At 32.5% G+C, this 124,813-nt stretch overlaps 6 protein-coding genes across 8 annotated transcripts; 3 read left to right on the top strand and 3 right to left on the bottom strand.

The window, feature by feature from the left end:
- Nucleotides 1–3,260: 3,260 nt before the first annotated feature.
- Nucleotides 3,261–14,803, bottom strand: LOC132745807 (STING ER exit protein-like). The gene is made up of 7 exons (XM_060734791.1): nt 14,624–14,803; nt 10,095–10,209; nt 9,644–9,685; nt 8,765–8,888; nt 8,130–8,219; nt 5,485–5,577; nt 3,261–4,789 (listed from the first exon to the last, which is right to left on the bottom strand). Exons 1-7 carry the CDS (start codon nt 14,742–14,744, stop codon nt 4,736–4,738), a joined length of 639 nt encoding a protein of 212 aa, XP_060590774.1. The 5' UTR covers nt 14,745–14,803; the 3' UTR covers nt 3,261–4,735.
- Nucleotides 14,804–15,879: 1,076 nt separating this feature from the next.
- Nucleotides 15,880–26,115, top strand: LOC132745806 (transcription elongation factor A N-terminal and central domain-containing protein 2-like). The gene is made up of 4 exons (XM_060734789.1): nt 15,880–16,064; nt 23,016–23,157; nt 24,590–24,783; nt 25,920–26,115. Exons 1-4 carry the CDS (start codon nt 15,960–15,962, stop codon nt 26,109–26,111), a joined length of 633 nt encoding a protein of 210 aa, XP_060590772.1. The 5' UTR covers nt 15,880–15,959; the 3' UTR covers nt 26,112–26,115.
- A 4,521-nt stretch (nt 26,116–30,636) lies between these two features.
- On the bottom strand, nt 30,637–38,114 carry LOC132745805 (BTB/POZ domain-containing protein 6-A-like). Its single transcript, XM_060734788.1, has 7 exons — nt 38,011–38,114; nt 37,031–37,300; nt 35,856–36,012; nt 35,307–35,436; nt 33,639–33,724; nt 32,761–32,984; nt 30,637–31,983 (listed from the first exon to the last, which is right to left on the bottom strand). The coding sequence occupies exons 1-7, from the start codon at nt 38,088–38,090 to the stop codon at nt 31,521–31,523; spliced, it is 1,410 nt and encodes a 469-aa protein (XP_060590771.1). The 5' UTR covers nt 38,091–38,114; the 3' UTR covers nt 30,637–31,520.
- Nucleotides 38,115–40,195: 2,081 nt separating this feature from the next.
- LOC132745803 (zinc finger protein 782-like) lies at nt 40,196–56,152 on the top strand. Of its 3 annotated transcripts, XM_060734785.1 has the most exons (6): nt 40,196–40,253; nt 44,816–44,895; nt 52,396–52,554; nt 52,770–54,658; nt 54,875–55,043; nt 55,608–56,152. In XM_060734785.1, the coding sequence occupies exons 4-6, from the start codon at nt 52,809–52,811 to the stop codon at nt 55,908–55,910; spliced, it is 2,322 nt and encodes a 773-aa protein (XP_060590768.1). In that variant the 5' UTR covers nt 40,196–40,253; nt 44,816–44,895; nt 52,396–52,554; nt 52,770–52,808; the 3' UTR covers nt 55,911–56,152. The 3 variants fall into 3 exon arrangements, with proteins under 3 accessions (XP_060590768.1, XP_060590769.1, XP_060590770.1); XM_060734786.1 differs by lacking the exons at nt 40,196–40,253; nt 44,816–44,895 and adding an exon at nt 46,836–47,137; XM_060734787.1 differs by lacking the exons at nt 40,196–40,253; nt 44,816–44,895 and adding an exon at nt 47,208–47,323.
- Nucleotides 56,153–63,522: 7,370 nt separating this feature from the next.
- On the bottom strand, nt 63,523–76,809 carry LOC132745802 (coiled-coil domain-containing protein 103-like). The gene is made up of 4 exons (XM_060734784.1): nt 76,685–76,809; nt 71,177–71,364; nt 70,583–70,724; nt 63,523–64,018 (listed from the first exon to the last, which is right to left on the bottom strand). Exons 2-4 carry the CDS (start codon nt 71,362–71,364, stop codon nt 63,614–63,616), a joined length of 735 nt encoding a protein of 244 aa, XP_060590767.1. The 5' UTR covers nt 76,685–76,809; the 3' UTR covers nt 63,523–63,613.
- A 4,561-nt stretch (nt 76,810–81,370) lies between these two features.
- LOC132745808 (ecdysone-inducible protein E75-like) lies at nt 81,371–106,216 on the top strand. The gene is made up of 14 exons (XM_060734792.1): nt 81,371–81,527; nt 81,740–81,928; nt 86,801–86,889; nt 87,447–87,591; nt 90,594–90,829; nt 91,774–91,938; nt 93,545–93,652; nt 94,138–94,258; nt 95,030–95,206; nt 95,681–95,741; nt 101,343–101,487; nt 101,525–102,274; nt 103,385–104,424; nt 105,302–106,216. The coding sequence occupies exons 2-14, from the start codon at nt 81,886–81,888 to the stop codon at nt 105,435–105,437; spliced, it is 3,216 nt and encodes a 1,071-aa protein (XP_060590775.1). The 5' UTR covers nt 81,371–81,527; nt 81,740–81,885; the 3' UTR covers nt 105,438–106,216.
- Nucleotides 106,217–124,813: the final 18,597 nt, after the last annotated feature.

Raw genomic sequence — 124,813 nt, 5'->3', positions numbered from 1 at the left:
AATATTTGAATATTTGTTTCCGTTTTGTTTTTTCACTCAATGAACCATCCGTTCGGATTGTTTTTGTTTTTATGTTGCTATCTAAACCTTTTTGTTTTCACGCCGCTAATCCTTATTGAGGGCGGATTTTACTTACGTAAACACAAACAAATGATAAACTTATATAGGATCATATGTCAGAAAATATGCTTATATGTTTAGTTTGTGAAAAACGTGCACTATTAAAGTGCGTGTAACCTGAAAATGTGCCCTTTCAAATGATTACGCGTGTCATATATGTTTTATCTCATATAAATAAACTTATGCAATAGTTTGTTTTTATATTGGACTGTTGGTAAGTTTTATCTACATGAAATATGTTATGGCGCGACCCAGTTTTTGAAGTTGTATCACGTCACTTTGTTTTGATGCGTAGAGTATATTTTGTTTGTAAAAGTTGATTACATGGAGACTTGGTTACACCGTATTGATAAATCGTTTTTGTGGTAAACAAATTGTTTAAAAAATATTTCGAATTTATATCCTATAATTTTGAATCACAATAAATTAAAAACAGATATCAATGTACATTATATGTTATGAAAAGGATAGGCAATACTTCGTCCGATTTTCATGTGTTTGTCTATTGAAGCTATTAAATGCAGGTACATACATAGTTTGCATCCTAGACCTGGCGTGTAAACGGCACCAACTAATATAGACAAAAACCAGTCATATACATATGTGGGTTACAGTTTAAGCAACATTTGCTGAGACTAGCCTTGATCTTCGGATATTTAACATCTAAGTTTTCGGTCTTGTGATTTCAATGAATATTTTCTTTATTTTGTTCTTATATAACCCTACGAATACAGCGCGAGGCACTGTCTGAAAATTATTCTTTTGAAGGTTTTGCGAAAAAAGTACATTTGTAGTTGCACACAGACAAATATTTCTTTCCAAGACAATCGGAAGTTTCGACCTACCAACTGTGACAGATATCTGTCAATAAATGAAGTTGCTAGGAAAAACTGTAGGACACTGAAGGAAGGCGCAACAGAAAACCGAACCATGTGACCAATGAAGGACAACACTGCGACTTTATGATGACTGATAATTTTTTCGGGGAGCATAAATATATATTTTTACAAATACAGTAGGACTACTTGAAAGTTATGTTGAATTCTGCTAAAGTCATTACTAGAGGGAGTGGACAGTAGCTTGCACTTTCCAGTTCTGTCCATGATCAGGCTGAATCAAATCGAGTCGCAATATTTTCAGCTGTGCCGTTATGGTCTTTTTTTCAGGGATTCTATTCCTCTCTATACAGTATTGCCTCAGTGTACGAAAGGCGGTGAGGAATTCAAGAAACAGATTTTGACACTTTATTATTAAAGGTCATCCTTACCCATTGACCTGCTTGAACCGGAAGTGATTAACCTTTGCCATCAGTTTGACCAAGCTCTATATTGTATACCGACTGGTCTTAAATTTTTATCCTGGTACCCCTAAAATTGAAAATGGACAGTTCCAAAAATGGAAGTATGGCGAGTCCATTACAAAAAAAATCAGCAGATTCCGGAATGTATATTTACGCAAGCAACACTAATGTATGTGACGGTTCTGCCATCGGCTTACAAATGCTGATTAACGATTGTCTATTATATAAGTAACCTAGCAATCTTAAGCAAACTACATAAAGGGCAATGAAAAGACAATATATACTAGGTTTTGCGATCATTAACCCATTGCTTTCTAAGAACTGGTTTTAATGTTGATTCTGTTCTATTTCAGCTCTGAAGGCACAAAAGTGGCAACTGGAATAATATAAGCTAAATACAGGTCAACTTACAGCAAAAGGATGCCAAACAGCAATTCTCAGACCTTTCTGAGATAAAAAAAAAAACATTGATAACACCACACTATCTAATGGAATATCCATTGTTTACTGATTGCTATTTCAAATGGCAAGAAATAACCATTTTAAAAGAAAAATAACTTTCATTATTTTATTCCTTTAGAGTCAATGCAATGATAACAAAATAAGATATATTACACATAGTAGCAAATATATCAAGATATAACAACTCAACATGTATTTCAAATGATAATGATCTTATAATTTGTAACTATTATTTACATGACAAAAAATTTCTATAGATCATAATAAATAAAACAAGAACTGTCGGAGGACAGTCACGTTCGACTATTCGAAAAGTTGTCACAACAAGTGTGTTTCATTGAGTATAATAATGCTTACTAATACAAATACATAAAATTGTCTGAAAAGGTACAAAGGCTTGTTATTAAGATGAATATGTTAGGGAGAAATTTATAAATACGCCTAAAATTTAAAAAGACTGCCCCACTCTTTTTATAAACTAAGCGTTCAATAGAAAAATACTAATGGATCTTTACAGAAATTTCATTTGGATCTGTGTGTTATTTATTGTTTATGCAAACTTTATTATCAAATTGAAAGGAATTATGGCATAATGAAAACTTATTTTGATCTTCACCTGTTCACTTACTGTATACCCTTGATGGGCATAATATCACTTTAACCAAAGTTTCTATAGAGTGAGACTAAAAGCACCACACTAAATACGGTATATACCGGACAAGACGCTTGAATGATAAAATGCTTAAGTCTTGTCTTTGAACCCAACGAAATGAACTTTAAAATGTCTTATTCATCTTTTCACACTGATTTATGTATGATAATAAATGAAAAATGTAGGAATCCGCAAAAAAACGATATTTGTTTATTTACTGATCATGATTTCTGCAAGCGTCTAGAGGTACTGCTCCAGTCCTGTATTGAGTTAAATCCGCAATTATATGTTTTGAATAAAAACTATGTCTATGTACCAAACAAAATTAAATTAGGATATAAATTACAAGAGAGCCAAATATCATGTTCATATTGATACCTTTCATAGTTAATGGGTTAAATAAGGAGATAACTTCTAAAAATATCTATTAAAATGTTTGAAAAATGGGCTACATTACTTATGTTTTAAATGACAATAATGACTACAACCAAACTACCATAATATTTGAGCTGCGTCATGACAAAACCAACATAATGCGTTTGCGACCAGCATGGATCCAGACCAGCCTGCACATCCGCGCAGTCTGATCAGGATCCATGCTGTTCGCTTACAAACCCTATTACAAGTAGAGAATCTGATAGCGAACAGCATGGATCCTGATCAGACTGCGCAGATGCGCAGACTGGTCTGGATCCATGCTGGTCGCAAACCCACTTTGTTGGTTTTGTCATGACATGGCTCATTTTTGTTTTCCTCTTGAATCATGTTTCAAGTCATTCATTCCAATTGCCTATGTCATAAAAGTATTTCAAATCAATTATCACAAAAATGAAAGTAAAAATAATAATACAATATGGACATTAATTCTAAAGGTATCATCAAAATATCTTAAACAGTAAGAATTAAGGATATAAATTTATCACATAAACTAAAGCGCAAGAGTGTAATAAAGCCATTTACTAAAATTGATATTACACTAATGTAATAACACTTTTAACGTAACATTATTAATGCTATATAAAAATATGGTGTAAAATTGCACTTATTTTAACTTTACACTATAGGCATCTCGATGAAAATTGGCTCTCTAACATTTCTTATTTTGAATATGTGATAATTTGAATATTATATTCATGCAGATTCAATACTAAATTTATCAAACTTGTTGAATAAAACAATATTATCCTTGCTAAAGGCTTGTATAATATGATTTTATTCAACTCGTTCAATAAACATAGTATTAACCTACACTCATTCAATATCCTCTTTGATCTATACAATACATTTGAATATAAATGAGAATCTATTCACATAATTACATGAAAAAAAATCAATTTTATCAATTTTAATATCAAATATTGATAGGTTTTCAGTCCATACTATTACACCCATAAACACTACGTAAATAACCGAGGTATATTGAGTCAAAAATTACGAGTTGTTTCCCTTATCTTTGAGTAAAATTAATATCTCTTACGCTAAAACAATACAAATTAAGCCGTTTTTAAACTGCTAGTTTGTTGTGATTTAATGTCTGATTTTAAAAATTCATTACATCAATGGAAAGCTTTGGTTCTTAGTTTTGTCACAGTATGTACTTTAACACTAAAGTATTAAAACCTACCATATGACAGACCATTTTACATATGATTTATACAGTGAGATACGCAACCGGTTATCTTTACTTGAAAAACTACTTAGAAGAATAGCGTGTGGTCTGCTAGTTAGGAAACTGTCCATCAGTGTATTGACATTGATTAGATTGTGAATCAAGTACTCTACAGTCACTTAACTTTGATCCATGCACTACTTTTACTTAATTTTGAGCCATGTTAATATTTATCTTGTCATTTTGCCATGCTAAACTTTAACTAGTCATAAATACACCCTCATATTTCACTTAACTTGGATCTATCCTCAACTTGAATGTCACTATAATCCATTCTTAACATTTAACATGGATTCATACTCAATTGTCACTTGAAACCATCATCAATTGTCGATTATCAGTTCACTTGGGCACAGAGATCCCTGCCATTCACTCAATTTTTTATCACAGATGAACTTGATAGCATAGCATGTGGCAGGCAATTGTTCCTTTAACATGGTTCTTTTGAACCGTGGTCTCTTCTTCTCCACATTTAGAACTTCAAGTGTTTAGCTAAGTGTTACATATACAATTGTTGTCAGATACCAGCATGTTATTTATCTATCAAGGTTCCTTTAGGTCTCATCTTCTTGGCCTCCTCCTCAGCCTGTGATAAAAATAGAACAAAAAAATTAGATTCTTTTATTGTCAGCTAATAAATTTTAGGAAAGGTTATGGTAAAATTCAATTAAATTTTAATTCGTACCTACATGCACAAGGTAAAAGTCTATTTTAGTTTTAGTTTAGTTTAAAAATTATTGATTTAAAGATACATTATGCTCCAGAAACAATTGAATCATTCCTTTCTTAGAAAGGGCAAATATGAGTCTTACGAAGTTTAAATAATGGTTTTAGATATGAAAGATGCTTATTACCTGTTGAAAAAAGTGCTCATTACAATAGGGCACCAAAATGAAAAAAAAAAAACATTTTGAGAAATGAATATAAAAGCAAAAATTAAAGCATATCTGGGACATAATGGGCCTTTTAGCTCAATTGTGAAGAAAATTTATAGGGTATTTAAACCAATTTTGTGTCCCATTTCCTGGAACTAGCTATTGCTGGTGTCATATGATGAGACATGGTCATGAAGCAAGTCATTCACGAGGTAGACACCTTAAAATGCTAAGAAACCCCTCCCTCCACATTTACACATTTTTGTTACTCCACAAACCCAAACTTTTTGTTTCCACATACAAATTCTCATTTTTTTCCCCTCTTTCTATACTGAATATGGGGAAATTATAGATTTTTGAAAAAAAATATCATAAATAAATCTGTGCAAGTGTTAAGATTATGTACCTGTTCCATCAACTTTCGTTTACTCATTCCCTTTCTCAACATCTGTTTCTCAATGACTTTGGCATTGGCAGCGTATGAATCTGCAATCTCTTTCTGCAAAATTATTCAATACAAAATATATGATACATATGAATAAAACAGAAAATTTATTTGGGGTTTAGAGTCATATCAAGACTGTTCAGCAGATATGGCAACTTTTTCAGCTTTATTGCCCAGGTAGAGGAAGACATAAGATGCCCGTTCATGGTGCATTATTTCAGAAGCAAACCAGCACCTTGGGTCCGACTACCAACCTTCCAAAAGCAGGCTTCCAAAAAATTTCAGGAAATGGCAAAGTATATAGAGGATATTTGTTTAGTTTAGTGTAAGATCGGAATATATTTCACCGAGTGAGTACCAAAAGGTATATTTCACGAGTGGCGCAGCCACGAGTGAAATATGAACTTTTGGTGTTCACAAGGTGAAATATATTTCAATCTTACACTAAACTAAACAAATTTTCTTTTTATTACATGCAAAGAAACATTTTAAAAAGACATTAAACCTAATACTGAATGAAAAGCGCGCCAAATAATAATACAACGTGACGTCATTTGCAACGTCACGTCATTAAGTTGGTACCCAGTACTGTGCACGCTGGTATTTTACTGAAACAACGTAAGGGGCTTAAATTCAAAACAGTGAAATTATCAAAGTGGTAATTTCACTGTTTTAAACAGTGAAATTACTAGTTTTATAACACTGATATATTTCTATAAACCACCGAAAAGCATGTAATAAAATATTTTCTTTGGGTTTAAAGTCACATCAGCATTGCTATTGTCATATGGTGACTTTTTTCAGCTTTATTGCCCAGGTAAAGAAAGACATTAAATTCCTCTTCATATTTTTTAGACACAACCAGCACCTTGGGCCGGAACACCAACCTTCTTAAAACTGGCTGCCAAAACAGACATACCAAGTATACAGTTAAATGTCAGGTTGGCATTTATATGTGCAATAAATTGTTATACATGTATTATAGGTTGCTTACTCCACCAACTAAGTCATGCAATTACCAATAAAACGTTATCAGTTATTGTACAATACTCAATAATCAACATACTCCACTTAGGGATCAGAAATACCACATCAATTCTAAGTGGTACTGGGATATTCTAATGTGCTACTTTTAATTATCTGATATCAATTTTTGATCGCACATAATTTCATATGTATGATTTTAGAATTTGTATCACACTGTAAATGTGCAAAGATATGTCCAATATCAGCTCAAACTCAAACAAAGCAAAATGTATGCCATATAAGACTTATTTTACTCAGTTATGTATTTTTTGTATGTAAATTCTTCTGGTTACAATATGACAAAACTTCTTACAACTGAAGAATATATGTACTAAAATTCAGTCCCCTTTCTTGGAAATTTATACTGAAACAAGAGCCCAGTTTGAGCCGGGTGATGCTCCCCGAATAGGTTTTGGACACAGGAAAGTCCACCTCTTGTAGATTCAGAGTTATGTCCGTGGAAAAAGTTCAAAGTGCAATAATTCCAAAATTAGGCAAGGAAGAGTTACTGTTCTTTGCACTGCACTTCTAATCAATGTGATCTATCAACCTACAAAGTTTCTTGTTCATATCTCTTATGATTTCCGAGTTATGTCCTGGACAACTTCAAAATGTAAAAATAAACAAAGGGCAATAACTCCAGAATTAGGCAATGCAAAGTTATGATTCTTGTGCATGCACATCTACCCATTGAGATATATCTACCTACAAAGTTTCATGTTGGTTTATACAAATTTATTTTAGTTCTATTGTGTTGGAAGCTATAAGCTTATTGAAACACTCTCGAATCTGTTCCTGGAACCAACCAGTACTAAGCAATGAATGTAAAGTTTCTTGCTCAAGGAAACAACGGCTTGCCTCTGACAGGGTTTGAACCCACGCGGTAAGCAATCCTTAGATTACTAGTCCGACGCGTTAACCACTCGGCCACTCAGCCACTGTTTCATGTTGATATCTCTTATAGTTTTACAGCTATGTCCTGGACAAGATTTTTCTAAAAGGGGAAATAATTCAAAAATGAGGCTTAACAGAGTTATAGTTCTTTTGCACTGCACTTCTACTCAATGAGATCTATCTACCTACAATGTTTCATTTTGATATCTCTTATAGTTTTAGAGTTATGTTCCGGACAAAGTTCAAAGTGTTAAAATTAACAAAGGGCAATAACTCCAAAATTAGGACAAAAAGAGTTATTGATCTTATGCACTGCACATCTACCCATTGAGATCTATTCACCTACAAAGTTTCATGTTGATATCTCTTATAGTTTTAGAGTTATATCCCTGACAAGAGTTTTCTATCAGGGGAGATAATTCAAAAACCGGGCAAAATAGAGTTATGGTTCTTTGACACTGCACTCCCCCTCAATGCCCTCTAACACTGCATGAAGTTTAAACAAATTATCTCCAAGGGTTTTCAAGTTATGCTCCGGACAAGACAACGGACGGACAGACAGACAAGGCGCCGATTATATGCTCCCACCAAATTTTTCGGGGAGCATAAAAATAGCATAAATGTTACCATATTTAGAGAAAGTTTTGGCTCAAGTTTTCGCTCAAATATAAACAGAGACTACTTACCGCCTCAAGTTCCTCTTCTTCATCTTCCATAGTTGACACGGTAACAGAACTAAACTTGCCCATATTCTTTGTATGTTTTGTCAAGGTGACCTGTAAAAATACATAGAATATTTAATAATTTTACATACACTGTAGCAAGAATTTGTAAAACCAACCTACCCTGCCAATGAATTGAAGCTGTGAACATATAGAGTTACTTTAACTCTTAAAACTGAAGTTGATTAGCATTTGCTTTCAGTATAGAGCTGAGCAAACCTGCATATCTGTTTGGTTTAGTTTTAAGGCTCACTAACACAATTTTGGTAATTTGATGCCTACACAGGAAAGATGATTGTGGCTAACCTCGGATATCACAAACTTAAAGGAGCACTAGGGGTCAAAACCACCTTACCTGCTGGAGCTAAGAAATGCATAGACTCAAGTAATTCTAACCCATTTAGTCACCTTTTATGATCATGCAGGGATAAACGGTGATGTATATCTGTGCAGTCTGACTTTCATGCTTAATTTCTATGTTTTAATATAGAGATCCCTTAAAATTTGAATGGACTATTACAAATTCAAAGCAGGGCAAATCCATTATATGTTTATACAGATCAAAGGTAAATCAGGTATTATATGTACACCATGTTTACCTTCTTGGGTTTGGCAATCTGGCTGTATACATCTTTTTTCACCCCTTCTAACTTCATAGCACCATCTATTATAAACATGACAGTACTTCTACCCTGGTGGTGATATGCTATCCACAGCCCACATCTGTTAAGAACATGTGTACATTGTAAATATTGTATCAATTCTGGGGGTCACTTGTTCAATCCTAAAGAGAGGTGTCATATCTCCATGACAACTGATCTCGAACATTGAGTCTAATGGTCATTTGTCTCTCGCAGCTGACTCATAAATCGTGTGGAATTAGTAGTCAATTATTTGTGAAGGAATTGGTAATTACTAGTTACTTATCCACTAAAGCTGATATGATTGATCGACCCGCAAGTTATGACCAGAAACATAATTATGTCAATATAGGCATAACAAACAGAAACATAAACTTTGTATCAAGGCCTAGAAAAAAATTCATTTGAAAAATGGTATAGCCAATGCAATAAAGTAAGTAAACAAATAGCTTTCAGTTTGTGTGCGTGTTTTTTGTTTGTTGTTTGTATTTCATTTGCTGTTGTTTTCTTTTTGATTGGATTTGGAGTCACAACAACACATTTATGATGAACTTACAAATTTACAGCGGCACCAGTGCCAACAGAAGAATTTTCCCATGACATTACTATACACTCTAATGATACAATTATAGCTCTCGGGACAATCAGATTAAAATAATATATTAGCAAATGATTTGAAATAGCCTGTGATTTTTTTTTCTTTATTCATTCATTATATCATATATGCATAGAACCTTCTTTTTACAATACATGTAACTTGTGTGCAATGCTATAATGCAGAAACATTTTAAAATTGATACAAATTCCTTGCAAATCATAAACAAATTCAAAACTAACCGTTTGCACTTCTGTCTATACTGTTTTTCAATTCCAGCTGGTCTGAAAAATAGTGTCAAATTAATTTAAAGCAATTTCTCCTCTGATATTAGCTAAAAAAGCAATAACAACAAAACAACATCAATAACAAGTCATTAGCAATTGGTTGTTCATAAGCAAAATGTAAGTAACTACTACTAATGACTTGTCATATACAGAGCCTAAGTGATTCTTGTTGGGAATATTAAATAACAAAATAAACTGTAACCATCATCAGGGCAGTCTCACTAAATTTTGAAATTCTTTTGGCTATTTCATCTTTAAATTGGATGTCAGCATCCCCAAATTTACAATGATGTCAAGAATTCCAACTGAAATACAAAGCAGGACCACTCTATTTTTACAATGTTATAATTATAAAGATTATACAAAGTAAGCAAGTTAATGTTAAATGTGACAACTTAATATATACCTTTGGAGATACACAATTTCATCAGGATCACAGGTCATTTTGTAAGCATGTTTGGCACCATCTATCACACGTGCACCATCTCGTGGACGTAATGGTAACTTTTCGATCGGACAATCTGAAGTATTGAGATGACAAGAATGTAATATATAGTATTGCAAGGAATGGCAGGAATCTAGCACTGCTAAATTATCTAGTTACTATGCATGAAACTGACTTGTGAATTAGGAACAGGGAAAAAATAGTCTGTTATTACTCTGTCAAAAAGCTAGGGAAAATGCACTCAAATGCTTGCAAGCAATAATTGTTTCAGTTAACTGCTTATTGTGTGAAGGTTGTTTATCAAGATATATACCATTTTCAAAAGCTTTGCTGTTGGGTGAACCCTTTAAAATGTGTATATCCAGTAACACGGGAATGTGTAAATAACTCATAAGTAAGTTTTTAGGGATTTGAGCAATGAAACAAGTAAAATGTGTTCAATAAACAAATCAAATTTATTTACGGTAAACCAAATTCAAAAAAATGAATGGGCGCATAAACAGATGTGATATTTCAATCAGCATTACAAATTTTTCCAGGAATATGTTTACTTTTTGTGAAAATGTCTACCTGGGCAACTTTTGTGTTTTGTCAATATCAGTAAGTAAGTAAAATACACATTTAAAATTTATTTTTTTCATAGGAAGTGACTAGCCATATGTGAGTCGCTTTACACACTTTGTACATCATTTTTTAATGGTAAGAAATTTGCAATAATTAACAAAATATGAATGTATCATTTTTAAAAAAATATTTTTTCAGATGCCATAAATTCCAGGGAATTACAGTCAACCCGGCCCTTAAGTTAACACACTCATTAGTAGCAAATATAATTAATCATATCATTATTGTTGATAATTAAATGTTTAATTACGAACTATTTAACATTGCGAATTGTATATGTACTTCGGCTATTGATTTAAGATTACAGGGGCGTGCATGTAAGATTATTATTTATGCTCCTTCATAAAGGTTTTATTTTGACCAGTATGAATTTAAATTCTCTCTATAATTAATCTTACTTAAAAACTGTCAATGCAGTTGAAAATCTTCAGTGCCTGGGATAGGTAATACTCATTTTTTGAGTATACAACAATTTCATAAATATGGTAATTTGAAGGTTCGAAAAGTAATTGAAGAAATTAACTTGTACCATAATTTTGCTAATATTGGAAAGGATCTGTATTCAAACATTAATAATTTATCGTCTAGTACCTATTTAAACTAGTTACACTGATAACTATCTATAATGTTTTGTTTTGTTTTATTTCACTGCTATCGATCGAAAGAACTGTCAGCAACTGCCCTATTGAAGATTGTGTCTTCCATGTATAGACCCACACTAGAAGAAGACGACTAGTGAATTGGTGTCTGTATGTATGAACATTGTAGGGGTGCAGTGTTTTTTTTCTTTATATAACTACTACCCTAAAACGGTACTGTTCCCAATAGAAAATAGACATTAAAATTCCCAATTTCCAATGTTTAAATTCCCAAAATGGCTGTTCAAAATTTCCACAAGGCCAAGAAATTTATCTGAAATCATTTAAATCCAACATATTCATATAAATCACCACTTCATAGTTCTACCTTGAAGTGGAAGCTGTTAGCTATCTTTATTCATGATGATTAATCATATTTGTAGCTGAAAAATGCATTAAAAAATATTCCCAATAGAAGTCAAAATAACGCATTTTTTCCCAATCAGTCTGGTACCAGCACTATACCCAAAGTAGAGAAAAAAAAACGCTGGGGTGTGTGACATTGTAGAACTATGCATTGACCATTGTATAACTATGCATTGAACATTGTAAATAAGTAAACCATGCATGTTTTGCTTGCTTGTTATTATTGATAGTTTTTATATAAAATAAATAATAAAAGATATCATCGTTAAACTTTTGTTGTTGTTTTTGTTGTTAAGTGTTTTTATTATATACTTACAAATGAAATATTGAGAAATATTGATGAAATAAAATGCGTATTTTCATTTTCCGTATTTTCACTGTAAAAATTTATTTTTCACTGCAGTGAAACATATTTTCCGTATTTTCACTGGTGTCTTGCCGGACTACTTTTTTTAAAATTCTGCCAGTACACAAAATTTAAGGGAAAGTCTTTCAAATTTTAATGTCAAAAAAGAGAAAAATGTATATAATAAACAGAAAATTCAAGTTTTGTCTATAAATACATGATTTATTTTCATCTTGTGGCATGAAAATTACCATATTTCACTCGTGGCTACCGCCACTCATGAAATATTTATTTTCATTCCACTCGATGAAAATAAATCATGTATTTATAGACAAAACTTGAATATCCTCTATATATTTTAAAGCAAAATAAATAATAAAAAAATTGGACCGGGTTGACCAGACATAACATTGGTTTGGGGCCGGGTTGACCAATTTAGGGCCGGGTTGACTTGGGGCCGGGTTGACTTGTACCGGTAGTCAGACTATTCTCTCTCTTACCAGTTCCTCCCCTGACGTTTCCTCCCTGACGGTTCTCACCCTATTTTGGGGGAGAACTGGCTGCATATTTGCAAATTAGAAGACAGTTCCTCCCCATTGTTATTCTTATAATTACATTATTATTAAAGTATTTAGATGATAAATAAATGGGTAAGTTTATTATGAATTGATATAAATTAGAAAAAATATTTTATTGAAGTGTTTAGATGTTAGATAAATGGGTAAGTTTATTATAAATAGTAATAAATTAGAGAGAAAAATACTTAATGAAGTATTCTGATGTTTAATTCAAGTTTCAATTTTGTTAGCATCATCAGCAACAATAAATCGGTAAGTTTATTATCAAATAATAATATAAATTACAGAAAAAAATATTTTATTGAAGTATTTAGATGTTTAATAAATTTGTAACTTTATTATCAATTGATATAAATTGAATTAGACAAACTTTTTTTAACATAGAATAATAATTGATCAATGATGATATTAGTTAATTATTCTGATTTTTTAGTTAGATGTAATGTATACTTTTTAATGTGTTTAGTCATTGAAAATAATTAATGAATAATTTACTTGATTAGGATAATCATAAGATATATATATTTTTTTAATAAATAAAAATAAAATTTTTAAAAAGCAAAAAGCAAAAAATGATTAATAAAAATTCTAATTGCTAAACTTTTGTATATAATGAAAAAAGTTCAATACACACATTTATTATATACTTATGAATGAAATATTGAGAAATATTGATGAAATAAAATGCGTATTTTCATTTTCCATATTTTCACTGTAAAAATTTATTTTTCACTGCAGTGAAACATATTTTCCGTATTTTCACTGGTGTCTTGCGGGACTACTTTCTTTTAAATTCTACCAGTACACAAAATTTAAGGGGAAGTTTTTCAAATTTTATTGCAAAAAAGAGAAAAATGTACATAATAAACAGAAAATTCAAGTTTTTTCTATAAATACATGATTTATTTTCATCTTGTGGCATGAAAATTACCATATTTCACTCGTGGCTACGCCACTCATGAAATATTTATTTTCATACCACTCGATGAAAATAAATCATGTATTTATAGAAAAAACTTAAATATCCTCTATGTATGCATTAAGTTTGCTGCCAGTGATAATTGAGGTGTTTATTAATTCCTTGGTGTTGATTAGATTAAAATAGCTGTGAAAAGGTGTTGATGAATAAGTATTATATTAGTTATTTTGTATTATATATTGTTTCAAGTTAATGACCACATGTTTTTAAATCAATTTCGTAAAAAAGTAAATGTGGAATGTGTTTGCATACCAGGTGTTGTTTGTATTTATTTTCTAGAACATATTTGTTTCCACCTTATTCACTATTTAACAAATAAATGAACATCACAAGCTAGACCTTAACATAATTACAGGTGTATATCAATCACTGTCCAATGATCTATATCTCTCACAATAAATGTGTTAATAGGATTAAAATACTGAAAAATGGTGTTAAATTTACAGGTGTTGATAGGATTAAAATACTGAAAAACACTTTTCAGCTGATAAACATAAAACATAAAATGCAGTTAATATCAAACACATTCTTTTAATAATCTTCATTAAGAAATATTATTAGATTAAGTCAAAACTAAAATGATAATATGTAACTTACAAAAATAAAATTGGGGGAGAACTGTCTGCATATTTCAAATTTGGGAGAGAACCGTCAGGGGAGGAAACGGTTAGGGAGATAACCGTCAGGGAGAGGAACTGGTAAGGGAGAGAATAGTCTGTCATTCACTTGTACCGATTCCAGGATATAGCCTACTTTACCTTACACATTTGTCAAACTTGAAGTGTAATAAAAATACAAGAAGGAAGCAGATAAAATGTGATCTTTTTAAGAGTTAATTTGTTAAACATTTGTAGCATTGCTTTGGTGCATCATTCACAAATGCGGAGTAACCTTGTAAAAATTGTAAAAGTGGGGCGAATCGTCAGTGGGACGAATGGTTTATAACTATTCATTTTTACCTATAATTAAGCACATTTGGCCACACAGACAATAATAAACATTGAGAGGCTTTTCTCCTTGGTATTCCTCTTCATCTTTGGTGTCCGTACATACAAGAGACTTTGAAACAACCTTTGGCATTTCGTTTATTTCATTTAGACGTCGTAAGTGTTGTTGTTGTTGTTGTTGTTGTTTACAAAATGCACATTTCCGGTATGAGATAAATCCCGTATCAACAAGGTACGGGTTGTTTTGAATCAGGAAAAATTCTAAAAAATCCTGTTGGGGTTTGATTTAAACATGACTTACAATGAAATTAAAGCTGTGATTTAAATGTAAGAATAAAAGCCTAGAATTACAGTCAAATCGGAAACGAGACACCTCAGCCCCACTCCAATTTTGAAGACAATCACCCATTGTAATTTTTAGTCTATTTAGAGTAAATATTTCAACAACAAATAAATCTTTTATTTGCTAATTTTCTTTATCATTAGTAATTTTGATAAAATATTTAACTCCGGGCTATATGTATCTAAGACAAAAGTTCACAAACTTTAAATGACTGATATGAAATACATGTAATTTATTTTAATCAATCAAACTTTCATTGCAATTTTACAACATGAGAATATTCCCGCATTAAATAATAGAGTAGGTGTGAAACTGGCAGGCATCTCTATAGATTCAAGTCTCAAGTCCAAACCCTAAAAAAACAAAAACATGTAGCTTGACCAACCGTTTTACTCAAAGGGACCCGGCACAGTGTTGGGATAGTGTAAAAAATAATTCTAGAAAAAAATTATACTTTATATATAATATATATATACAATATATTTTTTTCTAAATTACTTTCTTACACTATCCCAACACTGTGCTGGGTCCCTGTGGTTTTACTTCAGCTTCAAAGTGGAGAAATTGCCTCAATGGTCATTTGAGTAAGATTGGGGCTAAAAGCACATGTCTTTGTAATTGTGGAACAGTAGAAACATTTAAACCTTTTAGAGGACTGTACTATGTATGAAGCATCAAATAAAAAACCTTAAAAAGAAAATACTTTAGTGTTCTTGAGAAAGAATTGTTGCTTGCAGCTGGGACAAAAAAAAATACCAATTCAAAGACTATATATAGCCAAGAGAGTTGTCAAACATTGCAAATGAATTTGTCGAATCAAACTCTCTTTTTAAATCTCTGATTTTTCTTTTCATTTATTGTAACGCTACTAAATGTATGAGAGTCTAATACCGAAATGGAAAAACCAGAGTTTTTATCTGTACTGTACATTATATATACCGGAACGACAACACGGCCTTTATCAATGCTTTGAACTTGTTAAAAAAATTGGTTATTTGTTAAAAAATGGATCGATTTCTCATTAAAAATCCTACTGCAAATGATTCTAGGCTTCAAAAAGAAAAAGCTAGCGGATCAAGAATGAAACAAGCAACGATAACTTCTTTAAAGGTAAAATAAATAATTTTCGCGAAAGTTTGAATTTCGGATAACTGAATTCGGATATCTAATTTAAAATTAATGCATGTTTTTTAGCAGGGGTTTTATAATCCAAATACTTCCTGATTTATTTATTTATTGTTGTTGTTGCAATATCATAAATCTAAGTTACATAAACATAAGTATACATAATATAATATAAAATAAAGGTTTAAGTTAACAAATAAAATATCATTTCATAAAATTAATATTTAAGGATTCATTTGGGTAAAGGGTCAACTCGGCCCTATATCAACTCGGCACGGAGCAACTCGGCACAGGTCAACTCGGCCCTCTATTAAAAACATATATTAGGATATAGATTGTTTATTAATAAAAAATTTTAGGAGAAAATTACTATAAAGTTTAGAAATATGATCACTTGAACAAACAGAAATTGAAAAAGTTGGCAGTGTACCTGTACGTATTGTTTGAAATTATCTTTGTTAAGAAGAGATATCAAGACAATATATGTTAAATATTGATCAATAAATAGAGTTTTTAGATTGAATTTGTTCTTTAATATGACCAATGCTTTTTTAAGGGTATAGATGGATACCGAAAATAAGCTATTTTCGCGAAAATAAGATCGCGGCTACGAAAATAAGATTTATTTTTTAAATAGTGCATTTATCTGTTGAAATAATTATGTAAAATATATATTTATGCATTCATTGAATGATTTTACAGCAAATTAAAATTTCAGAACAAAAAAATATTTAAAAATGTGAAGTTTGAGCCGAAAATACTATGGTACGAAAATAGCTCAAATTGCCGTGTAAAGCGAAAATAAGATCGGGTCTACGAAAATAAGATTTATTTTTTGATATAATGTATTAAAAACGTATTTTTTGTTTCTTAATAATTGATTTGTATGAATGAAATAATAAATTTCAGAACTAAAACTATATTTTAAAAAAGTGAAGTTTGAGCCGAAAATACTATCGTATGAAAATAGCTTGAATTGCCGTGTAAATCGAAAATACGATCGGGTCTACGAAAATAAGATTTATTTTTGATAAAATGTATTGAAAACGTATTTTTGCTGATATTAAATGATTTGTTTGAATGAAATAATAAAGAATAAAATGTTTTGTAATGAAATATTACACGTTTGTGCGGCAAATATGGCAAATATTCCAAATTTAGTATAGTAAGAACGCATGAACATATAACCAAGATGGCATCTACGAAAATATATATAAGATTTACATGGTTCATAACTTATACTAAAATAGTATTAACTTTACTTTTAGTGATTTTGCAAATAAGTTTTAAGAATGAAATATTCTCTTATAAGACTTATGTTGTCTCTTTAAATAAAGTCTTTATTATAAGAAATGTTTGTGGTGAAAAAGTATCAAAATAGAAAAAAAAAGAACTATTGCAAAAACAACATGAAACAACGACTACGAAAATAAGATCTAGATCTATATAAGAATATGTACCGTACGAAAATAAAATCATAACAGTACTCTACGAAAACAAAATCTGTAAAGAAATAAAAGCTGTATGAAAATAATGTTCATACGAAAAAAGGTATATACCAAAATAAGATCTCGCTGTAAATAGTTAATACCTGTATGAAAATGTTAATTATTTATGAAAGTACTACATGTACGAAAATAAGATCTGTAAACAGTTCAAAGTCAAAACCTGTATGAATTGATATTCGTACAAAAAGTATTGAGAATATGATCTGTATGGAAATACTATATGTACGAAAATAAGATCCTATTGAAAATAAAACTATACGAAAATAAGATCTGTATGAAAATATTGTCTGTATTCGACTAAGATTTTTACAAATGTAAGATATGTGAAAATGAAAGTTGCATGAAAATAATATCCTTACGAGAATAAGATACATATGAAAATAATATACATGTATGTAAAAAAATATACCTGTATGAAAATACTATATATACGAAAATAAGATCCTATAGAAAATGTAAGAAAATTATACGCACGAATATAAGATCTATATGAAAATAAGATCTGTATGAAATAATGTCTGTTTTTTACTAAGATTTTTACGAAAATAAGATCTGTGAAAATAAAAGCTGTATGAAAATAATATCCTTGTGAAAATAAGATTGATACGAAAATAAGATCTGTGAAAATAAAAGCTGTATGAAAATAATATTCGTGTGAAAATAAGATTTATACGAAAATAATTAAGATCTGTACGAGAATAATGTCTGTATAGCGGTAAGATTTAAACGAAAATAATATTTGTATGATAATGATATATTTATCAGAATGATATGAAAAACGACTCTATGAAAATAATGTCTTTATAAAATAAGATCTTTAACGAAAATAAGATCTGTGTAAAAATATATCTTTTTATAACAAAATATGTACAGAACAGAACAGAACATAATCTTTATTTGAGAGGCACAGATTACAAGATGACATTTTGTAATTACATGTGTACAAATATATATATCAATATTAAATGGGTATCATAATTTAAGTTTCATGTGGGGAAAGTGGATATTATCAACATACAAATTTCATAGGTAAATATTATAAGCTTTTAACACAAGTGCTAAAATATATATATATGTCTTTGCAAATTTTTACAATTTAATCTCAAGTTATCTAGAAATCAGGGAAAAATTAACACACTCGCACGCACAAACAGAAATAATATATTTGTTACGCACATACATAAACACACACGCGCGCGCACGCACACACGCACGCACGCACACACACCTATACATACAGAAGTACTATTTGAAATTTACAGCAATAGGAAAACAGTTAGAACAAAAAATACAGCATAAAAAGAGTTTGCTATCATGGTGCGAAGTGAAATAATTTTGCCGTGGGAAAATTACTACTACAACTTTTACTATCCATTTCGTTCGAGCACGAGAATCGTGATTTTCATTCATAGCTAGTTTTTAAGGCGTGGTTTAAAAATTACAATTACATTTACGACATGCGCTTATGAAAAGCGAAAAATAATATATATTTGGATGAAAGATATTTAGTATTAGGTTACCAATTATATAAATAATTTAAAGGAATGACCTAAATGGATTTCCCGATGTAATCGAATTTGATTGGTCATTTATTCACGCGTTCATTAAATCAATGTTTATTTCACTTGACCTGGATGATTACACAAAATAGAGCCGGAAGTGTGCTTAATTTCGTTCGGATGGGATTTTATCAGTGGAATTTAATGTACTTGTTGAATCGTAAGAAGTGCGCGTAAAAAATAAGATATCTATATGGAACGCCAAGACTGTCTTATGCTATCAATGTTTTTGCTATCTTGTGAAATGATGATATTATTTTGTCATTTAAGCATATAAACATGGGCAATTTACATCATAACTTGTCTAAAGACAATGCTGACTTGTTCAAACAGCATGTTAACTTGTCAAATAATCATTATGACATGTGCAGACAACATGTTAACTTGTCAAAGTATAATGATGACTTGTGCAAACGACATGTTAACTTGTCAAAATATCATGATGACTTGTGCAAACGACATGTAAACTTGTCAAGATTTCATGATGACATGTGCAAACCGCATGTTAACTTGTCGAATTATCGTGATGGTATGCTCATAATACCTTAACAAGTTAACATGTGTTTTGTACAAGTCATTACGATACTTTGACAAATTAACATATTGTCTGCACAAGTCATCATGATACATTGACAAGTTAACATGGCATTTGCACAAGTCACCATGATACATTGACAAGTTAGAATGTAGTTTGCACAAGTCATCACGATACCTTGACAAGTTAACATGCTGTTCGCACATGTCATCATGAAATTTTGACAAGTTAACATGTTGCTTTCACAAATCATCATGATACTTGGACAAGTTAGCATGTTGCTTGCACATGTTATCACGATGATTTGACAAGTTAACATACTGCTTGCACATGTCATCATGAAAATTTGACAAGTTAGCATGGCATTTGGACAAGTCATCATTATACTTGGACAAGTTAACATGTCGTTTGCACAAGTCATCATGATACTTGGACAAGTTAACATGCTGTTTACACATGTCATCATTGAATTTTGACATGTTAGCATGGTATTTGCACAAGTCAGCATGATACTTTGACAAGTTAACAGTGCGTTTTGACATGTCAGCATGATACAAGATAACATGTCATTTGCACAAATCATCACAATTCTTTGACAAGTTCACATGTTGTCTTCACAAGTCATCATGGTTATTTGACATGTTAACATGCTGTTTGCACAAGTCATCATTATACTTTGACAAGTTAACATGCTGTTTGCACATGTCATCACGATAGTTCGACAAGTTAACATGTCCTATTCACAAGTCATCATTATACTTTGACAAGTTAACATGGCGTTTGCACAAGTCATCATGACATTTTGACAAGTTAACGTGCTGTTTGCACATGTCATCACAATAATTTGACAAGTTCACATGACGTTTGCACAAGTCATCATTACATTTTGACAAGTTACCATGTCATTTGCACAAGTCATTATTATACTTTGACAAGTTCACATGTTGTTTGCACAAGTCATCACGATACTTTGACAAGATAGCATGTTGTCTGCACATGTCATCATAATAGTTTGACAAGTTAACATGCTGTTTGTACAAATCAGCATGTTCATTTGACAAGACATGATGTAAATTGCACATGTTAACATGCTCAAACGACAAAATAATATCATCGTTTCACAAGATAACAAAAACATTGATTACATAAGACAGTCACGGCGTTCCATATATCTATATGAAAATTTGATATGATTGGTGACTATGATAAATCGCCAATAAACACCTTTAATGATGGGCTTTAATAAGTGTGTGTCAATTACGATAAGTGCGAAAATCCAATAATCCAATCATCGTATAAACGCATTGATTGCTGCCGACAGTCATGTGCACGTGTCATACGTTGTATTATTTTTTTCCTTCTCTCAAATTTAAATATCTTGTTTATGCATTATCTAATTAAAGCACTTAATTAAAGCAATAAAAGTATATACTTTTTTTACTGAATATAGATATTATTTTCATATTAGAATCTACACGTACTTTCAATTATCTTTTATATTGGTAAAGAGCATTTCCATATTGATATTTTATTTTCATATAGATATCTTATTGTTTACAGATTTTGATCTCTTTTTCGTATCATTCTGAAACAGATATTATTTATGTTCATACTAATACATTTGTATTATTTTCGTATAGATCTTATTTTCGTAAGGATATTATGTTCATACTAATACATTTGTATTATTTTCGTATAGATCTTATTTTCGTAAGGATATTATTTTCATGCAAATTTCATATTCACAGATCTTATAAAAAGATTTGTAAAAATCTTAGTCGAAAACATAATTTTCATACAGATTTTATTTTTGCAGAGATCTTATGTTCGTATACGAGTAGATCTTATTTTCGTGCAGATATATTAATTAATGCAGTAATTGTTTTTACAGATCTTATTTTCGTACATATATAGTATTTTTTATACAGGTGTTATTTTTTAACAAAGCTCATTTTCGTATATATATCTTATTTTGGCATAGATCATATTTTCAATTAGATCTTATTTTCGTACAAATATCAATTCATATATACGGATTTTAATCGTTTACAGATTTATTTTCGTATAGATCATCAATTGGGTCTTATTTTCGTACATGTAGTATTTTCATACATATATTATTTTCATTCAGGTATTATTTACTAACAGGTCTTATTTTCGTATGTACATAATTTTCATACTTACGGATCTTATTTTCGTAGAGTACTGTACAGTATAGATTTTATTTTCGTACATATTCTATATGCAGTAGATCTTATTCTTGTAGTCGTTGTTTCTGGTTATTTTCGCACTAGCTAATTCTTGCTTTTATTTTGATACTTTTTCACCACTACCTTTTTATTGTCTTATAAGAGAAGATTTAATTCAATTCTTACAATCTTATTTGCAAGTAATACAATTTTATAAGAGTTATGATCGCCATCTTGGGTTATTTTTTCGCATGCCTTCTTTCTATACTATTTGGGAAATTACCATATATGCCTCACAAACGTCTAATATTTCATTACAAAATACTTCATTCTTTATTATTTCATTCATACAAATCATTTAATAACAACAAAAATACGTTTTCAATACATTTTATCAAAATAAATCTTATTTTCGTAGACCCGATCTTATTTTCGCTTTAAGCTATTTTGGTACGATAGTATTTTCGGCTCAAATTTCACTTTTTTAAATATTTTTTTGGTTCTAAAATTTTAATTTGCTGTAAAATCATTCAATGAATGGATAAATATATATTTTACATAATTATTTCAACAGATAAATGCACTATTTAAAAAATAAATCTTATTTTCGTAGCCACGATCTTATTTTCGCGAAAATAGCTTATTTTCGGTATCCATCTATACCGCTTTTTTAACAAAATTTTTTACAAAAAAATCTGGAGTAGCAAAACATGCGTATAAATTGTAAATTCTTTCTTTCTCTACAAATTCACATACAAATTGGTACTTTCATCAATAAAACTTTTCAATATCCTTGAGTAGAGGTCTGTTAGTGTGAAAATGTTAAACCATGAAAGTTATGATGAAAACATATCAAAATATGTGATAAAAGTAGATTCTAATCATTATCAGTAATATATAATTATGGGCCGAGTTGACCCGTGCCAAGTTGGAATAGGGCCGAGCTGACTCAAGGGCCTAGTACGTTTTAGGGCCGAGCTGACCCTGATTCTTAATTTGATTGATAAAAACCCATTAGTAATTGTAAAATTTTACACTTAAAAGGATGATAATTTTTTGCTGAATGCTTTAAATGGAAAAGATTTTGGCTTTTCCTGAATTTTGATTTACTAGTATTTCAAGTACTTTGATACTGGGTATTGCAGGGAGTAGTTGTGGTTGATGACATTTTACACCATAAATCACGGCTCCAGCTTGCTACTTCTTCCAAAGAAGAGAAACTCCATAGCCTTTCCGAGCTTCTCAAGAAGATTCCACCACGTCATATAATGATGAGTACAAAAATAGGTGAGTTAACTAAAAGCCAGTTCTGGCTTCCATAACATTAAATGTCCCTTTTATTTTGACATTGTGCAACAGCAATACTATAAAACTTGTTTGGTGAAGACTCTTTAGATAATTAAAAGCATAAGATGTGGTTGGCAAATTTTTATATATTGCTCTCATGTAAAGAACATGTTACAGCCAATGCAGCTTTATGGTGTATGCCTCTAAATCCAGGGACTGCAAGGGGATTGTGGGTTCGAGACTCACTTCGGTCATGACCATGTTCATAAACAATTTTGAGACCAGTTGTGGCAGTACTGGTTAAATTCAGAAAAGTTTTGTTAACAAAATATACTGTAGGAAAATGTGGTCAACACATCAACTCTTGTGAATGTCTTTCTCAAAATGGACAAGTAAATCAGACAGTGCATGGTATGATTCACATATAAATAAAACTTCATTTCGAGACATGTTTGGGCCCATATTCTTGTCAGTAACAAAGTTTTCCAAAAATGTTTACCCAGTCACACAGTTATGAAAGGAAAAATTGCTAAAGAAATCGTGAACACAGCTATATAACTTGACAGAGGCATGACCTTTTGTTACCGTGAAAAATGTTAGTTGGCATACATGTCATGATTAAACAAAATCTAAAGGTAGCATTGACAGATTTGATAGAACTGTATTATCGTTTTAATTTCTTCACATAATAATGACTATATATGAACAAGTATTATTTAGCAATATACAGTGTCACTGTGTTACATTTGGTCCGAACTCAAATTACGAAAGGAAATGTTAGACTCAAGGACACTGTTAATATTTTACTTAAACAATAAATGCATACATAATATTGATAATGCAAAGATTATGTCATATATTTTATAGCAGAGTAAAAAATTACTTAAAATGTATAATGCTAATGCCACATGAAATTTCAATTTTCTCTTGCATAAGCATGTTGTTTATATTATTATATTATATGTTGGTATGGGTTGATGGCATCTATCAAGATTCAAATTAAACATTTGAGTTTGGTTTGAGTTTATCTTGTAGAAATGGGGGAGATAATATTAATTTTTATGCAAGAAATATTAAAGAGAAATTTGTTTCTTTGTAGGAAAGAAAACAAATTGATACAATATTCAACTTTGTAGGAAATGTTTAAACAGAATACATTTTATTTACAGAAATATGCTTCTTTGTAGGAATTGTTAAAGGGAAATTGATACAATGTTGAAAAAGAATATGTCAGTGATTTTTCTCACTTAATTGGGATTTTGGGGAAACTATTGCTAAAATTGTTAAATTGGGAAGTAAAAAAGCAGTTTTAAGTTCAGAATTTTGGGAAGATGGCATGATTTTAAAGAAAACTTCATTTGGGAAGAGGCCTTTTTATTGAAGTCTGTTATATATGCAGGAAAATCATGTGTACATGAGTCCTTTGTTGTAGGTAATGTTATTAAGAAGTTACAAAATAATGAAGATGAAGATATTAGGAAAGCTGCTAAAAAGGTGTATGTGAAATGGAGGACACATTTTGTAGAGCATATGGAGAGACCCATGATTGAAGTAAAATGTGATCTAAAGACAGAAAAGTTGAGGGCATCAGGCACGAAATTACTGACAGAAGCTTTATGTGTTCAAGTAAGTTTGAGTGAAATGAAAAATCATATTGATATTAACCTTCAGCATGCTAATTGTGTCTATTCCTGGCATACTCATTTTAGATCGAAAGATCAAGGGTCAAGGTCATAATGTCCTTTGTTTACTTGGTCGATTAAGTTTTTGCTTATGGTCAATATATTCAGTTTTGACTTTTAAACTTGATATGTGGATGTATTTTGATGAGTTCTGCCTGCCACACCCCTTTTTTATAAAAAAGTCAAGGTCTATGTAACCTTAAATTCAAATAATTTCTTTATTTCAAAACTGGAATTGCTGGAATATCAGGAATACACATGTACAAATGTACATTGATATACATGTTTTAAATGAGGTAGCTTGTACAGTGGAAACTATCATTTGAATATGTTTTATTTACTGTTTTCATGGTACATGCATGCTTGTTTCAGCCCTCAAAAATACAACATACTAAAAGAAAATATATATATGTAGTTGCTTTATAATTTCTCACTGACATCTGAAAAATTGAATTCAGGATTCTCTCTTCTGACAAAATAGTGAAATAATATCGCAAGACATGAACTGATGAAGAAATTGGTTTGATTTTCTAAATATTAAAACCATATGAAATCAAATGTTGAATATATATCAATAATATATCAATATCTCGATATTCAATAGCAGTCCTAATATTAAAAATATACTATGCTCATCTTTGAGCAGAAATATATTGAAATCTATGAAATTCTTACTAAATATTTCTAATTTGAATAAAAGGAATGTATAAACTATGTATGAGAAGCTGCATTCTCTATTACAGGTCAAATAAAGCTGATCATTTCTTTAAAAAACTGCCAGTTTTTTAATGACACTATATTTTCATATTGTGTGTGGAGTTTAAAACTTAACATATGAAGTCAAAACATGTTTATTTTATATTTATACAGAGACTGTGTAGCAAAATTATCAATATTTTCAAATATCAAATTTGAACATAATATATCTTTAACCAATCTCATTAAAATCAGACCATTGTTTTCACTCATATACTTTTTGCTACCTAGCTAAGGGTAGTGGAGGGACAGTTAAGATATGATTTTAATAAGATTCATCTCTTTAATCAGAGTAAAATAAATGTTTGTGTTTTAATTTTTCAGGCCTCAGATAAACTTCCCGAGGCCATAGAGAGGGAGACTTTTCAACTTCATAAAAGACTGATAAATAACAGTTACAGAAGAACTATAAGACATCTAGTGTTCATGTTAAAGAACCAGGAAGATTTAAGAACAAAAGTTAAATCAGGGGAGATCACTGTGACAGACTTTGTAAAAGATAATAAGAAAAGCTGATGAAGACAGATTTGGAGTGGTGTTTTGATTTTGAGAAATTTGTAATTTATTACTTTTTCGTTTAATTCATTTATGGTTAAACTTGGTTATAATCATAGGTAGCTTTCAAAATTTTAGCAGGAGTTTTGATAGTTTTTAACGAATTTAATCAAGATAATTAAGTTTCATGTATCAGTGATTTCAGATCAAGTTTATTTTTAGATATTATAAAGTCTTTAACTTGCGAGAGAAATGAGAGTTAGAAAACAGTATTATATTTGTGAATGTTGGACAATGAACGTGACTGGAATGTTTTAGAACTTGTCATCTTTTATATATGAAAAATATTGAAGTATTACGCCAACAGCAGAACAAGGTTTTAACATAATATTATGTACATGTAAATCTATAAAAAAAAATTGACAAAAACACCATCAAATTCAACTGAAGAAAATACATATCTCAATTATCCATAGGGGTGTCACGGTTAGAAGAAATGCTAACCGTTGAAATGGCGACCTCAAATAACGGTTTTAAATGTTAAACGGACGGTACTAATAAAATCCTTAGATTTTCATTTTGAACTTTGTTCTATATGACGAGATATTTTTATCGTATTTTATAGTACTCGTAATAATTACTATACATATCCAAATATTGAGTAACAATTTTCAGTTAGGGTCGTACCGTACTCCAGCAGGTCAGAAAAAATATATTGTTGAGTACAATTAAAATACAAACAAATTGTCATATCTTGCTATCTAAAAAAAACACAGGTAATATTTAGAATCAATTTAAAACTATTTTGCCTCTTTGTCAAAAACATGTACTAAATTTGGTTACTGGTTTATTAATTTTTTAACTGTTTTTAGCTAAAAACTGACCATATCCGTTTTAATGTTACACCCCTATTATTTTGTCAAGATTGGCGGTAGACAAGACCATTTATGATATTTAGTGAAGAGTTTAAAATACATGTACAAATACAGATGAGGAAATGTGCAATTAATGTGAACAATTCTATTCCAGTTTTGATTTTGAGGTATGCTTATACACATACCTGAAAGATCCAGTACATAACAAGAGAAATGATGGTTAAATTTACTGTATATATTTCTGTACATAAATAATCTACAGTTAATTTTGATGTCACAGTTCATAAAATATTTAAATATTTTTAGTAATTGACATGCATGTTAATAAGCCATTTCGTGACAAAATAAATTTTCTTTCTTTCCATACAACTGATCGGCATTCATCAGTGTTTTTAGACTTTATTGTAAATTGTATTTTGAAAATTTGTGATTGAATTATATTTTATACAACCATTTTATTTTTAAATAAATTGTTTTATCAATTACTATTTTTATTATATTTTACTATTCATTCTATTTCATAATTTCATAAAAAATAGGATGTATTCTGTGCAACCATGGTACTAGTCCTTCACAGTATTCAAATCTACAGACATGCATACGAGATATTATTTAATTTATATAAGCCACCAAAGAAAACCCATATTGACGACTCACTCCAAAAGGTTGTTACCACTTTCATTTTTTGGAGTACAGTGTAATTGAATTTACTCCATTTCATGTGAAACAACCGATTCTTTAACTTGCAAGGTGCAAAGTTTTATTACATGGGACCTCGGTTTTTAGAATATCATTCAAAAGACTTGTGGCCATGTACATAAGCTGACAAAACTAAAATCACTTGCCGTTAAAACACTTTGTGTTCAAATTTCGTCGGAAACATTTGATTCAGTCATGTAAGGAAGCTAAACAGCTAGCTTAGGGAAATGTTGATGGTTTTACTCGGGTGACTGACTTAAGCCTGAAATAATGAACGGAGCAGCACCCAAGATCTTCCTCCCAACAGTAACACTGGAAAGTCGCCATATGACCTTTAATACAGTGTTGGTGTTCTTTAAATCCAACCAAAATTGGGACTTCTTAGTAATTCAATTACAACAGCAAAGGAATTAAACTTACATTAACTCCTGTTATTCTTAATCATAGTAAAACTAGAACTATCACTAAATGTGATTAATACCCCCACAAGACTGCTTTGGAAATGAGGATGTTACTAGTAACAGAATACCTTGTAAAATAATTGAAATATAGAGCTATGGTTGTGGGCAATTAAAGATAGTTGTGGTTCTTGTATGTTGCATTTCCTTTTAATGTGGTTGGCCATTGATGAAGTTTAATTGAATTACTCTGTAATAAGTTCAGAAAGACAAAGAAAAGGAACAAAGGGAAAAAACTCTATAAATACTGAAGATAGAGTTATAGTTCTTGTGCACTGCACTTCCTCTTATTGTGCTTGGCCATTGTATGAAGTTGTTTTGAATTCCAACCAGTACGTTTTAAGTTATGCTCCGGACAAGGAAAAGTATCAAAGGGCAGTAACTCTGTATTTTGTCAAAATGGAGTTATGGCTCTTGTGCACTGCACTTCCTTTTAATGTCCTTGACAAGTGCATGAAGTTATATTGAATTCCAACCATTAGTCTTCAAGTTATGTTCTGGACAAAAAAGCAATGGAAAAGTAACAAAGGGCAATAACTCTGTAATAAGTCAAGATGGAGTTATGGTTCTTGTGCACTGCACTTCCCCTTATTGTGCTTGACCATTGTAAGAAGTCGTTTTGAATTCCAACCAGTAGTTTTCAAGTCATGCTCTGGACAAGGAAAATTAACAAAGGGCAGTAACTCTGTAATTAGTCAAGATGGAGTTATGGTTCTTGTGCACTGCACTTCCTCTCAATGTGCTTGACCATTGTATGAAGTTATAATGAATTTCAACAATTAGTCTTCAAGTTATGGTCCAGACAAAAGAAAGCAATGGAAAAGTAACAAAGGGCAATAACTCTGTAATTAGTCAAGATGGAGTTATGGTTCTTGTGCACTGCACTTTCCCTTATTGTGATTGACAATTGTATGAAGTTGTTTTGAATTCCAACCAGTAGTTTTCAAGTCATGCTCTGGACAAGGAAAATTAACAAAGGGCAGTAACTCTGTAATAAGTCAAGTTATGTAACTTGTGCACTGCACTTCCTCTCAATGTGCTTGACCATTGTATGAAGTTAAAATGAATTCCAACAATTAGTCTTCAAGTTATGGTCCGGACAAAAGAAAGCAATGGAAAAGTAACAAAGGGCAATAACTCTGTAATTACTTTAGATAGAGTTATGATTCTTGTGCACTGCACTTCCCCTTATTGTGTTTGACAATTGTATGAAGTTGTTTTGAATTCCAACCAGTAGTTTTCAAGTTATGCTCTGACAAGGAAAAGTAACAAAGGGCAATAACTCTGTAATAAATCAAGATGGAGTTATGGTTCTTGTGCACTGCACTTCCTCTCAATGTGCTTGACCATTGTATGTAGTTATATTGAATTCCAACTATTAGTCTTTAAGTTATGGTCCGGACAAAAAAAAAGTAATGGAAAAGTAACAAAGGGCAATAACTCTGTAATTACTTTAGATAGAGTTATGGTTCTTGTGCACTGCACTTCCCCTTATTGTGTTTGACAATTGTATGAAGTTGTTTTGAATTCCAACCAGTAGTTTTCAAGTTATGCCCCGAACAAGGAAAAGTAACAAAAGGCAATAACTCTGTAATAAGTCAAGATAGAGTTATGTTTTTTGTGCACTGCACTTCCTCTCTATGTGCTTGACCATTGTATGTAGTTATATTGAATTCCAACCATTAGTCTTCAAGTTATGCTCCGGACAAGGTAAATGCAACGGACAAAAAAAAAAGCAATGTAAAAGCAACAAAGGGCAATCACTCTGTAATTACTTTAGATAGAGTCATGGTTCTTGTGCACTGCACTTCCCCTTATTGTATTTGACAATTGTATGAAGTTGTTTTGAATTCCAACCAGTAGTTTTCAAGTTATGCCCCGGACAAGGAAAAGTAACAAAGGGCAATAACTCTGTAATTAGTCAAGATAGAGTTATGGTTCTTGTGCACTGCACTTCCTCTCAATGTGCTTGACCATTGTGTGTAGTTATATTGAATTCCAACCATTAGTCTTCAAGTTATGCTCCGGACAAGGAAAATGCAACGGACATCTGGACCGACCGACCACCGGGTGACTCCTATATACCCCCCCAAACTTCGTTTTTGGGGGTATAATGATATTACCACATGACCACTTACCAACTTTCTTTTTATTTCCTCCACATTATTTTAACAGCTTAAATTTCGATCTAATCGGCAGCCATCAATGTTCTATATTTAGCATTCTTACCAATAATAATAATTTTAACACTTTAGATCTCATTAAAAACCAGCTATGTTTCTTTATTACCAATAATAATAATCTTAACACTTTCGATCCAATTAAAAACTAGCTTTGTTTCTATATTAAGCAAACTTGCTTACATTTAAGACAACAATTTTAAGACAGCAGTATGCAGGATGTGTAACTTAATAAGTGACACGAATTCCAGTTTTCTTAAATTTGGCGGGTCAAAAATTACAATGAATTTATTATTATAACGCATTTTTATTTCAACATCATATCAGGAAAATAATACATTATATAACGCATTTTTATTTCAACATCATATCAGGAAAATGGTAAATTTTTCAATAAAAGATTAATGTATTTATGAACCGGATAACATCTACATGAGACAAAAGCACTATATATTATGCTTACAAATTCTGGTTATTAAAAATTCTGGTTATTAAAAAGTTAAAAATACTCAGAGAGAGAAAGTGAACTCAAAAACAAGTCTTAAAAACCCGTGACAAAAAATACTTTTTGTCCCAGGTAAAACTATGCCTATCCAAGCAAATCCGACCTTAACATCCTTGTAACATGACTGGTGTGTTATATAAATAATAACAGATTTCAAGTACTGATAATTATATTTCGGGAATCCAAAATACCGCAAAATTGTACTTATTTACTCCCCCGTAGCAATCCTGCTTAAAAACATCTTCTATCCTCGCTTTTTAAAGCAGAATGCTTCCAGAAGAGTTAGCTAATTCGTCAAAATATCACAAGAATATTAGGAAATAAATGAATTTTCACAAATAAGGCAAACTTGGAATGTATTATGCAAATCGTGACAAATATTATTATTTTTTTATTACCAAAATTCTACCCCAAAAGTAACAGAGTTAGATAAAAAAGAAAAAGAATGTGCATATCTTTACAATTTCTAAGTAATTTCATTACATAGCAATTAGCTTAGGCTAGGTTAAATCATTTAATTTGTACATATCTCATCATTTGTGTTTTATTCATTACAACAATTTTAAAATTTTCACAAAAATTATCGCAAATCTTGTGCCATTATGCTTTGATAATTTTTATGTATTTTTTTTTCAGAAGATAAAAAGACAGATTCCTCCCATCCCCCCCCCCAAATTATTTCAAATAATTTTAAAAACTACTAAGAACACACACTATTTCTTGTCTTTGTTTTCGACCTGTGTGAATAACAATCCTGGAATTTGTCCTTTTCCTATAGTTGTTTTACAACCTTTTACGGTCATGAAATGAAAATTGACGCCATCTGCTGTAACATCACTTTTCCCGCCATAACCCATCTTGGTTGGTGGTCCCTTCATTTCTACTAACACTTTGTATTGTTTTCCAGGCTTCAACGGCACTGGTGATGATAACATGACGTCATACATATGCTGTGTCCGTGTTGTGCTTAATGTCAGAAAATTTGACGCCAGTTGAACAAAGTCCTTCTCTGACCATAACCAGAGTTCTATTCTGACATCATATTCTGCTGACTCTTCAAGCGTGCCATACATTGATGCACCATGTAGCAGAATATGTTCTGAACAGCAAAATTTTATCGAGTCACTCTCATCAGACTTTAAACTTTGAAATCCCTCCATAGAAATCAAGTTGTACCTGTAAAATAATAAATCTCATCTAATTACCAATTTGTTATCAATCATGATAAATAAAATCATTACCCTGCTAAATATCTAAAATAGACTTGTCCATCATTGAATTTGGACACATCCATTGGTTTTTTTGTAGGAAATTTCAAATTATATACTGACTGAACAGTGAACAGTATAGAACATGGTCATATAACTAATAGCTAGACAGTAAATAAACCCCTAAAAGCTGTGTTAAGATTAAGATAAAGAGTTAAGTACCAAACACATGTAAATCATAAAGGGTATTTCAAACACATTCTGTCTTCTTTAGTTTCAAATTTATAATTGTGTCAAATACTCTGAAGTTTCTTTTACCCTTATCCTGCAGAAACTGGAAGTGATTAGCCTTTGTCTAGAGTATAGAACAGTCTGACCAAGCTCAATACAGCTGGCTGGTTAACTTTAGTAATTTATCTCCATATCCTCAAAACGTCCTAAAAGCAATTCCAACAGAGCTTTCCAAAAGGACCATAAGTCTGTCCCAGAATCCTTTTGAAAGAGTTATTAACCTTGTACATTGATCTATTATGCTCTCAAATAAGTGTGTGAAGTTTCAACCCATTCACTTCAGTGATTTTGGAGATACGAACTTGCATGCAAAAAATTAACCAAAATGTGACTGCAACACAACACCTGGGTGAGTACAAAAGCTCTCCCTAATTCTTCAAATTAAGTCTATATAAAAATGGGAGCTAGAAAAGTACATTTAAGAAATTGAGATGGTTAACGGACACAAAAGTACCTCACTACACTGCTTAGTGAAAATCCACGTCGTCTGTTTGTACAGAATTTCCAGTTTGACGGCTGCGCTCGACCATTGAAGTATTGGTATATAGCTATAACTTCTTGCATGGTCAGTAATTCTCGTGTAGAAACAGCGTTGGTAAAATAAACTGGGTCCATTAGTGGATATCTCACATAGAATAATGTTTGTCCGAGCACAGTTCGTAAATTTTCGTCCGACGTCTGAAAAATATCAAAATAATTCTAAATGACACCACCGTTCACAAAAATCTCATCTCATAGGTAAATTTTAATAATATAGGTTGAAATGGACAAATGCGAGCACTGAACATTGAAAGTCATTTCTCAACTTTGTTAAATGATATAGTGGGAGAAAAAGAAGACAGTAATATACAATAACTAAATTTTTTCTTGATGACTGTTAAATTTCATGTCATTTCAACATAGAAAGGTCATGTCTCAACTTTCTAGCTTGTACTGGTGATGGTCGATATCAAGAATTCCTCTTCATAGATAGTCGGCAGGTTACTTTTGTATGTTTCTCACATGAATATTTTTTTTTTCGGGGAGGTGTGGTGGGGGGGATGGGGTTAAGTCACACCAACACACTATAGGTCATATGGCAACTTTCCAGCTTTACTCATGGAGGAAAACCTTAGGTGCCCTTCCATGCATTATTTCAGGCACAATTGGGCACCTGAAAAGAACCACTGTCGTTCTGTAAGCTAGCTGGATAACTGAAAGAATCCTAAGTCCCTGTCAAGAGGATTTGAATTTAAACCTTATAGTGGTGATGGGTGAATGACCTAAAGCAAGCGGCCTGAAACACACAGCCATGGGTGTCTCCATATTTGCCTCAAGATCAATTATCTTTACCTGTAAATTTCTTCGCTTGCATTCTTTATCAGCCCAGCTCAGTGCAGCTTCATAAACTAGACGTTCCTTTACAACAAGTTCATCAACTGAAATTAAAATCAATTCCTTCCTACCTTTAGAATCCTGCAATATAGGCTTGATCTGTTCTAAAAACACAATTCTTTAACTGGTTAAGAATGGGATGTGATTTTAAGATATGACCACAATGACCTTTCACAATAAGTAATTGGTATTGACAAAGGCCATTTCGTAAGCTAACAAGCCCCTTTGAAGCAAAGGTGCTAGTGGCATTGATTTAACCTTGTCATTTATGTAATAAAATATCAATATACTAAAAAAAATAAAAAGATTTTTTTTTTTTTTTCTTTTTAGAATATTGATATTTTATTGCATAAATAACAAGGTTAAACACATTTTAGGTCAAATCAATGCCACTAGCACCTTTACTTTGAAGTGGTGATGTTAATGGATTATCAGATATAGATTATTCATAATAAGAAAAATTTGAGCTCTTTTTTTATTCTGATAATAATATTATATAATAATATTATATTGACAAGACAAAAATAGCAAAAACTCAAAATTTAATTTAACAAATATCTACAACATGATGGAAATTAACTGTATTCCACTGTAACCTTATATAACCCTTGTATCCCTGTATCCCTTGTCATAAGGGTGTGAAAAAGAATTGTGGTTTTGTGTCATTTACTTACTTACTTTATTTTATAGGCAGGGGATTTCCATAAAGAGAATCACACAGTTACTTCCCTTCTACAACTCTTGCCTAAAGGCGGATTATGTAAGTATAACTAAAAACCAGATGAACTAAGTTACATAATTCAATACTCTTATTTTGTTTATTTTGTTAAGTTATAAGATCAAGCTAGGCTATGTAAATATTTAACAATCTGTCACAGTCCATTGATTTTCTATAGTCTTATGACATGGTTAGGTAAAGCATCGAAAAATAAAAGTCACTAATTTTGTAAAGCCATATGATATGGCCTAGATACATGTAGGTTGAGTACATGTACATCAATAACCTATCACAGTTCAGTGATTTCATAAGGTCACCTGACATGCCTTAAAAAGGCTATCAGTGACAATATCTTATGTTGCCCTAGGTCGTATTGAGAAATATTTAATCTTTAGAAGTCATAGTAACAAGCAAAATGGGGAAAACTCTGAGGTAACATGGTAATGTGCTGATCTAGAGGTTGCAGGTTTGATTCCCAGCACCACCACTAATATTACTAATTGTCACCTTAGTGCAATAACTGATTAATTCCTATTGAATTTAGAAAAACTTATTACTTTACTGTACTAAGGTGACATAATGAGATCTTAAAAAAAAAGAGGTTCCATATATGGGACCTCTACATTGTGCATGTAAAAAAACCAGGGTCACACCAGAAACGAGGCAACTGCTGTATCTGTGCATTATCCAGAAAACAACAACTAACTCTTAAAGGCATCACAGATGTATGCAACCAAAACCATGTTTGGGGGTATTGCTTTCCTTTGGAGCAAATAACTATCAAATTACAAACCACAAACAAATTGTGAGTTTGACCTAATATTATTAACATCAAATCAAACAAAAATGTTCACATTTAGATTTTCTCTGAAAAGAATTATTTGATAAACTAAACATAAATGGTTTACCTTTAACAATATTTTCCACACAGCTAGGACATAGACTTCTGAATGCATCAGATTTTAGAACGTCCTCCGCATGCTCGTGTATATAGTTCACACATTTTGTTTCCAGGTTCTTCCCATCATATAAGTGCACCTGAAAAACATCTTTAGTATATGCTGGCTGTCTTGGCTCTATACTTGTGGCAAAGGCTTATCACATTTGTTTCTGATTAAACTTTAATACATGTAAACTAAAACGTTGTAAGATCATATTGCAGTAAGTTATTATTATGATCCATAAGATAATGCTCTCAACTATTCTCAGTGTTTGACAGTAAGAAAAGGGGCGTAACTCTGTAAAAATGTGCCCATCACCTTAGATAATCACAGGCAACACAAAATATGTGTGAAGTTTCAACCCATTCCCTTCAGTAGTTTTGGAAATACAGACTTGCACAGAAAAACTTAACCAAAGTGTCACGGCAATGGAGACATTGGTTCAGGATGGGTATAACAGCTTTCACTTTTTTTCGAATCATTGAGCTTAAAATATAATACGCTTTTAATACAAACCTGTTCTAGAATGTTACAGACATTTTGAACATTTATAGAAGATTCTAGAAATGCCAGACATTTATCTACAAGTCCTTTTACAGCATATTTCTTCGCAGCATACAACAATTGTTTCACATTATTCCCATCAATGGTAGCTTGCTCACAATACAGGAACCTGAAAGCAAATTATACAAGATTTATAACCAACAAAACTGTGACATTTGGGCATGGCCATTACAGTCTCATTACTCTAGATAATAATTATTCAATTCTGTATCCAACATCAAATAATTTGTTACAGCGGTCAGCCTCATAAGCTCAACAGGGTGGCGTTGGATTAGTACTCTAGTGGGCGCAGGTTTGATACTTGGGCAAGGCTAAATTTTTCCATGACAATTGATCATGGACATAATTGATTCTTATTCTAGTCAATTCTCTCTTTACTGCTGTTTCTGAAATCACTTGAATTAAGTATTTGGTCACTTGTGATGAAATCTGAAATTACTGGTTAATTATCAAGGAAAGCTGATAAGATGGACTAATCACCAAGGTTTGACCAAAAAAAGCGATAAAATCTTAAAACAATATATACATTTACAAAGTCCTTAATTACACTGTTTTATCAAACACTATAAATACTATTTTTATGGCGTGCAATTTACATTCTCACTGTCATGACTTTCTAGTATTACTGCTACAAAAAGACCTCTGATGCCAATTCTGTGCCAGGATGCCAATTCTGTGCCAGGGCCTGTTGAAGCTAATTTAGGAAAAGGCCCCCGGTTTAAATTGGGAAAAATTCTAAGTGACTATTTAATTTGAGACATTTTGAAAAGTTGACAGTCTAACTTATATACGACTTTTATAATGCGAGAACATACCAAAGTTTCCAGACCACAAAATGTTGAAATAAAATGTATACAGTTTTTCCTTTAATTAAAATCAAGAATTTATAAATCTTAACCTACACTACTTACCCAATTCAAACAGCATAGGTTGGAAGTGATAAACAATGCATCTTTAATGGTAGCAAGACCAAAATTAAAAAGAAAAAAACTCAACTTGCATTTATAAAGTTTGAAATGTCTCAGGATCTATGTAAAACATAGGTATAGAGGACAATAATGATGATGACAATGCAGAAATGACTTTTTCTTTGAAACTGACAAGCTAATAAAAGAAAATCCACTTACATTAACAAAGTTTTAAACGTCTCAGGATCTATATCAGACACAGGGATAGTATCACTGTTGCTGTCACCGGATATTGAACCACCAAATATTGACTGGAAAACCGAACTTCTGCTCACCAGCATGTACTTATGAGCTTTAATCGGCTCTTTTTTCTGCCCGAGTAAAAATGTGACATCGCAGTTAATTTCATTTTGCAGCATAAACTTGTTACAATCCATGACACTACGTCCAGCCTGCCAGTCTTCGATGCTCTCTAGGATTTCTGCCATTCTGTAAAATCCAATTTGCAATTGCTTAAACTGATTACTATTGTACACTGTACAGTCAGATATTTTCTCAAGGCCAAAATTTCATGAAATCAACATTTTGTACTTATTGCTGAGCTTTACTGTAAAAAAAAAATAAAATTGCAATGTATATTATAATTCTTTATTACTGTAAAGACTTAAGTCAGATATTTTCACTAGGCCAAAGTTTCATGAAATCAACACTTCAGATGAATTGATGGTGTTAAATATTCTTAAACTTCTATTTTTAGTTATGTCACATTTGAATGATACTGAGCAGACATTTAGTTTCATGCATATCTTTCAATTTGCAAACTAAGCAAAATTTGATCGCTCTCCAAAATTTCTGATTTTAAATTATCACACCTCTTCCTGAAGATCATTTATCCAGAATGGGATTTTTTTTTTTTACCCTCAAATTCTTATAACACATGAAGTACATTTTGTTATTTGCAAAATATTTTTTGTAGCCGCAATTCTTTCAACCAGTCATTTTGCTATCTTAAAGCATTTTTTTAGGCCTGGGCGGACACCCTGAGATAGAACCAATCATAAGCATAATCACCTGTTTAACTTGTATTTTTCATTTGATAGAAAGTCAGGGCAAACGAAACACCATTAAGTTAAACTAAACAAAAGTTGATCTGAGTTTGATTTTAAAAAAATTGTTTTTATCTGAGACTGGTTTCTTACCTTATACTGTCATAGTGGTAGACAGCATCAAGACATATATAAATTATTTGATACTTATAGATACTGTAAAACTTCAACATCCATCTAAAACAAATTAAAAATCCTGTATGTTGTAATTCAGGATGTAACAACACTTAAGTGAAATTTTATATAATGTATATAATTATTCTTCTAAAACAATTTCTAAACATTCAAGAATATGTTAAATATGTACTGCAAATGTTTATTTACACTATAAGTAAGTAATCATTAAAATGTATGCATTCATTTCTTATTGAAAAATTTTTCTTAGACTTTATGGAAAATAGATTTCTAATTACCTCCCTTTATTTACATAAAATGTTAATTTAGTAATATCTTTACAAATGCTTTTTTTTCAAATCTTTATATGAGCATCAGATTTATGGTATAAAATCATAAAAAAATCAGTTACAGTTTAAAAGGATAAAAACAGGGCAGGTGTGTCTACTGGTCGGGGACCATCAACCGGACACTTTATGAACATTTTTCCGTACATATTTTATAATTTTAAACCTAGAGATAAAAAAAATTGACACAGTTCAGCTAGGTTCTTCTCCTAACTAACAAACTAGTTTGTTTATTTCTGATTGTATTAACACTTATATCTGAGGCTCGACAAGTAGGGTATCAAAATTACCTAAATTGTCTACACTACAGTACCATGTGTCCGGACAGATATGTACATGACGTGATTTAATTCAACCGGACACTTTTTGAACATTTTTCCGTACAGATTTCATGATTTTAAACCTAGAGATAAAAAAATTTGACACAGTTCAGCTAGGTTCTTCTCCTAACTAACAAACTAGTTTGTTTATTTCTGATTGTATTAACACTTATATCTGAGGCTTGACAAGTAGGGTATCAAAATTACCTAAATTGTCCACACTACAGTACCATGTGTCCGGACAGATATGTACATGACGTGATTTAATTCAGATAAAAGCCTGGGTGTTTTGGTTTTTGACTTTTAACATGATACACAATATTTCAGCAACAAATGCTGAAGTTTTGGATATTCTATTGTTTACTCAGCAAATGATTATAGCTGGTAAATGAGGTCAGGCATTGTTTTCTTGACCCCCATATTTCAACGTCAACATTCTTGAAATAGACATTAAAATGTTACCATTTACGGAGGTTGAAATAAATTTAATTACTTAATTTTAGAAGAAACATGCATTTATTGTTGATAAAAAAGTGACTGACAACCACTGAACTAAGAAAATACTATATTAAGCATTTTTGGGGCCGTCCGGGTTTGGTAGTTGTCCGGTTTTGGTGGTCCCCTACCAGTAGGGTGAGACAAATTCAATCTAGCTAACAGTCTTACTGAACATTGGAGCAGGCATGTCGCATGGTGCACAGGAGCTTGCAATTCTATCAATAATCACTCTAAAGTCTGATTTAAAAAAAAATCCATACCTATTAAAAATAATATATATATTTTTTATAAATAGTTTTTAAATCGGACTTTAGAGCGATTTTTGATAGAATTTCAAGCTCCTGTGCATGGTGACAAGGTCTGGGAGTAAAGCATTCCAGAGTAAATTGTCCCATGGAAATAAAAATATTTGTAACAGTCAATACACGTTTGATTTTGTCTGAAAGCATGAATTCGACAAAATAAAGTGGGGAGAAGTGTAGAGATTACAGGTATAGGCCAGCGATACTTCACAATTCCCAAAAATGCCGTGCCGGTGGACCAATTTCATTTTAACTGTTTAACAGCTTTAATTCTGGTGTAGGTGAATAAGCAGCTAGTGATCTAAATTAATGGCATCTTTTAACCGACAGATTAATGAAAATCAAAAATTTCTTAAATTCAAATGCATATCACACAGTCTTATATATCTAATAAATTTCTAATGTTACCATTAAAGTATAGCAAATCGTGATTTATTACCGATAACAAACCAGGATGTTTGACTACAAATGGCGACCTTTTATAAAGGGGAGGTAATTAAATGTGTAATTTTTTGTTGTTGTTACTCTATTCGTGCTGTATACACGTGCTTTGTTTTTCAAGTCTTAGAACAATTATTTTGTACAGAAAATAAGTCTTTATCAAATTTCGTTTAAAATTAATCAATCTATCACACTTTTATATGAATAGAAAGATATTTTCGGTGTTGTTGTTGTTGTTTTTTGCACTGTCACAGTGATTTCCCTTGATTGCGGACGATCCATTTGTAAATGAAAACAACACAGGTGTTTCGCAGGTGAATATATTTTTTTATCATAACATGTTATTTTATAAAAAACATATATAGTTAAACAATGCCGTAATATTTTTCTCTCTGTGTAAAAAACAATATTTTTAAGCTCGCTTTATGTTAATTAACAAAAATACGTACGTGTGGTGCGCTTAATTAAGGAAAAGAGTCAACTCGGCCCTGTACCAACTCGGCACGGGTCAACTCGGCACGGGTCAACTCGGCCCACTTTACAAAAATATATATTACGTATTAACTTTGCTTTGCATGTTGTTAAGGTAAATGAATGATAAGAAATATCTTATTATTATATAATTATACATTGTACTTCTGCTGAAATAAAGTATATTTAGAAAAAAAATGTTATTTATTTGTCTTGCAGATTCGATAAAATTAATATAGATCTAATAAAAATGTGTTTCCTTAGATGCATTTTGTTTGTAAAGTAATATTATTATCGCTAGTTTGGGGCGATTAAATGTCCGATTTTAAAATTTATCACATCAATTAAAAGCTGGTGATCTTAGCTTCCTCTTGGTATATATTTCAACACATTCTTTGACACTGAAGGTATCTAAATTTACGGTCAAACCTACCACAAGTCAGAAATACAGTGAGATACGCAATCAGTTATCTTTACTCGCAATTCTACTGATAAGAAAAGCCTGTCTGCTGCTAGTTCGGAAACTGTCAATCTGTGTATTATAAATAATTACCATAATTACGATAAATAGTGATAACACAAACCTAGATATTAATTATTGAAAAGTGGGCCGAGTTGACCCGGGCCGAGTTGGAATAGGGCCGAGTTGACTCGGGGGCCGAGTCCGTTTTAGGGCCGAGCTGACCCGGATTCCTTAATTAATATCTGTTATAAGTAACTGGGCAGTGCATTTCGCATGTGTGTGCATATGCTGCATTACTTATTGAAATGCAATAGATCATTTCAATTAAAACATTTTGCATTGTTTGTTTTTAAAATAACTGAGGAGGTTTTGCAGAGGAAAGATAAATAAAGGTCTTAGAATATTTTATCAATCATAGGAATTTACTGACGATAGTTGGGGTCTTTTTTAATCTAAACTGTTCCATATGTAAGCTGGGTAGTCAGACTATTCTCTCCCTTACCATTTCCTCCCCCTGAGGAACTGGAAAGGGAGAGAATAGTCTGTCATTCTGTAAGCTGTGTACACCAGTTGTAATTCCTAGCTTCCCTAGACAATAGCACAGACATATTTTTGGATTATCAAACTTTTTGTAAAGGCTCCACCCTGAGAGACAAATGGATGGTAAAGTTGATCACTAAATTATACATGTGAACTCTCCCACTTTTAGCGGGAGACTCCCACTTTCTGCAGCCATATTTTCAAAGATTAGAGATTATAGAAATCTCCCAAATTTTGTTGTCAGAACTTCCGTCTTTGTTTATTGCAAATTCTAAAATATCCTTCTTTTTTAAGAAAAATCTCCTACTTTATCATCAAATAAAGGTCATATGTATGCTAAATGTCCTGCCATTGTGAGTTTGACATGTTTTTTGCAGAGTTGGTGCCAAAGCTATGATTGCAAGGACCCGGCAAAAAGTTAATATTTGGGTAAAATCTATTATTCTCAACTTCAAGCAGCATGCCTCCAGATTGTTGCTATTAAATTTTCATGAAAATTTTGAAAATGTATTTTAAAGTTAAATTTTATTAAATGGACATAGAAAGTAATTTACATATTGCAAACAGCACTTACAGTCCATGTAAATTACCAAAAAGAGGTCAAAACATGTAAATAGCCCTTGCTGCAAAGTCAGTCAATAATCGCACACAACATGTCAACTATTTCTTAAATCTTTAATTTTACTTTAGTACATTAATTTTGGATTCTCTTGTTTGGCTCATGATAAGGCATGCACAGGAGTGGCAAAATCAATTGTCCGTATTGCCGGAGTTGTCCCACAGCCTGTACGGACAAGTGGAGTTTTCAAGAATTTACTATATAAATATCATATGGACAAGCCAATTGCTTTAGATAAAAATAGACAAGTAAGTCAAAATAGATTTTGCTGGCCCTGAGCATGAAGCTTTAAATATTCTACATTTGCTTTTAGTTTGGAATTTCACAAGTGATCAGGAATAAAAATTCTTGCATTATATTTTCAATTTAGATAAAGCAGTCAACAGTTGCTACAATCAAACTAACTTTTATCTCAGGTAACCGATCTGTCATTGATAAATAAATAGCATGAATAACTGTTTACCTGCTGTTTTAAGGAGAATATAATACATATACAATGTACATAAACTTGGTATTACTGAAACAGTTATGAGGTGAACAGTTATTATACTTGAGAATTTTATTTAATCTTTATACTTTGCTGAATTTATTTAATTAAATTGTTTTATTCAAATACATTTTAGATATTTTAGGAATATCATTTATAAGAGTATTAAATAGGAATAGTACTGGATACGAAAACGTCATGTACAGAATGGCCGTGAGCTATACTGGTGGTGTAGACAGGTCATCGTAGCTTGATTTCCAACTAATGTTTAAAGTTATAGAAATATTAAATGATTTCTGTTTTAATGAGGAATGATTTTAAAGCTGCATGCCTCCTGCAGTCTGATGAGCCAAACTCATTTCAGGAGATTTGAAGTTTCAATTTTTATTTATTACTCAGGGCCTCAGTTGTAAAGTCTTGAAACGGTGTTGTGTGTGTTTATTTATGCTTGCCACCTGAATGAACCATATATGGGCGATCATTTATTTTATGTGAATATCATTTTCATTGACAGAAATTCAAAGAGTTGTTTAAATGTGTCAAAAATACAATAAAAGCCATTACTAAACAATACAGATAGGTGCAAAAAATAGTTTGTATTATTCAGTGTTTTTTTCATGTAACAAACTGTTGTGACTTCACTGACTTGACATTTGAAGAGAAATGCTTAAGATGTTCCATTCATAAGTAGTTTATTATAGAAGAGAACCAGTTATATGAGGTTATGAAAAAATGTAAACTTTTTAACCCCCACCCCCGTCCTCACCTTCTTTTTCTGAGCCTTTCTTTCAAACTGCAAGTCCCTGTAATGCCAGCTGGTATAGAGGTACATGTGGGTCATCCATTGCACAAAACCTCCGACTCACTAGTATTGAGGCGTTAAACCCACCTTTATCAAGTTGTGCTTTTCTTGTGTCAATTTGAGTGACAAGCTTTTCAATTTTAGGTCATTTTTCACAATCAGAATGATTATTCTGGAAAAAATGGAGTGAGCAAATTATCTGAAATTTGAGCACTAGTTATTGGTCTTGACCTTCATAATAATGGAACATTAATCTTGATAAAAAATATTTCCAGCCCGTTCATGTAAAAAAAAAACTCATTCCATATAAATAAAGTGTTCATATTAAAAGGATTATAAAGGCCGAAAATACATTGTGAAGTTAGACTTAAAAAAAACTTAATTTATTAGAGTGCAGTAGAGTTTGCAAACTTAAATAATGTTAAGATACCGGTATATAAGTAGTTTAATACTTTTAAATGTTATAAATTTAACAAATATTTAATGAAATGAATGAGAAATAAAAATAATGAATATTAATTAAATAAATACCTATTTATTAAACCCAGACAAATGAATTAAATTAAGTAATAATATGTTTAATTAGATAAAAAAAATACCTTTTATCTAAAATTAAAGGTCTTCATTCCGTTCATGCTTGAAAACATAAACACTATTATTTAATTTTGAATTAAAAAAATATATAATGACAATAATTTTATCCTTCCAATATTTTACTGAATAGCACAAAAATGTATCATAAATAAAAAATCAAAATGGTAATAACAAATTTAATGTGGGTATTTTTATGAACTTTCCTTTTAAATTTCAGAAATTTATGGGTTTTTTTGGTGTGTTTTTTATGCAAAAGTTTTATTTATTAAGGAAAACTAAACAATATAAACAAAAGTCATATTAAAGTTAGTATCATATATCTGCGTGCAATTTTTCATATTTCGAAACTTTTATTTGAAAAAACAAATAAGGGATAGCATTTTTTTTTATTTCTATAAAATTACTTTTAAGTACTGCATTTCTTTTTATGGATAATTTAGACCATGAAAAAAAATGCAGTATCATACAAATATTCTATAATTATTTCTATAAAGATGAAAGAGGTGTGAAAAATTACTCAGCTTTGACTAAGACATGTTCACCCTTGCAATTCAAAACAAAATAATCAATACAAAATTGACGATCAATTGTTCTATATAATTTACATATTTGACACCTCTACTCAGACCAATTGAAAAATATTATACATGCCAGGGCAATTTAAACACTATTCACCTAGGCAACTATTCAAACAAAATTGGCCTGACAACAAAGGGTTTATCACTAAAGAAAGAGCGTTTTTACTGTGTTTTTCACAGGTTTTATTGTTGGGTAATTCTCAAGTTAGTCAACTATGTATTTGAACAATGAGTTGGAATGAGTATGAAAAGAGAATGTGCCTTCAGGCCGCTTTGCTTTAGATTTTGTACTAATATCCATTGTTTGCTGATCTTTCACCAGATTGTGGCCAGAGATTTAGAGTGGACAGTGGTCAAGTTTATACACAGCTATACAAACACGATGACTTGGACAATATACAGGTGAGTTTTTATGTTATTTTTCAATTAATTTTATGAGTTAGTAAAGTGATTTTCAAGATTTTATGTTTCTCTATTTATAATAAGGTTATGTGAATTTTATAAACATTTTGAACTGTGACATTCGCAGAGTTGTGACATTTCTCAAGAAGGAAAGGTTTTAAAAAAATAATACTTTCAACAACAAGGTTTTAACAGGTGAGTTGGTTTAATAAATAAGTTTTTAATAGAGGTTTTTTTATAGAAATGAATATTTATATTTACTATACTGAATGTTAAGGTCATTGATATTACTTTTATGGGTTGTATTTGGATTCAATAAGGAATTAATACATAAATAATAAGATATTACATAATGATAATAAATTCATTTTAATTATTTATTTTTTTTTTGGGGGGGGGGGTTTTTTCATTATCTAATTATAGTTTAAATTTCATGGTATAACTTATAACATATAATAATACAAAACTATTAAAACATAGTGATGTATTATTTTAAATTTTAATCAATAATATTTAGTTTTGACAACTCAGAAAATAAATTTAGTTAAAAAAATCACAAATAGTTTTAATTAAAGCAAATAGAAATCAGTTAAGTATCATTTAATGAGTAGATATTTTTTCAAGACAACAACAACAACAATTATAAGTGAAAAGTTAAAATAATTAATATGAATTAATTAAATAATTGTGATTTCGGTGCACAGCATTACGTCGAAAGACATTTGATTTGTGATTTATAAGTAGCATATAAAAAGAAATCTTTAACTTTAGGAATGATGTGACAAAGTTATTTTGATTTATCTATATAATTATGGCAAGGATATATCATTTATTCCTGTTAGTAACCTTTTTTTAGCTTTTTAAATAGGGTTGATATGCCGACTGTGTAAATGTGAACTGGTGAATGGTAATTCTGACAAAAACATAAAAAAAAATTAAACCATGTTTAAGCCTGCAGTCTGATTAGTTCACATTGTACCCTGGTGGCCACTAAATTTAAGGGGGTTTATATAAAAAGGTCAGTTTTGTATCATATTTAATAGGATACAAGTCAATTTTTACATATAAAGCATGCTACTAAAGAGTAACCCTTTGTCTGAAAAATTGACAGAACATTTTAATAATCAACCTTGGCATGCTGTCTGATCATGGTCTGCACTGCTTGCTAATAATTCCGTCAGCACTGATTAGAAATTTTCCCCAAAATATTAACGAATGGTTTAGCCCATATTGGAAGATGGACATTAGTCTGTTTTCTTATGGTTAAATAAAAATCAAAATATTTAAACACACATAAAGGGTAGGGATTTACACAGATTAATTTTAAAACCATTTAAATATTTTGCATGTCCTTATTTAAGGGGTTAGGGGTCACATGCTATTTGTTAATCCTCTTAGACAAGGGGATTTCCTTTTCATCTTACCTTATTGTGGCCACATCTTGACACAATTGTGTGGAAGTTGTTCACTTACGATTCAAAATAAACAAGCTTACTGGTGGAAATATACTTTAATTTAATTTCACCTTTTTGTCAATTAACCTCTTTTCCCAGTCATTTGTAACCTAACAATTAAAAAAAATCACAATTCATTTATATGTTATAAAATACAAGTATGAAAAATAGAGTTAAATCGAGCACCAATTAAATAATTTCATGTCTCGATCTGAAAATATTTTTATACCTCATTCGAACAATAATCACTCGTTATAATAATACTTCAAGGGCAGAAAATAATGGTATAACTTTGTATTGAACCATGCTCATTGACATAACTGGAGAGATTATTTTTTCACCCTCTACCTAATTACTGCGATAGTAATACCACCGAAAGGCTTAAAATTATATTCAAGGCTTTTTCAAATTGAATAGTACTTTATAATGATACTACATTCAATGACAAAGGCTCACGGCCTAGAGGCATTATAATACAATAGCTATGCAGGTAAATGAGTATAATAGAATTCATGGATGGCTGCACACTAAGCCCCCTCACAGGTGAGTTGTTTTTGACTATTAAGGAATTGAAATTGCCCATACACAGGTATCGGAAAAATGTTTAAAGTTTAAACTTTTTGAGTCTATACACCACTATGAGTATAGTATAACAATGAAATTCAAGACAGACATGGTATTAGTGTCTATTTATAGAATTAAGAACATTTTCAATAGTCTGTCGGGTCGTATATACAGCAATTTTTCTTTGTTGGTATAAAGTTATTGACTGCGTTACCATAGCACGGGTGAGTATTGTTTAGTTTATGGTAGGCTTTTATAGATTTATTAGGTTTTTCTTGTATACTTAATATGGTTATGTTTGTACTTAGTAGAGGGTTTTGGGGTTAACACTTTTAAAGTGCTTTTATAATATGTATAAGGAAAATATAGGATTATTGGTATACTAAATATATACTTCTTTAGCGGATCAGGTGAGTATATAATTATTATGACATTGTGCATGTATATATTGTATATATAACTATTTGTACTCTTTAAGAGGAGATAATTCTTGTCTGCCTCATGCCTAATTATGGTTTTAATTAATGATGGGTATTTTGTCACAACTCACGAGCAATGGATTATATTTTTCTATATATGACACACGTCAGGGATAATTGAAATGATACAGGTATTATGACTTGGTATTTATTTGAAATAGAGTATTATTTAAGGTATGTCATTATTATGTAAAGAGATAGAGAAAATGTTCTGGATATTGATTTAACTGAGGTAGGTATATGAGAATATTATATAGGTAGTAGGGTTTTTATGAATATTTAAATTTTTGAGAAGGAAGTTGACACAGAATTAAGACTTTAAGTACTTCACTTATGGCAAAAAGAAAGTGCATTCCTAAATTTATTTATTTTTGCTCAGTGATCAATTTAATAGGTAAAACCTCAGTGATTTAATTACATTATTTTGATTTAAGATCAATGAAAAATTTCCTAGAGATGTGTCTGTATATTTAATAAATTTAGTTATAGTAATATCGAATTACATTATTTCGGTCAAGCAATGAAAATGACTTTAAAACATGTACATGAAATGTCCTAGCACAGAACAGAACATGTTTTGTTTTAGGTTTTTTTGTGTTAAAGGTACATTTGTATTTGTGTAATATTACATCTTGTCTGTCTTTCCATCTGTCTGCAATGCAAAGGTGAATTTTAAAGAGACCTTGCAGAACAAGTGTTATTTGGAAATTCTCTTTCTTGGAAAAAATACATGTTTTCTTCAAAGTTAATCAAACTAAAAAATTCATTTGAGAAATCAATGTCCAAATAAGAAACACTCTGTTAGTGTTTTGGAATTAAAAGAAAAATACAGAAGTAAAAAAGTCAAAGAAAAATCTTTTTTAAAATTATTTAATCCATGAATTTGATTTTTTTTTTATCCAATTAAGGTGTTGCGAATCAAAAGAAAATAGTTTAATGAAAAATATTCCTATATGTGGAACTTAAGGAAATTACATAAGTTTGGTAACCTTAACTTTATTAGGTCTAGGAGACGAAATATTTTGATTGCTGCTTAGGTTCATCATGTTGCTCAACAGAAGTTAAATTTATTGCGACGTCTTACTTTGAAATAAAAATTTAAATTGTTTGTTGTTACAAGAGGTTAATTGGCCTACACATTTATGAAGATTTATATATTGGTATATGAAATTGAAACATATCAAAGTGAAACAGACCAGGGATAGAGATTTTCATGGAAGAACAGTACCCTTTTATGATTCGGTGCCATTTATGATTAATTAATGCCATTTTTGGAAGATATGATGTCATTTTTTGACGATTTGATGCCATTTTTGGGTGATTCCATCTTGGTGATTAATGATGCAAAAAGTATAGAATACAGCACAAGAAAATTATAATGAAAAGTATGTTTGTTTTGAATAAATATTAAACATATCAGTACTTCAAATCAAGATATCACCTGCACTTTGATGTGTCTCAGTATGGAAATATTTTTTTAATTCACAAGTGAGATGTAATACATTTATTATTATATCATGATTGTTCACTAAGAAGAAATAATTTAGTATCAATAACTTATGATTATTGTTGAATTGTTTTCTTTGAAACATAGACACAGTCTATTTTAACCAATGTAAAATATTTTTACCCAGTCTACCTGTATTTTAACTATTTTAGAATTTCTCTGAATTAGAAGACCCAGTCTATTTTTAAAAATGGAGAATTTCATTGAAAAACAGTTCCAGTCTGTTTTACCAGTCTACTTTGACCAATAAGTATATAGTTCAAAATGTAGACTTGTATTCTTTTCTGAATATAAAACTCATTTTATATCAGGGAAAAATATTAAGTCGATAACATAGCATGTACCTGCATGTAATTTGTATAATTGTAGTCATCATACAGATAACAACTCATCTATTGCAAAGCCATTTAAAATGCCTTGTGTAATTGTTCATGAACCCATTAAAGAAGAAAAGAGCATTGAATATATTTTCAGTATGTGCAATCTTCCATATTTGCATGATTATTATTCTCCCGATGCGAGGGTATAAAATACCCGATGTTACCGAAATCTTATACTCACTGTAAAAATGCAGTGTACACACATTTATATAGACGTGCAATCTAGATATGACAATGTTAGATATTTTGGTAATCGGATATCGCCAATGGTTTTTCTGTGTACTTGGTATTAATTGAGTATTTTCTTACATTTGATATATGTCTATTCACGGTGCAAGCTATTATTTCCTGTGTAAATTGAAATGATAGTTAAAGACCCATCATGAATTACCTTAGTTTTTCCTTTAATTATAGTTATTATTATTAAAAAAGAGTTAAAGACCCATTATGAATTACCTCTAGTTTTTCCTTTTATTAGTTATTATTAAAAAAGATTTAAAGACCCATTATGAATTATCTCTAGTTATTTCTTTTATTATAATGATTATTATTAAAGAAGAGTAAAAGACCCATCAAGAAATACATTTATTTCTATGAACTTTAAACCATATTGAAATAATATTTATTTATAGGCCTATCACAAATTTTCTGTGTTAGGGTAAATTTAAGTGATGAGAGGTGGAAACTTGTAGCTTCTTCTGTGTGTAAAATCTACTTTTAGAAACATACCAAAATACTAGAACGTCCAGAGCACTTACTTGATAAAAAAAAATGTATTTTGTGTATAACCATTTCTATTTTTTACATTTTAATCATTATTTTTTTGTGATTTATTAGCTCACCTGTCACAAAGTGACAGGGTGAGCTTTTGTGATCGCTTTTCGTCCGGCGTCCGTCCGTCCGGCGTCCGTCCGTCCGTCGTCCGTCCGTAAACTTTTGCTTTAAATGACATCTCCTCATAAACCACTGAGCTAATTTCATCCAAACTTCACAGGAATGTTCCTTTGGTGGTCACCTTTAAAAATTGTTCAAAGAATTTAATTCCATGTAGAACTCTGGTTGCCATGGCAACCGAAAGAAAAATCTTTAAATATCTTCTTTTAAACAACCCCAAGAGCTAGAGCTTAGATATTTGGCATGAAACATCTTCTAGTAAGCGTCTACCAAGTTTGTTCAAATAAAAGCCCTGGGGTCAAAATTGGCCCCGCCCAAGGGGGTCATTGATTTTCCCTATATGCATATAGTAAAAACTTAAAAAATCTTCTTTTAAAGAACCATAAGAGCTAGAGCTTAGATATTTGGCATGAAACATCTTCTAGTGAGTGTCTACCAAGTTTGTTCAAATAAAAGCCCTGGGGTCAAAATTGGCCCCGCCCCGGGGGGTCATTGATTTTCCCTATATGCATATAGTAAAAACTTAAAAAATCTTCTTTTAAAGAACCGTAAGAGCTAGAGCTTAGATATTAAGCATGAAACATCTTCTAGTAAATGTCTACCAAGTTTGTTCAAATAAAAGCCCTACGGTCAAAATTGGCCCCGCCCCAGGGGGTCATTGATTTTCCCAATATGCATATAGTAAAAACTTAAAAAATCTTCTTTTAAATAACCCAAAGAGCTAGAGCTAAGATATTAAGCATGAAACATCTTCTAGTGAGTGTCTACCAAGTTTGTTCAAATTAAAGCCCTGTGGTCAAAATTGGCCCCACCCCGGGGGGTCATTGATTTTCCCTATATGCATATAGTAAAAACTTAAAAAATCTTCTTTTAAAGAACCCAAAGAGCTAGAGCTTAGATATTTGGCATGAAACATCTTCTAGTGAATGTCTACCAAGTTTGTTCAAATAAAAGCCCTTGGGTCAAAATTGACCCCGCCCCAGGGGGTCATAGATTTTCCCTATATGTATATAGTAAAAACTTAAAAAATCTTCTTTTAAAGAACCCAAAGAGCTAGAGCTAAGATATTTAGCATGAAACATCTTCTAATAAGTGTTTACCAAGTTTGTTCAAATAAAAGCCCTGGGGTCAAAATTGGCCCCGCCCCAGGGGGTCATTGATTTTCCCTATATGCATATAGTAAAAACTTAAAAAATCTTCTTTTAAAGAACCCAAAGAGCTAGAGCTAAGATATAAAGCATGAAACATCTTCTAGTGAGTGTCTACCAAGTTTGTTCAAATTAAAGCTCTGTGGTCAAAATTGGCCCCACCCCGGGGGGTCATTGATTTTCCCTAAAAGCCCCGAGGTCAAAATTGGCCCCGCCCCAGGGGGTCATAGATTTTCCCTATATGCATATAGTAAAAACTTAAAAAATCTAAACTCAAAGAGCTAGAGCTAAGATATTTAGCATGAAACATGTTCTAATTGGTGTCTACCAAGTATGTTCAAATAAAAGCCCTGGGGTCAAAACTGGCCCCGCCCGGGTGGGGGGGGTCATTGATTTTCCTTATATGTGTATAGCAAAAACTTAAAAAATCTTCTTTGAAAAAACCCAAATAGCTAGAGTTTAGATATTAAGCATGAAACATCTTTAAGTAAATATCTACAAAGTTTGTTCAAATAAAAGCCCTGGGGTCAAAACTGGCCCTGCCCCAGGGGTGTCATTGTTTTTAACTATATGTGTATAGTAAAAACTTTAAAAATCTTCTTTTAAAAAACCCAATGAGCTAGAAATTAGAGTTTAGCATGAAACTTCTTCTTATGGGTGTCTACTAAGTCTGTTCAAATAAACAAATAAAAGCCCTTGGGTAAAAATTGGCCCGGGGGTTTGGGGGGGGCCTATATACAGGTGAGCGACCTCAGGGCCATCATGGCCCTCTTGTTTTTAAAATAGGTACTGACTCATGTCAACAGTGCAGATCATGATCAGACAGCGTGGATCAGCTCATTGATCATTTAATGGCTGTATTTTTCCTTTTTATAGATTTATTACCATGGTATATTTGATTAATTAAAACAGCAGCTTTTATTTGTTCCTGCAAATGATTGGTGTACCAGTACATTAAAAAAAGCAAATATTTTATATTTTCATTATACTTTTTGGGCTGCACTTTGGCCCAGATGAACTTTAACATACTTGTAGTTTATTTCATAAAATATGTTTAATTTTTGTCTTTTTCAGGATGTAGATGGCCCATTATTGTGTCTTTTGTCAGAGAAGTTACATAACATTTAGAAAATTAAGAGAACATCCTTGCAAATTCAGTGGCACTGGTTCCCCAAACACAATTGTTCATCTGACACGGATAAAGAAAATTGGGTCAAAATTCCTTTCAAATTGGTGAGTTTTAAACACTTGTCCCTCAATTATTTAATAATTATAATTTTGAAATTGAAATTTCATTTAAAACTAATGCTTAATGTATGAATAAAATAAATTTAATCAAGTTTAACAAGTTTAATCAATACATATTATTAATACACAAGGTATGAAGATATCATTATAGCTGATAATCTCCTGAAAATTATAATATAATATCTTAAATAAATTTACAGGGAAACAGTGCAACAAGTCTTAACACTACCCTAACAAGCATGGAAGAGGAAAACTATGCCGGAATCCAGTCTGAGTTTGAATACACTGTGGAGCTTGATAACACAAGTTCTGATATCGAAAATTCTGACAGTCCCTTGTACACAAAGATGGTTCATGGGAAAGAAAATAGTGATAGTAAGGATGGAGTAGAAATTGAAGAAGATTGCCCAAGTGGTAGAACTGATGTCGTAGATAAATCTGATTATGTCTATGTCTTGGAACCAGACAGTATTAAGCCTGATAATCTAAAAGAATCAACCACTGATGAAAGTGAGAAAGAAAGTGACAAAGAACCTGAAACTTGTTCCATTCAGATCAAAAATGAATTTCTTGGTGCAATAGATCTGACTGGATCAAACAAGAGAAAACGAAAGTCGAATATAGATAGTGCCTTATCACATATTCTAAAAACAAAAACCGTTAATGGTCAAAATGAAACAGCATTAGAAGAATCTCATTCAGAAGAAACACATGCAAATAAAGTACAAATTCTTGAAAAGAATGTTAGAGATATCAACCAGAATGGATTACCAATGAATGCTGTGTACAAAACACCAAATAACATTGGAATTAAATCTGAACTTTGTATAACACCGAAAGCAGCTGCACCAACTTTGAGTACACCAAATACCAGCTCTGGAAGGAAAAACAGGAGAAAAAGATCTGTTCCAGTCAGATGTGAAAGGAGTGAGGAGGTTATTGATGACATTAAGGAAATAATGGAAGAGTATGGAGCTCAGCCTGATGTTGAAATGAAAACTGAAAAACCAACACTGGCAGAAAGAGCAAGTGACATTGCTCCTCTAGATCTTACTCCAAAATCATTTGGAAATTCTGAAATCTCTGCAGTTCCTAAGGATGCTATATCACCTATGGATCTTACTGCATCTTCAAAAAATAAAGCTGTCAAAAAGGGTATTAACACTGAACCAAAGCCTGAAAATGCTCAGCCAGTGGATCTCTCAAAACCGTCTCCAAGTTCCACACCAAATAATGAATTGAAAAATGGATTTACAAATGGTGGTCTGCTTCCACAAATGATGCCAAACACTCAGATCGATCCTCTCCAAATGCGTCAGTTATTTGAAACAGTATATAAGATGCAAGCACAATTTCCTAATCAAAATCTTGTTCAAGCTCAACTAATGCAGTTTCATGCACTTATGCAAAATGCTATGTTACATGGTGGGTTAATGCAAGGGAATGGAGTGAAAAAGGAACATATAAAAAATGACAAAAATGACAATATCATTAAGACAGAACCTGGATTAACCAATAATATGATGACCAATGAACTTCAGTTTAATTTAGAACTGATGCACAAGAATGGCCTTATACAAAACAATTTTGCTCCCACCTTCAATGGTGCTGTTCCTGGTTCACCATTTACAATGAATCAAACAAATCATTTCAAGAGCAGATCAGCTAAGAAAAAGAGCAAAGATTTGTCTCCCTTGATTAATGAATCAAGTCTTGATTCAGTTCAACTTGAATCAAGCACACCCCTTGTGGGATTGGATGTAAAGCAAGGTCCAGAACAAGTTCTTGATACTTTATCCAAATTTTTTCCAGTTGTTCCTGCAGAGAGCTTACCAAAAACCCAGCTTGGGGATGACAGTAACAGTGTTCGATTTTTTGTGAAAGATAATGAACAAATACGAGTGATAGTTGACAGTCTGCTGCAAGTAGGTGTGCTTGATTTTGATGAGCAACAAATTCATGGAACTGAACCAGTCTACAAATATATATGCAGGGTTTGCTGTCAAACTTTTTTTCACGTTGAACATCTCACCAAACATATCAAAAAAAGCCACATCGTTAAAAAATACCAGTGCAGTGAGTGTGACAGGTATGAAAATAAACTTTGTATTTCATTAAAAGAAACACACCTTTAGATTCCATCTAGTTTGGATGAAAATTTTGAAAACTGTATTTGTAATTTTGAACTGGTTAGTAATTTATTAAAGCATTAGGCTTCTCGAGTTATTCATTCATAGTATTATTATAAGAATTTTTTTAATGGAATGATAGTTAGAATCTTAGATTTATGTCCTGTTTTTTTCAGATCGTTCCATGATGCGGGGAATTACAGACAGCATATGCGGGTTCACGACGAGACAGATATACCGTACGAGTGCCCAGAATGTAAACGAAGATTCCGTCACAAATGTACACTTAAAGTACACATGAGAATTCACACTGGAGAGAAACCATTCAAGTGTGAAATTTGTGATGTAAGTATAATGTGGTACTCTTTGCAAAAGATTTTTTTGGGTCTCAATGACAGAATGGTCGAATTCAAATCTGTTTGTTGTTTAGGAACATTTGAATCATTCAGATGAGAACGCTATCCAGCTAGTTTGCAAAAGGTTGGAGTTTCTACTCTAGGGTCTGCTTTTGTCCGAAATAATGCAGAAAAGGGCACCTGAGGTCTTCATCATAAAAGGTTGAAAGGTGCCATTATGATCATTACAGTGCCAGTATGACTTAAAATCCAACAAAAACAGTTTTTACACTAAATTACATGTGCCACAAGGTCCATGGCTAATGCAATAAAAGAAATGAATGTTTTGTTTGAAGTTTCATTGATTTTAATCTTTTATATAAAATCTCACAACACTTTTCTCTTTTAAGCAGCAATTTGTCTTTTAATTAATCAGCAATTTGTCTCAAGATTCCTGCTGTTTTCCATGAAAATTTTAAGATGTATTAAAATATTGTCAGGTGAACAATGAAAGTTATTTATACATAGCAAACATTGTGCAGCATTTATGATATTTTTCATTGTTTCTTTCCAGGCAACATTCAAAATTTCATCAGGCCTTCAAACACACATGAGAAAACATACTGGTGAGACACCATACGCATGTGAATTCTGTGACCTGCGGTTTAAATGTCAGAGCAACCTTAAGCAGCATCTATTCCAACACACCCAGGTACGACCCTTTCCGTGCGATATTTGCGGGAAGACATACAGTCGTAAATCTATCAGAGATGCGCACTTGCTAACACATACCAAAGATAGCATAAAGAATGAGCATGTGAAAAAGTGGATAGACAGTATGCCGGCTCAAGCTCTTTCTGTTGGCGGGAATGAGTAAATTAATATTTCGAGAAAAAAGTACATTTAGTATTACTTGAAAAGCAAAAGCTGTGAGAATTATTGTAGAAATTTTGTTTTTATAATTATTATCATGATTTTGTAGTCATGGTAAAACATTGGAATATACTTTCATGTTGGTTGTGTACATTCTGACATTCCTGACAAAAAAATATTTAAGAACATTTTGTACCAGCTGAAACCCTTTTGCATTTTTGTCTTCTTCTTGTTTTTTTTTTGTTTTTTTTTTAAAGTAGATTATTTATTAAATATTTAGCAAGCTTTGTGGAAAAATACTCAATTTTGAAATGTTTGTCACTATGTCTTATTTTACATAAGGAGAATAACTGTAATTTATGATGATTCTTTTTTTTATATATTTTTATTTTTTATACGCTTAGAGTAATGATGATATTTTCTTTTTAAATTGACCCTAAAATTATTTATTTAAAAAAATGTAAAGGCTGACTTTGAGGCATATCAATAACGTATTTGATTTTTAGTCAAATATTATATTTACATATCAAAATTCTTAATATTCAAGACATTCCATAAATAATAGCTTTTTTATATTCATTGAAGTTACACCACTCTATTAATAGTAACTAATCATTCTATAAATAGTAACATTTAAGCTCACTCTTCAGTTTCTAAAAATAGATGTTTCACAACTCTGTAAATAGTAATACAAGCATATCCGAAGATAATTGGTACAAAATTTCGGACACAATTTTCATTATTTCATTCCATTGACTGTGATAGTAAAGTAAAAGTATTCATAATTATTATAAGTAATTCCATTTCATTGTTTTTTTATTTAATACTAGTATTTTATTTACTCTTCACCTGCTGGAACTAAAAGTTATTGGTCTAAATTGCCAACAATAATAGAGCCAGGCCAGTCTGCACTACCGCACGGTCTGACCAGGGCAGCTTGATTTTTTGTATTTCGATCCTGAAATCCCTTACATATTGAATGGAATGTTCCTGTTTCACAGCTGGGCAAGTCCATTTAACAAATTCAGCAGGTTGTGGGTTGAAATTTAATTTTGGAAATCCTGTCTTGTGTGACAATCATGTTAATACTCAATATCATTTGTTGTTGATGTTGTTTTTTGACAATCCCAATGTTACAAATGTTGTGTTTATTTTTTTTGCAATACATTTCGAAGATATCATTTTAATTATGTACATGTATAATCAAAAACCATTTGTTAATAATATTAATTTTCTATTATTTGTTAAACATGTTTGTAGTTTTTTATCATTTTAAAAGATTTTTTGAACGAACATGTTACTTAGAACTGTTAAGGGGCCTAGTTTTATAGGTCCTACTGTAGTGTATCTATATTTCTCTAGTGTTAAATTTTAAAGGGACTCTGCTGGGGTTTTTTTTGACATATTTGTTTTGAAATTATTTTTTCAAGATTAATGTACCTTTTGATGTAGATCTAGATTAATAACTTGTGTGCAAAATTTCAGATCATTTGCTCACTCTGTTTTTCCAGAATAATTATTGTAATTGTGAAAAATGACCAAAGAATTTAGAGTGTATTTTTTGCACTAATTGAACTAAGACTAGGACAAAAAATAAGATTTTCAATTTATTTCTGAGTATATTTCTTAACTATTTTTTTGTGTATCTTCCTGTTTTAAGTGTCCCAGCAGTTTTGTTAGAAATTCAAATTTTATTTATTAGGCTTTAAGACCTCAGTGGAGTTCCTTATATAACTTAAATTCATGGAAATGTAAAGTAACAATAAACGAAAGGTAACTTAGTGCAGGTTTATATACAGTTAAAGAAAGGAATTTATGAACATTTTGTGAGGGAATTAATCAAAATCTATTATTTAAATCAAATGTATTTTTTGAAACTTTTTTTTTTAATTTATACATGGCATGAACAAAATACTCAAGAAGTCAGACTAAAATTACAGTCATTTACAATGTCACATATTTAATAGCAATTTTAACTGTATAATTATGATATTAATATTATCTTTTTACACAGCTGCCGGCAATTTATGAACTGATTTACATTTTTCCTTGAACAAAAAGTTTTTTGCTGTATATTTGTTGTTAACAAGATTTTTGATGGATTTATGACCATGTTTAAATGGTTGTTTACAATATAACCCTCACCTATCAGTTTGTGTTATATAAACTTAATACCATTTAAAATGGGCCATATAACCTGTCAAAAATTTTTATAACATAATATTCAGTGAGTAAGCCATTTAAATACTTTGTAGGTTGTGAAAATTTAAACTAAGTATTAAGAAAAAAAACACAACATAATGTTATTCAAATGAGATTTAATAAATGTTGTTATTTATGTATATTTCATCATCAATTTGTTCAATACACAATCATTGTATTCCTTCATTGATTATTTCACTGATTAATCATTTGAATTTTTCAATGATTAATCAGTGTACAATCACTTTGAATATTTCAATGATTCTTTCAATGATAAATCAGTTGATTCTTTCACTGATTAATCATTTGAATTTTTCAATGATTAATCAGTGTACAATCATTTTGATTTTTTCAATTATTCTTTCAATGATTAATCAGTTGAAGTTTTCAGTGTACTATCATTTTTATTCTTTCAATGATTAATCATTTGATTCTTTCACTGATTTATCATTTGATTCTTTCATTAATTTCTTTTAATGATTGATCAGTTGCAATTTTCAGTGTATAATCATTTTGATTCTTTCAATTTATTAATGGAAATGAGACTTTATAACAAAAGAAAAGAACCAAAGGAGATTTGAAAGTGGTAAATTTTTTTAACCTGACAAATCACATTTTGTATATCCTATTCCATACCAGTATTCATAACATTTCAATCATTATTAAGCATTTATATTTACTTTACATTAATGTGTAATATAATTATGTGAAAATATTGTATATATTATATATTAAAGTTGATATTTTTTACTAAAATTTTACATAGATATTAATCAAAACACGGTTGTACAATATAATGAACTTGTTGACATTTTGTTAATGGCTTTGTTACTTAATGTTTGTAGATGTGAATATAGAATGTAGGGTAGAACTAACATGAAAAATGTAGCTTACATTTTCTGATCTCTGACATATATTATTATTGGCCAGGTTGACATTGGCCTGTTTTGGAATTAAAATGGAATGCATATTGGCCCTGTTGATATTGGCCTCTTTAGGAATTTATATTGTCCCTGTTATTTAGCCTTTTAGGAATTTAAATGGAATTCATATATTGGCCTTGTGGACATTGTGGGCTCGCCCAATTCAGGAATTTACATCGTCCATTTTCATAAATTTACATGGATTTCATATAACCCTGTTGATATTGGCCTCCTTGAACCAAAATTGAATACATATGTATTAATTATACTGGTCCCATTGATATTGGCCTCAAGGAATTTGAATGGAATATAATATATGTACCAGTTTATATTGGACTTATTGATAATTGTCTTTTCTGGGAATATGCATTGGCATAATTAATACTCTATATATGTAATTAATGCAGATTTTTCTTTTATATTTCTCTTTGAAAACAAGTTATTTCTTTCTTATAACTAAGACATGAAAATTGCATCATAAATTTTAATGTTTTTTTTATTTATATAATCAAGAAGGATTGTTAATTGTACAAAATAAATTTAAATATACCAATTATTACCTCCCCTGGTCAATATATTGAGGGTCATTTCTAATATATTGTATGCCTAAGATAAGATAGAAAAAATCTCTCATAATTCTATCATCTTCATGAAAACTGACTTTTTTCTTTAATATATTGGTGCTGTAATAGTATATTCATTCATATGTATAAAAGAATTTGACAATTTATCTGGACCTGCTTTTTTTCCATATTTTGTTAATTATATTATATAGAATATTGACCCCCAAAATGGCTGCCACTGTTGGCAAGGGAGGTAAATATTGTAGATATTGGGAACTAACTTTATAACCTATACTTACAGAGCAAACCCAAATTATATTTTATTATATTTTAATTTATTCAGATTACATGGAATCTATTTTTAGAATTTTCCAATGACAATTTAGGTAAAAATAGTTTGTTGTTACTCAACCATGACTTTATACCAGATGTTTTCCTACTTATTTGTATATTTCTATATATTTTCTAAGATCTGACAATCTGTAACCAATCAAAATTATTGTTACTTATACATTTTTTTGTGTGTTTACAAATTTTAAACTGACCAATCAAAACATTCCTTACATATTTTATGTATATTTTGTTTTGCAATTATCCAATGAAATTGCATTTATTTTTATTGTACATATCATGTTATTACATGCTCACTTACATTGTAAATAGTTTCTTTTTTTCTATAATAAACTTAACAGGTTTACAATTTCTTTCGAAATCCATACTCAAAAGACTGTTATTATAGTTATTTTTTAGAAAATGCATAATATATATATAAATCTTTATCACTTGTTGTTTTTATTGTGTCCAGAGAGTTGTAGATTACTTGTATAAGGATCTTACATTGACTGCAGGTACAGACCGCAATATCTAGCTTGAGGTAACTGTTTACGGCGGTAACGAGGCTCTGCAGAGTTTCCGCTCAACAGTTTACCCTGAGTGCAATATTCATGACTGTATTGAGCCAATACTACTGACAGCCGGTGCTTGGTTCTTTTTCTTGCATATGACATATTAATCATAATTCAGAAAGAAATCAAGAAAATTGATATTTTCATTTTGCACTTTTTGTGTCGCCTTGAAAAGGTGACATATAGGGGTTACTTTTGTCAGCAGCGTCTGTGTTGGCGTCGTTGTCCGCGTCCCTTAAGCTTGTCCGGAGCATAACTCAGTCACTATAAGTCTGATTGACTTCAAACTTGGTATGCATGCTTCTTTCAATAACCCGAAGTGCAGTGCACAAGGACCAGTACTCTGCAGTTCTTAATTTTTGAGTTATTGCCCTTTGTTAATTTTCATACTTTTTGTCCAGGCCATTTCTCCTTAACTATGAAAGCGATGGACTTGAAACTTCAATAGGATAATAAGTCTCATTAAGAAGTGCATTGCACAAAAACCAGTACTCTGCACATCTTATTTTTTGAGTTATTGCCCTTTGTTAATTTTCATACTTTATTTTTGTCCGGGCCATTTCTCCTAATGTATAAAAAGCCATGGACTTGAAACTTCATATGATGATAGGTCTCATTAAGAAGAAGTGCAGTGCACAAGAACTGGTACTCTGCATTTCTTATTTTTTTGAGTTATTGCCCTTTGTTTATTTTCATACTTTAATTTTTGTCCGGGCCATTTCTCCTTAAGTATAAAAGCTATGGACTTGAAACTTCATAGGATGGTAGATCTCATTAAGAAGAAGAAGTGCAGTGCACCAGAATCGGTACTCTGCATTTCTTAAATTTTGAGTGATGGCCCTTTGTTAATTTTCATACTTAATTTTTGTCCAGGCCATTTCTCCGAAAGTATAAAAGTTATGAACTTGAAACTTCATAGGATGATAGATCTCATTAAGAAAAAGTGCAGTGCATAAGAACTGATACTCTGCATTTCTTATTTTTGAGTTATTGCCCTTTGTTGATTTTCTTACTTTATTTTTGTCCTGGTCATTTCTCCTCAAGTATGAAAGCTATGGACTTGAAACATCATAGAATGATAGATCTTATTGATAAGAAGTGCAGTGCACTTATTTTTTTAGTTATTGCCCTTTGTTATTTTTCATATTTCATTTTTGTCCTGGCCATTTCTCCTTAACTACATTGTTCACAAGGCGACACATCCGACTCGCGGAGTTCTAGTTTCTTGTAGTAGTGTATGAATTTACAACTTCATTCATAATGCCAAAATGACATCATTCTAAGAAGGCAATTTTTTCATGACATAATTTAAAGCATGCGACTTGTCTAACATGACGGGTGTAGGACAGGTTTTTCTAGAACCGGCATAAACAGCAGATAATCTTGTCTGATATGCAAGAAAACAAGCTGTTTTTACAGGACACAACATGTTTGTATGAACAGAACATACATTTTACTAGGAATGAAAATGAATTATATACAAGAAATAAAGAGTATATATAGATATATTGGTGTATCGCTGATATTTGTTATCCAACATCGATGCATCGTCAATATGCTTTGCTAAAAATCAATGACAGCTCTAGGTACATCAGATTATTATACCTCATGTTTACAAACTTTTTACTATATAACCTTATGTGACATCACATGGTGTTATTTCAATCTATCATCCTATAAATGAATATCACCTGGTCAATCATTTTTTGCAATATTCCTCAGGGGCATGTAATCTATATAGACTTAAGAAAATGCAATGTTCTAGTTCTCTCCCCTGTTAATAATCAATCCTGAGTAAAAATGCAGTGGTGAAAAATTTCACATTAAAATGTTGATTCTGTAAAAAGCACTTGTCTCTCAGGGTAAGTGTTTATAAGCAGCCCTTGAACTGAAATAATAACCTCGACTCTACCTAAGAGTGAAATTTACACCAACACCAACCCTAAACAGGGCTTCCATTAAGTTAAAAAATTTGGAAGTCAGAGAGACAACAAAATGACTGACACTGGAAGTCACATCATATTAGTAAAGAAGAAAAAGGAGTATGTTTTGGAAGTCACAAGTGAAAAGCACCAAATAAATGACTCCAAAACTTCCACTAATGGAAGCCCTGCCAAGAACTTAATATAATGAAGCCACTTTACAAGTTACAAGCAGTGAAGTTAATTGTTTAATGTATGATTTGAATATTAAGAACTAGGTTGGAATTCAAACCCTCAAGTTTTCAGTACAATAAAGCAGACACTTGCACTACCATTATGTCACCACAGTGGTCCAGAGCTTTATTTATTTTAGAATTTTAAAGTTTTAATGTCTTTGACTTCAAAACACAAAAGACACAACTGGTTATAATTATTCAAATTTATTTCATGAAATGTACCAAATTGTAGCACATTCAGCTGATATTTCTATCAGTCCCTGCACAGTTAAATCAATAACAGGCAATCTTATACTGTCATTCATTATAATGGCCTTAACATCAAAAAACGAGAATTTTATCATCTAAGAAATATTTCATTTTGGTGCATTTACCCAAATTTCTTCAAACATTACATATGGTTCCGAAAAGGTGATGTACACACATTGTTCCATAAACAATCACTGCCAAGTTATGCAAAAGTATCATGCAATTTGTCATTTTGTAGTGATAAACTGATAAGTCTGTTCTGAGATCACAATTGAAACCTGTTTGGTATACAATGCTGAAGTATTTACCAGTACCTAATTACACAATGCATTGGTACAAATTTTTCCGTCAAATGGAGTTCTGGTTTTTATACTCCTGAAAACACCCTTTTTCTATATGAAACAAAATCAAAATAATGCTAGATATAGATTTTTCAGGCTTTCTGACATTTTTTCAACTTGCACACAGGTCAAGGCATGGTGCTGTGTTTTTGCTCTTTTCATTGTAATAAATGTCACCTGCCTTACATGTTATAAAAGGTGGTAAACATTGTAAGTATATTCATACGCTCAATATTGTGAATTGTATGTATTATTGTTATTCAAAATACATGTAAATGTCTATAATTCTTTTATTTCCAGTTGAACTTTGTTCGCTCATATGGCCCATGAAAATTAATTTCAAGAGATATGTATTTTTGTTAGAAATTACTTTTTTATTCCATAAAGTTTTTCAATACTAGCCAATGATGACCCTATATCTGCCACACTGTCGTCAGTTTCTTCTGTTTTAGAGTTTCTTATTTTTTCAAACAACTCATTGATATCCTCTTTTTCTTTTTTACTTAAAAAATCCAGTGTTAACTTGAAACGGTTTGTTTCTGCCAGTTTTTCAAGAATTTTCAACACTTCACAAACATCCTGGTCTTTTAATTCACAATTTAAACAATGTGCAAACTCCCCGAGTAAACCAAACCCTATTTCTGGTTTGAATATTTTACCGAGTCTTTCTCCGCCAAGTTCAAGCAGGTAGGAATATTGCTGAGAAGTTTCTTTGTTGAGTTTCCTCCATTCTCGTATAAAGGTCTGTCCTGATGTAGGGTACACTGTTTCCTAGAAAAAGAAGAAAAGAATGCTTATGGAAAAACATTTTATCACAACAATAATCGTCATCATAAAAATTAAACCTGATGAAAAAACGTGTCAAAGCACCACCATGTCGCCACTTCATTGTACTTAAGTTTTTATTAAAGTGGCATTATATCCATCTAAGTTTAAATGGTGGTAGAACAGGTAAAAGTAAAAATAACTTTACATTTTGCTATAATTGTGATAAACTTTATATTTGACTATGCAAAATTAGTAAATAATCCACATGACCCACAGACATTTCTATAAATATCGTTCACAATGTATTTGAAGAGTTCTGTTTTTTTAAGAATGGGACAGTCTTTTTAAAATTTAGGTAGTTTTTATATTCAATTCTAAACGTTTTTAATTATCAAGCATTGTTAATCAACATTATAACTGACAATATTTTAAAATATATCAAAATCTGAACATAAAGTCACTTTAAAATTATCTTGGTAATCCAATCTACAGGACCATTTTAACTCCTTGAAAAATATTTCTCAATTTCTGAAATGACATGGACACCACATTGTCACTTACTACTTTTGTCCAAAAAATTACATTTGTAAGGGACCAATTAAATGATGATATATTATAATTCATAAGCATAAAATGATATCAATGGAAACAACTCTAGCACAGTACTTTTTATGCATTTATCACAGTAACAGAACATCTTATACATCTATATAAAGGCTTATTGTCTCTTTATCAGTAATACTGAGGTTTTTTTTTTGTAGCTTCATTATTTAAGTAATAGAAAGAGCACTGAAACACGAGGCTATCTGATTTGTACGAGGGGGCGTAGCCCCCTGAGTATAAATCAGATTGCCGAGTGTTTTGGTGTTCTTTCTCTTTTGTATCATAGTCAAACATAAAACACGTTCCCTGTTGTCACAATTTTAAACCCCGGAAAAAAGTAACCAATGACCGAGCATCTGAATATGATATTTCTGCCGCTTTCCCTTTCTCTGCCGTCACAATATGTAAACCCCAGTGTAGTATCATCGTACATGATGAACTTGAGCTGACCTATGTATAATGCTTGTTTGCGCATGCTCCGTATTTTCTAGTAAATCTAAGATCACATGTTAAGGGTTCACAGAATAAATTTATATCTTGTGCTGAACACTCGTCGTGTTTTACTTTACTTCATTGTATAAACGCACTTGATTTAATATCTATTAATTATTGTTCATGAATAAACGAACATTACAACATGGTGTCAGAGTAAAAACGTTTAATAAATAACCTGGACATACGATAAAAAAAAATTGGAATATTTATCTAAACAAAATAAAGTTACACAATTACATTAATATTTGAAAACAAAATGGAATTATCTGGATTGTCAGTGCCCCAAATGGACTGGGAATCTTCGAATTTACCTGAAGCTTATAATAAATTCGAACGTCACGCAAAACTAATGTTTACAGGACCTTTGAAGAAAAAGTCTGAAGAAGAACAAGTTTCTGACTTTCTATTATGGATTGGTGATAAAGGGCGGGATATCCACTGCACGTGGAAAGATATTTCTGAAGACGATGCCAAAAAGATCGACACGTTCTACAGAAAATTCAGAACTTATGTGCAACCTAAGCTCAATCCAATATTTGCTAGATATAAATTCTACAACCAAACACAGGGAGAAGAAACCATCGATTCGTTCTTGACAAAATTACAAATCTGTGCACGAGACTGCAGTTTTGCAAACGCAGACGAAATGATACGGGACCGTATTGTATTTGGCACAAATTCTTCTAAGGTTCGAGAAAAGCTAATCAACGAAGGTGCAGAATTGACCTTAGATAAAGCTGTACAAATCGCTCAAAATATGGAATATTCCAAACAGCAATTGAGTTCAATGGCATCTGCGGCGGACAAGGACGTTCACCACGTGGCGAGACCTAGAAAACGTTTAATCCGAAGGCGGGAAAAGCCACAAGACAGGGACGAGAAAATGACCTGTTCTAGATGCGGGACAACACATCAAGAGGGCAAAACGTGTCCAGCAAAGGGGAAAACGTGCAGGAAATGTGGCAAACTGAATCATTTCCAGAAAATATGTAAATCACGTAATACTGTGAACAATATAAATTGTGAGTCGGACTTATCGAGTGACGATCAGGATTTTTATGTATGCATGGTAAATGATTTCATTACTTCTCGACCTGATTGCGCAATGGTTCAACTCCAAATTGGCCGAAAGTCCGCCCCTGTAAATTTCAAAATAGATACAGGTTCTCAATGTAACTTGATACCTCAGGAAATGCTCAAGAAACTAGATTTCAAAGGCCCCTTGCTACCCTCTGATGATAGGTTATCTTCCTACACTAAAGACCCTATCCCAGTTTATGGAAGGTCAACTTTCCCTGTAAGTTCAAGGATAAGGAAATCATTGCATGTTTTCATGTAGTAGGCAGTAAATCTCCAGCATTATTAAGCTTACAGACTTCAATAGATCTGAGATTGATAAAACTGACCTATGCTATAGAAAAACAACCGGTCACGTTAGATAAACAAAAAATCTTGACTGATTACAATGACGTATTTAAAGGCATTGGTTTATTCCCAGGTACATGCAGTTTACATTTAAAACCAAAAGCTATACCTGTAATTTAACCACCCAGGCGTGTACCTGTAGCTTTACAGGACAGTTTAAAAAATGAGTTGAAGTCTATGGAGGATAAAGGAATTATCCAAAAGGTTACTAGACCGACTGACTGGGTCAATTCATTAGTCTGTGTGGAAAAACCCAGCACTGGAAAGCTGAGGGTGTGCTTAGATCCTAAAGCACTAAATGACAATATCATGAGACCACACTACCCTATAAGGACTATAGAAGACGTGACAAACCAATTGACAGGTGCTAAGTACTTCAGTGTATTAGACGCAACGAAAGGTTATTGGTCGATAAAATTGACGGACGAATCCTCATATTTGACGACATTTAATAGTCCCTTCGGTAGATACAGATATTTGCGGCTTCCTATGGGTATCAAAAGTTCCCAAGACATATTTTGTCAAAAAATCGACGAATTCTTCGAGGACGTGACGGGCGTGACGTCAATAGTAGACGATCTTCTTGTGTACGGAAGGACTATCGAAGAGCACGATGCAAACCTGACACATGTTTTGGACCGAGCACGTGAAAAGGGTATTAGGTTTAACCCAGACAAATGTGTTATCGGCTCTCAGGAAGTTAAATACTTTGGTCACGTACTGACAGCTGACGGTCTTAAGCCCGATCCTGAAAAATCAGGGCAATTGTAGAAATGAAAGCCCCAGAAAATAAGTCAGAGTTAGAAACTATTCTTGGCATGATCACGTATCTGTCAAAATTTGATTCAAAATTGGCAGAAATGGTAAGCCCTATGCGTGACTTGTTGAAAAAAGACATTGAGTTTATATGGGACAGTGCGCAAATTGACGCCTTTGAAAAGGTTAAAGTCACAATTACTAAGGCACCAGTCTTGGCATACTATGACCCGAAAAAGCCTGTCACATTGCAAGTCGACTCGAGTGCACGTGGTTTAGGTTGCACGTGTTTACAGGACGGCAAGCCCATTGCATTTGCATCAAAGACATTGACCCCTACAGAGAGAGGTTATGCTCAAATAGAAAAAGAGACATTAGCTATACTTCATGGTCTTCAACGTTTCAAGCAATACTGTTACGCAAGACATACTAAAGTTGAATCTGATTGCAAACCTGTAGTTTCAGTTATGAAAAAAGAAATATGTCGGGCCACCCCCAGACTTCAACGTCTCTTATTACAGATTCAACAGTTCGACATAGAGGTCGTACATGTTAGCGGGAAAAGCATTCCCGTAGCGGATACATTATCCCGTCATTTTGTCAAGGACACGTATCCAGAATTGTCTGACGGACTTGACGTGCATGTGCACACGGTTATTAATAGTTTACCGGTTAGCGACGGAAAATTACAAGACCTCAGACTTTCCACACAGCAAGACAGTCAGTTTCAGACACTGAAACAAACAATTATTGACGGCTGGCCTGAATCTAGGCATGAGTGCCCGAATTCCATATTAGAATTTTGGAATCATCGGGATGAACTCTCGACTGTAAATGACATAATTTTCCGTGGTCAAACATTGGTCATTCCAAGTTCATTGCGAAATGAAATGATTAACGCTGTTCATATAGGTCATATGGGAGTGACTAAAACGCTGAACAGGGCCAAGGATATTATGTTCTGGCCAGGCATGGTCAAACAGGTCACAGACCACGTGTTAGCATGCCCTTTATGCCTAACACACAGAGCATCAAATGTGAAGGAACCATTAAATCCCCACATTGTGCCCCAAAGACCCTGGCAACATATTGCCGCCGACTTATTCACGCTTGACGGACGTGATTACCTTATAACTGCGGACGTCTACAGTAATTACTTCGAAGTCGATGCATTGCCAGAAACAAAAAGTAAAACTGTTATTAGAAAATTAACAATGCATATGTCTCGCTATGGTCAAGTAGAAACATTGAAAAGCGATAACGGGCCACAGTTTAGCTCAGAAGAATTTCAAAAATTTGCTTCTGATTGGAATTTTAAACATGTAACATCTTCACCTGGATATAGTCAATCCAATGGTTTCATAGAAAAAATGGTCTCAATAGCCAAAAAATCAATGAAAAAATGCCAGGAGACCAAAACAGACCCATATTTAGCATTTCTGGAATATCGTAACACACCTTTAAACTGCGGATATTCTCCCGCTAAACTGTTAATGGGCAGACGGTTAAAATCCATTTTGCCTTCAACTAATGAGCAATTGAAACCATCTTTCATTAACCACAAATCTGTAAGAAAATCTCTGCAAGAAAACAAGGTTACGCAAAAGAACTATTACGATAAAAGTTCGAGGTCACTTCCCCCGCTAAACAAAGATGACTCTTGCAGGGTGCAATTTTGGAAAACTTGGAAACCAGCCATAGTTCTAAAAAAAGAAAGGGAGAGATCATACAAAGTGCAAACTGAAGATGGCGCTATTTACCGCCGTAATCGCCGCTTCATAAACAAAACGCGGGAAAAGTTCCCTATCAATACAGAGTCCTTCCCTAATATCCTCCACCAAGGTCAAGATCCTCATGATATAATCTCAAACAAAGCACCTTCAAATGAAACAGGTATTTCCCAGAATATTCAAAATCCTATTAGCCATGAAACAAGGTCAGGCACAGGTTATCAGACGCGCAGTGGTCGAGTAGTAAAACCTAATAAACGTTACAATACCGATGAATGGAGCACTGTTAATTAATCATCCGGAATTGATAGACAGTATAATGTAAAAAAAAAAAGAGAGAGAGAGAGAACAGAAATAAAATAATAGTAATAATAATAATAAAAAAAAACTTTGTGACTTTAAGACTATTTAAATTGTTCTCTTCAGTATGTATATGCATTTTTAATCATCATAATTGTTTATTATCATATACAATTTTATTAACATGTGTTGCTTATTTTTTCTTTTAAAAACAGGGAGATGTAGTATCATCGTACATGATGAACTTGAGCTGACCTATGTATAATGCTTGTTTGCGCATGCTCCGTATTTTCTAGTAAATCTAAGATCACATGTTAAGGGTTCACAGAATAAATTTATATCTTGTGCTGAACACTCGTCGTGTTTTACTTTACTTCATTGTATAAACGCACTTGATTTAATATCTATTAATTATTGTTCATGAATAAACGAACATTACAACACCCAGCAAAAATGAGCCAATCAACGGGCTTGATGTGGAGTGCGGGTAACTGATACCCGCACTCCAGTTATCGCACTGTGCATGTATATGTATACGATTTAACTCTGACACTTTTTCAACAGAAAGGTCCCCAAACTATGATACAACAATTATTAAGTCACTAACTCCAAAAAATTAACAATCAGAACCATTATTTTATTACAACTTTCTCTAAAAACAACTTTTAAAGAACATTATGAAAACGTCTTTGAAAGCTTTAACGAATATTGTGCCAGCTATGCATTTATCTCTTTAAGACAGAATTTCTTATGATAAGAATTGATTTTTTTATCGATTAAATTTTCTTTGACATTGTGATATATTAAAATTCCAATTTGTTTCTCAGATGCACTTGCTGTCCTTGTAGGAGCAGAATGACAGTTCCTTATTAAATATGAACAAAAGAACAATAATCTAAAATATAGATGTATAAATGAATTTTTAAACATGTGGAAAAAGGTGGTTGAAATGACTGTTAAACAGCAAAATACAAATGAAAAAGTTGATCTTATCATTAAAGTAAATGTTTGATTATAAATTTGTGTCAGAATGCTGCAAATCTTATCACATTTTAATTCAGAATTCATTACAAATCACTTTGTAAAGATGTCCATTGACACCAACTATAACCATTTGAGACGATACGATAATTAAGACCATTCCACTATTAAGACCATTTTTCACCAGAACCACAAGCGGTCTCATTAGTGGGGTTCTACTGTAAATTAATTTTGAAATAATGTGAAGAAAATCAGCTGCAAATGATTACAGCCAAACCTTAGGAATATCTGCATGATCTGGCTTATTTGCTGTATCTTCTTTCTTTGATGCATGTACATTCCAGGGCTGGGTAAACTTCATATCTGTTAAACGGTCATCTTTCTCCAGAGGTTTCAGATGGGATGCCAAAACAATGTCTCTGAAATAAGTTTGAAAGTAATTAAATGTCAGTTAAGATACAATAATATTGAATTTGAAGAAGTTTTTGGCAAATTTACCTAATTTGAGGGAAACTGTTCAAACAAATATAATAATTTTGTATCAGAGTTAAGGATCACTTCCATTTATTGAAAAAATTGTTATCGCAAAGGTAAAAGTTGTACAAAAAGAGATTGACAAAATAAAAATAGAAAGTAAAAAGACAATGTAGACCCTAACACACTGATCTGTAAGCTGGAAAAAAGAAAGCAGTTACATTGTATTATATCGCCCCTTACTTAACGAGTGTTGGTGACTGGATATTTTTTACAGTATGCAAAATACATGTATGCCCATTACAGACTGATCAACTTTATTACAGACTGATCCACTTTATTACAGACTGATCCACTTTATTACAGACCGATCCATTTTAAAAGTTAATTTTTTTACCTAAATTCATCATAAGTTGCAACTTTTTGATGCACAGCCCTAAATTTAGCATCGTTTTCCCGCCAATATCTGGCGTCTGCTACAACTGCTTCATCCAACTCCTTCTCAAGCTTGCCAAAGTCAATCACCTTGTCATCATCGTGCGAAACCTTCTTTGGTTTTGATTCTTTTTCTTCCATTACTGACATCTGACAAAGAAATAGAAAATAACACTGACTGAACTTACATTTCTTGTTAAATACATGTACTGATGATGTAGTTAAAGACAAAGTATATTAAACTATTCAGTTTTTCAAATTTCAGTTTGATTTCTAAGTAAATATTGTTACTAAAAAAAGAGTACTGGTTTCGTAGCGGTTTCTAGACAGGAATAGCAGCTTTCTGGCTGTATATCATTTTCGTCCCGGTACGGTATATTTTTACAGACAAGGCATCTATGTTACTTTATCAAATCTAGCCGAGAGATGTTTGTTTTCTAGGCAACACAGTAGTACAAAGGTTTATATATATTGAAGATTTGCCTGTTCTTTAAAGTTACCTTAGAGAACTTGCTACATTAAAAGTTCCAAAATTTGAAAAAAATAATAAAAAAATACACATTTGGGATCAATTTATAAGATAAGTTCAAATGCTCATTCACAATAATTTTGTATTTTATTTTTAGGATAATTGGATCAAAAACCAACACAAATTAAGTATCAAAACATGTTTCGCTTTATTAAGCTTCCTCAGTTGATACATATATAACAAGAGCTGTCACAGGAGACAGCCAAGCTCGACTAATAAAATACTGGACGCAGTAAGGAGGACAAAACTATGAAAGAAAAATCAATTATGTATAATAATGTATTAAGTTATATTAAAAAAATAACATTTGTTAACATAAATTCCAAGATCAAGGGGAAATAATTCTAGAAATAGTCACGCTAGAGTTATGAACCTTGTCACACAACATGTGTGTTATGATAAGAAATATATATTTGAAGTTTGAAGTAGATACTTTAAAAAGTAAATAAGTTATAATATTTCTTAAAGAAAATCCTAAGCAGGGTTCTCACTAGGACTTTAAAACATGGAGTCCATGGACTCCCAACCCTGAAAAAGTTGGAGTCCAAAAGCGCGTCGCAATTAATGTTTACAGATTAGTAATTCAATGTTCACAATAGTGCTGATATTTTGAATCTTCTTGGGACTCCAAAGTTTATAGTTATTCAAAAGAAACTCTGAAATACATAGTATAATTATTGTTTTGTTGTTAATATTGAATTAAAATATTGTTGAAATATTTATTATGAAATTATTTCATTATAATGCATCAACACAGGGAAATCGTTTTTTTTCTCACTTTTATACCAAATCAAATTTTATTCTGGTTAAATAAGTCCACTCTAAAGACAAAAAGTTTATATTTGTGAAAAAAAAAACGTAAATGTGTACAGTATAGGCAGCGTTTAGCGGAATGAATAGGAAAATCGTGTACAGCTTCACACAGTGTGTAAGAGATTCATCCGATCGACAATTATTTTAGCAAATATCTTCAAAAGGGGGCAAATTGAAGATCGATATTTAAAGATTTAATGTTGATTAAATAATAAAGGAACAATTCATTCGCATGTTTGGCTTGGAAACAGAGAATTTTTGCGAAATTTTAGGGTTTCTGGCGAAAGTGAAATCGCCGATGCTCGGATCAATTTTCGGATAGAATCTAAATATCAAAGAAAAGCGTATGTGTATTTTTGTTTGTTGTCCTGGCATTTCGGCACAATATATTAAATTCTTAATACTCTTATATAAAGTTTTTGCAAGAATGAAACTAAAGCAAAATTGTGCCTAGAAAATGCCGAAAATATTCGACAATCATTCAAAATTACACTCATTTGTAATTTGAGAAAACAATCTTTACAGTAAACTTGCGGCGTAAATAGTCGATAATTTTATCCTTTTGTCGGTAAAATTTGCTAATTTCCAATCAACTGTTGATCAAAGATATAAAATTATCACCTCGTGTTATATTATCTGGTAATTAAATGTACTGTACAGCGCATGTATACATTGGTCTGATCACTATTGCGTGATAATGATCGGAAGCGTTATCGCTGATTGGCTAATCGCTTCACGGGTCGATGTGCATACATGTAGGACCGCCTACCTATAGACTGACACGCGCTGACGCATTTTGTGTATTTGTGGTTGTAAACAATCGGTAATGTTTATGCGTCCCCAGGCAAAATTAAGCGTACGTGGAATCCTTGCTCTGAAATATTTGCGTCCATCTGTAATAAACATGCGTACCGGGACGCCGAAATAAGCGTCCCCGAGAACCCTGCTAAGTTCAAAGAGAGATAAATCTGTAAATATTGATTCAAGAGTTATGAACATTGTCACATAAAATGTAATTGATGATAAGAAATAAGTATTTGAAGTTTGAGGTAGATACCTTTAAAACTAAAAAAAGTTATACCGTATAAGTGGTTTTTTCTGCGGTGACTTTATTTCTGCGTTTTCTGCGGTCAGTTTCAGCACCGCACAAATAAAAACCGCAGAATGTTTCTCCACATTTTGTTTTTTTAACGATATGTGTCCCGCATAATGACCTGTTTCCTCTAAAGTAATAACGACTAACGGATTATAACAGTTAGCGGGTCATCGAATTATATATAATTGCTTTCGGCTAAGTATGTAATATGTGCTTGTAAGGATGTATTTGTTGTTCATATGCAAATTTATGAACAAAGAAATTTAAACATCATAGTGTTTGCCTGTACGCTAGAGGTTTGTTTACCACTAAATCATTAAAACCATTTAAGCCCTTTACTGCTAAATAATCGTCGTATACATTAATTGTTGTCCGATTTACGATAAACTTCTATCTGTTTTATTAAATTAAAGATACTACCGGGGTATATTTTTCACACGTCATTTCACGCTGATCAAAAGATGCAAACTGTCTATTATTGTACATTATATTTGCTTGCAAACAAACAATATAATTGTTTGTAATTACCATATAGTTTTGCGGTGACAACGGTAAACAAAATTTTAATGCGAATGTGTACATGCAAATAAAATAGGTAAAGTAATGTGACTTAGACTGATAGGATCAGCCGCAGAATTTAAATCACGTTTTGTCCAAAGATTGTGCCGCAGAAATAAAGTCCGCAGACATAAAAACATGCCAAAATTTGGAAAAACCGCAGAATTTGGAGCCCGCAGAAAAAACCACTTATACGGTAGTAAAAAATAACATTTTTCTAGTAAAAAAATCTCAGTTGATGGGGAGATAATTCTTGCAATTTTGGTGCTAGAGTTATGAACCTTGTCACATAAGATATGGATGATGATAAGGTACATATATTTGAAGTATGAAGTTGATCCCTTTTGAAATAAATAAGTTACAGTAAAAAATAGTATTTTTTAAGGAAAATTCTAAGTTCAAGGGGAGATAAATCTGAAAATATTGGTGCTAGAGTTATGAACCTTGTCACATAAGATGGGGATGATGATAAGGTACATATATTTGAAGTATGAGGGTGATCCCTTAAGAAATAAATAAGTTACAGTAAAAAATAGTATTTTTAAGGTAAATTCTAAGTTCAAGGGGAGATAAATCTAAAAATATTGGTGCTAGAGTTATGAACCATGTCACATAAGATGTGGTTGATGATAAGGAACATATATTTGAAGTTTGAAGTTGATACCTTAAGAAATGACAAAGTTATAGTGAAAAATATTTTGCTGCACCAAAACTTTAATCTGAAAAATGGACGCGGACGTGGACGCCGACGCCGGGGCGAGTAGGACAGCTCTCCATATACTTCGTATAGTCGAGCTAAAAATGACGTAAACGTACAAAACAAACGTCTACGTTAATAGACGTTACATTTGGCGCGTAAAAGGAACGTGATAATATTACAATAAGTATTACAATAAAACATGTGCATATGTATGTATAAACGTAATTTTTTTTAAAAAAAACATAGCATATATAATTTTCGAAAAGAATTACATAAAATAACTGGATCAAAAGATACATATATTTTCATAGAGAAACTAGGCTAGTAAATAATTACAACAAGTATGGAAACAACAGTTACTTATGTGAAAGTTTAGAATTCGAAAAAAATGTGCTTTAATCACATGTTGAAAATTGTAAAAAAGGGAGATAATAATTTAGAAACATCGTTTTCAATCAGTATATTTTATAAAGCTATCAAATAAAATGAAAATGATCCATCTATTATCTATTCAAAATATGGTATTATGCTCAAAATCAATTTATGTTATATGAAATAATGTTATATGAAATAATGAAAAAGCATATGAATACATTACGAATATTATAATGTAGTATATAAATGTAACCACAGGTGCTAGTGGCATTGATTTGACCTAAAATGTGTTTGACCTTGTTATTTATAAAATAAAATATCAATATATTTAAAAAAAAATTAAAAAAAAAATTTTTTTTTCACTGTTATATTATTATAGACAAGGTATGCAACATTCAGGCACTAAGTCCTATGTGCCCGTATTTTAAGAAAAATTCTACATGTATAAGGTAATTCCTAAATCGGAAGTGTTCTCCCGCAACACGTGCTTGGTTCCCTGTTCCGCTCTTTGTCAATGTATGTGAAACGGAAGCCGGAGAATACTTCCGGTGGGAATTACCTTCTAAAAATATCGTCTACATGTAGGATATTTCTTTAAATACAGGCTCATAGGACTAAGTTCGACTCGTGGAGGATAAAACCATTTAAAAGTATGTAAAATCCAGTTGTTTGCATGTGAGTTCGACCCGTTTGATCTCTTTGTTGATGTATTTCAAGCGTAAATACCAGCTTACAATGTACATGTCATGACGGTCTCATCTTTCGGACCTGGGTGATTTCTTACTTTCGGGCTTTAAAACATTAACTAGCGGTTAATTGGGGATCTGTAAATAGTAAATTGTAATAGAAAAATAAATTGTGCACTGATTCCATGCAAAAATCCGACGATATTACCGCCCGGTGAAAAATTTTAACACAGATAACCGGCATACCCATAATTTTCGTACCTGAATGTTGCATACCTTGTCTATAATAATATAACTTTTTTTTTTTTTAATATATTGATATTTTATTGTATAAATAACAAGGTCAAACACATTTTAGGTCAAATCAATGCCACTAGCACCTGTGAATGTAACAATCAAAATTATGCGTGAATAAAGGGAGGTAATAAAATATCATCTTATGTATTTTATTTTTATAATTGTAGGTTAAGCAAAATTACACGGGTTTTTGGTATGTCGCTGCAGATGTGTTTATACCTGACTGTTTTAGTTCACTGATTCTCAGGAATTGTCAATTGACGGGAAGACACGAATCCATGAGAATTAGTCATAAGTTTGGATATACCCCACCCACTCACACAACTGTGGCGTCCTTATCAACGGAAAATATAACCACCTAAATGCCAATTTAATCAATCTGACAATAACAACAATAAAAATATTTCACAAATTACCTTGTTATATATTAAATGAAGTCACTTAAATATATTAAAATAGTCAAATACTGGATAAATCAAGTTATTTTGCAAACTTGCTCGGTATCCGCAAGTCAGAACAAATCCGAAGCAAAGTCGCTAAAATCAATCAGTTCCGTTCCATCCCGTTTTAAGACAATCTGTACAAACTCCTACGCAGTAGTCCCCCTTTGCTTAGCTGACTGCAATGTAATGTTGACAAATCTAAGAACGTATTTAAGTACGACTCCCAGTAAAAAAATGTTGAGTAATATTTATAATCAAAGTCCGTGATAATACGTTCTCATCTCTCTTCCCGTGTACTCTCCCTCTCTCAATAATGTAATATAAATCCGTGGACACCGAGATAATTTTGGACGGGCGCTGTCTGTAAGAAAAAAAAGTCTGTAAAATTAGTCAAACCGTTCACGCCGAATTAATTATTAGGCTACTTAATTAACGCTCCTGACTGCTTATAAAATATATATCTATGAACTTTGTAATCGTCGACTTTTAAACTTGACAGTCCTAAAGTCACAGAACAATATACGAATAATCCAACATATTGTTTATCAAATATTGGAAGGTGAATACATGTGTATTGTGTTTGAATATTTCCCTTGTATGTTCCTTTTTCATTTTCACATATCTAGATATTTGTATACATCGATACATGAAAAGCACACCTCTCACTTTTTTGGCATGACGGGCCTAGAAATATTTTCCGAGATTTGTGTATCATTTGATGTAAATAAGGATCAATCATCAATGACATATGAAAAGTACCAGATCATTCTTTCATCCCGTTTTTCCATAACAATCATTTTTATTGTGTAAAATGTTCGAAAAATGAAAAGTGCTGCTCACTATAGTCCGGCTAAAAACCGCCCAAAATAAAATCGATAAAAATCGATTTTAAATTTAATCCTGTATATTTTTTTTATCATCATGTTTCTTTCCATTTGGGCTATATATAATCGTAAGATATTCAAATTTTATGATGTGAGGCTCCTTGAATATATAACTATTTACATGTAGCTTAATTATTTCATAATATACATCATTATCATTATCGTCATTGTCGTTATCATCATCATCTTCTTCACAGACACCATCACAAACACCACCACCATCATCATCATTATTATCATTATTTTCGTTATCATCATCATCATCATCTTCACCGACACCATCACAAACACACACCCACCACCATCATCATCACCATCATCATTATTATCATCATTATCATCATCTTCACCGACACCATCACAAACACACCCCCCCCGATCATCTCCCATCAATCTTTATCCCCCAAAACCATCACAACAAAACCCCCCAGCATCTCATCAGTACACATGCTTTTCTCATTTTTTTTCCCCGAACCCATCAAAAACATACCCCTACAAATCACCTTTTTTCATAAATTGTTTTTTTATCATGATCATTATCTTCACCGACACCCATCACAAACTCCACCACAATCGTTATCATTATCGTTATCGTTATAAAGTTTTACATTAAGAGTACTGTAGAGATATGGTATCATGGCAGTGTCCAAGATGTCATTTGAAGAGTTAGAAATGATGTTCGTGTGTCATCCGGGGACATTATCGGAGGTTTCAGTGTCAACATCTAACAAGTCTCAATATGGCAAGAGGGCATGGACATTTTCTCCGGATAAAGATGTCCAGAACTAAACATGATTTAAAAAATAAATCCGACCTGCCCTACCTGTTCCTGGAGAACATGTTATCCTAACAACACATTTTATAGGCCTTGTCCGGGATTTTTTCTCATACCTGAGTAGCTCATATCGTATTTAACAATTAAAGATAGACATTGCTCTGGCTGTTGTTGGTTGTACGTCGCACCAACACAGTGCTGGTCATAAAATTATGGCGACTTTCCAGCTCTACTGGTGGAGGAAGACCTCAGGTTCCTCTTCGGTACATAAGTTCAGGACCGAACGAACACCTGAGTAGCCGTAATCTAGCTGGATAGCTTCCTCACATGACAGAATTCAAAGTCCTTGTCGAGATTCGAACCCAAAGAGACGTTAGCAACTCCTGAAGAATGTGAACCAAAAGTGAAAAACTAATTCAATAAGTCAATATTGATCTGACTAGGCTCAAAATATTTAACGAAATTCAATAAATCATATTGTCGTCTGACTATATTAATCGTACAACAAAAGTACAATGTAAGGTCAATGTGCTCCCAACGATTTGGATGACAAATTTGAAGGACAAATTTGAAGGACAAACATACCGGCTGTTGCTTGCCGTACAACATGTACTGGCTGCTGTATACGACATCAAATATAAAACTGATAACCCATCTGTTACAAAACGTTTTCCCATTTATTTATTTTGCGGTGAAAATATACTACAACAAGAACGGATCGATATTTATAAATAATATGACATTGATCGACCTTGGCCGGGATTGATTTTTTTCACTTTCATTCACGTATCAAGGATATATGATTAGGGGTTTCGGGAAAATACTCACATTGTTTTTGACAATCTTTTCGACCATTTTTACGTGCATCATGTGCGATGCCGTCCATAAAATTCATAGCCCAGGAATTCTGAATTCTGGCTTCACTGTAAGTCATTGCTTTGTACTGGTTGGTTCCATGAACGGATTCGAGAATGTTTCAATAAGCTTAATATAGCTTCCAACACAATCGAATTAAAATAGATATGTATAAACTAAACTGTACGTTAGTCAAACGGCATTTTATTTGCGATGTACATGTCTTTTTCGCTTTTCTTAGCGTTGATTATTAAAACAAGACCGAAATACAGTACATATATCATATGGTATCCGTTCTGTGCATTGTTACTATGATGTCCGAATTTTGACGGAAAGAGTCAAAAAGTTACGGTTGTGATATTCGGTACAGTGTATCAGTAATGAAAATATGTGAAAAATGAAAATTTACGCCGCCAAATGAGTTACTAATATGATCAATGTTTTGTATATGTAGCAAGTACAATACCTAGCATAATTATGCAAGTATATAACTATAGCTTATATATAGGCCAATTTATCATTTATTTGATATAGAAAACTTGCACAAATCTTAGACTTTCCCTTACACAAAGTAGAGTTAATTAATATTGCATTAAAAACGTGTTATTTCTTTTAAGGTTTTGTTCTTAGCCGGGTTGCTTCAGTGACATGCATAGCAACAAACCATCTTAATTCCCTTCGAAATATAGAGTAAATTTAAGCTGAATTCTTTAAGAACGTTTAAAAACGGCAGTTAAATGTTGCAGGCTTGGTTAGATTGAACCTGTTAATGGACGGTACTGCTCTACCGTCCACCCACCCCCGTCACCGACTTAAGCATCATAACCGCAGTATGAACACATCTGCGAATGTTTCTTAATCTCACCATGTTGGCGTATAACTTAAGCCGGTGCTTGGGGTGTGGACGGTAATATTTTATTACATAATTTTGTAAGCTTGACATATTTATAAACACAATTTTAGAAATTTTTAAAACATTTATTTAAGCATTTTATATTTACAATACACATTCACATGGGTTGAAGCAACATTATCTAGGGTCCTCCTTTAAAAGTCTATAATTAACATAATTAAGTAAACTTGTTTGGATTCTTAATTTATAAATTTAGTGATATCAGTTTTATATAGCCTCTATATAGCCTCTGGATTACGTACATACACATATGTTATTAAATGTACAGTGTAAAGTAAAGGGTTTTTTTTTATCACATATCCCTGGCGCTTTTGCGACTCCGTATTTTATGTGCATATATTTTGAAGTAACGTCATTTTAGACGCGCTCAATGTTAACTAGTTAGCGTTACACTATAAGCGCGTCCTTTTTACAATTAACAAATTTTCTTATTTTGTATATTAGGTGATAAATAGAATATTATATTCATGTAGCTTCATTACTAAATTTATTGAACACGTTTTTACATTCTACACTCATTACAAATATATATCCACTATTTCCGTATTAAGTACCAAATTAGCACGTGCACATACTAACTTCTTAATCGTGTTCGATTCCCGCGCTTCGAAACGGTACCTTTAATGTTTATATTATATTTTGCAAGGGAATTCAACTGAACAAAAATTTGAATATATGCTATCATTGAAGTAAGAAAATACCCACATTGGCTGCTTGCAATTTTCTCGCATCTATGGATGATAACAATAAATAGGCCTATAACATAAATTTATCAACCTTATAAAAGATATTTTATCATTGTTAAAAATGTTTTTTATCGATAAATATAGCATGTCCAGCAGATTCAGCCTAACTTTATCATTTCATGAGTGGTACGTCACCACGATGACGTTAATATTAAACTGTAAGACATTCACTCGATTTATTTGGACCGTGTTACCATAAATAGTTGTTTACTTCTTTCGGCTCATATTTTTCCCTAGACACTCGCTTGTACATAACGGCCAATTTGATTGGCTTACATTATTGACCCATATACGACAAACAGGTAATTTTCGGTGCATATATCGGAATAAAAACATTTTGAACCTTTTTCTTATTCCAAAATGAATAACAAAATAATTTTAAGATATCAAATAAACCTTATATCTTAAAGACTGAATACACAAACAACTTTTCAACAGCCAATCAAATCGTCCGTTTTATCCCTGAAAAGTGGGTCAGTCGCGTCTGATAAATAGGTCAGTCTGTCAACGAAAGTTCAACACGGTGTGGTAAAGGAGATTAACAAATGGATACACATATTATTTGATTTTCTGACACACATTTTAAATATTTCACCAGAATAAAATGATTATTTGAAAGAAATAGGTACGGAGCATACGCCAGGTAAGAAATTTTTGATATGGAACGTGCAATATTGACTTATTTATAGTAATTGGAACTTAATTGGTGAGAAAAACATGAACCGGTGTTTTCTTGGCGTGGGTAAACAACTAAGTAAGAATTAGGGCAGTTGGAAATACGACTACAACGGCAGATATATGTATCTTTAACCATTTTTAGTGAATTAACAATGTTTACTATATATATTTTTGAAGGTTTGGAATGGTTTTTATAGAGACTGTTGCTGTAAACAACACAGAGGCCCTTTTGACATTTTACCAAGTTCAAGGTCGTTTTAAAGAGGTTCACAACGGGGAGCTGTAGATTACCTGTCAACTTTTGACGTGCTGTCTGGCAGGTCATGTCTGTAATAATGGGCAAGGAAGCTAGCCTAGATGGTTTAGGTAATATATTTAAAGTTTCTGTTGAATTGTTTTAAGGTGCAAAAATGATACATACACGTATCTTTCTTTAGATGAGGACAGATTGTTTATGTAAGTTTCTATTCTTAGTCAGAAAAGAAGGAGAATGTAATCTCCCTGATTTAGTGATTAGTCACTGAGAGTACTTAAAGAAGGAAAATGTATATATATGTGTCGACTCATTTCATATATATATATTCCATAGAGTCTAATAAAAATAACTTATATTAGATCAGATTCAATATCATCATGGACTTTAATTGATTGTAATATAAATCCGTTATCGTATACAGCATATTTGTATTTGCAAGTAAATTGGAAGACATTCATGAATGTGGACTCGTATTCCTTTAAGTTTAATGTAGGTATTTACTATATTACCCTTTTTTACACACACCTTAAACCAATATTAGGATATAATCATAATTGATAATTGTGGAGCCAGTGAAATTTAATTTTTCCTTAAATCGGTTATAAACTGAAGGCTAAAATGAATATTTTAAAGGTATAACCATTAGACAGATCTATATGGTCTTTGAGTGCATTAATGATTACACGATTATTTTGTCCATATGTGCATGGCATAAAAGAAAGGATGCTTACACTTCATTATCTCGTATAACATTAGATGTGACATCGATAAACCAAATTTTGTCAGAAAAATTACTTCTCAGCTGAATGTTGTTTGAATCATATTTGCACGGTGCCCTTTAAGGCTTTTTCAATTAGCATGTTAGAATGGATATATATAAATAATTTTACTTGCGCTGTAGTAAAAATTGTTCAATGCACAGTTAAGCGTTCAATGCTCTCAGTTCAATCATAAAGGCCTCCCAGGCTTAACTTAATTATATTCCCAATTTGTGCTGCACTGATTATTCAAAACAACACACTCAAAACTGATATTTAATAATATAATATTAAAAGGTTATTTGACTTTAAACTGTACAATAGGGGAATATATTTGGTCTAAAAACACAGCTGGCCAGTGGGATCTTGTAAATCCCTGGGTCACATGGTACAATTTAAAAGCAGTGATGGAATGTTAATAATTGATATTATATTAATAAGTTACATTAATATGCTGTAAGAGTATTGTTGAAATGATAACATTAGTAACCTAGATAAAAAATTTCAAACTTGTCAAAACTTCTCAGAGAAAATGAGAGATGTTCTATATTATAAACCTCTGTGTTTGCCACAAAGGGTCATTGATATATGCCTTATATAGGGCTTAAAATATTCAACAGTTTTTGTTGTAAACAATATTAGTATCTTAGTTTGGGGACCTTTCTGTTAAAAATGTGTCTGAATACACAATGCTCAGTGCATTAACTGGATGAATAGCAATTTATACATTGCTTTGTGGAAACGGTCTAAAAAATGTGTGGTTCCATACTTTATGTTACGTAGACAACTGCTTATCAGAAATGTATGCTTATTTGGATTTTAGTGTCTTTTATAAGTGAATAAGAAGCTCAAAGTGATTGGTCGTAACTGCAACATGTACAATACATGTCCTTTGGAGTTTGCCACTACATAACTTACATTACAAATCTTTTGCCACTATTTAACAAACTACAATCATTACAGTCATCCTTTGCCACTATTTAACATGTCCATCGCCACTATATAATATATTATATGTCCTTGCTTCGCCACTATGTTACATGTCCTTCGCGACTATTTTACATGTTCTTTGCCACTATGTTACATGTCCTTTGCCACTATGTTACATGTCCTAGTGGCCACTATTTTACATGCCCTTTGCCACTATGTTACATGTCCTAGTGGCCACTATTTTACATGCCCTTTGCCACTATTTTTCATGTCCTTTGCCACTATTTAACATATCCTTTACCACTATTTACATGTCCTTTGCCACTATGTTACATGTCCTTCACGACTATTTTATATGTCCTTTACCACTATGTTAAATGTCCTTTGCCACTATTTTACATGTCCTTTGCCACTATTTTATATGTCCTAGTGGCCACTATTTTACATGTCCTTTGCCACTATTTTACATGTCCTAGTGGCCACTATTTTACATGTCCTTTGCCACTATTTTACATATCCTAGTGGCCACTATTTTACATGTCCTTTGCCAATATGATACTTGTCCTTTACTACTATGTTACATGTCCTTAACCAACTACTCCCAATATTTACACCGCCTGAAACCCACCGTTGATAAAAAGTTAATGTTTCCACTGTGTGGTATCCTATGATGCAATATGAAGTAATTAATGCCTGCTTATTTACCTATGCGTTGAATGTATTTGTTTGGATCTAATTATGATAATAAATTTATGCAAGAAAGGTTTATCTTGTTACCATATGTATAGTAACCACTCCTGTAAAATATGACGGGGAAACAGTAAAAGCTTGTTTCAAAGGTGCTAATATTTTACCTAGTACTTTCTAAGCTAGAGATGGTTAGTTTCTTGAAGGAGATAAATAAAAGGTTATTCTGTATTGTATTCTTCATGAAGCTGGATTGTCGTCTGAATTTGCGACTTGAGTTTTATTCGCTTTTAACTTAATATCTAAATTTTTACCATGCAGAGAGACTATTTGGGTTCCCAATTAATTTACTTGTCAACAGACAGTGAGTGATAGAAAAGTTTAATAAAGACTAATTTGTGTTTTTATTTTTATTTAAATGTTAAAATAAAAGGATTTTTTTTTCTCAAAATTTTTAAGATACAAGAAAATTAATATTTGATTAAAAAAATATTAGTACACACAGACTAAAAATCAAATGATGTCAGAGATTTAATGCAAAAAAATTTGACTATTATAACTGAAATTATGGAGATCTTGAAAAGAAAAAATTTAGTTGAATGTATTGTTTTGGGACAGTTGGAAGGATATAAGTTGCCGTGGTATTTTGCATCAAGACAGCACTATGATACGCCTGTCCTTGGTAAGATATTATGGAAATAACTTCTTTTTTTCGTTATGTTAAAATTGAGATGTTTTGTAACATTACATTTTTTTTCATTGAAAGCTGTGCATAAAGTGGTGTGCCAGATTTGTGCCATTCATTTAATCATAAAAAGATACAGTTAACTTATATCAAGCTTTTTATTCACTGGCAGTTCAAAAGATACAGTTAACTTATATCAAGCTTTTTATTCACCACTTCAAAAGATACAGTTAACTTATATCAAGCTTTTTATTCACCACTTCAAAAGATACAGTTAACTTATATCAAGCTTATTATTCACCAGTTCAAAAGATACAGTTAACTTATATCAAGATTTTTATTCACCAGTTCAAAAGATACAGTTAACTTATATCAAGATTTTTATTCACCAGTTCAAAAGATACAGTTAATTTATATCAAGCTTTTTCACCAGTTCATAAAAGACACTAAAATGCAAATAATCATACATGTCTGAAAAGCAGTTTCCTTGTGGCAAGATATAACCTTGTTGCACGCAACATGATTACAAAGATCTCTAATTAAGCAGTAACTATTTTCTGTAAGAACAGTTCCCCTTTCTTATCATAGGAAAATAAGATCACAAAGCAACGCAGTTTATAAAAACATGTTTCGCTTTTGGGTTCATCAGTTGATATGATGAATTACAAAGGTAACGATTTAATGGTAAAACACAGGTTATATTTAAAATCAGTCTTTAAACTTTACCTAGGTTGATACTGGTTATAAATTAAAATTGTTTAATTGGTTTTTGGCTAAATTCCAACCGAACCTGTTTAAATGGATAAATGTGACACCACTATTATGAGGTGTTTTCTTATTATTTTTCTACATTAAAAAATATTAAATAATTTTTCATTTTTTAAAAATTGATTTTCTGAGTTCTATTTTAGAATCATTGATTACACTAATGATAAGTATTCTTGGAATGAAGAGGTTACTAGTAAACATTTTCACAGTGATTTTTCACCTAATAAAACAGATGCTTAGAAAAGGCCTCTTCCTAATTGAAATTTTCTTTAAAGTCATGCAGTTTTCCCAAAAATCTGAAAAGTCTATAAAGAAGTCTTAAATCAGTTTTAAAATGTAAAAAAAACAGCAACAGAAATTGTAGGTCTTAAAAGAGTTCCTGAGTCTAAGGTCCAAAAACCTCACAAAACAAAATTTGAAGATCTGTCTGAACTTAACGTCACATGCCGGTAGATCACAACTGGGACACTTAAACCGAAAAATAACTGTCAGCATATTATACATGTACATGCAATTTTACAGTGTATTTTATGTTGAATTGATATAGGGGCGTCCATGGCCGAGTGGTTAAGGTCGTTGACTTCAAACCACTTGCCCCTCACCGCAGTGGGTTTGAATCCCGACAGGGACTTTGGATTCTTTTATGCGAGGAAGCTATCCAGCTAGCTTATGGAACGTCGGTGGTTCTACTCGGGCGCCTGTTCGTGCCTGAAATAATGCACGGAGGGGCACCTGAGGTCTTCCTCCACCAGTAAAGCTGGAACGTCACGATATGACCTATACTGTGTTGATGTGACGTAAAACCCAAAACAAAACAAAATCTACCTTTGAAGCTACATCATTTATTTAATTAGTTGACTTTTACTCAATAAAGTATAGTTAAATACTGCAGTACAGCTGCAAAAAAAACAACATTTTATATATTTATAAAAAATTCCTTGTTTCAGATGAATCCATATTTATCGTTCAGGCTAAGTAAGTTTTAGAATTGAATGGAATTATGGCAAAATGTAAAATTATTGTCTCTCCCTATATATCCTTGGATGGACATAAATCACTTTTGACTGCGCATTGTTACAATAAAAGCAAGTACCTATGCATGAAAACATAGAAATGGCTCATTTATGTTATTCTGTATTTATTTTATTTTGCAGAATTTGATGGTGATACAGTATTGTGTAGGGTTTGTGGTGATAAGGCCAGTGGTTTTCACTATGGTGTGCATGCTTGTGAGGGATGTAAGGTGAGTTTTTGACCGGGCAAATCAAAGTACTAAAAGGTGGTACTGACGATAGGAGATTTTTTGAACTTTTCAAGATTATTTATTAGTGCTTTTAAGTTTTCTCTCATAGAATCATTTCTGTGGTCAAAAAAGGAGTAATTGTTATTGCAGTGATTTCTTGAAAGTATGTTTATATCCTGATTAAATGACTTTGTTTAAATTCAATTGTTTGGTCAGAATTAAATGATGCAGATATTAAAATTGCCAGATGGCTCGCAAATTATTCATACTACAATCTTCTTGCAACACTTTTGAAATTGACGTTGCTTTATACGTCGTGACAATTTGACCCTTTCACCCTCGCCCCTTCCTGTCTGTGATCTTGTATTTGCCGTCTTTGAAACGCTTGCGCCACGTGAAATTAAGACACATGCTGGCTTATTCATTGCACTTCTTTAATTTAACCATCCCATATTAAGCTGAAGGAGTATCCACAATTTGATGAAAAAATTAACCGATAGTAGGAATTTCTAGTTTTTAAATGGGCCTCATATTTCAATTCTAAAAAAAAATTCCAGGGATTTTTCCGGAGAAGCATTCAACAGAAGATACAGTATAGACCATGCTTGAAGAATCAACAATGTAATATAATGAGAGTGAATCGGAACCGATGTCAGTACTGTAGACTGAAGAAATGTATCGCTGTCGGAATGTCAAGAGATGGTATGACTAATATTTCTTCATTTGAGCCGCGTCACGACAAAACAATCGTAATACGTTTGCGACCAGCATGGATCCAGACCAGCCTGCGCTACTTGTAATAGAGTTTGACACTGAACAGCATGGATCCTGATCAGACTGTGCGGATGCGCAGGCTGGTCTGGATCCATGCTGGTCGCAAAGGCACTATGTTGGTTTTGTCGTGGCGTGGCTCATTTTTTTGTTGCCTTTACAAAGTAGTGGCAACATTATAGGGATCTGTCTGTCTGTCCGTCACAAAACTTGTTGGGACTACACCTCAGAAACTACTGGTGTAATTTCATCTAAACAGGAATCATCAGTACCAATTCTACTTGTGCATATTGTCAGCATTTTATATTTCAATGATTTTTGTTTAGAGTTATGGCCCTTTAATGATTATTTTTTAAAGTTTTGTTCGAACTACTTTTCTTATACTACTTATGCATAAAATGAAACATTACAGGATTAATAGGTACCTCAAGCACTTGCATATATTGAACAGGTTTTCTGGTTGAATAATGTTTGACTGGGTTAAAGCCCTTGAATAAAAATGTGTTTTGCCATGTTAATGATTTTTTGTGTTTCCTGCTACACAGTACAACATGCAAATGGCTATCATGAGGCTGCAAGGATCACTGATCACTCTTGTTTTTCTGTATCAACAATGCGAGGCTGATACCGCTTATATTTAGAGCGACGTAGCAATGCTCTTTCATGCAATAAATGTATTTGCTCACTGTAAAATTATTTTCTTTTAAATATATTGATGCTATTCTGTCCATAGGGCACAAATTTTTACAGTTTCATAATAGTCCCTCCTGGAGTAAAAATCTTTCCAGTTGGTCAAAATGTTTATTTTGGAGACTTGTTATTTAAACACTATTTAGAAAAATCGTGTTTCAAACGACATTCTTTTAACGTCATCTTTGTTTGTTTGGAATATTGTTAATTTTATTGACCACCTCCTGTGGTGCAGCACTGTTTTAATGTCATCTTTGTTTGTTTGGAATACTGCTAATTTCATTAACCACCTCCTGTGGCGCAGCTTTACAATAGAGGGCATGATTTTGTTGTTTGTCGACCTTTAAGCTTGACCGATGGATGAAGATCTTTGGTGCGTAAAAGGTTCAGTCCATTGTTTCCTGAAATAATGATATTAAGGGTCTTCTTTTCCTAACAACAGCTGAAAATCCACTATTTTGGACCATAACTCTAGCATGTAGTTTGACCGAATTGTACAGTTTTGTTCATTCCTAGTAAAGGTCTTCATGCCAGTTCTGTCTTTATAACCAGGGAGTGTACAGTTAACTCCGCGTTTAAGGATATTCAGGGGACCGCCAAATTTATATTGTTAAATCTGGATATTAGGATATCCGGGAGGCAACCGATTTGAAAACAAGTAGTTGCCATGGCAACAGCATTGTTATAAGCACTATATCATTATAAGTGGAGTTTACTGTATTATTATTCATTTGACATTTGACCTTATTATTCATTTGACATTTGACCTAAAGGTCATAATTGTAGATGACTGGTCAAAACCCATGACTGGTCGTTGTTGTTGCAGTTATTGTTGTATGGTAGTAAAGTGGTATTTGTACCTAAAAATATAAGACTATTTATTTTAAAGTGCTACCTTCTAAAATAAAAAAAAATAAGATGAAATGTCCTTATTCCTTTTAAATATTGTTTAAAATATTTATATTAAGAAAAAATCTGGTATGCAAGTTTTATGCAAATTGGCTGACTGGTTATGTAATTGCTACACTGGGATTAGATATAGTCATTGGTTGACCTCGTTCACAAAAAGAACACAATCATGTTTGACCTAGCATTGAATACAAGGTGGGGCTAAAAATTTTTACAGCTAAAATCAGTCAGGTTCATACTTATCATGTATATAATTATGTACAACCTATTTCTTTGCCTTGTTATGCCACCATTAAGCCATGACCTATACCTTTATTATAATTCTAAAAAAAACCTATGTTTTGGATTAAGGGTGGATTTAACTCAATAAAATCATTCTATATTACAACACTTTGTAAATAGGATTGAAATGCTACAACATTTTATTGCTTATTGTTGTTCTGTGTTACACCATTGGTAGCTATTTTGATATTTACATAGCCATAGCCTTAAGAGGTCAATTATTATGGTGGAAAGGTACATGAAATTTAAATGCTTTGTGAAACATTGATTTACCCGGTTGTGATCTATTTTAAAGATCCGGTCACACAATTTATTTAAGGTTTTATATCATAAATATGATGCTGAAATTAAAATTTATCAATTTTGTAAGCTCCAAAAAGCATTATTTATAACGATAATACTGAATTTAACATTTCATGTAAATATAGGGAGGTAATTAGAAATTTATTTTCTGTAAAGTCTAAGTCAGAGTACTTGAGTGTTGTAAAAAGTGTTGTAACAACCTCAATTACCACATACAGGATCTTTAATTGGTTGTTGTTAGTTAAAAAGATATATAATTAACAGACCTATTAAAAAATAAGACATGACTATTTAAGTATATACATGTAATTAAATTCATTATTTGATCTTCAAGAACAAATGATTGATGTTTAATAAAGAATTATTTAGAGATACAGTATAACTTTTACGTAACGTTGGTGGTTCTACTCAGGTACCCATTCGTGCCTGAAATAATGCACAGATGGGCACCTGAGGTCTTCCTCCACCAGTAAAGCTGTAACATCGCCATATGACCTATACTGAGTCGGTGTGAGGTAAAACCCAATAAAAACGGACAAACAGTATAGCCTCTGCAGATCCACATCCTGTGGGAGGCAAACATGTTAGTTGTTACAAAGAGGTTTTGCTCTACAGAGGTAAAACATAGCGGAAATCTCTACTTTACAAAAAAAATATAAAAATCCCATCGCCCAAACAAATTAACAAAAATATGTTGAGGCTGATAAATGTACTAAATGGTAATGAAATATATCTGTTTTTATTTACAGCTGTACGTTTTGGTCGGGTACCGAAGAAGGAAAAGGCCCGGATCATCGAGCAGATGCAGAAAAGTAATCTTCAGTTAGCAGCAACGGCACTGTCGTCTGCTATCAGTACACAAGATATGGTACAATCTGTGATTGTCGCTCACCATCAGACGAGCGAATATGGTCCGGAGAAAGCTAAAGTGATGAGGGAAATAGCTCTGTTACAGAATGACTACGTTGATTGCCCGGCACACATGGTAAATTTATCGCCAATATCACTTTAACTGTTAACCTGCTGAATTAGTGTTTTGGACTTGATCAATTGGCTTGCGAGTAACAGATTCTACCCATGCCACCAGTGCCGTCTGATCATTGTCTGGGCTGTTTGTTATTCAGTCAATGAATATCTTGAAAATTACCCTAATTTTGATGAATGATTTTGTCCATCTTGATAAACGGACAAGTCCACTTAAGATATTTAGCAAGAAATCATAAACATAGTTATTATAACAACTGTTGACGAGCATCAAACAATAATATAAGGAATTCTTGAACATATGACAAATTATGTATGAACTTGTCAAAAGCATTTAGTATTAAAATACACATTTTACAGGCATTTGTAAGGCGTGTTTTTCTTTCTGTATAATTTTTATGAAAAAGAAAAAGAAAAATTTTGCATCAGCCATGTATATGTCATTATATCGTCCAATAAAAATTCTTGTAATGAGAATTATTACACTCATTTTATAAGCATTTCCTGGTTAGCTAAATAAGGAGACCATCGGATTAATAATCCAGGCATCGCTGGTAGTCCAGGCATTGCTGGGCGAGGCCAAATTTCTCTGTAACAATTGATCGCAGACATTGAGTTTTATGGTCATTTGTTTCTCACTGCTGATTCACTAACCACATGAGAGTGGTAACTAGGGGTGAAATGGGTGGTTACTGGTTTGTTATTTTGTTATCCAGAGAAGTGGGCTAGGTGGATTGACTGCTGTCATTTGCTTTATACAAACATAGCATGAAGATGCGCTTCTGTTTGTATTATACTATAGGAGTGCCAGTAACAGAGGGAAAGGATTATTTTCACTGTAAACGGTTCTTATGTTGGATATGTGATAAATAGACACCAATTAATTTTTTGAATTCGGCATAAAAATCAGAAAAATAAACTAAAAAAATCATATTTCTTTCGTAGGCATGTCCTCTGAACTCGTATGCTGGGAGTGACAATACAGATAATCAGGATTGGACCGACTTCTCAGAGTTCTTTGCCCCTGCTATAAAGTCGGTGGTGGACTTCGCAAAACTTATCCCAGGATTCCTTTTATTCAATCAGGATGATCAAGTAACTTTATTAAAGGTATGTGTTGCTATATAACCATTTTATAATGACATGTTGCTAAAATATATGTCCCCTTCTGTCTGAGATAATATTTCAGGGTAAATTTATAGGAGAATCTTGATTTGGCATCGGTAGCCTAGTAGATAAGATCGTTGTCTTCAAACTACTTGCCTCTCGCAGCTGTAGGTTCAAGCCACGAAAGCTTCGTCAGATAATACATGTGTCAAAGCTATCCAGCAAGTTTACGGAATGTCAGTGGTTCTAATCGGGTGCCCATTTGTGACTGAAATAATTTGCAGAGGGTCACTGAGGACCAACAGTATAGCACCTGGTCACCCTTTACTAGTTGCATAAGGCCAAGCACTTTCCGGTCAAAAGGTTAATGGTATGGAAATGTGAGAAAAATTTATTAACATTTTAGAAGATGGTACTCTATGTTAGTGTACCTCATGCAGAGTTTAGGTCTGTGTGTGATCTACATGTCACACGGCAATAATTGTATTGATTTTTTTTTCAAATGCCAAGTTACTTGTTTATCAAAAGCAGGTAAATATATTGCAGACTTATTGTTACTTTCCTTATATAATATATAGCCTTGCTTATATAACCAAAATTCTGTTTGAATGGTGTTTATCATAGACAATAAAACTAATGGAGACAAAAAAGGTTTTCAGTAACATATTAAGTATATGTATCTGACATGTTCATTTATTAAATGAGCAAACTACATTACATATAATTTTTAGCTTCGACTATTTGAAGAATAGAGAGAGCTATTGTACTCAACCAGGCGTCTGTGCCACACTTTGGTTAAATTTGTGCGTGCAAATTGCTATCTCCAGAACTAATAAAGGGAATAAGTTGAAACTTCACACATTTATTTGAAAGTATAATACCAGTTTTATGTCCCTTTTGGTGCTTAAATTTTGTAACACCTGAGGTTAGCCAAATTACCTTTCTGGTTAAGGCGTCATAATATTATGAAAAAAAAGTTTTATAATTTTGCATAAGCCATGTACATGCTAATATATGGTATAATACCAGTTTTATGTCCCTTTTGGTGCTTAAATTTTGTAACACCTGAGGTTAGCCAAATTACCTTTCTGGTTTAGGCGTCATAATATTATGAAAAAAAAGTTTTATAATTTTGCATAAGCCATGTACATGCTAATATATGGTATAATACCAGTTTTATGTCCCTTTTGGTGCTAAAATTTTGTAACACCTGAGGTTAGCCAAATGACCTTTCTGGTTTAGGCGTCATATGACCTTAATTGTGTTTATGCATGATAAAACCGAACAAAAACAAAAAAACAAAAGCACAGATGTGCATACTGGCCTGGCTCTGTACTGGTGGCAAAAACTTTATCACTTTGGTGAAATCCTTTTAATATAGCAGGTTCCTATAGTAATTGTTAATTTCTTACAAAAACAGCTTTCAAAAAGAAAACACTATCCTTTTCTTTCAGTTATGAATTGGTTTGGATTTCTGCTAGATTCAATGTTTGATTTATGGGAGTGTTCTACTTCACAATTTTTTTTTCTGAATTTTGACGACAAAGATCACTTGTGCTTTGTTTGTAATAATATGACATTAGTATATGATATTCTTTTCTTTTTTCAGGCAGCAACATTTGAAGTGCTTTTAATTAGAATGGCATGCTTGTTTGACAATGAATCTAACACTATGATGTTTGCACACGGGAAGTTATTTCGCCGTCAAACAACAGGGGTAGACTATTATTTGTTAAATTTGATTTTTGAAACAATATCATAATTTCAAGCGGACTGATATGAATAAATGGTTCACAGTCACTCTCTGATCACATTTTATCACATAAACCTCTGCGCAAGAGTGTAATAAAAGCGAAAGCCAATGAATAGAAAATGATATTACATTAGTGTAATAACAATTTAACATTACCTCATTTGTATTACAGGCAAACATAGCGTCAAAGTTTGCTTATGTTAGATTTACACTTTAGGCATATCAAAAAAACAACAACTGTAAACTGTTCTTTCTTTGGATATGTGATTAATAGAATATTATATTATGTAGATTCAAACTTAATATTGAACTAGATAAAATGAATGGTCTGGTTTGCCTGACTATATACCAGTGGCAAAGACTTGTACACTTCCAGTTACAACAGGTTAATTGTAAATTCTAGACAGAAACAACATTCAGGAAGAAAATAATTTGTTCTTCCCTTTCAGTTATCAACTAGTGTTGGATTTCTGCTAGACTCAATGTTCGATTTTGCTGAGCGGTTTAACAAATTGAATTTGAACGATGATGAACTGGCCTTATTTTGTGCAGTTGTACTTTTATCTCCAGGTGAGAGCAAATTCTTATATTGTCACCTGTAATGTTCCTTATAGACCCTTTTAATTAAGATTGGATTCAAGTTGCTGCCTTTTGATGATGTCATTTGGGGATACAGGGGAATTTCCGATACGACTATTACTGAGTGTATTAATGAGATGTAAAATTCCTTACTCTCAAAAGAGGGGCATATTTAAATTGTGCCAAACTTTTAAGCTATTGAATAAGAAATTACATAAAAGGATGGTCATAACATGATAACCGGAACATTATGTTTCAGTGCTTGATCATGGCTAAGCAAGTGATACTTAAATGTTACCCAGATCAGGGTCTTTTAATTTCTGCCCAGATCATTGTTACCATTTTCTATAAAACCACATGAGGGTTCAACATGTGTAAATAAGAAAAAAGTGACATAAAGAAAAAAATTAACAGATTATTAATTATAGAGTTCTTAAATTAATATGTACAGTTGTGTATAAATTAATTCTTCCTCGGCCCCATTTTATGATCGAGACTCAGTTATATGAATAATTGAATTCTTGTGTGTAACTATGATGAGGAAAATTTTTAATTAAGCCTAATTATAATAGTTTGCCATTTTGGATTTCATGCCGATTTCAAAAAACAATTTTAATTATAGATTTCTATAAAACAATATGTACAGTTGTATATAAATTAAGTCTTCCTAGGCCTCATTTTATGATTGAGGCTCAATAATAATATTATGTATAGTTGTGAATAATTGAATTTTCATGTGTTTTTTACCCCCATGTCGTGTAGATCGACCAGGATTACGACAGGTGGATCAGGTGGAGAAGGTACAAAGTAAATTAACAGAGAGTCTACAGAATATGATCAACACTAATCACAAGGAGGACAATACTCTATTTGCTAAATTACTCATGAAAACAACAGATTTACGTACCTTGAATGCCCTACATTCGGAAAAAACTGTCGGTATGTTACAAGATGTTTCGGTATTTTACATGAGTAGCACATTGTGCTTTAGGGTTTGACAAGTTAGTCGGAAGCAGCTTTTGCAAAATTTGTTGATTTAAATATCAGGCGCCTTTGTTGTTTTGCGGTTAAGATCGATTTGCTGTGAGTTGAAATTCTGTCCTTTCATGTGAAGAGGCTATCCATCTAGCTTATCGAAGGTCTGTGGTTCTAGTCTGGTGCCCACTCAAGCCAGGAATAATTCTTGAAAGGAACCTAACGTCTTCCTCCAACAATAAAGCTGAAGAGTTGCAGTATGACCTTTATAGGGTCACTCAAAGGCCAATTATGCCCTAATACTAAAGAGTCATCTAATTATCGAGAAAACTAGAAAGAAAGTGTGTTTTTTTTTCAATTTGTTTATTTGCAAAACAAATCTGCTCATTTTGAAATTTGACTGTGTGATTTCATTGCACATGTTGCTTACAATTTCAGGGTCAGCTGATAGGAATGAGGATGGTACTGTTGAAATGCAAGATTCCCTGTCTGATAATAGGTGAGTTTGTTTATACAGAATTCATTCGAAGTTTGATCGTGTAGGAAGCTATAAACCTATCAATACACTCTCAAAACTGTTCCTAGACAGTTGAAACTGAATATTTAAGCTTGCCAATGAGTCTTCGTAAATTTCAGACTTGGCAAAATATCATATTTAACGATAACCAAGATTATTAAGCACTTTTAATTGTCAGTGGTCATAAAATACAGGCCTAAACCGGCAGTAAAGAGTAAGACCAAACTTTATATTGTTTGTTTCTTCTAGAAGTACACAGGGCCCACAGTCCTGTTTTACTCCATGTATAATACAAACAATTTAGATAATTTTTTCTTTTTAAAAGTACAAATAGAATATCAAAATATTACATATTTAGCTCAGATTAAGTTAACCTTTAAACTGGAAAACAAAGATAATAAGAATAAATTGTAAACAAAGTTGCTACGCTTAAAGGTTAGGAGTCTTTGTTAGGAAACATTTTAATGTTTGCAAAGGACCCTCGGTGCTATACTGTATGATTCAAGCACACTTCTAAAAGGTCATGTTATTGCACTTTTATCAGAGATTTCAATTTTTAAAAAACAACTGAGTCATGTTGTTATTCTAGATACGAAACTTCATGACTGGTCAATTAGCAACTACTGTTTATTATAGTAGAACCAGATTGTTGGCCAATGTGTTTATAGAAAGAACAAACATTAACTCGGTTCAAACAAGCATTGACCAAGTTGTCGATCCTTTTAAGGCTTTATCTTGGTTTAGGCTAGCATTGACTAAGTTGTGAATCCATTAAGGCTTTAACATGGTTCAAACTAGCACTGACCAAGTTGTCAATCCCTTTAGGCTTTATCTTGGTTCAGGCAAGTATTGAACAAGTTGTCAATCCTATTAAGGCTTTATCTTGGTTTAAAGATGCATTGAACAAGTTGTCAGTCCTTTAAGGCTTTATCTTGGTTTAGGCTAGCATTGACCAGGTTGTCAATCCTTTTAGGCTCTATCTTGTTTCAAACTAGCATTGACCAAGTTGTCAATCCATTAAGACTTCATCTTGGTTTAGGCTAGGATTGACCAAGTTGTGAATCCATTAAGGCTTTAACTCAATTCAAACAAGCATTGAACAAGTTGTCAATCCTATTAAGGCTTTATCTTGGTTTAAAGATGCATTGAACAAGTTGTCAGTCCTTTAAGGCTTTATCTTGGTTTAGGCTAGCATTGACCAGGTTGTCAATCCTTTTAGGCTTTATCTTTTTAGCTCACCTTGCACAAAGTGCAGGTGAGCTTTTAGGATGGCCAACCAAATGGCGTCCGTCGTCCGTCCACATTTTAAATATTCTAAGGACATCTTCTATGATACCGCAAGGCTCAATGTTAATGAAACTTGCAGGAATACTCTTTGTATGAAGCTCTATCAAGATTGTTCAAAGAATTTCATTTCATTGCAGAACTCTGGTTGCCATGGCAACCGAAAGAAAAATCTTTAAATATCTTCTTTTAAAAACCGTAAGAGCTAGAGCTTAGATATTTGGTATGAAAAACATCTTTCTAATGAGTTGTCTACCAAGTTTGTTTCAAATAAAAGCCCTAGGGTCAAAAATTGGCCCGCCCCAGGGGGTCATTGATTTTCCCTATATGCATACAGTAAAAACTTAAAAAACCTTCTTTTAAAGAACCCAAAGAGCTAGAGCTAAGATATTTTGGCATGAACATCTTCTAGTGAGTGTCTACCAAGTTTGTTCAAATAAAAGCCCTGGGGTCAAAATTGGCCCCGGCCCAGGGGGTCCATTGATTTTCCCTATATGCATATAGTAAAAAACTTAAAAATCTTCTTTTATAGAACTGTAAAAGCTAGAGCTTAGATATTTGGCATGAAACATCTTCTAGTGAATGTCTACCAAGTTTGTTCAAATAAAAGCCCTGGGGTCAAAATTGCGCCCGCCCCAGGGGGGTCATTGATTTTCCCTATATGCATATAGTAAAAAAAACTTAAAAAAATCTTCTTTTTTAAAGAACCCAAAGAGCTAGAGCTAAGATATTTAGCATGAAACATCTTCTAATGAGTGTCTACCAAGTTTGTTCAAATAAAAGCACTGAGGTCAAAATTGGCCCTGCCCAGGGGGTCATAGATTTTCCCTATATGCATATAGTAAAAACTTAAAAATATTTCTTTTTAAAGAAACCCAAGAGCTTAGAGCTTAGATATTTGACATGAATAATCTTCTAGTGTGAGTGTCTACCAAGTTTTGTTCAAATAAAAAGCCGCTGGGGTCAAAATTGGCCCCGCCCGGGGGTCTATTGATTTCCCTATATGCAGCATATACATAAACTTAAAAGAATCTTCTTTTTAAAGAACCGTAAGAGCTAGAGCTTAGATAATTTGGCATGAAACATCTTCTAGTGAGTGTCTACCAAGTTTGTTCAATATAAAAGCCCTGGGGTCAAAATTGGGCCCCGTCCGCAGGGGGTCATAGATTTTTTCACCTATATGCATATAGTAAAAACTTTAAAAATCTTCCTTTTAAAAGAAACCCAAAGAGCTTTAGAGCAAGATATTTTAGCATGAAACATCTTCTAATGAGTGTCTACCAAGTTTTGTTCAAAATAAAAGCTGGGGCAAAATTGCCCCGCCGCTCAGGGGGTCATTGATTTTTCCCTATATGCATATAGTAAAAACTTAAAAATCCTTCTTTTAAAGAACTCAAAGAGCTAGAGCTAAGATATTTAGCATGAAACATGTTCTAATGGGTGTGGTTCTACGGCAAGTATGTTCAAATAAAGCCCTGGGGTCAAAACTGGCCCCTGCCCCGGGGGGTCATTGATTTTCCTTATATGTGTATTTAGCAAAAACTTAAAAATCTTCTTTGAAAAAACCAAATAGCTTGAGTTTAGATATTATTACATGAAACATCTTTAAGTAAATATCTACAAAGTTTTTGTGTTCAAATAAAAGCGCCGGGGGTCAAAACTGGCCCTGCCCCAGGGGTGTCATTGGTTTTTAACTATATGTGTATAGTAAAAACTTAAAAAAAATCTTCTTTTTAAAAAACCCAATGAGCTAGAACTTAGATGTTTAGCATGAAACATCTTTCTTATGGGTGTCTACCAAGTCTGTTACAAATAAAAGCCCTTCTTGTAAAAATTGGCCGGGGGGGGGGGCTATATACAGGTCAGCGACCTCAGGGCCATCATGGCCCTCTTGTTTCAAACTAGCATTGACCAAGTTGTCAATCCATTAAGACTTCATCTTGGTTTAGGCTAGGATTGACCAAGTTTTCAATCCATTAAGGCTTTAACTCAATTCAAACAAGCATTGAACAAGTTGTTAATCCATTAAGGCTTTATCTTGGTTTAAAGATGAATTGAACAAGTTGTCAGTCCTTTAAGGCTTTATCTTGGTTTTAGGCTAGCATTGACCAGGTTGTCAATTCCTTTTAGGCCCTTTATCTGTTTCAAACTAGCAATTGACCAAAGTTGTCAATCCATTAAGAACTTCAATCTTGGTTTAGGTAGTAATTGACCTAAGTTGTGAATCCATTAAGGCTTTAACCTCAATTCAAACAAGCATTGAGCAAGTTTGTTAATCCATTAAGGCTTTATCTTGGTTTAAGATGAATTGAAAGCAAGTTGGGTCAGTCCTTTAAGACTTTATCTTTGGTTTAGGCTAGCATTGACCAAGGTTGTCAATTCCTTTTTAGGCTCTATCTTGTTTCAAACTAGCATTGACCAAGTTGTCAATTTTCCATTTAAGACTTTAACAAAGAATTTGGTTTAGGGCTAGGATTGACGCAAGTTGTGAATCCATTTAAGGCTTTATCTTGATTTAGGCATGCATTAAACAAGTTGTCAATCCATTAAAGTTTTATCTTGGATTAGGCTAGCATTGACCAAGTTGTCAATCCATTAAGGCTTTAACTCGCTTCAAACAAGCATTGACCAAGTTGTTGATCCTTTTAAGGCTTTATCTTGGTTTAGGCTAGCATAGACCAAGATGTGAATCCATAAAGGCTTTCACATGGTACAAACTGGCACTGACCAAGTTGTCAATCCTTTTAGACTTTAACTTGGTTTAAATTAGCATTGAACAAGTCGTTAATCCATTTAGCTTTTAACTTGGTTCCGACTGGCATTGAACTACTTGTTAATTCTTTTAGGCTTAATCTTGGTTTAGGCTAACAAGTTGTCAACCATTTGAGCTGTATCTTGGTTCATACTATCATTGGCTAAGTTGTTAGTCCATTAAGGCTTTCTCTTGGTTTAAAGCTGCATTGAACAAGTTGTCAGTCCTTTAATGCTTTTTCTTGGTTTAGGCTAGCATTGACTAAGTTGTCAATCCATTAACCCATTATGTTATATACACACCTTTTAACGCCTTTTTCACCCAGCCCCCTTTTTGTTGTCTCAAATGGTGAAAAATGCCTTATTTAGGCCCCCAACACTTGTTTTTGTTTGAGAAATGTTGTTAAAAAAAGTGACCTCTTTTTCGGCGCGGCTCCCTAACCAAAAGATACATCAGGGGGTTGCCAGAAGGGGGACATGCCCCCTTCTGTTTGGGGGGTTTGAAGGGGGGCGGAGTCCCCCTCATCGCCAAGAAAATTTTGGACTTGTGAGAGGCTATAAATGACCCAGATTGATCATAAGGTAACATGTAAGCAACGCTGAAAAGCATTTGACTCTATCTCAATCCATTGAGAAGTTGCAGCACTTTGAAATCAATTTTGATGGAAAAAATCAACGCAAAATAGTGATTTTTTGGCAATTTTGAGATGTCCCCTTGTTGCCATGGTAACAGTAAATTTAAGCCTGAGCATGTTGTTGCAAGTGCAATGGTCCAGTCAACATTTGTGCCGAGTTTGATTAGTGTTGAAGCAGTTTTTGTAGTATTATAGCAATTTGAACTTGTAACGGGAGACTTTTCAATGAAAACAGCCATTTTTCACAAAATGCTCATGAAATAATGGGTTAAGGCTTCATCTTCATTAGGCTAGTATTGAACAATTTGTCAATCTTTAAAGGATTAATCTAGGTTCAGGATAGCTTAGACCAAGTTGTCAATGGCTGAAAGATAATCTTACTTTATACATGCATTAATAGTGAGAGAGATTTACTTGTTTGACAGTTTTGCCCCACAGTAACACTTGTGTAATTTAGGTATTTTCCTCCTACTTCTCTATTGTCACATTGACACTTCTGTTCAGCTTTTTAGGATCGCTCATCTACTGGATAACCGTCTGAAGTTAATTTTTTTTCTTCAAAACACATTTCCTGTGATATCACTTGGCTAATGTTGATAAAAAGTTTATAACAGAAATTTCTCAACATGAACGTTATAGGGAAAATTTATCAAAATATATCTGTTATGATACCACTTTGCTAATTTTAAGATAAAATGTTTATCACAAAAATCTCTTAAAGTTAAGGATAATATAAATGTTACAATAATCATGGGGCTGAAAATCTTATTGTCAATTACTTTTCAACATTCATGTAGACAATGAAAAATCATAAATGATTGACCAGTGACACTCTTTTGCAGAATTTTTATGCTAATGAATGCATATAATTTAATTTTGATTTTACTGACTGATTTGTTTACTCATTTTTCAGATCTGAAGACTTGACCCCGTCCGACTCAATGTCATCCATCAACACCATAACATCATCATCCACTATGGACACTGCTAGTTCAATGTATGATAGTAACGGTTCATTAATTCATCAACAAAACAGATTCTCCGGTGAGAGCCCAAACTAAAGCGGGAAAGTTTTTTGCTAAAAAATTTCCTTAGGGAAAACCAATTCTATCGCAAAAGAAAAGGGTACTTTTGGAAATGGTTCCAGAGCAGCCGCGACGAAGGTGTCACACACTGGATCGAGACTCGCAGATTTCACGTCCGAGACTGCACACCATCGAGGAAGGTTCTCGTCGACGTTACACAATGGATAGAGAGTATATAACAAAGATGGTGGGAAAGTTAAGTGATAGGCTCGAGAAACGAGCACACGTTAATAGTATGCCTGGATCTGTTAACAGCTCAGCGTGCTCATCACCTGTACCTATACTTGAAGAACAATACAGTCAGTATATGAACAGAAATCGTGACTTCATTCCAATTTCAACGCCAGACTCCAGTGCATGCAGCTCTCGTACGAGTCCCTCATTTCATAAAGACACGCTTCAGCCATTTGCTTCGTCCCCAAATTCACCAAGACCCAGGTCGGGCTCAATTGGCACTGACGACTTCGGTCCAATGCAGAGGCCACGTTGCGCAAGTTTTCATGTCAACTCAGAAGGTCATGCTGCTCAAGGTCGTTCATACATGGACGGTGATTACTTGACAGCTGACGGCCAGCAATATAGAATGTCGGCTGAGATGCGACGTGGGAGCGTTGGTGCATCATACAATCTTCATGCTAAGAAGAAGTCCCTTTTAGTTGACAGACATCCAGCGTACTTGTCTCAGAATCTCACGCATGAGTCTATTTTTAGAAAGTCAGAAAAACAGAGGTCACCTCTTGCCCTTGATGATTCTAATAAGGTAAAAAATATTGATAATACTTTAACTTTATTGTATAATGCCAAGAGATATATTCTTATATTACGAGAGCTTGGTGCAAAAGGGTTGTAACTCATATTTAATATAGAAAGAGTTACGACCCTTTCACACCAAGCTGTTTTATAAGTTTTGAATAAGGTTCAAATAGATTATACAAGAATGGAAATGAAAAAATAAAAATAAATCTTTTAAAAAAGAAAAAAAAATGTTTTTAAAAAAAAAATAGATATTAATATTTGCTTGTATTTGCGTATTGCAGGAGACCCTTGATAATATCCTAGTTTAACACATAAGCTATGCGCAGGAGTGCAGCCAATAAAATAAAAACGATAATATACTAATGTAAAAACACGGATTTGACATCATTTGCTTAAAATATATAAATAGTGTTAAAGTGTGCTAATATTAGTGCATCAATGAAAAATGACTCTACATAACTGTTGAAAATGTGATAAATAGAATATTATATTTGTATAGATTCAAAACTAAATTTATTGAACTAGTGTAATGAAATAATATTATGCTCGCCAGATAAATAAATAGTATTAAATCTTTACTCATTTAATATCCTCTATAAATTATCAAAATAAGTATTGCCACTTTTGTTAATATGCTTGTGTAGCAAAAATTCCCCTTCAAAGGAAAACAATGTGATTAATCCCACTTGAACAGGGAGTGTTCCCCAAAAACACAGAGAATATTACATGTACATATTTTTACAAAGTGATATACTGAAATTTGAATAATTTGACACTTTATGCTAAGATATCAATGCTTTGGCAATTTAATGCTGATACAAATTTTTAAGCTTAAATTTAGGTATTTAGGATTATATTTATACTGAATTTTTAATTATTTAGGTAATTTTTATAAATAGTTTATGATAATTTGGATTTTGGTGCTTTAATTTTAATTTTTAGGCACTTACATTCTGTACCATTTCAATGTTTAGGTAGTTGTCTGTTAAATTCAAAATTTAGACAATTTATATGCAGTAGATTGTAGCACTTGACAGTGATACAATTTATGATTGACTGACTAGGAAAGCTTTATAGAATATGAAAGTTTACTTTATTTTGCACCCGATTTCAGAGAGGTCACATTGGTAGTGGATCAAGTGCTTTTGAGCAAGTTACCCATCTTAGCATACCACCATCATGGGGTACGAACCTTGTTGGTCGTCAAGAGCAACCAGATCCTCCCAAGGTGTCGGTAACAATTGAGGACTTCTCTACAACACAGCAGCATGGAGGAGGGGATAAATTCAATGCAGAGTTGAAAAGAGTAATCTCCCCTAATAACTCTTCAAGAAACTCTCCTGAAATGGAGACAAAAAAGTCAGACGAGGTTTATCACAAGAAGTTTGACAAGATCAGAAAACATCCATTAGGTACTAGCGAAGAAACTCGGCAAATGGAGAATTTAACTATTAGTGATTTAGAACAAATGGAAAGTGATGACATTTGTGTTGACGATAAGGTATCTAATTCAGAGACAGTAAAACAAGAGAAAAGTAAGAAATCTGCATGTGATACCCATCCGCAATTACTTGCCCAATTAAATTCTGGTCCGCAATTTACACCGAACATTCATCCAGCATTTCAGCCAGCGGCTGGTCCGCAGCTTTTAAGTCTGTATCATATCCAACAACAACAACAACAGCAGCAAAATGCTGGCAATCCGAATAGTAATCATGGTAGCACATCACCAAATAATGTCGTTCTCTCAGTTCCAAAGGCCCCATTCATGAATCATAACTCACTTAGTTCTTCTCCCCCATCCACAATGACATCATCGCCAAGAAATGACTCTCCGTGTTTACAAAACATTCTGAATCGACGTGATAACAGTGCTTTTCTTAATAAAGCCGAGAAAATTCAGAAACAGGAGCCGTCACCACAGGAGATCCAGCATTATCGTAACAGTCAGACGTCGCAGCAGCCAATGCAGCAGCCTATGTTCGCAGGTTTTACAGCTCACCCTGGTCAACAGCAGGCCATGATGCAGAATCCGTACATGTTGTATCAGCAGCTGTTAATGCAGCAACAAGGAATGAGAGCTCCGGCATATAATGAACACCTTGCCGGTATGCAGCAGATGGTCTATGGAGGAAATACACAGCAGTTAAGAAGGTATATTATTTTATAATAACCCTTTCCAATACCAGGGATAATTATTCCGTAACATTTGACCTTGAACATTGAGTGAACTTGAGTCTGATGGTTACTTTTCTTTCACTGGTGATTCAGAAATCTTGCATGATAAGTCTTGGGTTACTTGCAGAGAAATTGGATATAACTGGTTGGTAACCCAGGAAAGAGCATTTGGTGACAGCGAGATATAGGTGGGCCGCAAGATATTACCAAAAATGTAAAGATGGGTGTAAAAACATATTAACAAACAAATTAAACTTGGGCAATTTGTGTAATGAGTTTGCCTTGCTTTTATTTTAAGATGCTGATTCAAAGTAAAGTATATGGAATTTCAATATAAAAATACACATAAAAAATACAGAGAGAACCTTGCACTATACTATTAGCAAAGGCTACTCCACTTTAGTTCTAGCAGATTAAAGGTCAAATATTATCACATTGAGGTCAATTGTGAAGAAAACTTGTAGCTTATTTGAACTCATTTTTTGTGGGTGTGACCCAAGTAAGGTTTTAACCAGTGATCCCTTGATTGAGAGGAAGAAATATTAACTTAATTGCTCCTGTTAAGAACTGAAAGTTTTTTTTTTACAAAGGAGAGATTCATTTACTAAGTGGATCATGCTGGTGTTAAAAATGTTTTTTTAAGTCCCTAGTTTTAAAAAGAAGTGTTTCCCACAATTAAATTATATGAAGGTCATAGGGGAAAAAGGTTACTCTGCATAAGTCACATGACGTAATTACATGACCTTTCTTTCCCCATTTGCTTGTTTTACATACAGACTGACAATTGTCTTAAGTTTGTGAAAGATTAGCATAATTATGTATTTTATGTCAAGATTTTATTCCATAATTGCAGGTGTAGTGGAGGAGATATACCTTTGAATTTGGTCCAGCCAAATGGACTGGCCCAGTCCCATTCCCAGTCCTCGGATGCCGTGGATGCCTCTGGAAGCGAGTTGATTCAAAACATCAAAGAAGAAGTGATTTCCTAACACACACATGTAAATTATGTTTCACTACATTTGGAGGACAGTTTTTGCTTTATCATTATTATCCATCTATTGTGACTGTTCAACATGGAGGAATAGCTTATTTTTCTCAGAACGTTGTTTTCCTTTGTGAAGAGTACTCTGAAAAGTGGGTTTCTATCACAGAATTACTTCCCTTTGTGACTCTTCAAAGATAGAGGAAAAATCCTCAGCACAGGAAGTTAACATTCTTTGTCTTCTGCTATAACAGCTGGGAGAAGACAAGATTTTTCATTCTCATCAGATGATTTCCTTGCTGTTAAAACATTCACTGAAACGGGAGGAGATATTTTATATGAAAATGACATGATGGTTGTTGGAATTTAACTGTATATTTAATTTATGAGAAACAGAATATTTTTTTCTGCTTGTGTGATATACATGTACTTCATTTCATTAACTCAAAATTAGGCAGCATTTATTGCTTTACTAAATATTAGGTTCAAACATTCGTATAATAATTTTTTTTAAAGCCATTTAAATATGTATCAGTTGTTCACTAGGAAAAAGTGTTTTTGGGAATGACTGCGGTACTGAATTTTACCTGTAGTAAAGATAGGCTTCATATTTTCTGTTTTACCATTTCAAGTGCTCACCAAAGTTTTCCTTCCTTCCTTCCTTTCTTCCTTCTTTTCTTCATGAACCACTACCAACTAGATCAAGGTCAAGGACACTTAGACTGAAACAGTGAAATGTGGGGGCATCCATTTCAAATGGAAACATTTCTAGTTTTAACACTTGTTAAGAAGCAGACCTGGGGATGATTACATTGATCAGTAATTGATTTAATTACAATTACTTTCAGATTTTATTGTAATTGATTACAATTGATTACTCAGACTTGCCTCTGTAATCAATTAAATTACAATTACTTTGAGAAAGTAATTGATTGATAATTGATTACATTCCATGTATAACTATAAACAAAAGTTTCTTAATGCTATTTAATATATACATTATATACATTATATACACAAAGGATTTCCAGCTCATCAACAGTCATCATTTTAACACACTTTTAGTTACTGTCACATCACTTTATCATATTTAAGCATTGCACTTTAGCATCATAAGTTCATGAAACCGTCTATCAGTCAGACTGCATCTATCAGGACGGAAAATTTTGCCCGCAACACTAAACAAATGCTCTACAGGGGCCAATGATGCAGGGATGGTCCTCAGTCTTCTTGGTGTAGGTTTCATAATGAACTCTCTGCAACAGAAATTTTTAAAAGTGTCAATTGTACAGTATACTGTATACCGGTGTTAAAACAGGTGTGAAAACAATAAATTTTTATATGGGAATTCAAAGAGACAATAGACTTTACAAAGAAATTATCAGTTTTTTTACAAACACTTCAATGGTACAACAGTATCCATTATGATATAGACACATTGTCTATCACCTTACAAAATAACTGTTGCATATAATTAAAATATGGTAATATGCATCTGACATAAACTCTAGAATATACAAAGTAAAGAAGTTATCTACATTGTTTGAAACTTTTTTAAAACATGGTTTAACCAAAAATATGTGAAAGCAAAAATTTAAGATACCTTTATGTGGGTAATGAAATTTGAATGTGACTTAGTGTTTCCATTTATTTCTTAGGGCACAATTTGCACTGTGGTGTCACATTACCAGATGTTTCTTTAGGAAATTCAAAGACATCATAAATCCAATGATTTGACATTTTGGTTAGAATACCAGCCAAACAATGATGTCTAATCTTTCAGTTAGAATTCCAGGTTAACTGTATGGATTAAAACTTATTTCTTCATTGTGAGTGATGTCTTGAAACATCTCACTTGATGTTTTACTACCTTAGTTAAACTGTAACATGTGAAATAAATCATTTGAATTTCAATAGTTTCATGTAAAATCTGAAAGTAATCAATATCAATCAAATTGTAATCATAATTACAGACTGAATTTAAGCTGTAATTGATTAATTACAATTAATGTAATCAATTTTGAGCAAGGTAATCAATTACATGATGATTACACTGTAATCATGTAATCAATTAAAAAATCGATGATTACGATTAATGATTACCCCAGGTCTGTTAAGAAGACACCAGAGACAAGGTGGAATCATCCAGCAGTTGTTTATTGTTACCTAGGTAACAAGCAGGCTCAGTCTGTTGTTGTTATTTTATTATATTTATTAAGCAGCATAGTTGATTAGCTATACAGATAGAATTACTTTTTATAATACTGCATGTTTGTAACGTCACTTTTCATTTGACATTTGTGATGTTTACATGTTGTATCTCTTTTTTCTCTAAAAAGGAAGTGTGCTTTATTTATAATTTGTAACAAAGACTCCTGACAGGTTATATGGCAAGTTATATATGACCATATATTCAAGGCTGTTTACAATATAACCCTTGCCTACCAATTTGGGTTATATATACAAACAACCATTTATATAGGCCATATAACCTGCCAAGAATATATATAACTAATAATGTAGCATTTGCAACCCAGCTAGGTTATATTCATAGACAGGTTAAATATTTATGTAAAGAAATGTTTCCATAGTTTCTGACTTGAAAAATTTGCAAGAAATACAGGCCATATCCTACTTTTCATAAGTATAACAAATTTCGGTGTTGTATTTGTTTAATTAAGTATATCTATTTGAATTTCAGGGCTCATTTTATCAATCACTTCTGAAAATATATATACACAGTGGTTAATCTTATTATAACATGGGTTTGCATATAAGGGATAGTTAAAGGAAACATTTTGTTAAGGGCTTTTATTATGCGTGAAAGAACCTAGGTCATATCTTAGATTAGGCCGGTTTTAATTACTAATCACACACAAATGTAAAAGGTTGCAGAAAGTATATGGGTAGCCAATGATTATTTTGTTATGGATTTTACCCCGGCAGCTGTATCATGTATGAAACCCTTGTATAATTACGCATTTTCAGTTTGGATATAATGTAAATTCAGGAAAATGGTTACAATCGGTAACAATGGTTCTAGTGATAATTGAAAGCCCTGGAATGAAAATAATTTACTAGCTTTATATGTGATAGTTAACTTTCAATTGAAAGGTTTTAGCCTAGAAGTGCTGTTTAAGAGAATATAATATATACTAGGAAGCCTTAGAATAAGGTACTGAATAAGTCAATGATCATTTACATTCAATACCTTATTCTAAGGCTTCCTAGTATATAAAACTTGAGAAATTGGAACCAGTCAATCCCTGGATTGTGATTGGTTGAAGTGATCAGGAAACCAGTCACAACTTCTTGGTTTTGTTTAGTTTACTTGTATGTAAATTAGGAACCAGTTACTTTGTCCAGTGATAGATTGGTTGAAGTATTCTGGGAACCTGTCACCATGACAAGGTTAAGGACTGAAATAAGCCATTGAGAAATGTTCAATTTTAAAACTAGATTCCAGTCTTAGGTCTTATACTTTGGTCTTTGTACATACATTGTATAAGAAAAACAACAAGAAAGGATTGGTTTGCATAGGTCTATGTACATGAAGTTTTTACTTTTAATTCTGAATTGTAGCTGCTAGATTGCTTTAACAGAGACATTTTTCATTCATTTTCTTGTTCTTAGAAACTTGTGTAAAAGGTTGCAATTAATTGTAAATTGATATTATTTTTTAAGATGTTTATGGCCATTCATTATTGTAGTTCTTGTTATTAGTTAATTTGCGATGAAAGTCGGAACTTTTCACATGAAAATCTGCTGTCTGTTTCATTTAAGCACATTTATAAAGATCTCAAAGAGTCTTTGTAATAAAAGCCTAACTCGATCACATGTTTAAGTTAATACTTAGTGCAATATGTTATTTTATTCTTTATCAATTGTTTGCATCAAGTCGCTGCTTTTGAACTATTGTTAACTTTCTGATAAAATTGGCCTATGTAAATTGGCAAAAGAAATGTTAGCACTTTAAAGGGTGTATTGAACTAAAGCACTCAAATTTATGGAGTATTTCACAATCTTTTTAGTGTTATAAGTCTTAGAGCTTTACAATTAGTGCTAATTTATGATTTTTTTTTATGTAAAGTCATTTGTGGTATTCTGAACTAACTTGATCCTCCCTTTCACTATGTACAATACAAATCGAATCATTAATATTTTTTAGGTCATGTTTATCATGATTTTGGTTTGTGGCTGAAATTTAAACTTATCTTTATCAATTTTTTTGCCTTAAAAGATATGTTTTATATATTCTATTTATGTCAAGTGTAAAATATGCAACCATGTTTGATAGTAAATTCCTGAAATTCTTAGAAATATCCAAGGCAAATTACAGCTCTGGCAATAGAAGGGAGAAGTTGATAAAAAAATTCTAAATGCTGTACATTAGTAGATGGGTTTTTTATATTAAGATGTTGATTTATTTCTGAAACATTGTTTGGGGATATGTTCTTTATGATCTTGCCCCCCTGCCTCTATAACTAAAAAGTCCCCATATATCACACATGATAAGAAAAGAGAGCTGAAGTCAGTCAATCAGCAACAATAATAAATGGAATTTTATTCTTCATTTTCTTCCACATCGTTATGTAACTTATTACACACTAAACAAAAAGGTTGTATGGATTTATTTATGTAAATAAGTTACATTAATTAATTGTGAGATTAGTGTAAGAAAAATACTGCAAATAGTGCATGTAACATTTTACGAAAATAAGGCATTTTAATAGGGTAAATACTGTACTAGGAGGTTATTTTATATAAAATTATGTTGAACACACAGAAAGGTGAATATTTTAACTAATAAGCTGTTGAAATAGTGCAGTATGTTTGCCAAGCTTTTAGATCAGAAAAGGATGTCTGTGGCTAAATGGTTTAAGTTGTTGACTGCAACCCATTTGCTTCTCATCGCTGTGGGTTTGAATCCCTCCAGGGTTTTTGAATTTGGTCATGTGAAAAAGCTGTCCAGCTATCTTATTGAATGTTGGTGTGGTTCCTCTCGTGTGTCGTAAGAGGCGACTAAATGGGCTTGAATTACTGGAATCTCTTAGCTCCAGCAGGTGAAGTGGTTTTGTCGACTTGTGTTACTTTAAATTTGTAACACCCGACGTTAGCCAAAATTATCTTTTCCTGTTTTGGCACCATATAACCTAAAGCATGTTGGTGCGTTGTAAACCCAACCAAAGCAAACAAAATCATGTGCTCTATTTTGCTTGAAACAGGGTTTTTAGGGGCATGTCAATTCTTCTGCTAACTGTAGAGACAGAAACTCACAGATGTAAATCACAACAAACTTATATTCTAAAAGATATTCACCTTTTTGTTGTGAACGATTGAATCATTTGCATTGAAAATAAGCAGTGCCGTTCACCTCTAATTGGACGGAATGACTTGATAGAACAAGTCACGAGTGTTACTGTCGAATGTTCAACGTGAACGTTTGATGCACGGCATGTATAATAGTTGTTAATATGAAGTTTGGACTGAATGTTTATCATAGCATTGGACATTTTATTATTTTAGTTTCTGTATACATTTTAGTTTTAATTTAAAGTTGTTGTTTCGTTTAGTTGTTTTTTTTATTTGTTCGTTTACTGTATCATGTGTGAATTTATTTACTGTATTTAAGAAAATATTTTGTTAATGTTGTTTTGTGTCATATATATATAAATATATACATATACATGTATATCATTCTATGATAATAATATATATTTGTTAATAGTTTTTGCTTTATGTTAAGATATAGATATGTACATTAATACCTTTAAATCCTTATCTTTCTTAAATTGTACTATAATGGACTCAACCAACTTTGTATATGTATTAATTTCGGACTGGTCCATTTTTTTAACTTCCGAGGGATTTTTCAATATTTAAGTTGCAAAAATTAAAAACTTTAAGTTGGATAAAGTATAAAGCCTGATCACACAGCCTAGCGCTAGTGGCTGGCCTGGTTCTATACTAGTGGCAGGGGCAATTTGCTATTTTTGTCGCTATAAGTTAAAAGGATTAAAGAAACATGGTTTTAAGAAGCCGGGCTTAACCCGTAACCTACTTAACGTTATGTAATGGACTTGCCCAGCTTTGAATTTGGAACAGTCCATTCATAGTTAAAGGGTTTTCAGGATCAAAATACAAAAAAACCAAGCTACCAGCAGTATAAAACTAGGTCACACTGCAGGGATAAGTTTAAGGCTGGCCCCTGGCTCATTACTGCAGGCAAATGTTACTCTCTTTTGGGTTCCAGCAGGTATTAGGTTAAATATGTACTAATTAAGCTCTTCTGTCATCTAAGCACAGAAGGGCACCTGAGGTCTTCCTGCATTAGTAAAGCTGGAACGTCGCCATATGATATCACAGGTATATTATGTGTCGATGTTACATAAAACCCAATCAAACAAACAAACTGTCATCTAAAGTGTACATAAATTAATGCTGTTAAAGTTGATATTTGTGTTGAATATTCATTGGTATCCAATTAAAGTATAAATGAGCCGCGCCATGACAAAACCAACATAATGGGTTTGCGACCATGCTGTTCGCTATCAGTTTCTCTACTTGTGATAGGGTTTGTAAGCGAACAGCATGGATCCTGATCAGACTGCACGGATCCGCAGGCTGGTTTGGATCCATGCTGTTTGCAAACGCATTATGTTGGTTTTGTCGTGACGCGGCTTGTTAATGTAAATCATTACATCATGGTGATGATGATAATGTAGTATTTATTATTCACAATGTGGATGAGTTATTTAACTTGCATTGTTTGTACTGATCTAAACATAAAAGTTTTAAAGCAGAACCCAAAAACTCCATGTCTCACAATGCCTGTTTCTGTATCTGATAAATAAAGATAATGTTCCCATGAAAGATGATGTTTTGATGTAGAGAAATATCAATGATAATGTCTAAATAAAGTTAAATTGTGTAGGATAACGTCTAAATAAATATAAATTGTAAAAGAATAATGTCTAAATTATGTTAAATTGTGTTTGATAATGCCTCAATAAAGTTAAGTTGTGTAGGAAATGTCTAAACAAAGTTAAATTGTGTAGGATAATGTCTAAAGTTAAATTGTGTAGGATATTATAAGTAAAGTTAAATTGTAAAAGGATAATGTCTGAATTATGTTAAATTGTGTTGGATAATGCCTAAATAAAGTTAAGTTGTGAAGGATAATGTCTAAATAAAGTTGAATTGTGTACGAAAATGCCTAAATAATGTTATATTTGTAGGATAAAGTCTAAATAAATTTAAATTGTAAAAGGATAATGTCTAAATAAGGTAAACTTGTATAAACTTAAATTGTGTCAGATAATGTTTAAATAATGTTAGATTTTTGTGTGATGATGTCTAAATACGATAAAATTATGTAGGATAATGTATTAATAAGATTAAATTGTATTTGATAACATCTAAATAAGATGTTATTATGTTGGATAGTGTCTAAATAAGGTTCAAATGTCTGAATTGATGGGGGTGGGGGTTAAACTGATATTTCTAAATTATTACTATTGACTGAATAACTGTCAAGTTTTTACTGAAAAACTGTTTACTTATTACTGCATAACTGTTAACTTATTAATGAATAACTTATGAATGATTACGGCAGTGATTCTGAATTGTGGCTGAAGTGCTGTCAAAATTGTTTATGGACAAAGTGTAAGAAATATTTTTAATTTAATGTCTGATATGACAGCAATTATCCAATTGACATTATGGTAAAACACTCATTCATTGAATGCGTTTCAATAAATCTTATTTTATTCTTTTTCTGTGAAACAGTTACAGTAAGATGTTGGAGGTGAATTTGTCATGTATTTTTTCTTGGACTGTTTTACTAAAAGTATTTGCAAGGTATCAGTGGTTCAAATGTTTTCTGTAAGATCTGATATTCTTATATTGATACTGAGAATTAAATCTTCTGCTGTGTAAGACAGTTCAATATATAACTCTGCCGGTTAAAATCTGAGGACATTTTTCAGCTTGTTTACGCATGTTGGCATCAATGTCAGTACGTTCAAATGTTATTTAAGGAAATTGACGTAATTTCTGACAAAACTGCTAAGAGGATATTAGATTTTCTACGTACAAACTGTCAAGGGATGAAATATCAATTAGCATGTACTAATGATTTGCGTATTGTTTACTATTATATGTTTACACCAAGTTAGATAACATCAAAAAATAAAGGAATTAGTAACGATCGTACTAAAGTAAAGGTTAAAAGAATGACGAATAAATTTGCATGTAAGACGACCAATGCATAGAATTTTTTTGGAAAAAAAGGGGGAATGAAAGTAAATGGTTTAAAAGTATTTTTATCGCAAAAAATATTACATATTTTGTAGAGCCTGAAAAAAAGCAAACGAACATGCAAACTACTTTTATGATTATTTATCTAATCATCATCTATATACTCAAGTAACGAAATTGCATTCACGTAGTCATTATACCAAACAAATATTGGAATGTTTGAATATTATTTGCAACATATTTTGAAGGTGTCAGTCATGGTCATAAAACTGCTTGATTTCACGCATCACCTTACTTTCTCACACATGCCTTTTACTCTATTTTTATTTCCTACAAAACTTGGTCTGGGACAGAAAGATTTAGTCCCAGACTTGGTCTAGATTGGTTGAAAATCACATTTGTTACATATTACATTTTATTTTTTGAATTATACTTCTTCAAGTTTGATTGGTATCATTTTCTGTACATTAATTTTTAAGATCAATTTATTTCTATTGGTAATACTGCGTTACTTATGTGATTTGAAATAGTGCATTATGGGATATCAAATAATACACTATTGGAAGTGGAATTTAGAATAATTCAATTTGAGATTTAGAATAATGCATATTTAAAACAATTCATTATGGTATATGGCATAATGGGATGAGGAAGAATGCATTATGGGATGTGGAATAGTGCATTATGGGATTTGAAATAGTGCATTATGGGATATGAAATAGTGCATTATGTGATGTGAAATAGTGCATTATGGGATTTGAAATAGTGCATTATGGGATTTGAAATAGTGCATTATGGGATTTGAAATAGTGCATTATGGGATTTGAAATAGTGCATTATGGGATTTGAAATAGTGCATTATGGGATTTGAAATAGTGCATTATGGGATATGAAAAAGTGCATAGTGATATAAGGAATGTTGCATTATGAGGCATAAAATATTTTAGGATATAAAATAATGCATTCTGAACTTGTATAATAATGTATTGTTTGATTTGGAATGGTGCATTATATGTTGTGGCCTAGTGCATGATGGGATATCGAGTGACATATTTTGGGATGTGGAATGGAGACGGTAGATCGGGCAATATTGTATATAGGATTCTAGAATGTTTATAAATGATATTTCTGCGTGATTGTTTGGTTTAAAAAGTTGTTGAAGACATATATATTTAAATATTGTTAACCTGTTTTTTTCTTGTCTAAGGAATTAATTATGTGGTCAATAAAAGCAAAGCAAAGTTTATTGTGTTTATGTTTTTTACCCAGTTATGTTAAATGCTGTTTTTTTGTTGTTTTTTTTCTATGGGCGGCAGCTTTCCGGATAGCTTACAGAACGTTGATGGTTCTACTCAGGCGCCAGTTAATGCCCGAAATATACTTTCACAATTTGTTGCTGCTTTTCATTATGATGTAGGGGCGTCAAAACCATAATATTTAATAATGTTTGTCTAATACTATTGCAATAAAAGAAAACTGATCGAAATTGGCATAAGTACAAGCTGTGACATGGGTAAAAGTTAAAACTAAAAATTACACAATTTTCTGTACTACATCATGAGAGTCAATACATTATTACCAGTATCATGTTGCAATAATACGAAAATACAGTACATGTATTATATATAACATGATTTCAATGCAAATGAGTCTGAACTAAGTTTAGGGTGTACAAAGTCGAGTGGTTAAGGGAGGAACTTCAAACCACTTGCTCCTTATGGCTGTCTCTTCGAATCCCGCCAGGGATTTTGGATATTCTCATGCGAGTAAGCTATCCAGCTAACGTACGTAAGTCGTTGGTTCTGCTCGGGTGCCACGGTTGTACCTTATATAATGCAAGGAGCGACAACTGAGTCATTAAAACACGCAAACAAAGCTATGTTTCCAATAACATGGCCTTAAGGATAGTATTTTTAATTAGTAAAGTAAATAAATGAACACAACAACAAACCCCCTGATCGCATATTCCTGCGTATTTTCGGTAAAGTGTTAATGACTTTAAGAGAAACTCATGCTTCTAGATCAATTTTGAAGGATTGATATGTTAATTGAAATACCCCAGTATAATGAAACTTTTTGGGATTGACCCAACTTACGGATTTCACTAGAACTGTTTCCGGAAGATCCAAATGCAGTTAATTTACATTGACTTTCATAAGGAGTGTAGGAACGAAAAGTAAATAGTTTCGTTCAGCACCTAACGAGCGAAACATCTTTGAGTTAGAACTACATACGAACAAACAGTCTTAAAGCTACTATGAAATTGTGCAAGAGAGACAACCCATACAGTTATATTACATTTTGTGCCGAATGTATTATTCCCCTTGGCTTAAACTGGCGTGTATTGTTGCATGCGTACGTGTCAAATAGCTTAGTGGCAATGCCAACTTTTTTCGTAAAGACTCTATGTTTGACCTTTGTAAGTCATGACATACCACCTAGTAGGCAGACGCGTAACTTGACTGAGAACAATGTTCGCTAGAGTGATCCAGGGGCATGTCCCCGCTGGAGGGATTGAAACCCTAGAATGCAAATGGTGAATCCTATACATGTACATGTATGACAATATTGAACAGTACGTATGAATAAAAAGCGGAGTTGTGCGATTCGGGCAGACGATAAGATACCTAACTTCATGTTATCTCTATTTATACTTAGTTTTTCGAAAATATTTTTCTTCGTCACAATATAATAGCAGTACGTGTATTGCACTACAGAGCGATAACGCTTTGCTTGATTTCGTGGATGCTGAAACGCCAAAATAGCTCTATATTCAATACATTTCCAATGGTATAATCACGAGTCTTCAGCTAAACACAACTAATCGTAATTTTAATAGTGCCAATCGTTGACCACTGTTGCAAAAATGAATACTTATATAAAAGTTCGCGAAAATTGGTCTTTCTATAAAGCAAATTTTTATGGAATTAGGGGAAGTTTATGAGTCTGATAAAGTATCTTACGCGACAATCCGTAGGTGGAGACTACCACAGAGTCCGTCAACGACGCAGAAAATTCGCCGACCTGTAACTGTAAGAGGCAAGACAGTGACGACATACAGACGATTCGTGATTTTGCCATAGCTGTTGGCATAATTATATTGATGCCGCGGATGCATTTCATAATAATTAGGCAAATATCTGTATTTGGTGAATGCTTTGTGTTTCTTACAACAAATTGTCGTTGGGGATTGCCTGTGTGTTTTGTTTTAATAGCTTAAGTACGCGCAACAGTTGATGAATCGTTACGTGTTCTCCAAGTTTCTCCAAGTTTTAAATACAGTGCTAGGACCAGACTCTCGCAACGCACGGACACATACACACGCGCGTGACCTATAGTTACATAAAATGCAAATCTATGTTTACTTTGTTTAGACTTCACTGTGTTACGTGTATGTTACTTAAATAAACCTTTGTCCTACTTTGAACTTAAAATACATGTTGTTGACTATTAAAAACATGTTTACTTGCACGCGCGCACGTACTCACAATTATCACGCCAGTGTAACAAAGGAGATGCGTACGGTCAAATCAACATTTATTAGCAACGCATAGTGAGCAAGAAACTATGTACGCATTTCAGTTTTTATGATACTTTCTAAGAATTCTGATTTGTTAGATTACATCCGCTCATCCTTTTCTAGGCTTGTACCTACGCAATCCTTATATTATTACTTGATTGAACCACACGAAGCTTTTCATGGAACGACAAAACAATAAACAATTGTATGAACTGATTTGGCCCCTTGGTCAATAAGAATTCTGGATCAAGATCAACTGGACCTGATTTTATTTTCATTGCTTAAAGGCAGATTATGCCTCAGACATACATATATTTCCCAATCCGCAGACGGTGCAAAAAATTGTGTTTAAATAATGGTTTAAGAACATGTTGGCTGCTTTTCAAATGAAGAAAGTAGCGTTGCATGGAAAATTATTTGTCATAAAATTTGCAAAATGTAAACAAAGTTACTGTAGTATTTTGACTTCCACATAATATTCTCAGTCCTCTTTTGCGGAGCAAGTTCGCCACTATTCACGTAGTTTAATATTGTAGAGGATCAGATTCGATCGACAAAGAAATATCTGGTACGAAAAGGATTGCCGGATCCAAATGGTCCATTATCAGAAAGTTTGACACCTCATGAAATGAAGGATTGCAACGCAATTGTAAAAGAAATTAACAAGACATTAACCAGCGATGAAAACAGATGCAATTTCCAATCTTGAAATGATAAACCGAACAATAAATCATAAAATAAGAGGGGGAAATATGCTGTATTTTCACCAAAGGAAATATGCCAGTCTGCATGGAACAGCAGAAAATAAATTTATAAACATTTGTGATGAAAAACGCAGAAAATAAATTCGCAAAAAATAATATACCCATTTTCAGTCCCAAAACGCAAAAAAATTGCACCCGCAAAAATAACCAGTTATACGGTACCCTCAAATATCTTAGTTTTCCTCATATTTGGAAACATTAAATATCTAAGTTTCTTATAGAAACTCCTATTTGTAAATTGGACATAATTTTGATGTCAATTATGTATGTAATATTAGTCCTTTGTCTAGTTAATTTACTTACATACATGTATTCTAAATCATGTGTCGTTCACGATTTACTACACATTTGCAGGCACGTAAGAGATTTACAATAAATACTCAGTAGGTAAGTAATACTTTCTCATAAAAGACAGACATTTTAATTCATAACAAAAACGAATATTTACCGTTGACTTAGCCATGCCTTATAGGAACGCTTGATTTGTATACTCAATTATACAAAGAGCATGTGCAGCTTTAAGAAAATCACGTACAATTATTGTATAATTTGTGAGGAAACCGAAGTGTGTGGTTAATCTTTGGCACTAAATACTGTTTATTCTTGAGGAAAATATTACTTTCTCTTTGAAAAACAGACTATAAATTCACAAAAAAAATCCCCAGATTATTTAACGAGCATTGGACCAAGCCTTATTCAAATTAAAACTTTAATAAATACTTACAAATTTCTATAAGGTGTGAACACAACCCGTGTTATTGTCTACTTTTTGGGGCTCAGAGATTGGCTTGTAATATTAATTCAGTATGTGTTTTGCTTTAAGTTTTAGTATACTTATTCCGCAGTAAAAACATGTAAATATCATTGTGCGTGTAACTAAGGGACACAAGTGAACAAAGATCTGGAGTTGTCCCCCTTATAAATTACAATGTTTTATGTCAGATTATAATAAGATTATATGATACGATACGATACGATATGATACGGTATCGTATCGTATCGTACTGTATCGTATCGTACTGTATCGTATCGTAATGTATTGTATGGTATGACCTATGGGGAAGGGAAGGTAAGGCACGCGACATCGTATCGTATCATATCTATACCTTGGGCCTGTCTTTTTTTCATTCTCTCAAGGGATCTTCTTTTTTAAAGAGTTTCTACATACTATCATGAGTCAGTGGGTATGAACATAAATTAGATCACCACCATGTCATGATAGAAATATATTCACAATGAGATGATATTACAAGGAGATATAATATAGCTACCCTACTGACAAACAATGTTATTTCGCTTCCGGATTGTAACCGGAGCAATTGTGACACATCAAAAGAAATTTGAACCCCAATCCCACGTAATTTATTCATTAATACTTACGAAAATGTATCATCTTATTTCTTAAATTAAAGTTTTTTAAAGAGAAAAAAAAAAAAACCGCTTATAAAAAAATTTGAAAAATTGAAGTAAAGATGTCATAATCTTTTTAAACCAGAAAATTTAAGGCCCAAAAAATCGACAATTTATTTTTTAAATTTTCCCCCCCAAAAATTTAGATTTTCACCGTTAATGAAATAAGTATAAATATAGTGTAACAGATAACCATTGAACCGTCCGCTAGCACAATAGGTAGAGCGTTTGGCTGTGAATCTGGCGACTCGGGTTCGATTTCCGGTCGGTACAGGTCAATTTCTTTGTGATTGGTCATGCAATCTTTTTTCACGGCCTTTGGTACTGTATCTCTGCTCTGGCATATACAGAATTTATCGGTCCCTTGCGAAAGTGAAAGGAGCTTTTACTGGTAACCTATTTGACAGTCTGTCCAGGAACGATGCGGTGGCTGAACATGCTTAGGTAAACTGCCGTAGTCCCGGGGGTAAATTACCAAGTTGCAACACCATCATCATAAATATTGTCAAGTTCAAACAAGAGACAAACGTCGAATATAAGCTACCCTAAAATTACAAAATGATATCAAATAATACTTCAATTTTCTTGAAGATAAAAAGATATGGTTAGACTGATTGATGTAAAAGTTAACATTGTCTGGGCGCAAATGCATTAATAAGGTAGTCTAAGATATTTAGAAAGGCCTCTTGCTGTGCGACCACATAAAACGAATCTCTCGCCATTGCTAATTTATGTAATATGCCACTTAAATGATATCAAGTGCATGCATATTAATAAATTAGTAATAAATTAGTTATACACGATAACAGCTCGCAAAAATGAAAATATATAAGAAATTTAAAAAATAAAATAATGATAAATGATAAGTAAATGAAGATGCAAATTTAAAAGTTGTTTGTAAACACGAATTTACCACCAGTGGCTAAAATATACCATATATAGTTTTTTTTTGTAAATAAAAAAGAGTAACGATAACAATAATTTTACAACTACTTAGAACATATAAATTTATACTTTATGAATTTATTTAAGTTCGATTGTATAGGAAACTATAAGCTTTAAAACACACTTTCGAATTCGTTTCTGATGTTGGGTGCAAAGTTTCATGCTCAAGAAAACTAACGTGTCTTGGAATATGTTAATGTGATTAGCTAGAGCGGTCAGGTCAAAACGGGCAGATTTCATGCTGTAATGTTCTTGTTGAATGAAAAAAAACTATTATCGAATTAAAGCAACACGCCTCCAGATTCATGCTTATTTTCCTGAAGATTTTGAATATCTAAAACTATTGTAATATTTTAAAGTAAAATATTGTGAAGAGAACAAAGAAAAGTAATTTACACATTGCAAACGACACCTAAAATCAACGTAAATTACCAAAATGAGGTCAAAATATACAAAAATCGCCCTTACTGCGTTAGTCACGCAATAGAAATATTGTAATGTGTACTGAAAAATCTGTCATTAACCGCACACAACATGTTAATTATTCTTTGAATCTTTTTACTTTTCTTACAATTTTAGTAAATTTTTCTCAAGTTTGATTTTCTGGAAATATTTTGGCTCATATGGAGGCATGCAGCTTAAAAGAAGTAACTGAGAATTTAAAAAAAAAGATAAATAAATAAAAAAAATGAACATAAAATGAAAATTTCATTGCTTATGGCGCAATACGCGGTGTATGTAAATTTATACTTAAATTAAGTATTTCAAAGCATTTTTGGACATCATTTATATATACAAGTTTTTAGTGACGCTAAGTACGTATTCTCTATATTTGTCCTTAAATAAAATAACAGAAAACACCATTGTAATATTATCTATGTTTTCACAAGATCAACCCTCACAATATCCCCGTCTTCTTAAGTTCATGGGAAATCTTTATGTACATTATGTTTTATGTTAATTTTTAAGCTTACCAGGGCCTCAGGTAGTTTAAACGACGACTCGAATATGATACAATCAACCTTGCGTTTCTTTATTTGATATATTTTTCTGAATTGCAGATGCTGTTATGCAATAGATAACATTGAATGAACGCTGTGTGCAAACAGTTTCAATTTCAAATAAAGCGCTAGGTAAAGGATTTTGTAGACAAGATAGTGCATTCATCAAGGATTCTCTTTGTTGAATGAATCACGCTCTTGCCCACATAAGAAAAATTAATGCTGTGCAAAAGTCTTGATTTCAGACTGAAAGATGCATCATACGAGAGATATGCAATTTTTAAATGTTGTTAATAACAAACATTTGTTTGTGATTGTATGTTATTTTGATACTATTTCCGTATGTTTTTCCACAATTTTCAATGTATTTATCCTTTTTCAATAAAATACAATATTTGTGAATCAAACGGGCGAAACAAAAAACAAAATTTTGGCGGCACTTTTTAAAATGGCCATTGCTATCATTGGCAGTCCCAATAAACAAATTATGAATAAGTAATGCATTTATTTCACACCTTATAAAATATAATAAATGCACTTTCAGCATTTTCACCACGTAATGTTCCAATAGAAATTATGATTAAAACTAAACAAATTTAGTCTCGTTTTCATTTCCGGAGTCCAAAAAGTCCATATCAAATTTTTATCACACCCAATATAGCCCTGTTTTCATTTTCAGAGTCCAAAAGTTTCATATCGAATCCATATAACACCGCATATAGCCTTGTCCATAAGGTCAATATCAATACCATATCGCACCCCATCTAGCACCGTCCTTTTTTGAGAGGCCATAATAATTAAAAAATCTTTTCTTTGAATTAACAAAGTTCTGTCGAATGAACGATAAATAACTGACGTTGCCAAAAAATATCTCTGTTAATATTCTTTGAAATTTAAATGTAACATACATGGGTTAGTCTTTTTATATTTAAGGCAGATTTATATTTTATCGTATTGTTTTGCAAAATCAACTATTTGTCAATCACCACTTTTGAACTAGAAGTGCCACTGCCATGGCGTGAATACCCCCGCATACCACTTTGTCAGAATCAACAGTGACCATTTAGAGCTCAATGACAACCTATCTGCCAAATCTGAGGTTACTAAGCCAGTGCATTGATAAGTTATGTATTCTACATGCTTCAAATGTGAAAAGGTCAAAATTAATACACTGTGGACAGGCATTCTTAAGCATTTGAGCAGACAAGCTTATTATCGTAAAAATCCCTGTGATATTGACCTTTGACACAGTCACCTAAAAATTAATAGGGGTCATCTACTAGTCATAAACAACATCAAAACCAAATATGAAGACTGTTGACCAAAACATTCTTAAGCAATTGAGTGGACAACCTTTTTTTTTTTAATCAAGGCTCCTGTGACCTTGATCTTTGATTCAGTGACTTCAAAATCGATAGGGGTCACCTAATGGTCATGATCAACCTCCATGCCAAATATTAAGACTATGGGTCAAAGGAATCTTAACTGATTGGGCGGACAAACTTTTTTTAGTCAAAGCATCTGTGACATTGACCTTTGACCCAGTGACCTCAAAATTGATAGGGGTCATCTGCTTATCATGGCTAACCCCCTTGCAAATGTTAAGACTGCGGGTCTAAGGAATCTTAAGTTAATGGGCGAACAAGCTTTTCTTAGTCAAGAACCCTGTGACCTTGACCTTTGACCCAGTGACATCAAAATTTACTAATCATGACCAATCTAAATACCAAATAATTATGAAGGCTGTGGGTCAAAGGAATCTTAAGTTATTGGGCGGACAAGCTTTTTTAAGTCAAGGCCCCTATGACCTTGACCTTTGACCTGGTGACTTCAAAATCAATAGGGATCGACTAATCTAAATACCAATTATGAAGACTGTGGTTCATAGGAATTTTAAGTTTTTTGGCGGACAAAGAAAAACCGACGGCCGGCCGGACGGGATGACGGCCGAACGGACAAGCTGATTCCCGTATACCCCCTCCCCCCTTTCAACTTCGTTGTACGGGGGTATAAATATAAAGTTATTTAGCTCAACATGAAAATGCAAATTTACGATTCACTTATTACTGGTATTTACAGTTACTATGGCTAAAAATGAACCAAGCTATATAATTTAAATGAAAATAAATAAATAAATAAATAAAAAATAATTTGATTTGACACGCGGCTCGTGTAAATACTGATGTGCAACTGGGTCAGATAAAGCGTCATGATAATACATGTATATTATAAAATTTGCAAGAAAAGCGTGCGTATTTCGCACGTGCAATTACTCTTATTGACATATTTAATTGTTCAAAATCGAATTGTGAGTTATGCATTGTAAAGTGGATTTAAAAACGTAATAAATTAGGTGATTCTCAAATTAAACAGTGTTAAATGGAACTTAAATACACATTTAATAAGATTATCTGATTATGTAACAAGATTCAAAACCATTCGTTTTATTGATGGATTTTACCAGGAACCATTCTTCAGCAATGACGCTAGCATTTAGATCGGGTAAGTTACTATTCATATTAGCGGACAACACATATCATATGTCTAGGGTTCTTCGATATTTTAGAGCAGTTATGTTTGATTTGCATAAGTAATACAGTATATAAACAAGTATACTTTGCGTTATTGCAAGAAGGTACAACACTGTACAGGTTAAACAATTAAAATATATAGTCCACATTGAATTTTACATTGAATTTTACAGGACCGCAAGGCAGAGTACAGTGATACCGTTTATCTAGTCCTAATTATAAGACCTATACGTAACCTATTTCATAGTTATCATTCATTAATCTGATATTTTACATTTTTCCTTGTCCGTCTGTCCGTCTTATTGGACTACCGTTTATCTAGCAAGTAATAACAAATAATAAACGAAATCACTGTACCTTGTCTTATTCATTGCGTACCCTGTCTTGCGAGCTTATACAATTCAATATGCAACCTGTCCTGCGAGCTACAATTCAATGTGTACCGTGTCCTGCGAGCTACAATACAATGTGCACCTTTTCCTGCGAGCTACAATTCAATGTGTACCGTGTCCGGCGAGCTACAATTCAATGTGTACCATGTCTTGCGAGTCTATATAATTCAATGTGTACCATGTCTTGCGAGTCTATATAATTCAATGTGTACCATGTCTTGCGAGTCTATATAATTCAATGTGTACCATGTCTTGCGAGTCTATATAATTCAATGTGTACCATGTCTTGCGAGTCTATAAAATTCAATGTGTACCCGGTCTTGTCAACCTGTACAATTCAATGTGTACACTGTCTTGCGAGCCTATACAATGCAATGTGTACACTCTCTTGAGAGCCTATACAATTCAACATGTACGCTGTCATGCGAGCCTGTATAATTCTATGTGCACCCTGTTTATCGAGCCTATACAACTCAATGTGTACACTCTCTTGCGAGCCTTGTGTAACTGTTGCTTAGGAGCCCATATATTTTAATTTAACTTTTTTGCGAAAAGAGGAAG

Source organism: Ruditapes philippinarum, unplaced genomic scaffold, assembly GCF_026571515.1.
Source record: "Ruditapes philippinarum isolate M1 unplaced genomic scaffold, ASM2657151v2 ctg945_1_1_1_1, whole genome shotgun sequence".
Classification (NCBI taxonomy): domain Eukaryota; kingdom Metazoa; phylum Mollusca; class Bivalvia; order Venerida; family Veneridae; genus Ruditapes; species Ruditapes philippinarum.
This window is presented reverse-complemented; position numbering and strand designations above follow the sequence as displayed.

Coding starts and splice junctions, on each gene's coding strand:
- LOC132745805 (XM_060734788.1), bottom strand. CDS start 38,090: ATGTTGAAGTTTTACAGTATCTATAAGTATCAAATAATTTATATATGT. Junction 37,301..38,010: donor TACCACTATGACAGTATAAG/GTAAGAAACCAG, acceptor TGGATTTTACAG/AATGGCAGAAATCCTAGAGA. Junction 33,725..35,306: donor TGTGGAAAATATTGTTAAAG/GTAAACCATTTA, acceptor TTTTAATTTCAG/TTGATGAACTTGTTGTAAAG.
- LOC132745803 (XM_060734785.1), top strand. CDS start 52,809: ATGGAAGAGGAAAACTATGCCGGAATCCAGTCTGAGTTTGAATACACT. Junction 54,659..54,874: donor CAGTGCAGTGAGTGTGACAG/GTATGAAAATAA, acceptor TGTTTTTTTCAG/ATCGTTCCATGATGCGGGGA. Junction 55,044..55,607: donor TCAAGTGTGAAATTTGTGAT/GTAAGTATAATG, acceptor GTTTCTTTCCAG/GCAACATTCAAAATTTCATC.
- LOC132745808 (XM_060734792.1), top strand. CDS start 81,886: ATGTCTGTAATAATGGGCAAGGAAGCTAGCCTAGATGGTTTAG. Junction 90,830..91,773: donor TTGATTGCCCGGCACACATG/GTAAATTTATCG, acceptor TTTCTTTCGTAG/GCATGTCCTCTGAACTCGTA. Junction 95,207..95,680: donor ACATTCGGAAAAAACTGTCG/GTATGTTACAAG, acceptor TTACAATTTCAG/GGTCAGCTGATAGGAATGAG.
- LOC132745802 (XM_060734784.1), bottom strand. CDS start 71,364: ATGTCAGTAATGGAAGAAAAAGAATCAAAACCAAAGAAGGTTTCGCAC. Junction 70,725..71,176: donor GCAACTTATGATGAATTTAG/GTAAAAAAATTA, acceptor AACTTATTTCAG/AGACATTGTTTTGGCATCCC. Junction 64,019..70,582: donor ATCATGCAGATATTCCTAAG/GTTTGGCTGTAA, acceptor TTCTTTTTCTAG/GAAACAGTGTACCCTACATC.
- LOC132745806 (XM_060734789.1), top strand. CDS start 15,960: ATGGATCGATTTCTCATTAAAAATCCTACTGCAAATGATTCTAGGCTT. Junction 16,065..23,015: donor CAACGATAACTTCTTTAAAG/GTAAAATAAATA, acceptor TGGGTATTGCAG/GGAGTAGTTGTGGTTGATGA. Junction 23,158..24,589: donor AATGATGAGTACAAAAATAG/GTGAGTTAACTA, acceptor CCTTTGTTGTAG/GTAATGTTATTAAGAAGTTA.
- LOC132745807 (XM_060734791.1), bottom strand. CDS start 14,744: ATGCCAAAGGTTGTTTCAAAGTCTCTTGTATGTACGGACACCAAAGAT. Junction 10,210..14,623: donor CCAAATGTGCTTAATTATAG/GTAAAAATGAAT, acceptor TCAATACTTCAG/ATTGTCCGATCGAAAAGTTA. Junction 9,686..10,094: donor GAAATTGTGTATCTCCAAAG/GTATATATTAAG, acceptor ACTATTTTTCAG/ACCAGCTGGAATTGAAAAAC.